This window comes from Nilaparvata lugens, chromosome 4 (genome assembly GCF_014356525.2).
Source record: "Nilaparvata lugens isolate BPH chromosome 4, ASM1435652v1, whole genome shotgun sequence".
Lineage (NCBI taxonomy): Eukaryota > Metazoa > Arthropoda > Insecta > Hemiptera > Delphacidae > Nilaparvata > Nilaparvata lugens.
The window spans coordinates 64,304,617-64,448,795 of NC_052507.1; the positions used below are offsets into that span (position 1 = coordinate 64,304,617).

General features: G+C 33.6%; 3 protein-coding genes across 4 annotated transcripts in view; 2 read left to right on the plus strand and 1 right to left on the minus strand.

The window, feature by feature from the left end:
• The first annotated feature begins 13,593 nt into the window (after positions 1-13,593).
• LOC111054960 (probable E3 ubiquitin-protein ligase HECTD2) lies at positions 13,594-91,061 on the plus strand. The gene is made up of 19 exons (XM_039427060.1): positions 13,594-13,685; positions 20,692-20,792; positions 31,432-31,710; positions 33,575-33,664; positions 35,268-35,380; positions 36,633-36,735; positions 38,652-38,741; positions 39,688-39,752; positions 41,759-41,914; positions 46,352-46,532; positions 51,185-51,417; positions 59,113-59,192; positions 68,428-68,615; positions 75,908-76,048; positions 81,374-81,559; positions 83,981-84,253; positions 85,700-85,894; positions 88,146-88,261; positions 90,537-91,061. Exons 2-19 carry the CDS (start codon positions 20,697-20,699, stop codon positions 90,799-90,801), a joined length of 2,850 nt encoding a protein of 949 aa, XP_039282994.1. The 5' UTR covers positions 13,594-13,685; positions 20,692-20,696; the 3' UTR covers positions 90,802-91,061.
• A 14,083-nt stretch (positions 91,062-105,144) lies between these two features.
• LOC111051668 (phenoloxidase-activating factor 2) lies at positions 105,145-122,860 on the plus strand. 2 transcript variants are annotated; one of them, XM_039426187.1, is made up of 6 exons: positions 105,145-105,223; positions 114,278-114,572; positions 116,824-117,237; positions 119,849-120,117; positions 120,983-121,146; positions 122,616-122,860. In XM_039426187.1, the coding sequence occupies exons 2-6, from the start codon at positions 114,283-114,285 to the stop codon at positions 122,811-122,813; spliced, it is 1,335 nt and encodes a 444-aa protein (XP_039282121.1). In that variant the 5' UTR covers positions 105,145-105,223; positions 114,278-114,282; the 3' UTR covers positions 122,814-122,860. The 2 variants fall into 2 exon arrangements, with proteins under 2 accessions (XP_039282121.1, XP_039282120.1); XM_039426186.1 differs by having other exon boundaries at positions 105,162-105,427.
• A 3,891-nt stretch (positions 122,861-126,751) lies between these two features.
• The window catches only part of LOC111051669 (calmodulin-like protein 4), a 20,289-nt gene continuing 2,861 nt past the window's right edge, over positions 126,752-144,179 (minus strand). Inside the window, exons 2-5 of the mRNA XM_022338215.2 lie at positions 143,182-143,212; positions 141,511-141,642; positions 137,136-137,318; positions 126,752-126,890 (exon numbers count right to left, since the gene is read on the minus strand). Of these exons, the coding sequence (XP_022193907.1) occupies positions 126,784-126,890; positions 137,136-137,318; positions 141,511-141,642; positions 143,182-143,212 (453 nt within the window). The 3' untranslated portion in view covers positions 126,752-126,783. The remainder of the gene's footprint in view (positions 126,891-137,135; positions 137,319-141,510; positions 141,643-143,181; positions 143,213-144,179) is intronic.

Genomic DNA, 144,179 nt, shown 5'->3' on the forward strand with positions numbered 1-144,179 from the left:
ACCTGAGAGGATGCACAGAGTTTAGGGTTCTTTCTTCCTCTTTTTAAAATTTTAAAACTATTAAGCCAAACCCTTTTTTAATGTGAAGTATTTGTATTAAATGTCAAATTATCTGTGAACTCAGTGCTGTCAAAGAGTTCGTAATTTGTAACTATTCCCATAAATATATCTTAATTTGGAAAGAAACTTATAAGAATCTGGATCACGCGCTAGCCCAGCAGAGACGAAAAGGAGCCTACCTAATTAATTATTGGAAATAATTAATTCAATCCACGAGACCGTCAAGAACTTCAGTTCAGTGAGTGATAAGTCAAACGAGCTCGTTTAGTTTTCTACGTACAGTGGGGGATTAATAAAAAAGCGCTATTCAAAATAACTTGAATTAAATAAAAAGTCACCACGTGTTGAAAATATCACATAGTTCATAAGAACATTTTATAAATTTATTTAATATATGTAGGAAGCTTACTTCCATGCACAGCCCGAATTCATATAAATCCCTGAGATCTCATGTTTGAATATTAATTTATTAATTATAATTTTGTTAATTGAACAAAGTATATCATATCAAACTTATAGACCGAACAGGTTTTTGTTTGCAGAATTTTGTATTGATTGGAAGTCTAAGTATCAGTATTAAATATAATATATTTATGAATTTGAAACTCACTATTGTGAATATTAGCAAAGCCTGTGATAATTATTCAGATTTTAGAAAACATTATTAAGTAAATTATAGATATATCGAATATTTTATGCACAATTTTTTATGGGAATATATTTGTGTTTTGTCAGCATACAAACTCATAGAATTTTTATTATATCCTAACTCATCTCGTGATATACAGTTTGAGCTGTTTTAATACCAACAAATATTTAGCAGCACTTAAAATTTTGAATCAAGTAATATTAATCTTATTCAGAGCACTCAATATTTATCATCCTTTGATGATATTCATTTATCTGCCAGAACAAGTATAAAAAATTATATTAATAAGGTTCCAGTTATCATATAAGGATCCAGAGAGCTTCAAGAACTGGCGTTGTAAGTTCTAAGGAATTTTGGAAGGGTATATTGGTGAATACTGTATTCACGACGAGCGTTTTAAGAATCAACTAGAAACAACTATAGTTGGTCCTTATCATTCTCTAGTGGTACATGGTTACTGATAATCAGTCATCAAATATTCTTTTAATTTTCTCACTGGTATTCTCAAGAACTTCATAGAAGCAGCGGTAAGAATTATCAATCACGGTCATTGAACCTTATGGTGATTATTTGTATTTGTAAAATTCATGTATCTACCACTGAGCTAGAGCTGAGGTTTGAACCCAGTAATTTTGCGAGCCGGACGGCCTTAATTTTTTGTGAATTTATTCGCAAAAGAGGGAATTTAGAGACTGCTCTTATAAATATCAGAAAAACATCGTATCATCTGTGAAGGAATTACAATTCACAACTTCACAGTGTGTGTGTGTGTGTGTGTGGTGTGTGGTGTGTGGTGTGTGTGTGTGTACACGATATCTCATCTAACAATTAACTGAATGATTTGAAATTTGGGACTTGAAGTCCTTACAATATAAGGATCCGACACGAACGATTTCGATCATATGCAATTCAATATGGCGGCTAAAATAGCGAAAATGTTGTCAAGAACAGGGTTTTTTGCGATTTTCTTGGAAACGGCTCCAATGATTTTGACCAAATTCATACCTAAAATAGTCATTGTTGAGCTTTATCAACTGCCATGAGTCCCATATCTGTAAAAGTTTCAGGAGCTCCGCCCCATCTATGCAAAGTTTGATTTTGGATTCTCAATTATCAGGCTTCAGATACAATTTGAACAAAGAATTTCAAGTGAGAAAGATTGAGCATGAAAGTCTCTACAATTAATGTCCAGTTACATTTTCACCCAAAATTATTGAAATAAGTTGAAATTTGTGAAAATGTGATTATTCAATTGCAAACTGTTGGCAACTGTTGATTCTATTAAATCATTCACTATGAAGAGATAGCAGATCTCGTGTGTATCCAGCGTTATTGTCCTGTCACCAGCTGGTTCAGATCTTGAATAGTAGACTTGAGATGCGCGTGTACACTAGCGTCAGTGATCAATTTTCATAACGGCAAGGAAAGTTGTGTGAGTGCGCCACACCAGATTTTTTTATAAACGCCATTTAATGGGTAACATTACATTACTAACTTCTATCGAAAATGATAATTGGATCGAATAATGAATTATAATTGTTAAGAGAGGTGTTAGGACCTAAGATCCTCTATTCCACACAACCATAGAGAGTGAGAGTGTGTGTGTCAAGTGTCAATGCATCAGTATTTGCTATGGTAGGCTCAACATACCGTATTGTATTAACTCTGATAGCTCAGTGAGGACTGAGCAGGTTTCTCATTTTTTGTAGTCCATTCATTGGGTCGAAACATTGTTGATATGATGTCACACATTTCATTTTATCATACACTAGCTTACCCGGCGAACTTCGTACCGACAAATAGTTGGTACATGCATCTCATGACAAACTTTTGCACACCTCAGGAGGCGCGATGCGGCATTTTGCATCCAGGTGCTTCTTGCTTATTGGTTTGAATGGAAGAACTCACACACACTGAATCGGGCATGGCGTGGAACGGTGTGATAAGGCAATCTCCGTAAGATCAACATTTTGTATCACCAAGCCGCGCCTCCTCAGGTGTGCTTAGCCTTAGCTTAATATGATGCACTATATTTTTATGAAAATTATCCAACAATCAATATTTACATATATATCTCAATATGGACTTCCTGTGTGCAGCAGTTTGTATTTTTAGATATAGTTGAATGCAACGGCTTGCAGGGAAATTGAATGGTATATCTCCTTGTATTTTCCCGTGCATATTCTAAATTTACAGCATTTCGAGTTCTATGAACCAAGTTTGGACGTCGTTCGTACCGCGACATTATTATTAGAATTAAAATTTTGTGAATTGAAAGAAAATAAAAATTTAAATCAGTAGAAAGAAAAAAAACAGATCTACCGACGGCTGTTGGATGACGCAATGATTATAACAGCTGATTTTTATTTCTGTGTACGGTCAGCTCACAAAACTTCTCCCATAAGGATTACATGTAAACTTTGGAGGACCGTAGGAAAGAGTCCTGAAGTCGGATCATAAATTTGATAGGCCATAAACCTGGTACTGAACATAACAAACACAACTGAAAAAATAATCAAATTCGGTGCACACATAAAAAAGTTATTGAAGGTCAAATTTTGAGGCTCGATTTTTATTTATATAGAAGACTAGCCGTCAGGCTCGCTTCGCTCGCCATATCCGTCTAGCTAGGGGGCTTCTGGACCCCCGACTGGATCGTCCAAAAATGAGATCAGCGGGCTCGCTTCGCTCGCCTGCATGTAGACCTCAGCGGAACCTCTGCACCGAATTTGAACGTATTATGTCAATTTGATCTCGAAAAAAACCTGTTACTATATCGGCGTATCTTTGGCGAACAATATTCTTCCACCTCAGCTAAACCTGTGTACTGAATTTTTTTTAAATATATTTCCATCAATTATTGAAAAAGGTGAGGAAACGCTGAAAAGCTGAGAAGACGCTAATTTTGGACGTATCTTTGGCGTTATTTCAAATTCCTTCTAACACAACATTATTGCACCCCAGCTGAGCTCCTCTAGTGAATTTGAACATTTTCTGTTTATTTGTTCTTGATAAAGCTGAGAAAACGCTAAAAAACGCAGATTTTGGGCATATTTTTGGAAATTTTTCTAATTCCGTTATTATTGCGCCTCTAAAGGGCCAACTGAACACACCTACCAAATTTCAAATGTTATGTAATATTTTTATCATATGTTAGGACGATCCAGTCGGGGGTCCAGACTAAACGTTCTGGCTAAAGGATATGGCGATCGAAGCGAGCCTGACGGCTAGTAATATAATATTCCCAGGAATAGCTCTGATTGAAGTAGCAGTACCCAATCAATTTTCCGCGATAAATCAAGACCTCCTAAATAGGTATTTAGGAGGTACTGGATAAATTGGTATTTAGGAGGTCCTGGATAAATGCATTTCAATCTTCAACTTGGTGCCAACCTACCAAGTCAACTCAACTTAATGCCAACCTGAACAAAATTTTTTATTTCTTACCAGAACAACTGTTTCGAAGAGGTACTCTCTCTAGATTATAGTTCTATATTAACATATGGTATGGACATTTCAATTATAATTTAAGATATTGGAATAAGAAGAATATACATGCTAAAAGACGAACTTCAAACCCTTAAAAACCACCCTTAGAGTTAAAATATCGCCAAAAGATTTCTTAGTGCGCCTCCAAAGTGCCAACTAAACATACCTACCAAATTTGAACGTTTTGGTCCGGTAGATTTTTAGTTCTGCGAGTGAGTGAGTCAGTCAGTCAGTCAGTGAGTGAGTGCCATTTCGCTTTTATATAATATAGATTACAACATAAACATGTACTGCTTATTATATTAATAAAATTTTTTTCTCCATCCACTCCCATGTTTCTCACCGTTCTTCATTCAACACTCATTCACTTCTTTCTCATTCACTCTCTCTCTCTCTCTCTCTCTCTCTCTTACACACACACTCTCCCTCTCTCTCCAAATTTATTAATACCCTCATTCGATGCACTCACGATCATTCTTGGTCATTGGGTAATCACCACGCTAACAATTTTATAGCTGAATACTGCAATAATTGCGTTTTCATCGTCAAATTAAAAGTAGCTGACCTACTCCGCTGCAAAACGTTTACAGAAATCTATAAAGAATTACAATAATTCAGGTGGAATACGGCGTGGCATGAGTAACCTTTGATCCATTGAATAAATGTACCGGTTTGTATTTTGTAAAGCTTCCACAGTAATTTGGTTTGAGAAGTTGATGAGCGAGCGGACATCTGCTGCTGCTGATATGCCACCCTATTCAGGTCTCTTCAGCTTCAACCTCGGAATAATAACGAGCAAATCCATTGAGGCTAGATGGATAGGAGAGTCGTTATGAAATAATGCCTTCTGGGATATTTTTGATGATATACCGTTTCTGAAATAATCTGAACAAATCCTCCTGGATAGCCTTGGAAGTTGATTGGAGCAATCAAAGCTTCATAGGATAATCAGTTTTATCATAGAAAACAATCGGCCTTCTATGGTAATGATCCTTTTACTTAATTAACCACTGCAATATCGGGGCACCGAGTTTCGCTCGTTATTTATTTATTGACTTTTGATAAACCGAACACAATTCTTTAAAATGATTGGGGAAGTACTAACAGGCACAGCCTGAAACTGTTTTTTCCCGAATTTTTATTTATACACTATAAATAGTCCAGAAAGTAGGTTATGTTCCATACACTTGAATTCAGGTTCAATTTTCTGTTCAAACATTTGAAAACAAAAAAATTATGATTTAGATTATATACAAACAAAATTGAATAACAAAATAACACTCACTAATCACTTGAAATTGTCAAATAATGATCAACTTTGAAAATAAATTATGATATACTCTAGTTTAGGAGGATTATCATGTCATGTCAACAAATCAGATTATGTTGATCAAATCGATTGAATTGTCTAGCTAGATAAAATTTCTCGCTGATTGATTATGATTACACAGCTGGAAATAATTCTGTCTTTCTCCCACACAGGCACACGCATCTTCTGTTATCGAAAGACGACTAAATTATCATCTGTTTTCCAAGGATGAATTATCCTTTTAATGTCGTTCAGCAAGTTTTCCAAAGAATGAGACCTAAAACAATCGAAACTTCATATCATAAACCTACTATGTTCCAAATTTCGTGAAAATCGTTAGAGCCGTTTTCTAGATCCGTAAACCAGATATAAAAATAGCCAGATATAAAAATAACCAGATAAAATAAATACAGAAATTGCTCGCTTAATATAATAGGATTTATTCGTTGATCATATGTTTGTTTTATTCAAGTATAATGATTTAGAATGGAAAAATTATATATTATCTTCTCATACAATTTGTTCTCTATGATCCCATATAGAGGAAAACACACTGAAATTATTAGAAAAAAGATACCAAGTCATCTTAGAAAGAAGACAGGCATGACACAGGAAAATAAGCTTAGTAGGTTGAATAGTTGTATTTAGAGCTGTGTATAAAAAGCGAAATGCATTTCCTGTTCCAGTAGTGCCTTACTGACTGGTGTGGGACATTTAAAGTGCGAACTCATTCGTAAGCTATTAAGGTTATTCGGACTTGGATTTGAAGACGGTTTGGGCGGGAGTAGAGCAGGATAGAAATACAATTAGACCGTGACAGTGACCGTGGGCTGACCACATGACAAAGAGTTACATGCGTGAGAATGTGTTGCTTCGTATGCTTCTGGAATCCATTAAAAATCTCGACCATGCTATTCAGGCCCGGTTGCACAAAAGCTGGATGAATTTTAATCGTAATTAATTCAACGAGTACTAATCAGAGAAGGAATTTTGAAAAGACGGCTTCTCTGGTTCTCGTGGAATCAATCACGATTAAAATTTAACCGGCTTTTGTGCAACCGGCACTTAGTATTCTTATTCTTCTCTATTCTTTATTATTTATTCATACACGTACATCATCACAAATGATAGGGAGAAAAAAATAAGGTAACCTTTTGCTATTCCTCTGCCAAATTTAGATAAGGTTACACTTATTCTGAAAAAGGTCATCTTGTAGTTGCTGTTCACTTCACACAATTTTCAATTCTTAATTATTTCACAAAGTAGATTTTTCAATATTTAGATGCATCAAAAACTAACATAAAAGAAAAATTTCACATTATGACCACTAAAATAGGAAATATTCACTTATTAAAGAAATAATTTTGAAGGACCAAAAAACAACTTAATTCTAAAAGCACAGCCGACAAACTGTGTATATTATTGTAGGTAGTATATTATTCATTGTATTCTCATTTATTGTAGTAAGTTACTATTCATTCTATTGTATTTTCTGTAATGTCGATGTTGAGTGGCAGAGAGGACTAGTAAAGTCCTAACTCTAATAATTATTATTTTATCACTTCTCTATCTTTGGTTAACATTTGTTGGGCTGGTTGGCAGCCACTCTCCATGCCTCTCTGTCATCCGCCATCCTTTCGAGGACCCTCAGCAGGAGAGCGAGGGAAGAACCACTCATGACGTTGTACAGAGTGATGGCTGCCCCTGTTCTTCTATACGGAAGTGAATCGTGGGTCACAAAAAAACGTCTAGCGAGCAGAGTGCAGGCAGCAGTTTCCTTCGCAGGACAAAGGGCTGTGACCGGTGGGACCACATAAGAAACGACGATATAACACAAGAGCTGGGTACCTTCAACATGAATTCAAATTCAAATTTATTGATTCTCAAAAAAATATACAACACTTTCAAGAGGGTCATCTCTTGTGGTCATCATATGTGGTAAAAAAATATATATATAAGAATCTACACCTACAAAGAAACCGTGCGCAGGTGTGAGTTGAATATAAATGTTTTTCAAAAATATTTAACAAAAATGATCCAAAACAAATTTTTTGAAAAAAATACAGAATAAAAACTAGTACTTAATAATAAAGAGGATACTAAAAATAAAGGAGCGGAAAGAGAAAAGACGGAAAAGGCCAAGAAGATAGAAGAAGAAGAAGAAGAAGAAGAAGAAGAAGAAGAAGAAGAAGAAGAAGGAGAATGAAGAAGAAGAGAAAGGTAAGAGGTAGGTTAAAAGGTTATATCATATAGTAACCAGTGGAACCACAAGTTTGTGAACCGAATGCCAATAGAGAGGATTCCCTTGAAAATTCTAAACTACCACCCCATAGGAAAAACAGATATAGGTAGACCTCGGTAAATATGGCAATAATATATAAAATATGGGAAAGCCAGACTTTTTTACTTTTCTCTCCCTATTAGGCTACCATAGGTAAGGAAAGTATTGCTTTCCAAAAAAAATCAAGGTACCCCAATTTCAAGTTTTCTATACGTTTCAAGGTCCCCTGAGTCCTAAAACATGATTTCTGTGTGTGTGTGTGTGTGTGTTGTGTGTGTGTGTGTGTGGTGTGTGTGTGTGGTGTGTGTGTGTGTGTGTGTGGTGTGTGTGTGTGGTGTGTGTGTGTGTGTTGTGTGTGTGTGTGTGTGTGGTGTGTGTGTGTGTGTGTGTGTTGTGTGTGTATGTGTATGTGTGTATGTCTGTGACCACGATAACTCCATTCCTAATCAACCGATTGACTTGAAATTTTAAACTTAAGGTACTTTTACCATGAGGATCCGACAATAATAAATTCAATAAAATTGAATTAAAAATGGCGTATAATTACTAAAAAGCCATGTTTTTCACGGTTTTCTCGAAAACGATTTTCTTCAAATTTATACCATGAATAGCTATTTATAAGCCCTATCAACTGACATGAGTCTCATTTCTGGGAAAGCTGCAGGACTCCGTAATATTCTTTAGAAAAATGGCGGATAATTACTAGAAAAACCATGTTTTTCACAATTTTATCAAAAATGACTTGACCGATTTTTTTCAAATTCATACCCTGTTATTTATCAGCTCTATCAACTGGCATGAGTCTCCTTTCTGGGAAACTAATGGGGAGTCCACCCCATCCTTGAGAAATGGACTTGGTAAAAACTTTGGTAAAAAAATGGACTTTGGTCCTCCTTCTCGTGCATGTGGTAGGTAGGTAGGTCAGTTCATAAAAAGAACACATAGTCGAGATATTTCATCTGTAGAACAGCTGTTTTGACGACTTTCAAAAAAAAAACATCGAATTTCACAATTTACACAAAGGAAAAAGTACTCTGAAAACAATTATATATACACATATTATACAGAAGTCTGATCGTAGTTTCAAATATGTTGCCGCCAATCGTCATTATGTTATTCCCCTAAATTATTCTTGTTTAAGAACAGGGCTTACAGTTCAATGAGCAAGGAAAGTTGTGTGAGTGTACACCACACCAGATTTTTTCATTTGAATTCCAGAAAATAATACCATAGAGAAACAATATCGTAAGTAGATATCCCATGGTATAGGGAATTTATGTCGCAACTTTTACTGTTATCACAAGCCGATTACTGTCGATTATTGTCAATTTTTACAGTTTTGTTGGGGTGACAGTGTATGAACAGCACAATTTGAGAGACTACCAGCGTCACACAGCTGCATAGGAAAGAACTACGTGAAATATCGGCTTGGGATAACAGTAAAAGTTGCGACATAAACGCCCTATACCATGGGATATCTATGCTATCGTTTCTCTATGATAATACTGCATTGTGATAGATTAGATATAATATACTGTTGTGAGTCGGAACAGGCAAGAGCCTAAACCTTGAATGAAATAAGAAGAAGAAGATGTAGAACACCTCAAATGAAATGAGAGAGTGAGAGGAAGTAACAATATAGTATTTATTTCTGAAAAAGAATAATAAATCTGATGTAAAAGTGTAGTATGAATAAGGAAGACCAGTGACCTAAAAGGATACTAGAAGAGAGACAGAAATATAGCTTACATAGATTAATTTTTTGTCTTTGCATTCTAAATAACAAATTCACGAGCTATACACGTAACACTGAATTACTCTGTAGCTTTATAGTAGCTTCGCAGGTTTAGAAATAAAATGAGCATGACATAACAGTAGTGAAAGGTCAAAATGTTTGCGCTCTTTGTACTCAGAACCAAGTGGTAGGTGGGACCAAATTATGGATGATAAAACCTGCAAGATAATTTGGCCTACACGCTCATGAATAAAAATAATTATTATCGGTCTTGATTAATACTGGAGCTATTATCAAATCAGATTCATATCTATAGTGAGGTCCACGTTATAATGGCAGTGTTCGACTAGCAATTGTATTGCTATATCCTTGTCTAACATTCAACAAAGCTGATAGCGCCTTCTCTTTCTGGCTTTTCTCTATTGCCAGATCATCTTCTAACAATGTAGAATCAACTAACAAAATACTATGAAAATTCATCATTAAATTATGAAAATTTAAATAATATTATATTAATTATATACGGGAGTGGTCGTAGTCTAGTGCAGTGGTTCCCAAAGTGTGGGGCGCGACCCCCAAGGGGGGAGCGATGAATGCTCAGGGAGGGGGCGCAAAGCTTGGTTGGAAAATGTTTTCAATTTACTTCTAAAATAATTACGATAAGTAATCTTTCTATTTTTAAAATTACATGTGAGTAATTTTTACTCATGAAATATTTATATCAACCGTATTGTCAAATTCAAATTCTCAATCAATGAGTGCTCCCTCAACATGATAGAAAAAGAAAACCTCATTGATCACCAAGGTGACTTAATGTGAAGCTGCGCTTAAAATGAAGGTTGAAGAATATTCTCTTACATCCTTCTGGATTGGTGTACAAAAAGAACATCCAATTTTGAGTAAAAAGGTATTGAAGATATGGACTCAATTTGCTACAATTTATCCATGGGTTTTGTGCTCTAGCTGCCATGAAAAGTGAATATAGACCAAGACTGGATGTGACCCAGGAACTTAGAGTAACGTTATCGGAACTGACACCTCGTTTCAACAAACTCTGTGTGAAAAAACAAACTCATCCTTCACACTGATGCTCTTTGTATTGTTAATTTCTATAGCTGCGTACAGATATACTCGCCTCCAACCCGCTCCGCGCACGCTCCGCCCTCGTTCCGCCATCGCACCGCAATCGCTCCGCCCCCGCACTCAACTCGCACCGATCATGAACGTTACGGGAGATGTTAGCTCTTCTCGCGTTCCACTCTTGCTCCCCGGTCGATCATCAATCGATCTGCTCGAGTGACGTTCGGTTGCGGAGCAGAGCGAAAGTCTGTACGCACCTTATAGTGAGGTCCACGTTATAATGGCAGTGTTTAATTAGCAGTTGTATTGCTATCCTTATCTAACATTCAACAAAGCTGATAGCGCCATCTCTTCCTCGCTTTGCTCTGTCGTCTTCTAACAATGTAGAATCAATAATCAATTAACAAAATATTTCATCTTAATTGAAAATACATTATTAGGTAAATTATTGAAAAATATAATTTCTTGCTTGATAAAATATAATTATTTTAAACGAGAACGAACAGTTAATATTACATTAATAAACCTGTATCAGCTACCGTCTATAGAAGGCATTGACAAGATAGAGGATAGGCAACGCAGTTCTTCTATCTTTCTCCACTGCTATTATAACGTGGACATCACTGTAGGCCCTCTATTCTTTTTTAAGAATAATGAGAAAATCATTATTGTTGACTAGTAGGTAACCTGTGCTCCGCAAGGGTCTCATTGACCGAGCGAAGTGAGGTCTAAAGGTGCGTACAAATCTACGCGCCGCGAACATGAGCAATTCACTTTTAATCAGCTGATTATATCTGTATTTTTACAGAAACGGTAAGATACAGATATAAAAAGCTTGGCATCAGCTTATTAAAAGTGAGTTGCTCATGTTCGCGGCGCGTAGATCTGTACGCACCTTGAGATTCAAGTCGACGGTTTTGCATTTATATTTATGTCTATATCTATGTTTTTATGTTCCACATTTACAGCGAAAAGCAGCAACAGTTTTTTATTAAATTTGACAGATATGTTCCTTTTTGAATTTCGCGACGACGTATACATAAGGTTTTTTGAAACTTTGCATTTTAAGGATAATACTAAAGGAAAAGGAGCCTCCTTCGAACGCCAATTTCACCGTGAAAATCAGACTTTAGAATTATTCATCATAAATCAGCTTTCGAATGGATTGTAAATAGCATGCAATGCAATATCTCAATGTAACTTGGTGAAAAAACAGCTGTTGTGTAGAATATTAATTGCATGCAGTGAGGCATGCAATTGATAACTTGGAGTAGCTTAGTATTTTCTCCCGACTTTTCTCTGCTTTCAACTCGGTAAGCTTTTGATGATAGTAGCATAGCTGTTCACATTAAATTATTAGCATTGTCGAAACAACAACTCAAACAGCCATTAGTCGTTTATACACCGATATCTCGCCGACAAGACAGAGTTTACTCTGATGGACAGTATTAGAGGAGACTGTGTTTTATAACTGCGCGAGGTCCACTGTTCACAGAACTACTAGTTAAAAATTTTACAAAAAAATCTATATTATAGATAATATCGGAGCACCGAGCTTCGCTCGTTATTTATTCATTGACTTTTGATAAACCGAACACAATTCTTTAAAATGATTGGGGAAGTACTAACAGGCACAGCCCAAAACTGTTTTTTCCCGAATTTTGATTTATACACTATAAATAGTCCAGAAAGTAGGTTATGTTCTATACACTTGAATTCAGGTTCAATTTTCTGTTCAAATCAAAAAAAATATGATTTAGATTATATACAAACAAAATTATTGAATAACAAAATAACACTCACTAATCACTTGAAATTGTCAAATAATGATCAACTTTGAAAATTATGATATACTCTACTTTAGGAGGATTATCATGTCATGTCAACAAATCAGATTATGTTGATAAAGTCGATTAAATTGTCTAGCTCGATAACATTTCTCGCTGATTGATTATGATTACACAGCTGGAAATAATTCTGTCTCTCTCCCACACAGGCACACGCATCTTCTGTTATCGAGAGACGACGAAATTATCATCTGTTTTCCAAGGATGAATTATCCTTTTAATTACTATTAAATGTTATAAAACTTTAAAGTGAAAAAGCACTCACATTATTTGATGTGGCGATGTCCGTTTCGTGCTGGTATCGCACATTTTCAAGCCAAACAGGAACTGAAGTGTTTAAGGTTATGAGGGTGAAATTTGGTGGGGGTGGAGGGGGGTTTTGGTGGTTAATGGAGGAGTATTTGAATGAGTTTGTCTTTAAATGAGTATTTAAATAAATGTTTTTCCCCTCCACCCCCACCAAATTTCACCCTCATAACCTTAAACACTTCAGTTCCTGTTTGGCTTGAAAATGTGCGATACCAGCACGAAACGGACGTCGCCACATCAAAAAATGTGAGTGCTTTTTCACTTGAAAGTTTTATAAAATTTAATAGTAATAATAATAGTGGAAACAAGATGGATAACCAACAACAAATATCCTTTTAATGTCGTTCAGCGAGTTTTCCAAAGAATGAGACCTAGTGCAATCGAATCTTTATATCATAAACCCACTATGTTCCAAATTACGTGAAAATCGTAAGAGCAGTTTTCGAGATCCGTAAAACATAAATAACCAGATATAAAAATAACCAGATATATACAGAAATTGCTCGCTTAATATAATAGGATATGTTATCAGCTGTCCTGCCATATATAGAATGCAGTGGCAAGGCTGCATTCGTCAACGCAGCGAATTCGTCAGGTGCATTCGTCAGCTGCATTCGTCAATCGTCAACGCTGTTCTTCTATCTTTCTGGCATTATAACGTGGACCTCACTATGGGCCCATTTGGGGGAAACTGGGGGAAACTTGGAAATAGAAGGGGTTTGTGTACGTTTCCCGGCCAGGGGGCATTTATCGACTGCCACAGGGGGCGGAGACGCTGGTACCAAGCTACTGTGGTAGGTATTGCTTTCCGTGGCAACTTATTCTTTCAGTATGCCACGATTCAGGCCTGATAAATTACACGCCAGACGACAATGAGCCTAAACGTGTGTGAAATTCCTTTATTTGTTCACAGCTTGAGACCTGTGGTGAGTGTGTGCATCAATATAGGCTTTCTTCCACTTTTCATTCATGAAAATCAAGAATAGGCCTACTGAATTTTTAATCAAGAGTTCAATAGGCTTTGTTTGTTCTAATGTCTAATCTAGGTATTAATCTATTACTGTACTTGTATTCACAATTTGTTATGTATTTCAAAATAAGTCTATTACATGGGAAACCATAGTTGGCAAGAGATCCCGGGTTCAAACCCACTAACATTTTCTAACATGCGGTCACTCTCGTGTTATCGAATGGGCATGTAAAACTGTTGGTACTGGCTGAAGTATGACATTCGTGAGGCCCATTGACGGCTTCAATTATACAGAGTGACACAGAATAACGGGAACTTTTAAAACGCCATAAAAAATTAGTGGAAAGATCAAAAATGATTTTATTCAAACTAATATGTAAAGTTCAAGACTTGCCATTTGCGAATTATTAATAACATCTCTCTTTCCTCCAGCACACCACATCTTTTTAGCAATATTCATTTTCATGTGCTATTTGCATTGTTACTGTAATTGTAATTGTTTTATTGCTCATTGCTTTTTCTGATTGTATTTTTGTGTGAAGTGAATAGATAGAAATTGAAGTAGGGTACTTGGAGAAAGTAAAGAGCCTGTATTACAGTGACTATAGAAATAATCTTTTATTTTCATAAGGGCAACTGAAATACTGTAATTGAAACACAAAATACAAGTTTTATGAAGCACCCTTCTATTTTATCACAACAGTAGTTTGTTAGATGAAATAAGTAAAGAGGAGAAAGTATCACAGTGACTACTGTATAAAAATCTTTTATTTTCATAAGGGCAACTGAAATACTGTAATTGAAACACAAAATACAAGTTTTATGAAGCACCCTTCTATTTTATCACAACAGTAGTTTGTTAGATGAAATAAAAGATTTGAATGATTTATTATTTTAGGACTTCAAATAACTATGCATTCTTTATTCATTTATACAATAAGTATACATTATCAAAATGATAGGGAGAGGAAAATAAGGAAACCTTGTGCTATTCCTCTCCCAAATTTAGATGAGGTTACACATAGTACGAAACAGGAAGTCTTGTAGTTCTTCAATTCATAAACTTTTCAGTCCTCAAGTATTTTCACAAAGTAGATTCAAGTAGTGCTTCAAAACTAAACATAGAAGAAATATTTCACATTATTATAACTAAAATAGGGAATATTCACATATTAAAAATATAATTTTGAAGAGTTACCGAAAAACAAACATTATTCAAATTGATATAAGTGCTAGTTTGCTCTGTTGAAAAACTCTGAGACTTGGATGAAATGTTGAAGCGCAAATCTGATGTCTGATAGAGAGCGAGGCAGTGATTAAAGCTATCGAGTTCTCGATAATAATACATCTATTATGAATAATTCAGACCACTGACGTCAATCTAGATTAAAAATTCAGATTACAAAGCTGAGAGTAGCAGAATATTTCTAAACTGTAACGAATCCTGGCGATTCCGTTGCCAGACCTAATTGTTTCCAAGTTACATAATATCCTAATTGAATCAACTCATTTGATTGATTGAATTAATGGAACTTCTGATCATTTGAAATAGTGTGTCAATCTTACTAAACTCGGGTTGCCTAGTTTTTGCCTAGGCCTACTTGCAGTTTGTTGCAACAATATCAATTTACGGAGCATCCGGCTTTGTAGTAAAGGCTACTCGAAATGATGAATTTAGGCATTCCATTGATCATGTCCACGGTTCTGTTTAGCGGATCAAACGAGGGTATTTACTATTCAGCACAATCAACCCACACATTGATTCATACAATAAGTAGATCATCAAAGTGATAGGGAGAGAAAAAATAAGGTGACCTTGTGCTACTCCTAACCCAAATTTAGATAAGGTTACACATAACACCCGAAACAGGTCAAGTCTTGTAGTTGTTCACTTCACAAAACTTTCAGTCCTTAATTATTTTTACAAAGTAGATTTTAAAATTCAGATATTGTGCTATTCCTCTCCCAAATTTAGATAAGCTTACACTTGGCACCTGAAATAGGTTAAGTCTTGTAGTTATTCATTCCACAAAATTTCCAGTCCTTAATTATTTACACAAAGTAGATTTTAAAATTTATATAGCCTACTTCAAAACCAAACATAGAAGAAATATTTCATATTATTGTCACTAAAATAGGAGATATTCACATATTGAAGAAATAATTTCGCAGGACCAAAAAAGAAACTTAATATTCTGAAACTTGGAAATTTATTAATTTATACATTGCATGATAGATTCAATATCGTTCTCAACTATGAATGATTGGGAAAGGAACAACAGGCTTGAAGCTCAAAACTTTTCTTTTCCCAAATTTTGATAGAAATTTAAATAAATGAATAAATAAATAAATAATAAATAATTTTATTTGTACACGGTATAACCATACAAATGAGTTGAGTATAACAAATTCTAACAATGACTAAATTAAACCAGATGAACAAAATGTTTGGTAATAGATCAAACTAATAACAAGATCCAATTATAAATATTTGCATTCAACCGCGAACAATGAAAGTACCCACGTTACAATCAATAAACATTATTACTATGAATCTCTAACATTCAACAAGCTCACATTAGAAGGTACAAGGTAATTCCTAACCAATAAATTAAATAGATTCCACACATTCAAATAACTGAGTAACTTAAATACATTCAACAAGTTCAGCAAATCCGATAAGTTTTATACATTCAACAAATCCACTAAACTCAAAAAGCTTAACAATTTCAGTTAACTTAACTAATTCAATTAGTTTAAACTGTAAAAACATAATGACAAGAAGCAATAAATTTACATGAAAAAGGTAAGAAGTTCAAATCTATATAAACAAGTTTTCAAGCACCATTGAAAGCTCGTTTGTTCCAGAAACAGTGAATATTGACTAGAATTGGATAGAAATTTAGAAATTCACTTTCCATATTTAGCCTATTCTGTATCTGATTATTTATAGAATCACTTTATACTCTTTGATTTGCAGTTTAGGCCTATTATGCACTTGCATTTGGATCAATTGATTCTGCAGTTTAATTGATAAGTAAACTTAAATCACTAATAATAAAATTATTGTCAATAAATGTTTGGGAATATTCTCATGATTCTCAATCATATTACAAACTCATGACTGTAAAACTGGAGGATATGATTGATATAAAGCTTTTACCTTTCATCATTTCCAATTTTAGTTATCGTTTGCATATTTTATTTTATTCTATATACAGTATAATATTGTTTCTATTATAATTATCTCCTCTCTTCGATGAGCAACATACTAGTAGGTACAAGACAATCCAGGTGACTTATCTCTTTTTTAGAGAAAAGATAATAAATTAATGGCAGTGCATGAGATGATTGACTGGATTCACCTGCAAATTATTCATATTTGTAAGTTTCTCTTCTATGAAATAACGTATTGTGATTTATGTAATGGATATTCTTATTTCTGACGATATTCATCTGTAAAGTTCACTGTATAGTGTTGAATAAATAAATTTATTATTATTATCAGTTTGATTTGATTTTGTGCTTGTGTGAATAAATTGAATGCTCTCCTCCAATAGCAATCAGTCACACATCCTTATAAAAGCGATTTATGGATTGTTTTTTTTTTGTATCGCTTTCATCTCTTTCCAGTATACAAGAGTAATAGTACTTTACGTCACAAGTCCGGTAACAAACGTTTACCGCATAAGTATGATTGTTTCTGCCCGAAACGTAGTTGAGGGCAGAATTATCATAGGAATGCATAATATACGTTACCGTACAAGTTACGTACAATATTTTTTGTCATACTTTTCTCAGAAAGAATAATATTGCTGAGAAACAGTAACCATTACCTTACCTTCTGCTGTTCGAGTTACTGCATTCTATAAACATGACCTAGCCCATAGCTCCTAGGTCATAACAGACCCATCTAGCTCAAATAGAATAATAAAGGCCAATGTTAAAAAATGTCAGATGATTTCTTATAACTTGAAACTTATTAGATGAGTTCTAATAATATCTTAGTTATTCTATTAATTACTTATATATTATTAACTTACTCTCTTCTTCTCACTAAAGTTCTCAAATATAAGAAGTTTAAATTATTGTTACAAATATAACAACTGAAGACAATAACGCTAAGACTATATAGCTATTCGAATCATTTGAATGTTCCAATTTCGGAACTGAGAAACATACTCGACTGTAAAGAAATTCATATGATCTCTTTACAGTATAGTATGCTGTAATGAAAATCACATGTTTTCTTGTACTGCAAACAGCTGTTTACCGGCTTGATTTGATGCATGGGAAACAGCTGCAATTGAGTAAGTATGACAAAAATACTTTTAAATAAGGAGAGATCTTGATCCCTATAAATGTGATTCATGAATAATATTCTATCTTGAAGTAAATGTATTTCTTTCCAATAATTAAAATCCCAATTAAAATGCTGTAAATCACCCTCAAGATGAGGGCGATATCTGCTACTGCAGATATTGACATCAGGGTAAACAGCTAGATGGAAATTTACAGCATTCGATTGAAAACACAAATTGAAATTGTCAATCAATTTTATTATTATATATAAAAGTGGTTGACAATTTCAATTATTGTTTTCATTATGGAAAAGTACCACATCACACACAACACAGCACTTAATTGGGATTTTTGTTTAATAATAGTAAATTATTCATTAATTAGCATTTGGACAAATGTAGCTTCAAATTTATTCCAATCTATTTCTTTCCAGTTTACAATAGTAAATACTCAATAATATTATAGTTAGTTATCAGTTTGATAAAATGATATCTGATCCAATTTTATAGGACTGATGTAGAAGAAAATCTTTGAATAGACTCGTAATAATTGTGGTTTTCTATTGTAGGCCATTTCAGATCTCTTGAGAGATATTAGGCCACAATGGAAACCTATTTGTGGTAATAAATAATGTTAAAGTAGCTGGGATGGCTTACTTCCTTGACGCCACTTCTTGTAATGCGGTCGTTGGTTTTACTTCGGCTCATCTCATTCAATTACAAATCATTCATTCCTTTTTTGGTCTACGATTTGTTTCAGCTATGCGCTTTTGGAAGAAGTTCTAATCATATTGATATATTAATCAATGAGAAAATTTGAAGAGGAGTTGATCAATTGTGTTGATGTTGTAATAATTGTAATTTATGAATTGTTCGTGTGCAACTCTTTGTATGGGGCATGACCCTTATGCCAAATGAAGCTAATTTATTTATATTAATCAATGAGGTCAAAAGCATCACATTTACTCATATATAAATTTGTTTTTGAACTATTTTTAACGACACTACAGTCTAATATCTTTGAATATGAGTTATTAAAACTAGTATTCACTGTGTACTAGCATAGAGAAACAATAGCGTAAGTACTATTGTATAGCTTATGCTATTGTTTCTCTATGGTACTAGTGAGTACTAATTTTAATAACTAATATTCAAAGATATTAGACTGTTAGTGTCGTTAAAAATAGTTCAAAAACGGATTATTATTTTTGTAATAATCACATATTACAGTATATTACAGTAATATTACAGTTTGTCATGGATAATGAAATAGATGAATATATAAATTATGTATTAAGTCAGAAGCATCACAAATGGAGAAAATTTTTTTCAATATTTGATTGAAATTTTATCAAAGTATGTACGGTAAATATAGAAAAGATTTCAGTTCTTAGGCCAATACTTATTATTTAAAAATTTGGGATTATTCTTCAGTGGTTCCTCCACAACTAAAATTGATAGCTCCTAACAATGAACCTGAATAGAAATAGAGATAATGAGCTATTCTAACAATAAACCTTTTTAGAAATTTTTCGTTGTCCCTACCTTTTTGTACTTCAAATGTAGGCTATGGAGAGATAAATTCTACCTGCAATAATTTTTGGTTGGTTTTCTTAGTTATCCATAACATGCATTATCAATTAAGAATTCTATAGAATAAAAACGTAAATCAATTAAAAATTAAACTTAGGTACTCATTCCTAATAGCCTTTTTGTAATTCATTGCTCTTAATCTATGGTGAGCAGTGCTTCATATAGAAGTCTCCAATCATAAAATATTCATTTCTGTTTGCGCTTACATTATAGAGTAGAAAATTGTGTTTTATTCATGATGGATGAGTATCTGAGCTGTTCAATAATTCTCATAATATCACCTTAGAAGTCAGTGAACTCTATAAATTAGTAATAGAATCGCCGTATGCTGTAGATATAACAAGACTAAAATTTCCGTTGTACTATCTATTTATTCAGATATTTTCGTAGGTTTACCTATTTATTTTATTTCCAACGGTTACACAGTTTGCAACTAAACTACAATAATGTGGCAGAATGATTTTTGTGTTCTTCTCTTTTTCTCATTCTGATTATCTTCTAAATCTCTTGGAGCTCCCATAACCCACTTTCCTGCTTAATGATATATTATATAAATTATGACAAAAAATAATATAAAAGAACACAGTTTCATTTTTGTCAAATCCACTGCAGTTTATTAGAAACTGCAGTCTAATAAATGTGGATGTGACAAAATAAAACTGTGTTCTTTCAGCAACCACAGAGAAATTCCACAAAATTAATTCCCATTCAACAAATTTTATCAAAAAGTATAGAATTATTATTATTTGAATTCTATTTTATTTTATTCACTTCTTGTGTTCCAATGTTCTGTTTGGAAACTATTTGTACGGTACTTGAGTTTGGATATTTTGCAAATTTATTATATGTATCTGCATGGTCTAAAAGCAATCTGGCAACGTTGTGGAGATATATGAGGATGGAGCTATAATGTACCTGGAATACATGTACCTAGAAATGTATTCTAGGTTCATTGAATAGAGTTATCTGCTTTGTCTAATGACAGACAAGGATAGCAACACCAAAGTTAATCAGGTGCTGACTTTATAACGAGAATCTTACTATGAATTTTCTGATTTTCATTTACAGTCAAAATGAAAACAGCATCTGGAGAAGGAGAAGGGGCGGTTGAGTTTTACACATGGCAATGGCAGTCTTATCGATGTACCCGGCCTCGATTTCTCGTCTTGGTAAGTGACTGTTTGTCTAAGTGTCCGAAATTTAAAAAATAACTACTATATTCCATGGATTTAACTCTCCTTTCGATTAGAAGAGGATTCAAATCAGTTGGAAGATCTCTTTGTTCTCTTTGGACTTGAAGTGAGGTCCACGTTATAATGGCAGTTGACAAAGATAGGCGAACAGCCGTCGCCGATTCTCTGCCTTGCCACTGACTTCTGTAGAAGATAGCTGATACCGGTATAATAATAACCGTTCATTCTTGTTTAGAATAATCATTCATTTTTCATTCTTCAAAATATTATATTCTGCAATGATTAAAAATAGATTTTCATAATTGAGGATGAATATTCTATTGATTGATGATATTTCCACATGGTTAAAAACGATCTGGCAACGTTGTAGAGGTTGAAAGGGATAGCGCTATAGTGAGGTCCACTTTATAATGGCAATGGATGAATATAGTAGAATAGCGATGCCGATTCTCTGCATTAATTAATTATATTTCTACACTGTCAAAAACAAAATTGACATCGTTGTGGACCTAGAAAAGGATAGTACCACCGGCTTTGTCAAATGATAGACAAGGATAGCAAAACCAGAGTTGAACAAATACTGTCATTATAACGTGGACCTCACTATATTTGCTCTGTCGAATGATAAACAAGGACGGCAACACCAATCTTAATCAAATACTGCTATCTCTGAATTGCTCCAACATTACTTTTCTATTCCATGGATTAAACTCTTGACTTGAATAGAAGAGGATTTAACTAGTAGTTCTGTGAACAGTAAACCTCACGCAGTTCTCTCATCCACAAGTATCTGGTCTCACCTGTTTACCGGCCTTCCAGACATCTGTGTAATGCATGCAATGAATAATCCACTTGTCACCTGATTGATTATGAATGGTTCTATATCTGATTAATCCTATCTTCAGTGTAGACGATATACTCGTATATATAGTAATATCAGAGTATGGAGGTAATTCCTTTTCCTTTCATATCATCCTTGAAATGCAAAATTTCAAAAAAACCTTGTGTATAGGCCTACATCGACGCGCAGTTAAAAAACGAATATTCTTTCCAAATCTCATACAATTCTATCAACGCGTTTGCCCGTAAATGCGTTACATACATACAGACAAAAAAATCCGAGTTAAAACATAGACCTCACTTCGTTCGGTCAAATAAATTTGAAAAAGCATGGAAGATCTCTCTCTGTAGCCCTAGGGTTACACCTTAATTTGATGATGTATCTGAGTGGGTACAGAGTTTTTTCTGGCTCTCTCCCACAAATGACAAAAAGCAAATGAAATAAAACAGAGCCGATTTCCTATTTGTCTTTGTTGCATTTCAAATGGCCGCAGAAACAAACTAAACGTTCCAGTCATGCGATCTGCTCTTCTTCCCTTTTTAGTGTTCCACTTCACGCTATGCTGAAATCGGACTGAATTTTGTTATTATTTCTTCAATCAAGGTCATCACTTTGTGATGAGATCGACGTATTTTGAATAATATCTTATTCATATTGAATCCATTGAAGATTAGAGAGAATAATGAGGAATGAAAAATTAGTGGAAAATAGGCCTATATATATGGTCAGATTAAATAGATTCCAGTATATTCTTTATTGATTCGTACAAGGATATTAATTAATTCATAATAGGAATTTGAATGAAATTGCAAGTATATTCATTTATTCAATTAGCACAATAAGTAGCCTACATCATCAAAATGATAGGGAGAGAAAAAATAAGGTAACCTTGTGATATTCCTCTCATAAATATAGATAAGGTTACACATAGTCCGAATTAAGTCTTGTAGTTGTTCACTTGATCTATGTTATACAACTAATCCATTGAAGATTAGAGAGAATAATGAGTAATGAAAAATTAGTAGAAGATAATATTTATATGGTCAGATTGAATAGACATCATAGATTTAAAATTGAGTAGATTATTATAATAATACGGTCAGATTGAGAAGTACACATTATTATAGATTTTCATTGTTCATGGAAGTCTGCATTGATATAGACGGTGATATTTTATTTATTTATAGATGGAAATTACTGAGATATTGCAATTATACAAATGCTAATGAATTAATTATTATTATTAAACGAAAATCCAAATCGAATGTTTTAATTCACCCCGAAGTCTTATGCTACTGCAAATATTGACAACAGGGTAAACAGCTACTGTAGATAGAAATTCGATGAGCGCTACTATTCAAAAATTATTAGTTAGCCCGGGAAACGAACCCAGTAATTCCTAAATTTTCGGGCTGACAAATAATTTTTGATAGCGCTCATCGAATCTCCTTCTAGCTGTTTACCCTGTTGTCAATATTTGCAGTAGCAGAGGTCTTCGGGGTGAATTACAGCATTTAATTTGGATTTTCGTTTGATAATAATAAAAATCTTATTTATTCATTTATTTATTGGATAGAGAAAACAATACAATAGTCGGAGAAAAAATAGGCTATCGCCAAAAACTTCTTCAATTTCCTCATTTTGTCTCAAATTGTCCAAATATTATGGGGGCTTGTCCATTTCAATTTTTGCAAATAAAATACTCTACAGATCTATCGACAAATTCTGTCATTTTTGTGGGGGACACATTTTTTGTAAATTTTTCCACCAATACTGATGATATATTTTGAAAAAGTTCTCCCAATTTTGACAAGCTTATACTACAGACAAAGTTTATTTTCTGTGCTTTTATGTTGTGTGGATACCGTATCTTATCAGATAAGATATCAACCCATAAAAGCACAGAGAATTCTGTACTTATGCTATTAAAAAGTCTACTCTTATTATAATAATAAGGGTATAATTATTTAATTCTATTTCCACACAGAAAATACTAAACATGTGGAAGACGCATATTATTAAAAAATTCTGAAACTATCTACAGTATTGTATGTAATTATGAATTGTAAACTATATATCTAATATTTTCTGTAAATGATGTACAGTAGTAGTTTTAGTTTTTTTGGAAACTAAAGATTTATTTATCATTTATTTCATATATTATAAAAACATTGATGATCCTTGGATTTGTGGTAGCTCATGATAAAAAATGGTTAATTTCTATGAGTTTCTAAAATATATATTTCATGTATATAGAAATGAGTAGATGAGTACCGTAGCCTAACTATTTTCTATTTTAATTATTCTAACTAGCTTATTGCAAATCAGTTTTTAATGAATGATAATTCGTATTCCATCTCTGTTCCTAATTCACTTTCCTAAAGTGATGTTTTATTATTGAAGAAATATAATTATTATTAAAATTTAGTGATTTGGGAAGACCTCAAAATGGAGTGAATCAATGATATTAACTCCAATCTTATTTTCATAGCCAATGGATTTTCAAAATTTGGCGTCAATAAAAACAGGATAATGCGTTTCAGATAGGCCTACATGTGAGGTCTACGCTATAATGTCAGTGTTTGATTGGCAATGGTATTGCTATCCTTGTTATCATTCAATAAAGCGGTTAGCACTATCTCTTTCTCGCTTTGCTCTGTTGCCTGATCGTCTTCTTATAGAATTAATAATCAATTAACAAAATATTTCATTTCAATTATGAAAATTTACTATTAAATCATTGAGAATATAATTATTATTTGATGAAATATAATTGTTTATTTAAAATGAGAATGAACAGCTAATATTACATCAATAAACCTGTATCAGCTACCGTCTATAGAAGGCATTGACAAGACAGAGGTTCGGCAACTTTGTTCTCCTATTCTTCTCCACTGCCATTATAACTTGGTCCTCACTGTAGTGTAAACCTCACACCCAGTCAGTAATTTTCAATCAATTGAGTCGATTGACATTCCCTGACACACCCGCTACTGACCAACAAACAATAATGAAAAGGATTGACCTTGTCAGGGTTGTCAAACAAAGAGAATAAATAGGAGAGCACCGCCCATATGACATACACCTGTACTGTGTATAGCTGTACTGTACTTTGTATAGCTGAAGGCCTACTGTGTGACGTCACCAGTCCAATATCTCCATGGAGTAGAGCTCCACAACAGTTCAGACATTCACTGCACTTTTCCTTCTATAAATAGGAATCACGCCAGATATTTGAAACGGAACTCATTTTTAGAACTGTTCGGTGTCTATTTTTGAAACCCACTATATTGACATCTGTCTTGGTTAAAATGAATATAAAGTTAGAGAGACATAGAAATTTTGAGATTATGAGCTTTACTTGATATTCCCCCACAGAATAAAATGAACATGGAAATAACATTTGGTTGATGAATGAAATATCACTAAGTATTTGGTGGAATGTAGTGATATTTATTTATAATGAAAACACAAAGATTCAGTCAAATATCACGGATTAATTTGGAGAAAAACTCAAAACTTTTCCAACACGATGACATCTTCAAAAATCATTTTGTATAGCCAACTAATGATTCATAATTAAATTTATTGAGCAATATTATTTTTGATGCTTTGAACTGTCAAACTTTAGAGGAAAAACAAGAGCAGCATATTCATAATGATAATAAAATCAATGACTGATGAAAGGTAGATTATATAGGGAAGACACTTGAGTATTTCCAGAAAAAATTTCCTACAATAATAATGAACTACATATTTGGAAATAGTCTTGACTCTCTAAAATATTATTTTTATGACCTTAGATTTATTAGTATTTAGATGGAAATAACCGAATATTGCAATTATTCAAATGCTAATGAATAATTATTATTATTATCAAACGAAAATCCAAATAAATTATGTAAATCACTCAAAAGACTTCTGCTTCTCTCTAGCTGATCACCCTCTTGTCAATATTTGCAGTAGCAGAAGTCTTCGGGGTGATTTACATACTTTAATTTTGATTTTCGTTTAATAATCGTTATTTGTATTTTTTTAATATGATATGAATCCTCGAGGATTTGAATAATTTTCTATACTTAATGACAATCATCCTTCTAAAGGATTTCATACAATCATTATGAACAGGATGTTTGCAAAGTTTTTATCAAGTAGTAGCATGCAGCCAAAAATGATTTTTCATTCTTGATATAAATTTGATCAGTGAAATTCAATCTAAATTAATAAAATTGTGTCTTCCTCACTTATTGATAGGTGTTTTAAATTTTATACTGGTGAATAGTCTCAAACATGTTAAAGTATTTCATTGTCATCAATCATAATGCAGTTGTAGCCTTCTAAACAATCATCTTATCAATAATAACATCCTATTGGGAAAATATTATTCAGGAATAATTTTACAATATTTTTATTGAGGAGTATAAAAGATAGAACAGTGAAGCTCGAGTTTTCAATGTTAAGATCGAATTGTATATTTATTTGATAATAGAACTTCCTGTGAAGAAGAATTTCAGAGGATGTTAATCACTTAAAGGTTTGAGGGGAAAGTATAAGCTTCGGGAAATATTCAGCATCCAAAAACCTGTTGATTGAATTGTTTATTCCGATTTTCTGTTATTGATAGAGAATGATAAAGCTGGGTTTACACCAAAATGTTAATAACTTGATCCTTATAGATTCTATTAGATTGAACGGAACTTGACAAACACATATGTTCATCATGTGTATGATAAGTTATATTAAACCTAATAGAATCTATAAGGATTAAGTTATTCACATTTTGTTAATAACTTTGGTGTAAACCCAGCTTTATCATTCTCTATCAATAATAGAAAATCGGAATTAACAATTCAATCAACAGGTTTTTCAATCAACAGCTTAACAAATGTTTAACATGGTAAACAAGTCCCAACAACTATTACAATAGAAAAGTCAGTTATTTGCACCATTTTTATTCTACCATCGGCTTTGTTTTTTTTTTTTCAATTTTCTCCAACCTCACGTTGAAAATTTTGCATATCATTCGCAGTTGTTGAGTGAGATACGGTAGACAAGATATGGAAAGATAGATATAGATGGTTAGTTAGATAGTTAAGATTTATTATAATTTTCATTAGTATTATTTATCTTGTATTTTGGCGAAATAAATATTCTATTCTATTATATTCTTAGTGGCGACAAGAGTATAGTATTTTGTTTTGTATCAGATAAGCTTTTCTGTATCAAACAAGTTTTTCTGTATCAAGTGCTGCCTTCACGCAAGCAAAGTAATTGAAAGCGCGAAGTCTAGACCGTCAACAGTGGACGCTTCCTATAGATTGACTTTGATCGATAGAGCCTATTATTCCTCATTATTTTCTCTCCTAGAGTAGACAGTAGGGCTATGCTTTAAGGGTAGCTCACTCAGTAAAGCATCGGACTTCATACGGGTAGAAGGTGACAGTTTTCACACCTTGTTTCACACTGTAATCTGAACGATAAAGTGATGGTGTAGATGATATACTCCTTCCTCTCTTCAATACTTTTACTCCCAACAAGTTAGATACAAGTAATGATTGCAGTTACTGGGTGAAACATATTTCTTTTTCAAAATTCAACTTCAAATTGATTTTCTTTTTCAAGATAATAACACTGTATACAACCAGCCCAAAAATCAATAGGTTCTGAAATTAATAATCTATCTTTTCTTCAATCAATTGAAGAAAACTGTTACTGCATGGTAAATGTTATCAAAAAATGATTAAATGTTAACAGATAATCAAGCAATTTCAAATTGAGTAGTATATTCTGTAATTCAGCTAAAAACTGAATTGAATTGGTTTTAAATTTCAGTATAATTTATAGATTGGATACTGGGTTTTATTTTTGAAATTCAGCTTTTCGCACCTATGATACATAATTAGGTAATGGATTAGGAATAAAGTATTGCAAATGTTCAATTGGGCAGAAAAGTGGTGAAGTAAATAGTGATAAACATAAATAGAAAAAAAGAAACGTTTTTACAGATAATCAATGAAGAACAGAAATTCATACACTTTTAAATTTATTTATTTCCGAGAAAAATCATCAGACGTTTTTACACATTTATGTTGAGAAGAAATTCATATTATTTGAATATAATTAATTAAACTATTCCCCTTCTCATTAAATACATAGTACTCCGGATAAGAAAGAAATGAATTCAAAGATTTCTTCCATTTAGAATTGATAATATTAGGTATTGTAAGTCTTATTATAAAGTTCATTAGGATAAATTATTACTCTTATGATAACACTGTCATCACACTATTATTCTGAAGCGTTAACATTATCCGATATATGAGAACTATTATAAAAATCCAGTCTTATCTAAGAGGAGAATGATTTAATTCAACCATAGAGCTTCAACAATAGAGTTCTACAGCAGAGAACGAATTTTAATGTTATCCAAACGAATTTTTAATTCATATGATTTTTCTGATAGGCAGAACTGTTAGTAATCCAGTCTTACATAAAAGGAGAATATTCTGTTTCAAATATAGAGTTTACAATAAAGTTCTCATACAATTTTTTTCTTTACAAAGACATATTGAGAGAATTAAACAGATTTAAGTTTATTTTCGGTAATTCTTCAAAATTATATTTTTAATATGTGAGTATTTCATATTTTAGTTATAATAATGTGAAATATTTCCTCTATGTTTAGTTTTGAAGCATGTAAATTTGAAAATCTACTTTGTGAGAATACTTGAGGACTGAACATTTTGTTAATTGAAGATCTACAAGATTTCCTATTTCGGACTATGTGTTATCTAAATTTGAGAGGAAAAATGAGGTAATCTTGTGCTATTCCTCTCCCTATCATTTTGATAATGTACTTATTGTATGAATGAATATACTTCCAATTTTATTCAAATTCCTAATGATTCCATTCTATTCTGATATCCATAGTTCATTTCATACTGACTTTCATTTTCCAATTAGAAAGAGTTTGATGTGATAATAATAGAGTGTTCCCATATCATATTTCACTTTGAATGTTGATTCAATCAGGAAAACACGATCTTATTTTTGTTTTGTGTAGTTGAGAAGTTGATATTGTGGTAATTATTCATATTGAATGAAAAAGACTGATAAATTGTCAAAAAACCACAGATTTACTAACGATCTAATATTTTCAAAAGTGTTCTATTCTACTGAATTGTTCAAGAGGTGATGGAGATTGTTGGCCCCTTTTACAGTAGGACTCGTATCAGTAATTGAATTTGTGCAACCCACCAAGAATGTGTTTTGTTAGCAAATAAGTGTAATGGCAACACCAATGACATGGGTCTGGCAAAGATTCCGCAACTCTTTCAGAGGTCTACGAATTCCAGAGGATGAATTGGTGAGCAATAAAATGAATAATTATTCGATTTCCAGATAAAAATGACAAACAGCAAAATTCATAGAAATACACTCTGCTAACTTGTAACTTGATTTTCTTTCATTTTTACTATTATAGCAGCTAGTGAGTGACTAAAGCTATTTATTTTTAACTCTTATAGAACCACTTGCACAATATCCTGTTAGATTTTAATAATAGAGAACCAGCAATCAGAAAGAGGCCTTCTTTCTAAAAATATCTTTTCTGATATCGTGGTCTTCAATTATGATTCAATCTAACAAGCTTTTGAGTCTCATTGATAAGAATATTGTTGATGAAGGTATGACCCATTGGCTCAGACTTTATACTAGTATTTCTGTGAACAGTAGACCTCGCGCAGTTATAACGACGTCCCAAACCATAAGCACATCCACACTGATACACTAACTATTTATTTGATCAGATCATGCTTACACAAGATTTAATTATCATATAACGCTTTCCGGAATTTAGCGCGAGAAAACCAGAAGACATCTAGGCGCCCAGACGAGCTGTTATAAGTTCTTTGCATCCTATTTAATAGTTCATAAAAATTGCATTCAATGAGGCATGCAATTTATAGTCATCTCGACAGCTGATTTATGATGAATAACTCTATAGTCTGATTTTCACTCTAATATTGACGTATGAAGGAGACTCTTTTTTCCTTTTATATTATCCTTGAAATGCAAAATTTCCAAAAACCTTGTATATACGTCGACGCGCAATTTAAAAAGGAACATACCTGTCAAATTTCATGAAAATCTATTACCGCGATTCGCCGTAAATGCGCAACATGTAAACATTTAAACATTAAGAGAAATGCCAAATCGTCGACTTGAATCTTAGACCTCACTTCGCTCGGTCGATGACTGAGCTATGAATGAAGGTTATTTCCCACACATTATCATGTTGGAAAACTGTGGTATTGATATTCTTTCATGAAAGAATAATATATCTTCATAATTGATGGTGGTTTCATTTCCATCTCTAGCGCCTTAGTTGTTGTTATATTTGTCACCTCAGTGTTATAATATATTTTTATAGGAGTCATTAGCCTATACTCTTATTGCAAACCTCGTAATTGTTCAATTTCGTGAGGAAAAAATTTGAAATGAATAATTTGAACAATTCTTGATCTTGCATTGATTATTTTGAATGCTCAGTTAGTTTATTACCAAAAATACCATATGCTATAAGAGTTATTATAATTTGTATTCACCTTTACTATATAGTGAGGTCCACGTTATAATGGCAGTAAAAATAGGAGAACAACGTTGCCGATCCTCTGTCTTGTCAATGCCTTCTATAAACGGTACTGTAGCTGATACCGGTTTATTGATGTAATATTAACTGTTAATTCTTGTTGGAATAATCAATTATATTTTATAAACAACAAATTATATTTTTCAATGATTTCACAAAGAGTTTTCATGGTTAAGATGAATTATATATTGTTAATCAATTCTACATTGTTAAAAGATGATCTGACAACAGAGCAAAGAGAGAAAGAGATAGCGCTATTTGCTTTGTTGAATGATGGACAAGGATAGCAATACCATTGCTAATCAAACACTGTTATTATAACGTGGACCTATTAATAGTAGTAGACCTGGATTATAGTATCAATAATTTTAAGATAATTTATAAATATTACTTGATTTTGTTCTTAATACATTATAACATCATTATATTATTATAATAAACAAAAAAAGCTCATCTTCTTCTCACTGATAGCTTACTATATTATTATTGAATGTAAAACTTCTCAAGTTGAAAATAGCAGATATTGTGGAGTGGCGAAGGTATAGCTTCAAGCTTGATAGTGCTTTAATATTTTAAAGTGTTCTATGAAATATGGCGTGACGTATGAATAAAAACATGGCACATCAAGGTAGATAGATAGTGCTCCTCTATTCGCCACCAGAGTTCGCCACTATCGAATTACATGCAGCACTCTTTGTTGCACAAACCCCGGTTAAATTTTAACCGTGTTCAATTTCACGAGAGCCAATCAGAGTAGGCCTTTTTGATAAGACGGCTTCTCTGATTGGTTCTAGTGGAACTAACCACGGTTAAAATTTAACTGGATTTTGTGCAAACGGCACTAAAGCTTGAAGCTTCATTCACCACTGCACTCCACTATGTTTGCACCCTTAGCACATTAAGCTCATCACCCTTAGTACATCAGGAGTGAATTGCTCTCAATTGAAAAAGTCAATGAAAAATTTGTCAAAGCGATTAATTTGAATGCAACAAAAAATCTTGGTACTGTAGCAGAAATAAATATTGAAATTGAAATCTCATATTAAAAATTGATTGGGCTCATAAAATTATTTTTAACCCTATTTCTCACCTTGCAAAAATAACTGTTTTTTTTCAAAATGGAGGCGCGTGTACGCACCGAAGAGGCAGCCACCTGCAGTGCGTGCAAAGTGACCATCGAAAGCCAGCCGGGGGCGGGGCCAATGGGAGGGCTGGCCCTTGCATCGTCCTGCCCCTTCTGCGGCCAACCGTATGCGCCCCTTCGAGCCACGCCTCCCTATGCTGCCACGACGCCAACACTGATGCATGACGCTGTCCAGGCGTCGGTTGGCGGCGCCGGTCGCGTCAGAAGTCATCGCTCCTCCAGCGAGCCACTGGTGCCTGGATTTCGTCTTCCACCCATTGTAAGACCACTCTAATCAGAATTTACAAAATATAATTTATTATACAAAGGCCCGGTTCCACAAAAGCGGTTGAATTTTAACCGAGATTAATTTCACGAGAACCATCAGAAAAGGCTTATTTTTGAAAAGACGGCTCCTCTGATTGGTTCTCGTGGAATTAATCATGGTTAAAATTTAACCCACTTTTGTGCATCAGCACAAAGTGTCTAATGGAAGGTGTGCCAAAGACCAAAGAATCCACATGAAATTTGCAACAAAAAATGTCTATCAAAATTTTCTTTCATTGACCTTTGTTTTTAAGAAATAATACAGATTTTTTATATTTTTGAAAAACATCAATAACTGGAAAACTATTAGTCAAAATCTAATTCTAAAGATATAATTGGGAAAATTTTGCAAGACATTTTTTGTTACGAATTGCTAAATTGGCTAAAATTTACGTCTGTTACATTCTGTAACACTCTATATATAGCAATGTGATGCCTGCACCATACTCTCGCCGAGTGACAACAAACACAATATGAGTGTGGATCTTCGACCATTAATATACTAGACACGGCTTGAGCGTAGTCGCTGAAGCAAACATGAATTGGGTGTGTGACGTCACATGAGAGAGCCTTCGAACTACACGCCATTATCACCCTATGCTAAATGAGCACTTTCATAGCTTCTGAATCAGAATTTGAACTGATTTATTATTCTATTTGAAAAATTAATTATGGAAGTTGATTTATCCATTATTTATTCATAAAGTGGGAAGCCGTGTCTAGTATATTAATGGTCAAAGGTGTGGATGGCTACATGCCACCGCTTGCCTTCACTCGGCTCAGCTCGCCTTTGCTCGGATAGACATTTGAATATTTTCAGGCGAGAGTGTGGAGCCACTCGGCAAGAGTGTGGCGGAGGCATCACAACTGACAACATGTGCGTTTGTCACTGTTTAAGAATGAGGTTATGTTTAAAATTATGTCTTCTTTTATTACTGCAATCATCAATCTATAAATTATCCTTGGATGTAGGTAGGATATCTTGATAGATTGATACGGTGGTATTGTATTTCACATTCTTGATAATTCATAATTTTAGTTTCTTTATAGAAAGAAAAAATGTAAGTTAATATTATTAAAACACTACAGTACTCAGCAGAAGGATAAAAGAATGTAGAGCTTTTTATAAAAAATGTGTGCTTATTATTTTATTAACTATTTATTATTGTTTTAATTATAATTATTTTAGCAGCATGACAACATTGGAGTATAGAAAATAGTTTTTGTAAAACTCATGTAGGTAGCCTATCTATTGAGGGCGACCATCCCTCCCCTCACCACCACAGAGACCAGCAATAAAAAAATGATTTATATATGGCTATAGAAACATTGGCGTATTTGAATGTACAAACATTATGTTACTGCCATATAGCCTAAGTATATATTTTTGAATAATTTTTTAACAGACCTATTATTTCACATTGACACAATTAATTGTTCTCATAGGTGTGAGGTTCCCTGGCATTCTTTCCCTCCCATGAGAGTCAATGGGTACAATATTTATAAAATTTGTAAATTTCAATATTATAACTAAAAATTTGTAAACCTACTGTAAGGGCTAAGCCAACGTCTTTAGACAAGTCGACAGGGCAGGAAACTCTCCGATTGGTTGATTATCAGCTGATTGGGTTGGCATTCAAGAGCTTCTTGCCCTGCCGACTCGTCTGCAAAAAAACACCTCATGTGTCTTAGCCCTCTAGTCTTTCATTAGGCCTAAACGATTGGTTGAACTATAACTTAGTCTAATATATTGGAACTGTTGTTCATTTAATAATAAGGTATTAAATTCTACAGTGTATTTTTTCTCCAATTTCTAGGAATCAGAACAAGAAGATGCAAGACTAGGAGCTAGACTGAATCTACTTTTACGACCGGCGTCGCATCATTCTCTCGCCCAGGTTTCAAAGGTACTTAACCATAATTATTAACTTTAAAACCCAAACATGAGTTATTGTAAAGGCAACAATGCTATGATCATCTTCCAATGAACTCTGGTTATCTCAATATTAAGAAGTCTTCAAACGACTCTTAAGGGCATGGCCACCAGAGGCCTGGTTGCATTAAGGCCGGTTAAAATTTAATGATGATTAAATTCCACGAGAACCAACCAGAGAAGGTTTTTTGGAAAGAAGGTTTCTCTGATTGGTTCTCGTGATATCTAATCGGGATTAAAATGCAGACTTTTGTGCAACCGGGTAAGAGTGATTTGTAATCCTGTAGGTGTTTATATGTTACTCTGGTGAAGTTTAAACACTGTGTATCTTTGTAAATATTAAAAAAAACTTTTTGAGATGAGGTATGCATTTTACTCCTGAGGAGGAGCTTAGGAGGATCAGACTGATGATCAGAGAGTGATGAAGCTATAATCCTTAGGAGTGAAATGCATAACTCTTCTCATCGCAAAAAGTAAGTGTTTTTTTTTTTAAATATTTCCAAAGATACACAATGTCCAAACTACAACATAGTTATTATAAATAGTCTTAAAAATGTATTAATTCAGGGCTACTTATTTTCATTATCAAATAGAATTAAATCGGCCTGAGGAGAAAGGGAACATGTCAAAATTTTTATTTTTTTTATGGTTGAAATGAGTTGTTTATTGTGGGATACATCGATTGGAGTTGAAAGGGAACATTTCAGCACTCTCTTTATTTGAGAAACAGATATCGTATTTTTGCTGTACTGGAGTGAAAGGGAAATAGTCATGAAACACATGTTTCCTTTCAACGCCGAACATTCGGTGAACATTCATCATGAGTAAAAGGAATTTAACAAAAAACTCAAAGGGGTGAATCTTATGTAGGTAAGTGCTTATACTGGATTAAAATTGTTGTCTTGAAAGAGTTTGCACCCTAATGACAAAAACAATCTTGAAATTATCAATACTTTTATCTGTATTCAGTTTTTTCTCTCCCCTGAAAAATTCTGATTTTTGACATGTTCCCTTTCTCTTCAGACCGATTCAATTACAGTGGCTTACACTTTTTTGAAATAAATAAAATAATAGATTAAAAATACAAATTATAACAACTAGTTTCAGTGTTCCACACTATCTTCAAAGAAATATAGTTTGAAATAACAAAACTATTGATAAAACGTTTATTTGAAATTTATTTTTTGAGACCGGAAGATGATGTAGAACACTGAAACTAGTTATAATTTGTATTTTTAATCGATTATTTTATTCATTTCAAAAAAAGGGTAGGCCTACTATAATTCTTTTTTATGAATACATTACTTTATAGTGTTTCTTCATGGAAAACAACATCGATTATTTATAGGACTATACGTATATATTACTGGTATCTTGGAGAGCGATGTAAACTATAAAAATAGGATCTATTGGATCGTTCTCTGTGGGCCCTCAACAATAAAAAATTGAGGACAAAATATAGCAATAATTTGGATTTTTATACTGGAGTATTTGAAGATTCTGAAGTATCATCAGAATTGCCAAATTGGTGGTCTTTCGGCTTATTTGATTACCGGTAGCGTTTTTCTGGTTTCTAGGAAGAAGATTGTCCTGAGGCATTCCTTAGTGTTGAAAATCTGTTAACGGATTTGGAAGGGCGACTCGTCCAACCTCATTATCCTACCCGGCACAAAACTAGGGAAGAGTTTCTGTGAGTAGACATTTTGGTTAAAGCAACATTGCTTTTAGCAGCATTCAGCCACATTTTAATAATCGCTGTTTTAGAATTCTATTGTAAGAAATTGATAGAAATAAAAAAATATTGTAAGAACCGCGCCTCACAATTATTATGTTTATCCATAGAATTGTGATTTATTTTCGAACGATTGTTCTACTTTCAATTATTTAGTACCTACTATAGTGAAGTCCACGTTATAATGGCAGTGTTTGTTTTACAATGGTATTGCTATCCTTGTCTATCATTCAAAAAAGCTGATAGCGCTACCTCTTTCTCGCTTTCCTCTGTTGCCAGATCGTCTTTCAACAATGTAGAATTGATAATTAACAAAATATTTAATCTTAATCATCATAACTCATTATGAGATTATTGAAAAATATAATTTCCTGCTTAATAAAATATAATTGATTATTTCAAGCTAGAATGAACAGTTAATATTACATCAATAAACGTGTATCAGCTACCGTCTATAGAATGCATTGACAAGACAGAGGATCGGCAACGTTGTTCTGCTATCTTTATCCACTGCCATTATAACGTGGACCTCACTATATAGATAAGATGACTGTAGTCACCAAAGAGAAGGATACAAGTATTTGAGAGATTGATTGATTGAGTACTTTATTTATGTAGATTACAATATATACTGAAAATTCTTTTTGAAATTGTTGAAAAATATAATTTCTTGCTTAATAAAATATAATTGATTATTTTAAATGAGAATTAACAGTTAATATTACAACAATAAACCTGTATCAGCTACCGTCTATAGAAGGCATTGACAAGACAGAGAATCTGCAACGTTGATCTCCTATTTTTCTTGGTATTCTACAATATTCTCTTTTCAGGAAGTAAGTGATCTATTCATGAAATATAATACATTATTAATTGTTCATTTATGCAATATAATTATTATTCATGTGTGGACTTGAACTGAATAATAATGGAATAAGATATAAGCTAATAATTAGATTGAATAGAAGAATGAAGCTTCAACATTGATCAAATTGAATCCTCTGCAGCATGGATTTCAAATACAAGTTTTTTTCAAAAACGTGTCAGTTACAACCATTATTGCTAATTATTGAAATTTACTTCTGTTTAATATATTTCAATTTGAATATTTCAGTAGGAACATGAGCATTGTTGAGAACTTAACTTGTGTTTGAATTTGAGTATTTTAGTAGAAACATGGATAGTAGGTCATGATGTTTTTGTTTTGAAGGCAAGATGTGCGCCGTGCCCATCAAACAGAGAACTACACCACGATTCAGAGGTTCTACATGCGCTGTTTTGATACATTTGCCGAGATTTGTGCTCTATTCAAGGTATTGAATTAGTAATAATAAGGCACCGTCATTGTATCAATTAATCAATAAAGAATAATAATAATCAGCGTCAATTACAGTGCACGTAATAAGCTGTCAATGGAAGATCCAAATACGATTAAAAATAGAACATATAAATGATGGAAGGAATTAATTTTAATCGACTTTCAAAGTTTTATGAGTCTGCAGGTTTATTCTGGAATATGTAATCAGGCAATAAAAGATATAATTTCACACCAATAAGCTATAGTGAGGTCCACGTTATAATAGCAGTGTTTAATTGACAATGGTATTGCTATCCTTGTCTATCATTCAACAAAGCGGATAGCGATATCTTTCTCGCTTCGCTCTGTTGCCAGATCGTCTTTTAACAATGTAGAATTAAAAATAATTAACAGAATGCTTCATATTAATTATGAAAATTCATTATAGAATTATTGAAAAATATAATTTCTTGCTTAATAAAATATAATTTGTTGTTGGTTATCCATCTTGTTTCCACTATAATTATCACAATTAAATTTTATAAAACTTTTAAGTGAAAAAACCACTCACATTGTGCGATACCAGCACGAAACGGACGTCGCCACATCAAATAATGTGAGTGCTTTTTCACTTAAAAGTTTTATAAAATTTATTTGTGATAAAAATATAATTGATTATTTTAAACGAGAACGAACGTAGTTAATATTACATCAATAAACCTATATCAGCTACCGTCTATAGAAGGCATTGACAAGACAGAGGATCGGCAACGTTGATCTCCTATCTTTCTCCACTTCCATTATAACGTGGACCTCACTTTTGCTCTCAATAAATTAATATTTTTATATGTTAATATTTTATATTCAATTTAGAGCTTGAAATATTATATTGAGAGCTTAGTTTAAGCTTGTTATAATATTGAAGCTTGTTTGTTATCTAATGATCTGTTTAAGATCAATAAATATTAGAAGTGAGTAATATCACATTGTACAAGCTTCTTGATTGACTTACAATGAGAAGGAATTTCAACGAATATCCATAATCCGCTTATTTACAAAAATTATTATTATTAAACGAAAATCCAAATTAAATGCTGTAAATTTGGATTTTTGTTTAATAATTATTATTAAACGAAAATCCAAATTAAATGCTGTAAATTTGGATTTTTGTTTAATAATTATTATTAATTCATTAGCATTTGAATAAATGCTATCTCAGTCATTTCCAAATATGAAATAATACCTTTTAATCAAAGAATGTAAGAATAAGTCCATAAGGAATACAAGAGGTATGGTTCATGCCTGAGGCACAAATTTTCAGATTGATTTCTGATTTTGGGTTTGAATTCTCAACAAACAAGGTTGAATAAGGTACTGAAGTCTCTTAAGGTCATTGGGATTTCAAATGAGTAATTATTGAAATCAAATCGTTTATTGCACAAAAAAATACATGGTACAAGTAATATTTTTAAATAACATGTTTAATAAGTTGTCAGAGTGGAAAAGTCTCTCCTTTACTTTGTTCAAAAAGTCTGTTTTTGAAGGTCTGTCTGCCAATACTGTCTACTCATATTAGGAGAGTTTTCTACTCACAACTTTTGAATAAATTTTTCTAGATATAAATATAAAGAAAATAAAAATCTCAGTACCCTTTTTTTAAAATATTTTATCACAACATGTTTCGGTCATTTATGCCATTTTCAAGTGATATGAATTAAATAAATAAATACTACTGATAGATTTTCTAGATATGTTTATGTTGTCGATGATTGTAGAGTCTGTTAGCAAAAAATTATATCCAACACAATATTTTATCCAATTCCAAAGTAGGCTGTACTGTAATCCTATCTGTTTCATTTCACTTCTAGAAACGTTTTATTTACAATTCAAACTTCATATTTCATATTTCAAGTTGAATTTTCGTTTGTACAGATTGACAAAGATGAAGATGGAGCCAAATTAGAAGACCCCGGGCTGAAAATGGAATTTATTTATTCTGTACATGACGCTCTCAGAGGTCTGGTAAGTGATAAGTCTAAGTCCATTTTCAAATGATAAATATTTTTATAAAAATAATTATTTCTACTTTCAAAAATAATTTAAATATGACATGATTTGGCTAAATTATCGACATATCCAAATACCCCTTCCGAGGGTGGTAAATTGGACGAATAATAATAATAATTATTATTATTATGGTAACTCATAAATTGACGTTAGTCATATTTTACAACATAAATTCACACAATTCATGACTATCCAAAATTGGAAATGTATGGGTCATCTATATTGAAATTCTATGTTTCATAATATTTTGACATTCATTGACCAACAAATTGTATTGAATTGTTATAAATTTATTGAAAACATAAATTCGATATATAATTCCTGACAATTTGAATTCAGACAAAATAAACGTTGTTTATTATTGGGAAAGTTATTTATTTGCATTTAGGAATTTGCTAATACAGTTGCTGGTTGATTGAAACAAATGCATATTTTAGCTGACTAACAGTAATTGAACCGAAATTGTCTACTAAGCTTTTCTTATTCTATTTGTATGTAAAATGATTCATGAAAATGTAATGTAGATCCAATAAAGTAAAATATAATTTAGAAATATAAACATCCGAATTAAGAGCCGTTTTTCTCTGAAAGGAAATAGATTGAAGGTCAATCATTCTTGAACTTTGAAAGGAAAATATAAAATTGGATATTGGTATTATCATTGACAAGTAATCAGCTCTGCTGCTTCCTATTGAATTGAAATATATTAAATTCTTATTTAATTGTATTTATTAAATTGAGAATTCAATCAAAGACAATGTACTCCTCCAACCTCCATGCTTTCTCTATGATATATTATGTAGATATGTAATATGTAAATGGTATGTAACACCAATGTTAGCTGCATCTGAATTTCATTGTAAATCTCTCTGTTTCTAATTATGACTTTTTCTCATTTCAGCCTTCAATTGTACATAAAACAGTATTGAAATCGATAATTAATGCTCTATTAGAAGAAAACCGTATGTGAGTATATCATCACAAAGAAGTTATGAATTTTTGTAGATAGGCTGATACTTGATTCTTAGTAGGACTTCTTTATAGTTTTTTCAATACTTGATTAATCAATTTTAAAAATAGAATATTGTGACTGCAAAATGGTTTCTTAATAAGAAATGGGGTTCTCACTTGATTAATTGATATGATTGATACAAGCTTATGAGAATATATGTTCATTATACACTTTCCAATTTTTTGTTCAATCAACTACTATGAGCCGTATGTAACTTATAGACGATTATTAAGAAGATTATAAGCTAAGCATGCCTTGGAAACAAATAAAAAATGTTAACTCAGCTGCCACAGTAGAATTAGTCTTATTGGTTCATGTTAATAATGATTGGCAGGCTAAAGCATTATTATAAAGTGCCCCATTCTAGGTTTGAACCAAGTGATCTATCTCCTTTAAAACCGAGTGGTCCATGCGAACTGAGAGCTCTATCTAAGTTTAAACCTCTATTTTTAGTTTGACCGCTATCTAAGTTTAGCTAATCCACGATTACATAAATGTCATATTATATGATGTATGTCACATGAATGAAGCTCTTTTTACTTTCCTTGCCCTACTACCATAGGAAAGGGAAGTATTGCTTTCCAAAAAAAATTAAGGTACCCTAATTTCAAGTTTTCTATACGTTTCAAGGTCCCCTGAGTCCAAAAACATGATTTTTGGGTGTTGGTCTGTGTGTGTGTATGTCTGTGAACACGATAACTCCATTCCTAATCAACCGATTGACTTTAAATTTTACCATAAGGACCTGACAATAAGAAATTCAATTCAAAATGGCGGATAATTACTAAAAAACCATGTTTTTCACGGTTTTCTCGAAAACGGCTCTAACGATTTTCTTCAAATTTATACCATGGATAGCTATTTATAAGCCCTATCAACTGACATGAGTCTCATTTCTGGGAAAATTGCAGGAGCTCCGTAATATTCTTGTGAAAAATGGTGGATAATCACTAAAAAACCATGTTATTCACGGTTTTCTCGAAAACGGCTCTAACGATTTTCTTTAAATTCATACCATGGATAGCTATTTAAGAGCCCCATCAACTGACATGAGTCTCATTTCTGAGAAAATTGCAGGAGCTTCGTAATATACTTGAGAAAAATGGCGGAAAATTACTGGAAAAACTATGTTTTTCACGATTTTCTCAAAATAACTTGACCGATTTTTTTCAAATTCATACTCTGTATAGTTATTTATCAGCTCTATTAACTGGCATGAGTCTCCTTTCTGGGAGACTAATGGGGGGTCCACCCCATCCTTGAGAAATGGACTTTGTAACCTCCTTCTCGTGCATGAGGTAGGTAGGTAGAGCAGTTCATAAAAAGAACACATAGTCGAGATATTTCACCTGTAGAACAGCTGTTTTGACGACTTTAAAAAAATGACGACTAAAAAAATCATCGAATTTTACAATTTACACAAAGGAGAAAGTACTCTGAAAACAATATTATATATACACATATACAAAAGTCTGATCGTAGTTTCAAATATGAGCAAGGAAAGTTGTGTGAGTGTACCACACCAGATTTTTTTGTAATGTGTTTAAACAAACAGCTGTGATTTATCTCTGTTTAAACGGCGAGATGGTGCACATGGGCCATAGAAAATTAAACTATGTGAGCAGCTCTTGTTAATTTTCATATGATCTTTTAACGAGCAGCTAATCTGTCTCCCTTAAAACCGAGATGGTGCATATGGGCATAGCCACATTTAATACAAGGCCCCAGCCTACGATATTGCAACGTCGCAGTGTCCTAGAATCTTATACATGATTGGTGAAAAAGAACAGCTGGTATTTTAAAAAATATTTTTCACCAATCATTTATTGGATTCTAGGCCTACACTGCGACGTTGCAATATCGTAGGCCGGGGCCTTGTATTAGAGATGGCTATGATATGGACCATAGAAAATTAAACTATGTGATCAGTTCTTGTTAAATTGTATATGTTATTTTTCAGATTGTATAAAAAGGATTGTGTTCGTGCCTTATTCATTCTAATACAGAATCCAGTGTTCGCTTCCCAATCGACGTACATGATATTCGCCCACCTTATGCGACAGATTGTCACTTTGCAAAGCTGTGATCACAAGTTACTAGTCAACTGGTTCAAAATGTGAGTTAATACCAAAGTTAGTAGACAGAAGGTTGGTCACTCATCTATAGTATTTTAGTTAAAATGCAATTGGAGTGGGGGAACTGCAGCCGTGACGTAGGCTGTAGTACAGAGTAGGCAGAATATCGCATTCTTGAAAATCATACGGTGACCTATAGTCAAATTATATAACACAAACATTTTCTGGCGTGCAAGCTTTCTGTTTCTGCTTTACATTAATCATCAAAACATTTGAATAATACAAGCATTTTGCAATATAAAAGCAAAAAACCCACCTACTAACCTTCCCTTTCAAACCCTTAAGGTTTCTTTATCTTCTAGGTCGTGTTTATATTTTGTAGTTTGGCTATACACCAGCTTGTGAATTTCGGGGATGAGATATTTTGATTCTTGTAGAACATGTGCTCGATACCAGCATGTGTTTAGTGCATTTATATGAATGAAATTCATTGGATTTATCGGGATCGGTTTATTGTTTTATTGCAATGCATTGGTTTATCAAGATTTGTTATGGGTTAATCTGAAATTATAATAGTATAACGTTGTCTACTAACGCTTTTCCAGCTTATTAACTTTTTCGTGTCACGTGTTTAGATTCTTGAAAAACTTTCAAATTCATTTTATTCATACAAGTTGAATGAACTTGAAATATTAAAAATCATCAGAATCGGTGATTAATTCGCTATAAGTATGGAGAATTTTTAAGTTCTAGGTCAATCTTGAGGGGATTAAACGACGATGTATTTGAAGATACAGTGAATAAAGTGTATGCTCAGTGTGGTTTACTCTATCACTTTTTTACTACACGTGACGTCACGCTGGCGTTCCCCCCACCACTTCGAATCTTACACCTGTGATTGATCAACCTTCTGTCTACTAACGTTGAGTTAATACAATATCTAAATTCTGCAGCACTGCTTACTTTGTTACTGTACTATTAAATGTAATTTATTGATTAATAGCATCTTGGCGTTTCAAAGGTGACTGTTATCGGATGGGCACGTTAAATTGTCGGTCCCGGCTGAAGTATGACAGTCGTAACGCCCATTGACGGCTCAAAATGATATAGCCTATTCAGGCGAGGTGGAACTTCCGTCAGGAACTCCTCACCAATAGAAGACATACGAATATTATTTTTATTTAAAGGTGGCTGTATCTTAATAATAAGAAAACAAAGATATTGTCAAATTTCACTAAAAATTTATTAAAAACTTTCCTCAGTACAGCTGATGATGCGTTGGTTAACTACGTGAAACCATGGTTCTATTTTAAAGTTTTTAATAAATTTTTAGTGAAATTTGACAATATCTTTGTTTTTTTATTATGGAGAGATTTCACAACATCACCATCAATTCTACTAATTTTATTATTGACTGTATCTGTTCTATACTCTGAATAAAACAGGTTGAGTCTTGAACAAAATATCCCTGTTGCCAAAATGTGTGAAATTTCAATCATTTCATGGAAGCTCATGTGACTGGATATGTTTAAATTGGCAACTCTGCATCGACTGCATTGTCAAATTTAATATATCGAGTCATGTGAGCTTGCATGAAAAGATCTTGGAGAATTTGACAACACTTTGTCCAATATTTTGTCTCAACTACGGTAGTCTCTTCAGGTCTCAATTTGATTTATTCAGAGATATAGTGAGGTCCACGTTTATAATGGCAGTGTTTAATTAGCAATTGTATTGCTATCCTTGTCTATCATTCAACAAAGCGGATAGCACCATCTCTTTCTCGCTTTGTTCTGTTGCCAGATTGTTTTTTAACAAAAATCAAAATCAATTTATTTGCCATAAAATACATTACAATTATATGAATTGTCCTCTAAATACAATTTGACTTTGAAAATAATATTTCTGTAATAAAACACAAATGTCAATCAAATTAGTAAATAGAGAAAGCAAAACATCAAGCTTTTTTATCAATTCGTGGCTCGACTAGCATAAGTTAGAAACTTGTGCGCTAGCCGAGAAATAAACAATGTAGAAATATAATTAATAAACAAAATATTCAATCGTGATTATGAAAATCAATTATGAAATCATTGAAAAATATAACTTCTTGCTTGATAAAATATAATTGATTATTTTAAACGGGAATGAACAGTTAATATTACATCAATAAACCGGTATCAGCTACCCTCCAGAAGGCATTGACAAGTCAGAGGATCTGGAACGTTTTTCCCCTATCTTCCTTCACTGCCTTTATAACGTGGACCTCACTATATGTAGATAGGTACCGGAGATAGGTAGTTCACCAGAATTCAAACCAATTTGGCACGTTTGTGAAAAGTTACCACTGATTTTGTAGGGTGAAAACATTTTGGAGCGGCGAAGGTAGCTTCAAGCTTGAGAGTGTTAAAGAAAATGCATGTATTTAAATGGTGGCGCACATATAGTGGTATGTTTTGTCCCATTCAGATGCAAGCATTATTTTCAACACTCTCAAGCTTGGAACCTTCTTCGTCCTTCAACTGTGTTTTCACCCTTTGTGGAGATTTTTTCTTGATTAATTATTATCAATGCTGAATGGAATTTTTAAATTTCAATGAGCTTCTTATTGGCAAATATGAAGAACTGTATGTTATTAAAATTCAAATAGAGATAATTATAACATTCAACAAAAACGACCAACTCAGCTGAGAATAAACTTGGAAGATTATACCAGAAATAATGTATTGGAAAACAAATTCTTCAACTCTATTCTAATGAGTCCAATGAGCAAGTAGATCACAAATTTGAAGATACAATTTTTAAGGTTAATAATTGAAAGAGTTGTCAGTTGCACATGATTTCAACAATTTTTGGAACTGACATATCTTTTATTTCACCTTAATATGGAGAAATGCCACATATCTGTTTCTAGTGTAAATACTATAATTAAATTAAAATACTAAGAAATTGTCAAAAACCACAGATTTATTGATACCGGTCTATCTATCAATAAATCTGTGGTTTTTGACAATTTCTTAGTATTTTTATTTAATATGAATAATTACCACAATATCAACTTCTCAACTACACAAAAAGTAAATTCTATAAACTTTTCCACTCTCAATATTGAATTACAGTTGTTTCACAATAGCTTGCAGCCTCATCAAACATTAGATAGATACATAGATTTTATTCTTTTGCTATCTCCGACATTCCAATAAACTGAAGAAGCAAAGTTGGAAATAACTCGATATTTCTTCTGATAACGTTCGCTCAATATACTCTCCACAGTATCCAATGAAGTCAAAACTTTGTCAAAACAACTTTAGTACCTAAAATAATAACTTCAAATTTGAAATTTATCTGAAAATAATGTAATTGAAAAATTGTAGGGATAGTGTTTGAATAAGCATGAAACATTCTCAAAATTTATCTATAATTTATTCACGTAAAAAATCTGTACACTAGAATATTGGTAGAAAATCACCTAATCTACAAATATAATGAGATCCTACACAGTACAAAGTTCACACTTGGCTTTACTGCAGAAATATTTTCGAAAGTATTTAAATGCTAATATTATGTGATGAAATTGGGTCAAAAATGTATCCTCAACATTTTATCTAAACTAATTTTTTTGTCTTTTTTCAAACACTATTCTACCTGTGAAGTTTCAACTATTGAAAATTCGACCACAAAATTTACTCTAATTTTAGCTCATTATTCTAATCACATCAGTCTCGAAATGAAATTAGAAATGAGAGTAAAATAATATGATGATTAAGTGGTGGAAGATTGGAGTTGATTTATAAATTTCTAAACTATTTCTCATGAATGAAAGACATATATTGCACGTTTATTGATTGAAGCCTCATTTGTAGGACACTCATGAAATCTAATGAACTATTAAACTATAGGTTTAATGGTTCATTAGATTTCATGAGTGTCTTATAAACAGGGCCTTAGTATAAAAATGTTATTTCACTTGTTGAGTGATGTTGAAAATTTAAAGTAAAGAAATAAATCCACTCACAAAGAATATTGATTCAGTCCTAAATAGAATGAATGAAAAATATTTCCTATTAATGTGAGTGAACTATTTGTCTAATTGAATGAATTCACTCACAATGATTGGGGGGAAATATTCATTCAGTCCTTACAAGAATGCTTGAAATGTCTTTCCAATATTAATGTGAGTGAATTGTTTGTATATAATTTTCAAAATTGTGTTAGAAACAGTAAGGACTATGCCTGTTTTTCTTTCACTATGTGTATCTTTGTCATCAAATGTAATGAATAATCTTTCAAAAATGATAGGCCTATGTATGATGATAGTTATCTTTCGAAAATGAAATTTGCTATCCTTCTCACTCAGTCAAAATCGGTTAGTTATCTTTCGAAAATGAAATCTGCTATCCTACACACAAAAAGTCCCTGAAACGCGGTCAAATCTCGTTACCTTGTCTTCTTCTCGTCGATCTTTTTCTTCTTGTCAGCGTCGGACTTGTGCAGCATTTCGACCTGCTTCTGGAGCAGCTCGACCTCCTTCTCCACAATGGCCGACAGCATCTCCAACTTCTGAGGCTCGTCGCTCTTGCTCTGGCAGTCCTTGATCTTCTGCACTCGCTGCTGTTCCATGTGCACCAGGTCCCTGAGGATGCTCTGCGGCAGCTGCAGGTTAGCCAGCTTGCTGACGTCGCAGTCGGGGTCCGCATCAGCTGATCGAATCCGATCAGCTGATCGCCCGTCCAACTTCTGCTTCTGCAGCTCCAACTGCAGCTGTTGCATCTGATCTACGGCCCTCTGTTGATCCATCTGTTGCTGGAGAAGTGCCACCTGTTGTTGCAGCTGTATCGTGTCGGTTGCACGCTGTTGTTGGGTCGTCGTGTCGGATGCTCTCAGCTGTTTCACCTGGTCTTCTATCTGTTGTGATGATCTGTGGCTTGGGTAGGGATTGACTGGCACCGTCACAAGTCCGATAGGTCTCGACACACACTGTGGACACTGACAGTGACACACGTGTGAGGAGTCATGATGATGTGGGTCCTCCACTACTGGTACATGTGTCACAACCGCTGGTACAGAGGTGCGATCCAAGAATGGGCTGACAACAGCTGGTTGAGATGAGAGGGGTTTGGTTGGCAACTGCTGAGCCTCTAGTGCTGAAGATCTGAACATCAGGTTTGGTGCGACACCCTCTATCGTCACAGGGCTGATGTAGAATGGTTGTTGCCTCCTTGATCGATCTGCATCGTCCTTGATGGTCTCCTCCCCTTGTTTCTCGCTCTCCAAGTCCTTCAGGGATGTTTTGACCTCCTCTTTCTTCTCGTTGAGACTGGTTTGAACCGGTTCCTTCTGGATGCCTTTCCCGATGAAGATCTCACCTGTGGGCGACTTCTTGCTGCGGACCAGTTCTTGTAGCGAGGAGTCGATCTCGTTCTCGCGGAACTTGGCGTCCGGATCGGCGATGCCTCGACGGAACCGTTCGGCGTCGAGCGGCTGAGCCAAGATGGCGGCCACACAGGCGGTAAACAGAGATAGGACCAGAGCTGTCTTCATGGTGCTCTCAGTGACTGGCAACTGAGCAACTGGTTGGCTGAGTTTTAAACTGTCCGACCCTGGCGAGACAATGCTCTAGGTCACACTCTGTTTGTGAATTCTTGTACGACGTTTTTGTAAACTGTTTGTAAACATCGTCGAATAGTATTCATAATATCGTTCAATGAAGAAATTCCAGAACTTTGTCTAGTATCGAAATTTCTTGAAAATTTTATAGGCCTATGGATTATTAGGAAAACTATATCTATGTCTGAATTTATTACTGTGTGTTAAATTAATAATTTGGAAAATTATATGGATATCTGAAATCTAGCCTATTATATTGGAAAAACATATTATTTTTATTCTAAACTAAAATATACAATGCTTGAGAACTTAAAGTGGGTAGCCTAGATATTGTTGCAGAGAATAATTATCTACTTAACACTACCTGATATTAATATGAATTAGGCGGCAGGCCCTAATAAGACTTTATATGAATATTGTATTGTGATTCAATTTTCACTTGATAAAAATTGTGGTAGAGAAAAATTTACATTATCATTTCCACATGATGATAATAATGTAAAATAATGAAAGTTGATGTATACTATTTTTATTTTTTATATAATGATGAGATCGATGAAAATTGTAGTAGAGGAAAATCTTTTACATTATTATTTCCATTTAAATTAGGTACTATTCATGTAGGAAGGATATTTCACCTGAATTAGAATATTATTATAATTAAATTTAACTCATACCATGGATCTAGAGAAAGATGGGTTTCACACCAATAAAAATTAAATAGTCGTTTAAGCTAATGGTTGATTCAATTGATATATTAAATACATAAATAAATGTTTATTTAAAAAAAACTACAACAAATATTTGGTACTTTTACATTTTTTTATAACATGAATCAAGAGCAAGAATATTTTCCCACCAATAAAAATTGAAAACTCTTTCAAGTAAACTAATGCATAATTATTCTTCAATTAATATATTATTTCATAATATTGATACTCTTGATCAGCCTGTTAATTTAGAATAGTTTCTGTCACCCTCACATTTTTTCATTTTATTATAATGTTAATAATATATTATTCCTGTTTAAATTATTTCCATTTGACATTGACTCATATAATTCCAGTAGTGAGATTCTTGGCCTTACGGCTGGCCACAAAATTATTTATTCCATCTCATGAATTCTTTGATTCTCTTAGTAATGAAAGACCATTATTTTCTATAAATATGAAGTCTATAAAATCTCAAGTGATTAAGCACTATTGGTGGAATATAATCACATATAGAGAAAAGAATTCTTTATTCTTACCTTATTGAAGCGAAAATCATAATTTATAATCAAAAGAACACATCAATTTTTCATTATGTCAATAAATTAATAAATTTGCGTCTAGAAAAATAGAGAGATATTTTCTAGTTACTGATTTCTTCCCAGAAATACTTACTTTTTCTAATGTTTTTTTGATATAAATTACTTACCTTTTCATAAAAAATTCAGATTTATCGGTGTCGTGAAGCTCTGTATACTATAATGTTTCAATTTGAAAAATATTGAAAAATCTGTTGAATGATATTACCGTATAGCGTATTAAACCAGTCTTGTATTTCTATATATTTTTTCTTTTAACATTATTGCAATTGTAAGTTACATTGCTCATTGTTAATCTTGTATTTTTGTATTTGTGAAGGAGACACATTAGGGGTAACCTGTTGTCTCCATAAATAAATAAATAAATTATTTCTTATACTGTTGTTGGTGAGATGTTGTGATATGTATCCATAATGAAAACACTGGGATTTTGTCAAAAATATCACTTATTTATTTACTTATATCACTTTATTCAATTATCGTTTATTTACTTATTTATTTATCTCTTATAAATATTTAACTCCCAAGTGGGTTTTTACTAAATCCCAGTGTTTTTATTACCTTTCATTTCATTGTTGAGATTGCTATAAATATTTATTTCTGATTTAGCGAATGGAACCAGTCGATTCAGTTGAAATACAATGCAAGTTTGAAATGCAAAAAATGTATTCAAGTTTTGAGTTAATTGTGGAATCCCACTCATGGACTTGATGTATTACAGAAAAAGAATTTCATTGAAATAAAATGTAAATCATCCAGTATTCTTTTATATTTTATTAATGCATAACATGAGTCGAAACATGCATTGATGGATGGAATATAATAGAAATTTCTAGTAGGTAACTATCCCTTAGTAACTTTTACAACTAGTAGCTTAGTAACTTTATAACTTTCCCTTTTGAAAGTTATAATTTATTCACCACAACAATTTTCGAGTATTTCATTTTATCTATTTATTTATTTTTTATCAATAATTGTAGTAGCCCTATAGAGAAAGTGAATAAATTTAAAATGAATAATTTACTGGATGATTTTCATTTTATTTAGATATGTATTATTGTAGAAGCACTATAAACAAGAAATGAATAGCATACTTTCATTAATTTAACTTAATTTAATACAAGTAAAATGTGAAGATGTGTATGAGTTTCTCTGTTTTAACACTTTAAAGTGTGAAAACTCCGTTTCTGAAATTCATAAATCTTTACATTTGGAATTTGGCAATATTCCTCCCAAATTCCCAACATATTATCAAACTAGCAATCTCCAAAGTAATTCACAGCTTTACTTAACAATTCAAAGTAAAATTTTATTTTCTTATCGATTAAAATGGTTGTAATGATAAGAATAAAAACTTAATCTTTATAAAAAACATAAATTTATTCTACAAAAGTACAAAAAATATAAGGTACATACAATATATAAATGCAATGTCTTTAATGAATATAATCATTTTAGAATACCTTGATTCCTTTGCAAAATCTATGAATGATTCGCTGCATAAAACGTTGAAAGATATTATTCAAAACACTCTGGCTAAGGAATTACCACTCTAAACTATACATGTAATAAGTCTCAATTTAAACGAGAATTGACACACTTTTAAAGCATGTAACCGTCACTTATTCATGTTTGAAATAATCCCTCGGTGTACTTTGTTCGAAATCACTTCAGAAAGAGCACTCTTTATAGACACACTTCAACGCACATATTTTAGTCAGCACACGTTGGATTATAACACAATTCTGTGAGTCATCAAACAGTTCTCACTGCTGTATTCACCAAGGTAGATAGATAAATTTTGGATATAGTGGGGTCCTCGTTATAATGGCTGTATTTGATTACAACACATTGGTGTTGCTATCCTTGTCTATCATTCAACAAAGCGTATCGCGCTATCCTCTCCTACCTCCGCAACGTTGGCAGAAAGATTTTCAACAATGTAAAAATATAATTAATTAACCTCAATTATGAAAATTTATTGTTGAATCATTAACAAATATTTTTTCTTGACTGATAAAATATTATTGATTATATTTAGCAAGAATTAACAGTTAATATTACATCAGATATGCATGTATCAGCTATCCTCTATAGAAGGCAGTGGCTAGGCAGAGTATCGGCTACGCTGTTCCCCTATATTTTTCCACTGCCATTATAACGTGGACCCCACTACAGATCTATCTATCTTGGGTAGGTACTCACCGTTTTGTACATATTCACAAATTCAGTCCAGATTTCTTTCAAGCACTAAATTGTAGGTCGGTGATTGAATAAACTCGTCATTTCTCTGATAATCCTCCGTCGAGTCTTCAGATGATGTACGGGCTGAAATCTGAGCCATCCTGGGAGGCATCCCTGTACAGTGCGATGTGCTGGAGTCCTGGGTCCTGAGTCCTGGACAGGAGTTGCTGCTGGTATTGGGCTCGATCCTGGCTGGGGCTGGCACTTTCGGCTGACCGCGACGCTTGCAGGAAATGCGGTGGGCATGGACAGAGAGGTGTATGCTCAGGGATCAATGGATGCTGAGGGATTAATTGATGATGAGGGATCAATGGATGCTGAGGGATCAATGGATGCTGCTGGTGAACTGGTAGAGATTGGTGGATGGCTGGAAGATGGACTGGTGTATGATAGACTGGCTGGTACACTGGAGGCTTCACGATTGGCTCAATCTGCTGGTAAACTGGTTGGATCACTTGTTGGACTGGATGCACAACTGGTTGGATGACAGGCTGGATCGGTTGGATGACTTTTTGTACGACTTGTTGGACGGGTTTGAATATCGGGAGAGCTTCGTCGATTCCGTGCGTAATGGGTTGATGTACCATGGGTAGAATCGACTGATGATGTAAGGAGAATGTTTTTGCTGAAAATTTAGAATCACCCAGGGTGTTCTCTGTCTCGCTCTCGCTACCCGCGGATCTCATAGACGAATCACTGCTGTAGGTCTCAGTTTCAGTGGGTACAAAACTCATGATGGCTCCTTCGATTGGATACGTCCCGAAGTTGCAGTCCTGTCGTCTTTTCCGTTCCGCTTCGTCGCTTTCCTCCTGTTTTTGTCGTCGGTCCATTTCGACATCGTTGAGCGTCGTTTGAGCCCACAACGCTGACGTGCCTTGCGAGCTTCTCTTGTCTATCTCGTTGTTGATCTTTTTCTCGGCTGCGTCTTCGATCTCCTCACCGCTGTCCACCGACTTTTTGGTGCGAATCAGCTGTTCCGAAAACGAGTCCTTTTCAATTTCTTCGTCCAGAATTGACGCTGCTTCTCCTGTACGTTGATATGGTACGGCGGAAACTAATGTACACGAAAGAAGAATCGCGAAAACAAACACCTTCAAACCTTCCATTGTATTTGACACTATCACTCCAATTATTGAAATTGAATTAAATTATATTATTCTTCGTTCACAATAGTCCACAACAAAAATAACTTACAACCGCCAGTATGGAGAATTATTCCTCAATGTCTGTGCGTTGAGGAACTAAAATTTTATCAACCAACTATAGATCACAATACAATCACTATAGAGAAAGGTCCCACATAGACTAATGCCTGTGGTTGGGGAAATAAAAGAGAATAAACTAATTTATCACCTCAACAAGTTTCTATCAAATAAAACCTTCTCTTGAAAAATAATTAAACACAGCTGCACTTGATGAATTCGACTAGATCCAGTTTCTAGGTCACTAGTCTACTTCCGAATAGAGAAATGATGTTATTGTTTTGAACTGTGACTCAATCTGAGTGTATAATGTAAACGTATCAAGGCAAGGTGTCAATTAACTGCAGGATAATTGTTATTTGTTGGAGAATCGGTTAATTAGTACCTGATTGAAGTACTGTTTCAATAGATCAACAATTCTACAGCATTGGAGAAGGTTTTAAATTTGGTTGCATCATAATTGAACTGTTGTGATAAACAGTAAAATATTGATAGATTCTGAGATTGTAGATGTAGGCAGTCACGTAGGCAATAATACGGTAATGACCAATTTAAAAAATAAACCATTGCTCAAAAACATCAGAAGACATGCTTCAAAATGTGTTTTCCACTATTCTGTTTTGTGAGAAAATAAATTTGGGATGAGTTATGATAATAAGAATTATGAATATGATATGATAAATGAAATTAGATTGTCAAAATATACTTGCTTATGAACATCTTTATGCAATGTAGGCTGCATAGAAAATTTCAGAATCAATTAATCTGAGAAAATGCTATTTTATTTTTAGATAAAAATAGGCTATAATATCACCAAATTATCATTCTATCATTTAAGAGTGTATACAATATAATTCGACTGAGTCGATATTGTAGAACTGTTCCATAGTTGAATAAAAACACAAATATGTTGTCAAATTCTACACAGTTTTATTCGGTACACGACCATGGTTTCGTTGACCTGTCAACTTGAAAATGTAACCGGTGTGGTCACGAAACCATGGTCGTGTACCGAATAAAACTGTGTAGAATTTGACAATATATGTGTGTGTTTTTATTCAATTATACAATATAAATTAAATAAATGTTTCTTAAGGGAAGAAAAATTAACACTAATTCATCAGTACTGTAATTGTAAATTGTTCATTCAAAAATTATTTGAATGACTGAAAAATGACATTTAACAGATAAAAAAACATTAAAATTATAATTGTGAGAATTCGATTAGCCCTACTCAAGTTCCAAGCTGAATATTCAATATTTACTTCTACCTCCATGATGAAATATATAGTAACAAAATTCAATTAAACCAGTGTAAACAAGTTTTAAACTACAGTGGCTACCGTAATGATGTATTTGTCAATATTATACAGAGTGCGTCAAATGTATGGGAACCCTTCAATAAGTTGGAGACTTGTAGAATAATACTGTAACTTTCAGGAAACGTTACTGGTCAAATACTGCACCTTTTGACGTACAATTGAACTTCAACCCCTCATCAGGAGGTGACTTAGGGGTAGTAACTCGAATAAAAATGTAAACACCCATTAAATGTAAACACCCATTATGTGGTTCATCATTTTAAAGGCCTTTTTTTAAAAAAGAAAGATGCATCGATAAAAATGTTCTATGATACTTGTATCCAAAATGGCGGCTGATTGAAGTTTTAGTTTTTGAAGAAATAATTGATAAAGTTCAATCAGCCGCCATTTTGGATAAAAGTATCATAGAATAATTTTATTGATGTCATCTTTCTCGTTTTGAAAAAAAACCCTTTAAAATGATGTATCACACAATTGGTGTTTACATTCAAAATATTTGAGTTACAACCCCTCATTTCTTTAAAAACAAAAACTTCAATCAGCCGCCATTTTGGATACAAGTATCATAGAACATTTTTATTGATGTCATCTTTCTCATTTTGAAAAAGCCTCAATAATGATGTACCACACAATTGGTGTTTACATTGAAAATATTCTAGTTACAACCCCTAAGTCTTCTCCTGATGAGGGGTTGAAATTCAGAGTTGTACGTCAAAAGGTGCAGTCAGGCCCGGCCCCAGGGATGGGCGGACCGGGCGGCCGCCCAGGGCGGCAGCTTTTGGGGCGGCAAATTTTAAGGAACGGAAAATTTGAAAATACGAATAAATAATGGATTCATAATATCAAATGTGAATAGTAAAATTATATAAGAAGCTTTTCCAACCTCGAGCTAATAAACAAATGAGTGGTCAACAATGATCAACAATGATCAACAATGTCCCAGGAACGTATGAGTGGTCTAGCAAATATCAAATAGTTCAGTCCGCAAATCTTGAAGAATTGGTGAAGGAATTACCCCATGCAAAGGTCAGACGAGTTCTACTTAATTAAACAGGTGTGTTAAACAAATTATAGAAATTGTAGTTTTAATTACTTAGCAAGTTAAGTAGGCCTAATGCTCTGATGCAGTCTACATCTTAATGCTGTGCAAAGGCTAAAAATAAACTTTCTACTGGTGCTATTTTTCAAAGTTTTCCGATTTGTATGTTATCACAGTATCAAAATGAAAAAGTCTTCTTAGAAAAACATTTCTTTCCGATCATTACTTTTTGAGATATGAGCGCCTAAAGTTTAAATTTAAAAGCGCAGAACATTTTAAATTCGGTAAGAGATAAATTCATGAGATTTGAAGGATAAATTCTTCATGGTATCGTTGATTGAATAAAACAAGAAAATTTTCTGAAAATATCAATTTTTGAGAAAGTTATTCAATTTACAAAAAAAAAAAACTCAACTAAACGTTATTTTTGATCATTTTTTTTTTTAAATTGAATATCTTTCTCAAAAATCAATATTTTCAGAGAATGTTTGTTTTATTCAATCAACAATACCATGAAGAATTAATTTATCCTTTGAATTTCACGGATTTATCTCGAATTCAAAATATTCTGTCCCAAAAATTTAAACTTAAGGTGCTCATGTCTCGAAAAGTATTGATTAGGAAAATAATGTTTTCCTAAGAAAACTTTTTCATTTTGATAGCTTGATAATTTATACAAATCTAAAAACTTTGAAAAAAATATCACCAGAAGAAAGTTTAATTTTAGCCTTTGCACAGCCTGTTTTCTTATTGTGTACCTATTTCGAACATAAAAATAGTTCGATCAGATATTAATTTTGTGTTACTAGTCCAGTCACTATATACATTGGTGCTTACAATTTACATTGTAGTTCTGATTTTTCAATATATTATTTGGATACATGAGATAAGTCCAGAACCAAATTCTTCACGAAAAATTCCCTTGTGCTACATACAGAATGGCCAAAAAATCTCGTATTTTCGGTTCATTTTTCAGTTTTCAGCTATTTCCGCCAAAATCAGTGATCGGACAGAAAAATTTGCTTTCGCCTTATCTCAAGATTATAAAATTCTGAATGAAATGAGATCATTCGGAACTCTTTATTTCCAATGAGTACTGAGTTATGATTTTTTAAAAATTAGGTAAATTTCAAGAAAAAAATAAATTTTGATCATATTTAGTTTGATCAACAATATATCCCGATTGTTACAATCTAGATGTAAAATTCAAAATCCCTCTGGGCGTAATTTTGTGCTCTACAATCTGAGTCTAGGTAGAGCGCTCTATCTCATATAGAATTCCAGGTACACCTGACAACAATGCCACTTGTATTGTGAAAAACACCTAATTTTTAGCTTCAACCATCATCACAATCCATATTGTCCTCACAGTTTGGCGCAATGATATAAGTTCTTGAAATTATGTTCTATGAGAATCACCCGTTAGATGCATTCCATTTCAGTATTTCCTAGTGGAGAGGCGCGCTTAAGGACACCTCAAGGCCATTTTTTGAATCTTCTACAATTTTTGAATCGCATTGGAATTGGAAGTATTCAATTGCAGTAGAAAGACGGGGAACACTCTCACATCCTCACTAGATTTGAAAATTTTATCTGAAGCATTTCACAAGATATGCAGCTTTGAATATAGAAATTGGTCATTTTTTGTGTATGGGGATATGGGCTTAAGTACACTCAACAACAATTTTCCATTTCTTGACCGAAATTGACTTGTGATGCATGATTTTGAACCGCCTTGACGTGTCGAGAAGAATGAAGTGTAGTACGATGAGATCCGATCTTTTTACAAGAGTTATAAGTGTTTGAAATTTTGAACCTTGAGGTGTTATTGAGCGTGCCTCTCCACAAGGAAATACTTAAATGAAGTACATCCAACAGGTCATTCTCAAAGAACATAATCTCATGAACTTATATCATCGTGTAAAATATCACTGTGAGGACATTATAGATGGTGATGATGGTTGGAGCTAGAAATAAATTTGGTGTTTTTCACAATACAAGGAGCAATGTTGTCAGGTGTACCTGAAAATCTATATGAGATAGATCGCTCTACTAAGTCTTAGATTGTAGAGCACAATTTCACGCTCAGAGGGATTTTGAATTTTACACCTAGATTGTAACAATCGGGATATATTTTTGATCAAATATGTACTAAATATGATCAAAATTGATTTTTTTCTTCAAATTTACCTCATTTTTGAAAAATTATAGCTCAGTACTCATTGGAGATAGCGAGTTCCGAATGATCTCATTTCATTCAGAGTTTTATAATCTTGAAAAAAGACAGGAGCAAATTTTTCTGTCCGATCACTGATTTTGGCGGAAATAGTTGAAAACTGGAAAATGAACCGAAAATACGAGGTTTTTGGGCCACTCTGTATACAGCACAAGGGAATTTTTCGTGAAGAATTTGGTTCTGGACTTCTCTCATGTATCCAAATAATATATTGAAAAATCAGAACTACAATATAAATTGCAAGCACACCCCCTTTTTATGTCTACATTGACTGGACTATACTGTTCCCCAATATTTATATTTGTCAAATATTTGTTTAAATATCAATAATTATTGTAACTTAAATAGCTGATAACCTTCGGGTAAATTTTTAAGTCGGCTTATGAAAAATATATTTGTAACCGGAAACATAAAACAGTTTATGAAACAAAAATAATTTTAAAATGTGGAATATTTACAATTGGGACTCCTAGTACATAATTAATTAGAGTTTACTGAGACTGTGTGGTGAGAATGGCGCGATCGCATCACAGCGGAGACACAATAGTTAGGCGATCGCTCTAGGAAGGGGTGGAACCTGGGATTAACAATTGGATGGGATACTTGTGAGAGGGGGGCGGCGGTTGCTGATCTCGCCCAGGGCGGCAAAGTCCCTAGGGCCGTGCCTGGGTGCAGTATTTGACCAGTAACTTTTCCTGAAAGGTTACAGTATTATATCTACAACAGTACAATTCATTGAAGGGTTCCCATACATATGACTCACTCTGTATATGAATATATGCTGAAATGAGTTTTCTTTTTTTAAGAGGATTAATTTGATCTCCCTAGGGGATTTATCTGATTCGTGAACTGGTATTTTTCATTGATGAAACTTGATAGAGAATTATTACATTCAAATTATTCAAGTCCTTGATTATAAATGTATTAATCAACATTGGTTTGTTTGTCTATTAGATAAAGCAGATAAGCTGTATTCTTTTCCAACTCCGCACAACCAAATTGTTTGTATGCTAGAAACTATTTGAACAAAGAACAGTTTTCAAGTGAAAGGATGAAGTTGTGTGTTGCACTTCACCCATCCTTTCCCTAGTTATTTACTACCATTATAATCCTGAATCAATTACTGAACTATCACTTCTCTACAATCAATTTGAATTGAGTTATAAATACTTAGTTCCAAATCTTGGAAATTTGGGTTGAACTGTAGGCCTGCTCTGAGGAATGTACTCTTTAACTTGAGGAATCTGACTTTCAATTTACAAAAGAGAAAACTGATTTTTTTATGGCAGCTTCTTTTATTTTTTGGCAAGATATAGATCAGGTTTCTAAGGTTTAGGAATTTGAAGTTTTTTTGTTCACTATTTATTACAATAGATCCTAAATAAATTCGTTGTTGGTTATCCATCTTGTTTTCACTATTATATTATTACTGCCGTATTTCATAAAACTTATAAGGGTCCCTCATAACTTTAAATACTTCAGTCTCTGTTAGGCTTGATGTGCAATACCAGCACGAAACGGACGTCACCACATCAAAGAATGTGAGTGTTTTTTCACTTTAAAGTTTTATGAAATTCAATAGTAACCTAAATAAATGTACTTTGATCATGATTCTATGTTAAACTCTATAATTTAACTATTGGTATTTATTTTTCTGTCTAATGATCATGATAATCATGTTCTACTAATTAAAAAAAACTGTTCTATTCTTTTCAATTTCACTCTAACTTATTTGATAACAGGACTTAAATTTCGTGTGTAGAAGCCAACACAATGCTCACCAGTACAGTTGAAGATGTTTTAGTTTCAACACACAAAACTGTAGTCCTGTTATTAATAAATGAAAGTGAAATTGACAAAAATAAAATAGTGTTTTTCTAATCAATAATTATGGTGAGGTTCCACAATATCAACTCATATTCAACAAATGTTTGTTCATTTACACAAAAGCCTGTTAATTTTAAACCGTGATCAAGTGCCATGAGAACCAATCAGAGAAGTCTTCTTTGTAAAACAGCTGTCTCTGATTTGTTCTCGTGATATTTTATCATGATCAAGGACCAAGCCACATGAGGCGCTTCTTCAGACGAGTCGGCAGGGCAGGAAGCTTTCCGATTGGCTGATTATCAGCTGATTCCCGAACGCCAATTTAATCAGCTAATCGGACTGCCGAATCGTTTGAAAAAACTCCTCATGTGACTTGATCCTTGAATTGAACAGGATTTTTGTATAAAGTTTTATCATTATCTTATTGGTGATGGTTTCTTGATGCATTCCGAGCTGCGATGTATTAACACAACCTCCTCTTAGCAAAAGCAGATGGTGGATTCCCACTGCAACTAAGACGCTCGCTTTGATCAGTGAGTATAGTCTATAGTGAGGTCCACGTTATAATGGCAGTATTTGATACATCATAGATGTTACTATCCTTGTCTATCATTCGACAAAACAGATAGCACTATCCTTTTCTAACCCCGCAACGTTGCCAGCTCGTTTTTAACTATGTAGAAATATAATAAAATATTCAGCCACAATTGATAAAAATGTATTATTAATTCGATGATAAATATATTTTCTTGACGAATAAAATATAGCTGATTATTTTAAACAAGAATGAACAGTTCATATTAAATCAGATATACCAGTATCGGCTATCTTCTATAGAAGGCAGTTGAAAGGCAGAGAATTGGCACTGTTGTTCTCCTATCTTCCTCCACTGCTATTATAACGTGGACCTGTAATTAACGAACAATCTTCAGAACAAAAATAAATTTAAAAAAATATCCATAATAAGTAAAATTTCAAGGATAAGTAGTCATTTAAATCCTTTCCTTCTTGATTATTTGATAGAGCTTGTAAAATGATCATCATCCTAGCTAGCATAATAGGCTTTATTATATTACATATTAGCAAATAACCCGTGCACCGCAAGGGCTATTTTAAAACTTGACAAACTGAAAACTTGACCGAGTGGAATCTTGAAGAGTTTGAAATAGGCCTAGAACCATCCTCGGTTAATTAAGAATCTATATGCACAATTTCATGTTAATCATGTTTTATATATTACATCCCTGATTGAGCTGATTTGCGACTCACACTGGCGCACAAGGAATCTTCCTTTTGCCGGTGTTTTTGCCTCACCTACTGTACTTATGCATGTAATCATAAATTGAATCTTCATTTTAAAACTATTGTTTGTAATGTAAAGGATATCATTTCGTTATTATATCTAATTAAATAAATGTATGTATCTTGGTTTTTAAAATAAACCAGTCCAGTAATTCAGACGTGATGATGCGTCAAACATAATTTTCCTATTCCTTACGTGTATAAGCCAGTTCTTTCCTTTATTACAGTATAGATTATTTCCAGTCTAATTGGAGGAAGAATTAAATGAAACTGAAAATGTACAGTCGAAAAAAGTAATTACTCTATAGTCCTTGCATGCTATTTGGATGTTCCAAGAATTTCCCTTGATACATTGTCAATACATTTAATTTTTCGTGGAATTACTCAAAATTAGTTGAATTTCAAAACAATCAGATGAACGATCATGTTCAAAGGATCATAATTCAATTTCAACCCAAACAAATATTACCTCTTGTGTAGTTGAGAAGTTGATATTGTGGTAATCTTTTTTGGTATTGTGTTAGTCTTTTTCATTCAAAATATTATCTCTGAATATACGGAAAATTCATGTCCCAATTTAAATAAAAATATAATTGGCCTGTAGATTTTCACATGATCGTTTCAGGTATCAGACAATGTGATATTCTAGTCAAGGTCGAGCAAAGTCATTTCTGTTGAAAAAGTATCACATTCTTCGACTAAAATGCAAACGCATTAAATTTAAAATGGAAGTGTTTATTCATATAGTAGAGTTTGATTATTTTTTGTTTGAGATTCAATCAGTTTCACCTTCAATATCGAAATATTGTTTACTGTCAATAAGATTGATGTACCATAACAATATAGTTCCAATTCTCTCATCGAATTTCCATAATAAATTATTATTCATAGATTGCATCACTCTATTTTTATATACTAATTGCAAAACATGCATTTTTCAATAGAGGGTCAGAAAAATTCATTTCAATTCTGAACTTTGTTTACGGTTCAAATTTGTCTTGTGGAGTTCATAGCATGTTCTGTTCAAGGAAAATAAAACTAGAATTTCAATAAAGAAAACATTTTACTACTACTTTGTAAAACACTTTACATTTTCCGTTGTCTTCTGAATGGAGACTTTCATTCATTGTAAATTTTAAAAATAATCCCATACATTATATTATTGATGACTAGCAGGTAACCCGTGCTTCGCAAGGATCTATTTTAAAACTTGGCGTAATGAAGTTTTGGAGAATTAAAAATAGGTCTAATCATCCTCGGTTAATTAAGAATCTATATGCAAAATTTCAAGTTAATCAGTTCAGTAGTTGAGACGTGATGATGCGTCAAACATAAATTCCCTATCCCGAACGTGTAGGCTTATAAGCCAGTTCTTTACTTTATTATAGTATAGATGATCTATTGATGTATCATATCCTGTTATGTAAATGATATTATTTTACGAGATTTTAAATTAGAAACATTGTTAATTTCTTTTCAAAAGATTAAAAATGATATTTTTATAATAATTTAAATGATATTTATACTGTCTTCCAAAAACCTCTTCACTGAAGGAACGTTGAAGATCAGAAAAAGATGAACAATATAATTTTATTATAGTGAGGTCCACATTATAATGGGAGTATTTGCATAACATTGATGTTGATATCATTGTTAAATATTTATTATTTATTCCACTTTATTTCTGCGTTAAAACATACAAAACAAGTGAAAATGAAGAGTTACAGCAATAATAAGCAGACATGGTACACTATAAAAAATACAGTGAGAAAAATATAGCTAATGTGTTACTTTACTAGAGCTACTTTATTAAACACTAGCAGATAACCCGTGCTCTGCAATGGTCCAATTAAAAACTTTACAAACCGAAAACTTGAGCTACTAAAATCTTGAAGAATTGGAAATAGGTCTAATAATCATCCTCGGTGAATTAAGAATCTATATGCAAAATTTCAGGTTCATCAGTCCAGTAGTTCAGACGTCATTATGAGTCAATCATAAATTTCCCATCCCGTACGTGTATAAGACAGGTCTTTCCTTTATTACAGTATAGATTATTTATAATTAATAGCAAGCAGATTAGCAATAACAACTCCAAAATAACATACAGTAGACGACAAGCAAAAAAATACATCTTATATTTTATATCATTTGCAGATACAGCAAACAATTATATCTATAATTGATATAATAATAGATATAATAATAGATATATGATAATAGATATATCTATTGCTCATCGGGTTCCTACTCCGAAGGTAAGATCCAACCAATTATTTGTAAATTCACGACAAGGAGAACCAAATTAAATTGGTTGCTGGCAGCTAAAGTAAAAGAAATTTAGTAACCACGGACTTGAACGCTGGCCTACCTCGTGGAAACATTTATATAAATGAACACCTAACAACCGCAAATAAGCTCTTGCTAGGAAAGGCAAAATTTCTGAAGAGGGGGGGCAAATTAAAGTTTGTATGGGTCAAGGATGGGAAAATTCTCGTGCGTCAAACACAAGATTCGCCAGCTAAGAGAATAGTCAAGGATAAAGATCTCGAACCTTTTGAGTAATGCAAAAATCAAAATATCACGGACTTTACGATGGAAATCTAAATATTTTGTCTCTGTCTTTTCTATTTTCTTTTATACCTATACTTAGATTTTTTGTATTCCAAGAGTGCGTACTGTCACATTATATAATCTGTAATACTTTTCTTTTTATATTACACTATTATTCTGAAACTAAGTTTTATTTATTTTTTTATTATTATTTTTTTTTAATAGTCAATTGAAGATTATTGATTCAGGGTGTAGTGGTTCTCATACGGTGGTATTATTTTTCTTTGTTTATGTTTCTTTTTTCATTCGGAATATGTTTGTTTAATTTAGACTTGGAATAATTTAGAATTGTTTGAATTGAGGTTTTGGACATCATTTTATACTTATTGAGAAGTGAACTTATTTAGTTGTTTTCTGGGGTTTGCAGGCTCAAACTCGACTTTTTCAGCTAGTTTTTTTTCTTTATTTATCTTCCGTTTTTCTTAATTTTTATTCATAAAAAAATGCCATTTAACTTTGAAGATACAATCGATTTTGGCATCTATGATACATTTGAAGTACACGATATTGCTACTTTCAAACCTAATTATTATTTAAACAATAGTTCAGAGAATCTAGTCAACTTATTACATATGAATATAAGAAGCATTAATAAAAACTTTGATCAATTTTTATGTTATTTGAATCAATGTGAAACAAGATTTAATGTAATAGTTTTATCCGAAACATGGATAACTGAAGACTGTCAGTGTCATTTTCTGATAGAGGGATACCGAACTATTTATAAAAAGAATAAGTATACTAAGAGTGATGGTATATGTATATTCATCCACAATGACATAGATTTCGATAGAATAGAACTGGAAATAGATAATGCCAACTCTCTCTCAATCGCATTCACAATTGAAGATAAGAAATATACTCTGATATCTGTTTACCGCTCACCTTCTCTGAACATTACTCAATTCATTAACAGTTTTGACTTGCTTCTGCAAAATACCAATAATGGAAGTACATTTTTGATTGTAGGCGATATGAACTTGAATCTATTAGAAAACAGTCATCTCACTAACGAATACTTAAGCGCTGTTCATCTGAATGGATTCAAATCTTATATTAATAAACCAACAAGAGATCAATATAATACAAAAACATGTATAGACCATATTTTTCTCAAAAATAATAATATAAATCCTGATAATATATTAGCAACTATAATCGAATCAAATATTACAGACCACTTTATCACAACCATGCATAATAGCAGAATAAAACCTGAAAGTAATGAATTGACTAATACTAGAATGAAAATCGACTATGAGAATCTTTATCGATGCTTAGAGAATGAAAGATGGGATAATAATTCAGAGAACATTGATAATTTGGTTAATAATTTTGTAAATACTCTGACGGACCACATAAGAAAAAATTCAAAAACTTTTAAAATACCACATAAAAGGAGACCCTTAAAACAATGGATTAGTCAAGGCATTATTAATTCTATTAGAAAAAGGGACAAGATGCATAGAGAGTTGAATAAGCAACCATTCAATAATGGATTAAAGGAGGAATATAAACGGTACAGAAACACTCTGAACAACGTGATAAAAAATGCAAAAATAGAATACTACAACGAAAAATTTCAATTTTATAAGGGTAATATGAAGAAGACATGGGAATGCATAAAGGAGATTACAAACAACAAAAATAGGGATTTTCAACCCAAAATTGAAGCTAATGTATTAAATAAGCACTTTGCAACAGTTGGCCAGTCTTATGCTAATAATTTGATACAGAATAATCGAATTGAAATCCCAGAGTCTACCTCCTGGAGACCTTTGAATAGCTTCTTCCTAAAACCAACCGATACTGCGGAAATAAATAAATTTATACATGAGCTGAAACCAACTCGTCTCCGGGTGTGGATAACATTAGTGGAATATGTTTAAAAAAAATCTCAAAATTCATTGTTTCCCCTCTGGAAATCATTTTTAATAGGTGTTTTTTATTAGGATATTTGCAAAGAAATTCAAGATAGCTTTAATAAAACCAATACCTAAATCCAAGGACCTTGCAAATCCTCAAAACTATAGACCTATTAGCTTATTAACCAATTTATCAAAAATTATGGAAAAAATTATAAAAGTTAGATTGATGGACTTTCTTAGAAAAAACAATTTCATTTCGAGTAACCAGTATGGTTTTCAAGAAGGTAAATCCACCAAAGATGCTGTCTTACACTTGACAAATTTAATAAATAAAAGTTTTGATAGTAATAGAAAAACATTTGTTATATTTTTGGACTTGGCAAATGCCTTTGATTCTATACCACATTCTATCCTTTTTCATAAGCTAGAGTGTTGTGGAATAAGAGAACTAACAAAAGAATTATTTGCGAGCTATTTGACAGATCGAATCCAAATTTTAACAATAAATGATAAAACTGACATTCAAAATATAAAAGAGTTTGGACTTCCACAAGGAACTGTTCTATCACCGCTACTTTTTTTGATTTATGTCAATGACTTATTGAAAATTGATATTCCTAATGGTGTCACACTATCATTTGCCGATGACACTGCTCTAATCTTCTCAGGCTTAACATGGAATGAAACATTTAACTCTGCTAATCGTGGTCTTGGAATAGTTAAATCGTGGTTGAACAGCCATATTTTAACTCTAAATGCGAGTAAAACTAAATACATATCTTTTTCCCCTAACATAAGTGGTCAGCCTCCTGATGAGCTTGAGCTGATAATACACTGTCATAACAACATCACTGTTAACTGCACTTGTCCAACAATAGAAAGAGTTAAATCAATCAAATATTTAGGTGTTTCTGTGGATCAGCATATTAAATGGGACGTTCACATTCAGAATCTATGCTTCAAACTGAAATATTTAATAACAATTTTTTACAGAATTAAGCAATTAAAAGACTTGAATATTTTGAGAACGATTTACTACGCTTATGCTCATTCACTTTTCCATTATAATATAGAAGTATGGGGAGCAGCGTATGACACTCATTTTAAAAAACTTTTTATAATACAAAAGCATATTATCAGAGCTGCGCTTGGAAGACCCAGACTCTATCCCAGCAGATTAATATTTGAAGAGATAGATCTACCAACGTTACGTCAAACTTATGTGACAAATTTAATTATTTTTATTAATTAAAATACACATCAATTTACCCGTCGCACAATCCCTTATAATATACGGCCAACTGTAGTAAATGCTTTCAATATTAACTTTACTTCATTAACATCTAGTAAACACCAATTTGAATATCAGAGTAATAAACTAATAAATAAAATTCCGGAAGACTTTATTAAGGATAAAATATCAAAAACCAAATTGAGATTAATAAGATCTTGGGTAAAACAGAACTATTATTTTAAAATTGAGAATTGAGTTGGCTAAATCAACAATTTTTGGCAATATCAATTGTGTAAAAATTATTAGAACTTGACAATTTTTATACTATTTTTCTGTGTATCTATATTTTGTTTATCAAGTACTTGACTATTGATAAAATTCAACATCCATAGATTATTTACCATATATCAACAGAATTGTATCATTTGTACTGCTGTTATTAGTTAAAAAATGTATTTCTCATTTTTAGAACTCGTGGCTGGAGCTCAAGACTTCTTCTTCCAGTCACGCCAAAAACTATTGTAATTTAATGAATATTATGTTTGTAAAAATATTTTTTGTATTTGGTAATAAATTCATTTATATATTTATATAATAATTCTACTAAGGCTAGGCCTACTGCATCATACATTTTTTGCAATAGCAATAGTCAACTCCACTAGAGCATACTGTAAAAATCAAACAAAAATACATCTAATATTTTCAGAATTCACTCTTCTTCTTAGGGCTACTAATTATTCAACCACAATTTAAATTATAAAAATCACCATGATAATATATTTTATTGCAACACTACTATAGTGAGGTCCACGTTATAATGGCAGTAAAGAAAAATAGGAGAACAACGTTGCCGATGCTCTGTCTTGTCAATGCCTTCTATAGACGGTAGCTGATACAGGTTTACTGATGTAATATTAAAAGTTCATTCTCGTTTAAAATAATAAATTATATTTTACTAAGCAAGAAATTATATTTTTCAATAATTTGTAGCAAGATGTCTGTCTTCTCGGACTGTAGCCATTGCATCAGTTACCCCGGTTCTTAGCTCCTCAATATCAAGTGCTAAGGGAGTAACAACGTTAAAGGTCGTGTTTATTTTTCTCCCTTAGCACTTGACATTGAGGAGCTGAAAACCAGGATAACTGATGCAGTAGCTACAGTCCGAGAAGACATCTTGCGAACAGTCTGGTGTGAATTTGGCTAGCGTCTAGATGTTGTCCAAGCCTCAATAGGAGGGAACATAGAACACTTATAATACATCATCATAAACTTGATACTTCTGTGAGTAATTTGATTTAATAGTTATTTGTATATCTTGAGTGAGAAGTACTGTTTTTTTCTCCCTGAGTGAGAAGTTTGAAGCCCTTGGTGAAGCCGAGGGCAACAATTTTCCTGAGGAAGACAAAGCATTTTTCACTCGTGATATACACAACATTTTCCCTACACCTACATTTTTATAAAAAAACTACAAATAAAATAATTGTTTAAAAGGTACTTGACCAAACAATGTATTACAACATAATCTAATCTAAAAAGTAAACAGAAACAGCTGGCTTGTAATCACAGCTCTCCGCCGACAGTGCTATCTGTCGGCAAAATTTGTAACAACAATGGCCGCCACAACTACAGCTATGATGAAGTTCCCGTTTAAAATTTGATTAGTTAGTAAGGAATATTCGTTGGCAGGTATTTTGAATAGCATGGAATAAAAAAAATATTTATACATTTTCTTAGTATAGTGATATGAAGTTTGTAATAATTTTAGCATACAAACATATATTTCATATGTTGATCAAATATGGTTGAGGTATTGAATTCAGTTGGCTCAATGACAGACTCTATATGCTTCCTCATCTGAGCTTAGACCTTCTAACCTATTACAATGTAAGTTTTTAAAATAGAGATGCTTCCCATGTTATTTAAATGGAGTCACTTTTCCTTCCTAGGGAGTTTTTCTGTTTTTTACTACCAAGAGCGAAAAAGTGACACTTTAGTATTATGTTTCAGGGAGTAAAGTAAGTACTTTAGACAGTGGGTAGATGAAATAGTTATTTGTGCAACTAGTGCGCAAAGTGACAGTTTGCTGCACCGAAAGAAACGTTTATGCACGATCCATAGGTGAGTGTGGAATAATGGTTTCTTGAGTGCAGCAAACTGTCACTTTGCGCACGTATTTCACATTGAATTTTTCCTACAGTTACCATTGAATATGAAAGGTGGGTAACTATGGGTAAAATTCCCTGAAATCCATCAAATGTTTTTCCGTGTCATTTTATTATTAATAAAAACCTCAATTTATTTAAAATTGGATAATAATAGTTAAATTATAATGATTAGTAATTCAATTGAAAATTTATCTGCTTGAAGGGGGTTTATCTTATGTAAGCATTGAAATGACTATAATCAAGGCACATAATAAATAGGCAACGCTGTTCTCCACTGCCATTATAACGTGGACCTCACTATACCACAGTCAGTGTTACCAACATAATTTTGATTTTCCTGCACTGGTGTTCCATATAACCTATTAACTATTTTGCGTTGTCATGCTGCAAATGACAAAGTAATACTTTGCGCACTAGAGCGGAAAAGTGATTCTTTGCGGCCTGCAATCAGTGCAGAAATGGTCACTTTTCAAGGTATCTGTAGGAAAAATTGGTTTGCATACACCATTTTTTTAAAATAAATATAACTGTTTAAAATAGGGTCATTTTTTTTTAAACACCCTGGTATATTTGATATAATTTGCAGATGCCGCAAACAACACAAGTTGGCCGCCACTGTTGGACTACACAGAGTTCTACAACTCGGCACTGGATCACATGGATCTGATGCAGGATTACTTCAACTGGCAGAACCCTCAGAGACCAGGGCAGTTCGCCTACTGTCAATACCCCTTCATCCTCAGCATAGTCGCCAAGCGAATTATACTCACCAAAGTTTGTATCAAATCCTCTCACAGTACTGTAGTATCTGAGTTTGAAATACTGTACTGAAAATACATATTTGATGAAATGAATTCGTTGTGTATGATCACATTGGATGCGTGTATTTTCAAGTGCAGGCGTGTTCATGCATGAGTCTAAGCGCGTAGATAATAATAATAATAATAATAATAATAATAATAATAATAATAATAATAATAATAAGTCCAGACTCCTGTTGCAGCAACATAAGGACAAGTCCTTGCATGGTGTTTTCTACAGGCATGTTGAGGAGCAAGGCTTGTCCAAGCCACTGACTTTTGCTTTTCTGAAGTCAGCAGCCCTGAAATCTGAGACTGAGGGTTTCATACTGGCATGTCAAGATGGTGTCATCAACACATTGTCATACCGCAGCAGAGTAATGCACATGGATGTTCCTGATATCAGTTGCAGGGTGTGTCATAGAGCACCAGAGACGATCATGCACATCCTGTCTTCTTGTTCTGTGCATGCAACTGCAGGCTACATCCATCGACATAATGCTGCTCTGCGCGTTCTCTATTACCATCTTAGACACTCATATGGTATCGACAAAACACCAGTGCTGCCTTATGCCCCAGGGGAGATTGAATCTGTTGTGGGGAATGAGAGGTGCCGAATTTATTGGAATTACTCATTCTCTACCACCAGGCTTTTAAGAGCCACAAAGCCTGATGTTGTCCTCCTTGACATCACTTCGAAGACAATGTATGTCATTGAGTTTTCAGCACCAGCTGAGGGTAACATTGTCACCAAAGAGGAGGAAAAACAGACGAAATATCATGACCTACTAATGGAGCTGCGCAGGCTAAACCCAAGCTACTCTGTGAGAATGGTGGTGTTGATTGTAGGTGTACTGGGAGGCATGAGACCTTCATTTTTGGCCAACCTTAGAACGATTCCAGCCTGTGAGAGACCTGCTGCTGTGCTTGCAGGTCAGATGCAGAAGGCTGTCATTCTTGGTTCATTACGTCTACTCAGAGCAAACGATTTAATGGTAACGGACCCAGTATGATTGTTTACCACATGGACATGTGGAGCTCTCACTCTGGAAAAATCGCTTGTCACTCTTCCTTGGGGGTCGGAGCCCAGGGAAAGGGTGGTCAAGCAAAACCTCAAACATAATAATAATAATAATAATAATAAATTTATTGATTCTTTTTCACTTTGACAACAATTGAAAAAACACAAAATAATTCGTATACATCATAAAAATATAAAAAGAATCAAATGACCCACAAGACTTTCGTCTGATCGTGAGCCTAGGGAAAATACAAACAAGAAATTACAAAAAAAGGTGAAAAACAACAACTACGCTAAGCAAGAGAAGAAGAACAAAGGTTTGAAAAACTAAAGAAACTATAGTAAGATTAAATATGTTAACAAAAGAGAGGAAAGAAACCACTAGAGTGTCGACAGATCAAAGAAACTACTGTAATACTAATTGGGAGAAAAATATCTGAATATTTTGCCCTGCAGCATTTACCGTTCTTAAAGGATTAAGAACGGAACTTGCCTACGGTACATGCTCTCAAATTAATACCCCAAAACATGAACCATACTGCTAAACAACTTATATTACGTAAATTACTGTACTAATGCCTTAAGTTATGTCTCCATATAAATCTGTAGACGTTTTAATCCATCTGAAGATTCCTTTTTTTAATATATTCATTGAACAGTATGAGAGAAAGTCCTGCGGAACGGTATTCACCAGTTTGTCACACATATAGATGAGAAACAAAATCTGAAAAGAGCAATAGGAGGAACACTCATACTGAAGGCGTGCACTCGCTGGTTGCGTTCAGTGTGAGCAGCTACATGCAAGTCACAACGTGTTTCAATGCCACTTTCCAGATTTTGTATCTCGGTTCATGCATGATCTGACGTGCTCTTGCACATTCATGCACCTAACCTGATCATATACGTGATGCACCTAACGTGACCCTTGAATAAATTAGCATTAAAAGAAACATACATCATGCCTACTCTCACACAATGTTTCAAAATTGAATATAATATGGGGGGTACCTTTGACACTTCATTTGAATATAGGCTTTGAATGTAGCCTATGAATGGATTGACAACGGTGCGAAGGTTGAAAAAGATGGGGATATCTGCTTTGTCTAATTATTATGAGGTTTTTCCACAGTTAATGTAAGATAAGGATAGTTGGATAGCAATCTAATGTTAATCAGGTGCTTTGTGTTGTAATCTATATAAATACTAGTAGCTCTGTGAACAGTAGACCTCACGCAGTATTCTCATCCACAAGTACCTGATTGAAACTATAGACCTTATGGAAATACAGCAATAGACTGGCTTCTCCACACATGTGTGTAATCACTTGTCAGCTGATTTATTATGAATAATTCTATAGTCTGATTTTTACTCCAATATTGGCTTACGAAGGAGGCTCCTTTTTCCTTTTATATTATCCTTGAAATGCAAAAAAGTACAAGATGTCAACTGTTTTTAATGTTAACAAACTCAGTTCACGTTTGAATTTGTATTTCATATGATATAATTCATCCAGTTCCGTGATGATCTTTCTATCTGATGAAAATTCATTTTTTAGAATCAAAAATATTATAATTTCTCCAGCATTATTTAGTTCATTTGTTTATTTTTATTCACCTATTAAATTCGTTTTTTCGAATGTGAGAATATTGATACTGATGGGCACGCATAATATAATACTATGACTGCAAAACAAAATATTGAAATCAAAGACCTTAAAGCTGCGATTAGACCAAAATTTATTCAAAAAATGTTAATAACTCAATCCTTTTAGATAATATTAGATTGAAAATAACTTATCATACACATGATAAACATATGTGTTTGTCAACTTCCGTTCAATCTAATAGAATCTATAAGGATTAAGTTATAACCATTTTGTTAATAACTTTGGTGTAAACCCAGCTTAAAAGATGCATACCTCTTTAATGTCTTTGATTGAAACTATAGACCTTATACAAATACAGAAATAGACTGGCTTCTCCACACATTTGTGTAATCACTTGTCAGCTGATTTATGATAAATAATTCTATTGTCTGATTTTTACTATAATATTGGCGTATGAAGGAGCACCTTTTTCCTTTTATATTATCCTTGAAATGCGAAATTTCCAAAAACCTTGTATATACGTCGACGTGCAATTTAAAAAGGAACATACCTGTCAAATTTCATGAAAATCTATTACCGCGTTTCGCCGTAAATGCGCAACATATAAATATATAAACATATAAACATTTAAACATTAAAGCTGGCCACTGACGAGCGTTCCAACAAGCCAAATGGCACGGTAGCGTGCCATTGGAACGACGTGAATGGTGAATCGCGCTCGTATTTTGGTGGAGCGACGAGGCTCGATGGAATTCCAACCGGTTGAAAATCCATCGCGCCACGCCAAACCTACGTCACTCCAACTCCTCGTGAATGGGGAATCTCGATGGCATGCTGGAACGACGGAACGACCGTGAATGTGGAAACCTGTGGGTTGTCCCGTCTCAGTGCGTGTCAGACCGTTGACTTGGAAGGATAGATTGCTGTTTTGCTCTTGTTTTGTTCTTGTGTTGTTGTGTTGTCATGAGTTCGAACCGGGATTTTGTAATCTCTGTGATCGAGATGTACAGGGATCATACCTGTTTGTGGAAAATAACAGACCCTGGTTACCATGACAAGGTAAAGAGCAACGCTGCTCTGGAGATGATCCTTGAATTTTTTAAAACTGTTGATCCCACAGCTACAAAAGATGTAGTTACTAAGAAGCTCAACTCGATGAGAGGCTCATTTCGGAAGGAAATGAATAAGGTTAGTTGTTATTATCAGGTTTCAGGAATAATTACTCCCAATCTCTGCGGTGATATCACTGTGATGAACTTCAGCTCTTCATAGTTCATCCCGGTGGCCAAGAAACGAAGAGTTGCAGCCAACCTCTCATGGGGAGTAATGCACTGTCTCATGACTGTATTCTTCTTTATAATCATCGGTGTTACCAAACGAAGTAAATGGTTGTAGATATCTTCATCCATACGCAAATAATTCTTCCAGTCCGAAGGTTCGACACTAAGATATTGAAATAAATTCAGATGCGTGTGATTCCGCCTATTCGAAAATAAACGTTTCACCCATTTCCGTTTGGGTTTTTTTCTTTTTACGTACAAACACACAGCTGTTGAAATCAGGAGAAGTTCCTCGTCCATACTTGATCACAAACCATCAACTACTGGAGTGATGGAATGGAGTGCTCGTGAATTGACCCACAAAATATTTACGGATTTGGATCGTTCCAGCTGGAGTGACATCACGCCGCGCCACGCCGTTTGGAACGCTCGTCAGTGGCCAGCTTAAGAGGAATGCCAAACCGTCGACTTGAATCTTAGACCTCACTTCGTTCGGTCAAAAAATCGAGCCTCAAATTTTGACGTTCAATAACTTTTTTATGTGTGCACCGAATTTGAGGATTTTTTTTTTAGTTGTGTTCGTTATGTTCAGGAGCAGGTTTATGGCCTATCAAATATATGATCCGACTTCCTACGGTCCTTCAAAGTTTACATGTAATCCTTATGGCAGAAGATTTGTGAGCTGGCCACACACAGAAATAAAAATCAGCTGTTATAATCATTGCGTCATCCAACAGCCGTCGGTAGATAGTAGAAAAGAGTGTGTGTTGCTCTATAACCGCCCATGTATTTTATTCCAAACGCCTCGATTAAAAACAAAATGACTGTTCTGTGTGTAATCATCCAGCAGTGCGGCCTCAGGTTAAAGACTTACATGCGCTAAAGACATTGCTTTGTTTCGAATATATTGTGATGTCATCGGTGTTTAAAATTGATTGATTTCTAGTAAATAATTTTTATTCTGCAGTTGGAATCTTTATCTTTATCATTTTATCTTTATAAATAAAATCCATTAAAATTGATAATTGGAATAATATGAATAATAGCATCTGCTATTCAAAACCAATAAGCAAGAAGATTGCAATAAGCACCTGGATGCAAAATGCCGCATCGCGCCTCCTCAGGTGTGCACCCAGCTAAAGTTTGTCATGAGATGCATTAACTATTTGGCGGTACGAAGTCCGTCGGGCCAGCTAGTCTTATCTAAATTTGGGAGAGGAATAGCACAATGTTACTTTATTTTTCCTCTCCCTATCATTTCGATGATGTACTTATTCTATGAATGAATGAAGAATACATATGATGACTTTATAACGTGAATCACATTATACTCTTGAGTATAACATGTCAATAAATATTCCTATATGAAACTGAAAATTTCTTTTAAACCAAAATATTTTATTTAAAATCATGTCACAAATTGGAATAAATCACTGTAGAACTGGAATATCAATTGAGAAATACAGTTGAATTAAATTTCAATTTTAATAATGTCATGCATTGTACAATAATACAATATTGACACAAGTCAAATTGGTGAATTACATTGTAAAAAATATTTAGATATTAAAATGACAAAAAATCACGACAAAAACAAGAATCACATCATTTTAAAAATGTCTCAATTCAAAAAGTTCTATCACACTGTAAAAGGATTTTTTGATCAGCCAGTCCTTTAACTTAATCTTCAACAAAACTTCAGAGTCAATCTCAGATATGACAGGTGGGAGAGAGTTCAATATTTTTCTGCTCATGTGATCAGGACTACCCTGGAAAAAAGAGGTTCTATGAGCATCTAGTCTTAGAGCATTCCTAGACCTCGTGTTGTACCCGTGTATATCCGATCCTCTAGCCCAGGAAGCTCTATGTTTGAGTCAATGTAGTGCAGCCTCAAGTATGTATAGACAGGGAAGCGTCAGAATTGTAGCACTTTGAAATAGTCGCCTGCAAGGGGTGATGGGAGGTTTCCCCAGCCACTCGCTTCTGTGCCTTGAATACTCTGACCATTACAGTTGATGAGCCCCACAACTTCAAGCCGTATGTCAGTAGCGGTTGAAAGTATCCATAATAAGCCGAGAATACTATTACTGTTTATTTCTCAAATATTTATTCTTCCACCTAATGAGTTAATATGTTTCAAATCTGATGTATTTCAGACACTGTCACCGTGTTTCTCAGTGAATATTAGAAAACATTTACTAAGGAGTAAAATACACTCCTCATTTCTCATCAAAAAGTAAAGCTGCGTTTACACCAAAGTTGTCAACAAAATGTTTTCCGTCCTTATAGATTCTATTAGATTGAACATAACTTAGCATACACATGATGTGCATATATGTTTCTTAAGTTCCGTTCAATCTAATAGAATCTATAAGGACGGAAAAATAAACATTTTGTTAATAAATTTGTTTTCGCCCCACTTGGATGTAATGAGCTGGTTCTCGTGCATCATATGGAAGCCGAAAGTGATTGTTTTCCGACCAGGCCGGTAAAATTTTTACGGCCCTAGGGCTGTAAAATAACCTTGAAGTCAGCTGATTCTCATTTGATGTGAACGTGTTTACAAAATAGTTTATGAAACGGAATCAGTTTTTGCTTCTAGAATTGAATAAAGTATTCTGCAATAATATACTATCATTTTATTTGGATGAATGAAATACAGATAAGATAATATATATTTTAAACTATTCAACTTCTAACCTAAACTTCCGCAGTCGACGACAACAAGCATTGTTGATGTTGACATTAATTCAGATTGACCAAATTTCAAGTGTGCTAAAACAGCTGATCAAAAAACTTTTCATTTTTTTGTTTTTATTATTCAAGAATCAAAACATTCATAATAATATCATCTTATTGTCATTTGAAAGAATAAAAAAGTATAAACTCAACCTCAAACATAATTGAACATAATCTTTTAGGTTATTTAGACAAATCAGAATAAAAAAATAAAAATTCTTGGACAATTTCCTGATATTCAGATTACCTCAGATTTGCTAGAGCTATGACTGTGCTATGACCTTCCAGTTTTTGCTTTCGGAAGTGCCTAATAAACAATTATTCTCATATATATGTATATTGTTTATTTTTCTGTGTGGCGAAAAATAGCGTTCACACCACGGGCAAAAATGTTTTTTCAACACTCAATCTTTCTAGTCCTCGGCCTACGGCCTCGGACTTGAAAACCGATTTCGAGTCGGAAAAAGTCTCATTTTCGGCCCTAGGTGCGAAATATACTATTTTTTTCATATTCACTGTGAGACACAGTGTCTAAGCTACATCAGTGTTATTATAAAGTTTCTTGCCATGGAAAACAACTCTGATTTTTTTATCTCATCATATTTTTCAAATGTTTTCAGGACTCAGAGCAACAAATGATTTTGACTGCGAGGAGATCGCTTGTGGCGAAAGTGGCCCAACACCAGGCTCCCCAAATCGACATATTCTTTCTCAACATACATGTCAGGAGGTCGCATCTAGTATGTGACTCATTAAACGAGGTATGTTCACATTGGATGACTCGCCTATATAGTCAAGTCTATAATGAGGTCCACGTTATAATGGCAGTGGTATGGAGAAAGATAGGAGAACAATGTTGCCAAAGGTTGAATCAAACGTTTGATTCACATTATCCCAGGAAGCACAAGATCGTCTTTTCAACTTTGAAAAGTGTTTTTTTTTTTTGGTTGAATAACCGTAAGAGGTTGAATTTTTCAACGTCATAATTTCAACGGTTTTTACAATGTGTTTCAAACGTGGAAAATCAAAAATATTCAACGTTCTAATTTTAACGTATTTTCACCGGTTGTTTCAACATGTTTTCAACGTGTAAAACTTTCAAATTTTCAACTTTCTTTAACTGTTTTTTCAATGTGTTTTCAACGTGCGAGATTTCACTGCATTTTCCTCAGTATTCCAAAAAGTCTCAATTTAGGCTTTCTGATCAGTAATTCGGGTGTAGAATTGAATTTCAAACACTTTCTGCCCTATGCAAAAATCGTCTACAGCACACCGTTAACGAAGTTATGGAGCTTTTGCGCTATAGGCTTAAATCCTATGGGACTTTGAATAATTTTTGCCATATTTTCAAGTTTCCCAAAAATTGTATTTTTGATGACTGATCCAAGTGTAGAAATAAATTTCCAGCACATTTTGTCTTATGCAAAAATCGTCTACAACGCACCGTTAACGATATTATGGAACTTTGCGCTAAAAATAAATCCAGATTTGAGATTGAAATAATTTTTCCATATTTAAAATTTAAAAAAAAAAATTGTATTTTTGTACTGATTTTAGTGAAGAAGTAAATTTCCATCACATTCTGTCCTATGCAAAAATCCCGTCAGACGGCCCGTTAACAAGCTACTGACGTTTAAAATTTTAATAAATCAGTAAGGAATGTTAAAACACTTTTTGTGTAGTTGAGAAGCTGATATTGTGGTAATTATTCATATTGTAAGCATACATTAGTCAATAGTTTTTCCATTTACATATTTGTTTTATTATCTTTCACACTTGTTTTCTTGGTTCTTATTTTGTACTGAAAGTAAATTTTGTTATCATGGCGATTCTGTTGTTTAAGCCGCCATTTTGTCACATCGTTGAGTGGGAGGAGAATGTCTAGCTGGGCCAATGGCAGGTGTTCATGCCCTTGACCAATAGCAGTACTCGCCTACTAATCAAATCAAATCAAATCAAATCAAATAGTATTTTATTTTGACAAAAAAAAAACACAACTCAGTGAAATAAAGATATAAACTTCTATACAGTTAGTTCCTGTCAAAATAAAAATACTACTTGCTAAATTATTTACAATTTGTATGCAAGTAGGTCAGTGAAACAAGTTTTTAATGCTACATTCACACACACACTCACACATCTTTCTCTTTCAAGTTGGTATGTGCATAAAAGGTAAAAAAGTATTATAATAGAATGGGAATCAGATAATTACAGAAAAATAACTCTCAATAGTTTCAGGCAGACATCCAGTAAGCCATTTTAATATTTGTTTTTTTCAAAAGTATTTTGTACTCAATATTTCTTTTATAATCAGGTAGATAGTTGGAAAATTTTGGCCCCAAAAAGACAAGGATTTCTGAAAAAAAGTGTTATACACTCTGGGGTGTCTAGCTAAATTTTCAACTACTCTTCTAGTTCTGTATACATTATCATTCTCGAACATTTGCCGACTTCGATTGCCTGATAACATGTAAAAGGATGATAAGACTTTGAAAACATATTCATAGCGCAATGGCAAACAATCGAAAAATTGAAAGATAGGAAAAGAGTGTTCGATCCTGCTCACACCCTTCATACACCGTACTATGGCTTTTTGAAGCACAATTAGAGGTGCTAGATGGGTTTTGTAGGTGGATCCCCAGCAACTAATGCCATAACTTAATTTGGAATCCACCAGAGCAAAATAGAGTTGCCTGAGCACAGCTGAAGGAATGAATTTTCTAAGGTGGTAGATTTTTTTTAGAATATGGCGGAGATAATTTTTTAATTTAAAAATGTGATGAGACCAAGAGAGTTTCTCATCCACTACCAGACCTAGATACCTGATGGAATCAGTTTGTGCCACAGTACCACAATCACAATTGATTTGACTAAAAGAAATTGTATGAAATTAAGCTTTTACTAGTATAAATTCTGCTGCTCTTGTATTTAGTTTTAGTTTATCCGAGATTGACAATGGTGTAATAACCGAAACCGGTCTTTCTAAGTATCAATAAATCTGTGGTTTTTTGACAATTTCTTAATGTTGAAAAAAATTGAAAAAAAAATCATGGACGTTTCTGTATGAATTATCAACCTTGTCCTAGAATTTCAAATGATTCTATCCAAAATTAAGAAAGCTATATCATTTTTTCAAATTGGATTCCAGTTTAATTGAATAACACACCAAGACTCTGAAATTATTTTCAAGTTTCCAATTCGAAATATGATCCACTTTTATTATATTGATTCCAACAATTCCAAGTGTCAATATGTGTTGATGTTGAATTAATTGTACAGTATATTGTTACATTCTTCATCCCGTTTCTCAATTATATTATGTCAGAGATTTATTTGAAAGTGATGATAAACTTTACTATAGTCATCATTAAAAAGGATAAGCAGAGATTAAATTGTTGCATATCCATACTTTTTCACTATTAAAATTAAAGTTGAATTTTAAAAACACTCATGGAGTGAGTGCACTCTATTGCACTTTCATTTGCCATTGCAATGCACCCTCCAATTCCACTTATTTTTACGAACTGCTTTATCGTTAATCATCAATACTTTGAAACGACATAGCTGTCTAAATTTTTGTCAATAATAGCTATACAGTAATAGTTATTACTCACCATGCGGAGCGCTTTCCATTTTCAACAAATTGCTGAATTTATTGTCTAGAAATCTTCAGGAGTGAAAAGCAATTAGCTCGGTTGCATTCCATAGGGTTGGGTTCCAAAACGATCCTCAGCTATTAATACTACTTGAATACAATTCAGCGTGAATTATATTTTTGATTCATCATTTCTTATTTTTTCATATTTTTCATAGTTACGATCGTTTCGACCTGTTGTTGGTCATCATCAGACTGTGGGAGTTTACTCCAATGACATTTTAAATTCAAGTTTAGAGATTAAATTTCTATAGAGGCTTCTTATTAATTGTTACATAAATGCGAGTAGCCCTCACTAAGATAGTGCATACTCTAATTATTATCAAAATAAAATCCAAATTATTTATAATATTTTTGTAATCATTATTATAATATATAAAATTATTGATCATACATTAGCATTAATATTGCAATATCTCAGTAATTTTCATCTGTAGTGAATACGCTACTAACTTGATATTATTTATAGTATCAGTACATGAGAAAATAAACTAGTAGTTCTGTGAACAGTAGACCTCGCGAAATTATAAACCACGGTCTCCTCTAATACTGATCATCAGAGTAAATTCTGTCCTGTCCTGTCGTGTCGGCCAGATATCGGTGTATTCAAATTCAAATTTATTTCCACAAAGTAGGTACATAACTATAAAACACAAATGCAAATCACCACAATCAATTCAAATAAATAACATTCCTTACTAAAAAATAATAAATTGAACAATAATAGCATTATTACTTTTATAAACGACTAATGGCTGTTTGGTTTGTTGTATCGACAATGCTAATAATTTGATGTGAACAGTTATGCTACTATCATCAAAAGCTTACCGAGTTGAAAGCAGAGAAAAGTCGGGAGAAAATACTAAGCTACTTCAAGTTATCAATTGCATGCCTCACTGTATGCAATTAATAGTCCACACGATAGCTGATTTTTTACTAAGTTACATTGAGATATTAAATTGCATGCAATTAATAATCCACTCGACAGCTGATTTATGATGAATAATTCTATAGTCTGATTTTTACTCCAATATTGGCATATGAAGGAGGCTCCTTTTCCTTTTATATTATCCTTAAAATGCAAAATTTCAAAATCCTTCTATATACGTCGACGCGCAATTTAAAAAGGAACATACCTGTCAAATTTCATGAAAATATATTACCGCGTTTCGCTGTAAATGCGGAACATACAGGGTGGGTGAAAAGTCCGAGAACGGCTTAGTATCTCATACACGAAGGTAATTTGATGGTGGGTGTCATTGAGGATCCTGATCAAATTGAAAATTCTACTTTACTATGAGTTTAAAAATCTGGTCCGCAAAATTGAATGCAACTTTATTTTTTTAAATGGGAAGGTGGTCATGCGATACATGATTTCGATACAAAATTTCAAGAAAAAATGAATGGTGGAAACCGCACATCGATATCTCAAACCGTTCAGAAGATATTCACATCATTAATCAATACTATTCAAAGCAGAAAGGAGAGAGAAAAGTATGAGAACGGCTTAGTATCTCATGAAATATTGTGATTATACGGTGGGTATGATTGGGGATCCCTCTCAAATTGAAAATACTACTTTACTATGACTTCAAAAATCTAGTCCGCCATCTTGAATGCAACTTTATTTTTTAAATGGGAAGGTGGTCATGCGATGCATGATTTCGATACGAAAGTTCAAGAAAAAATGAATGGTGGAAACCGCACATCGATATCTCAAACCGTTCAGAAGATATTCACATTATTAATCAATACCACTTATGTATCTCATTTCTGATATGCATGATATTGATTAATAATGTGAATATCTTCTAAATTGTGATATCGATATGCGGTTTTCGACATTCTTTTTCTCATGAAATTTCGTATCGAAATCATGTATCGCATGACCACCTTCCTATTTAAAAAAATAAAGTTGTATTCAATATGGCGGATCCAAGATGGCGGACCAGATTTTTGAGTCATAGTAAAGTAGTATTTTCAATTTGAGTAGGATCCCCAATCACACCCACCGTCAAATAACCTTTGTGTATGAGATATTAAGCCGTTCTCGGACTTTTCACCCACTCTGTATGAAAATAAATAAAGAGAAATGCAAAACCGTCGACTTGAATCTTAAGGTGCGTACAGACTTTCGCTCTGCTCCGCAACCGAACGTCACTCCAGCAGAGCGATTGATGATCGACCGGCGAGCAAGAGTGGTTCGACCGGGGAACGCGAGAAGATCTAACATCTTCCGTAACGTTCATGATGGGTGCGAATGCAGAGCGGAGGCGGAGCGACTGTGGTTCGATGGTGGTACGAGGGCGGTACGAGGGAGGAACGTGCTCGGTGCGGGTTGGAAGCGCGAATATGTGTACGCAGCTTAAGACCTCACTTCGCTCGGTCAATTATTGGAATGATCTTCAATAATTTTATCTTTTGATTGCAGATAGCAAGCAAGCAAAAAGACCTGAAGAAGAAGCTGAAGGTGTCTTTTGTGGGTGAACCGGGCCTCGATATGGGCGGACTGACCAAGGAGTGGTTTCTGCTGCTGATCCGGCAGATCTTTCGTCCGGACTACGGCATGTTCGTCTATCATCCCAACTCACGCAGCTATTGGCTCAGCACCGATCAGGTAACGACACGACAATCACTCACCACATCTAGGCGAGCTAGAGTGAGGTCCATGTTATAATGGCAGTGTTTGATTAGCAATGGTATTGCTATCCTTGTCTATCATTCAACAAAGCGGATAGCGCTATCTTTTTCTCGCTGTGCTCTGTTGCCAGATTGTCTTTTAACAATGTAGAATTGATAATTAATTAACAAGATATTTCATCTTAATTATGAAAAAATTGAAGAATATAATTTCTTGCTTGATTAAATATATTGATTATTTTAAACGAGAATGAACAGTTAGGACCGTTTTCCGAGCTCGGGATTAAGCTAAGTCCTAGACTTTAAACAGCTGGAGTTAGAAAATTGGTTTCCCAAAACGGGGCGTAGTCGCAGTCATTGTCATAGTCACGTTTGAATTAAATTTCAAAAAACTAGAAAATTAAACACAAAATAAAATAAAGAGAAAATTGTTGGAAATAGAAGTAAACACTATTTAACTTTTCATCACTATTTATTTGGAAAATCATTTAGAAAAAGCAAAAACTTTAGGAGCATTACAACATAAGAATTTCTTGGTCGCCATCTTGCTTGGAACACCGACAATCGATAGTACACATTCGATATAAATGTATGATACGACTTATCGATATTACAACGTTCGGTATCGATACTCGATATACAAATCTAATAAAAATAGTGTAAAGTTTCAGCTATTTTGAATTATTCAGGAATGTCTAATTTCGTCAAGGAAGAACGTTTCCAATTATAGAAATGAGAAAATAAAAACTACGACTACTGTTATAAAAGCTGCGACTACGAGAAAGTTTTACGTTTTGAAACGTAAGAATACGAAAGAATACGTTTTGGAAAGCCAATTTTCTGACTCCAGCTGTTTAAAGTCTAGGACTGCTTAGCTAAAGCCGGCCCTTAATATTACATCAATAAACATGTATCAGCTACCGTCTATGGAAGGCATTGACAAGACAAAGGATCGGCAATTTTTTTCTCCTATCTTTCTTCACTGTCATTATAATGTGGACCTCACTATAGTAGCCTAGTTGTTTTTGGTGAAGCTATGTGACGCTGGTAGTCTCTCATACTGTGCCGTTCTTACACTCTTACACTCCCAACAATACAGTAATGATAGACAGTAGTCGACAGAAATCGGCTCGATATTTGGCACAGAAACTTATTATACCTTGGGATATCTTGTTATGCTATCTTTTCTCTATTGTACTGTAAGGTATATGACAAGCTTAAACATTTTGTAAAATATCTGGCAAATAATTAATTGTGAATGTACTATTGCAATAAAGATCAGTCAGAATGCTATGAAATAAAAATTGTAAATATATATTTTAGGTGGTACCCCAAACAGGACTTTTCGTCCTCGGGATACTTGGAATTATTTATTCTTCTATTGATGTAGATGAGTTGTTGTGATTTCTTTGTACAACGTGTGATTGTATTATTTTATATTTTTATAAATTTAAATATTGTTGTGATATACTCTTCTATTCATAATTTCTTATTATGTGATGTATCAATTGGAGGAATAAATTAATTTATTATTATTATTATTTTAAAATAGCTAGCCCGGCGAACTTCGTACCGCCAAATAGTTAATGCATCTCATGACAAACTTTAGCTGGATGCACACCTTAGGAGGCGCGATGCGGCATTTTCATCCAGGTGCTTCTTGCTTATATTGGTTTGAATGGAAGAACTCACACACACTGAATCGGACATGGCGTGGAACGGTATGATAAGGCAATCTTCATAAGATCAATACTTTGTATCACCAAGCCGCGCCTCCTCAGGTGTGCTTAGTCTTAGCTTAATCTGATGCACTATATTTTTATGAAAATTATCCAACAATCAGTATTTCATATCTCAATATGGACTTCCTATGTGCTTAGTTAGTTGTACAGCAGTTTGTATTTTTAGATATAGTTGAATGCAGCTTACTGGGAAATTGAATGGCATATCTCCTTGCTGCTGATTTTCCCGTGCATATTCCAAATTTACAGCATTTCGAGTTCTACGACCCAAGTTTGGACATCGTTCGCACCGCGGCATTATTATTAGAATAAAAATTTTGTGAATCAATAGAAAGAAAAAAAATAGAAAAACAGATCTACCGACGACTGTTGGATGACGCAGTGATTATAACAGCTGATTTTTATTTCTTTTTGTGGCCAGCTCACAAACATTCTTCCATAAGGATTACATGTAAACTTTGAAGGACCGTAGGAAAGAGTCCTGAAGTCGGATCATAAATTTGATAGGCCATAAACCTGCTCCTGAACATAACGAACACAAACAAAAATCATCAAATTCGGTGCACATATAAAAAATTATTAAATGTCAAAATTTGAGGCTCGATTTTTATTTATATAGATTTAAAAAATTTAAATTATAAATTATTTGAATTTAGGCAGGCAACCTGCGCGAATACAACCTGATCGGGGTCCTGATGGGTTTGGCCGTATACAACTCGATAATCCTGGACCTGCGACTGCCGTCCATCTGCTACCGGAAGTTGCTCTCGCCGCCCGTAGTGCCGCCCGTCGACACTTCCGGTGTGGGAGTGATCGCCGGCCTCACGGTCACCCATCTGGCCGAGATCATGCCCGACGTCGCCAGGGGGTTGGCTGAACTGTTGGCCTATGAGGGCAACGTGGAGGAGGATATGTGTCTCACGTTTCAGGTCATTACAATTAATAATAATGTTTAGTTATAATCAAATTAACCGTTCAGGAGATATGACCCCTTAAATAATTATGTCGTAAAACGCAAATTGGTCAGTACATTATTTTTTTCGGGGTGAATAATATCATTATCAACTCCGCCTTCTTATGCTTCATGATCCGAGAAATCCGAATCTGCAGACGGATTAGCGAAAGTCTTCCCCCTTCAGGAGATATGATCCCTTAAATATAAATGGAAAACGCAAATTGGTCAGTACATTATTTTTTCATTTTTTCGGGGTGAATAATATCATTATCAACTCCGCCTTCTTATGCTTCATGATTCGAGAAATCCGAATCTGCAGACGGATTAGCGAAAGTCTTCCCCCTTCAGGAGATATGATCCCTTAAATATAAATGGAAAACGCAAATTGGTCAGAACATTATTTTTGTCATTTTTACGGGGAAAATAACATCATTATAAACTCTGCCTTATTATGCTCCTTAATACGAGTAATCGGAATCTGCAAACAGATTAGCGAAAGTCTTCCCCCTTCAGGAGATTTGATCCCTTAAATATAAATGGAAAACGCAAATTGGTCATTACATTATTTTTGTCATTTTTACGGGGAAAATAACATCATTATCAACTCTGCCTTCTTATGCTCCTTAATGCGAGGAATCGGAATCTGCAAACAGATTAGCGAAAGTCTTCCCCCTTCAGGAGATATGATCCCTTAAATATAAATGGAAAACGCAAATTGGTCAGTACATTATTTTTCTCTTTTTTGAAGGTGGGGGGAATAATGATCTTTCTCCACTGCCATTATAACGTGGACCTCACTATACGTATAAACTAGGACTTATAGTGTAGTCTTATAAATATGAACTAGGTATCAAAAATAAATCTAGTATACAGTGTGGTCCACGTTATGATGGCAGTGTAGAATATAGGAGAACAGCGTTGCCGATTCTCTGCCTTGCCACTGCCTTCTATAGAGGATAGCTGATACCATTATATCTGATGAAATATCAACTGTCCATTCTTGTTTAAATTAATAATCAATCATATTTAATATGTTAAGAAAATATAGTTTTCAATGATTCAATAATGAATTATCATAATTTAGATTGAATTTAATGTTAATTAATTATATTTCTTTGTTTAAAAAAGAGCTGGCAACGATAAAGGATAGCGATATCTGCTTTGACGAATGTTAGACTAGGATAGCATCACCAATGTTGATCAAATACTGCCATTATAACGTGGACCTCACTACATTGTTTGTAGGGTTTATTATATAATTTTGATCATTCCTATAAATTTGCGATGTGATACATCATTTTCAAAGTGAGATTTGATGAAATTACTGCTCTCCATGCAAAATATAAACTACCAATAAGAATTCCAGTGTAAGAAAATGGCCTAAGGCATACAAAAATTCAACTGGTTCTATATTTTTTAGGTGTCTCTAGAAGAATACGGCGATGTGAAAACGTTCAAACTGAAGCCTGAAGGAGAGAACATTACTGTGACGAACGAGAATAGAGACGAATATGTCCAACTGTATCTGGATTGGGTTTTGAACACAGCCATCTACGATCAATTTCGAGCATTCTATCTCGGATTTCACAGTGTCTGTGCTTCAAATGCTCTCATTGTAAGTTATCAAGTTTTTGTAAATCATATTGCAATTCAAACGTTAAATTAAAAACACTTTTGAAGTGTTTTTAATTCAAGTTTAAATTGCTGGGGAAAAGATTGGATTCACAACATAGTGGTATATTGTAGGCCCAAGTTTTCAAATTAATTAAAATGAATTATATTGTAAGTTGAAGTAGCCTAAATTATATTGTAAGTTATAAATTCAACTTCTCTTTGTTCAGTAAATACTTGGTTTACTCAAATCAAACTGACAAATGCCAGGACTTTGATAATACATTTTTAAGAAATTTTTGAAAAGGATCAGTCAGTTGAAAAGATTATTAAAAGCTAAATTCGCTTCCGTGTGGTCCATATTCCATATTCAAATCCTTGAAATATTGGATGTGTAAGGGTTTTCCTTCATCTATATTGCGCAAGCCTAGAGCTCATGTAGGCATCACACTCAGCAAAAAAAATCTAGTCAAAAATACTTATGAACTTTTATAGCTATGCGTTGTGTCATAGCCACCTTCAATACAAGGCCCCGGCCTACGATATTGCAACGTCGCAGCGTAGGCCTAGAATCTAATACATGATTGGTGAAAAAGATCAGCTGGTATTTTAAAAATATTTTTCACCAATCATGTATTAGATTCTAGGCCTACACTGCGACGTTGCAATATCGTAGGCCAGGGCCATGTATAGAGGTGGCTATGGTTGTGTCTGATATTGTGGTATTGAAAACACAAATAGACGTTGTCAACCACTTTTTATAAAATATGATAATTGTAAATTGAATCTATGACATGATAAAGGGGAAAATTGGCTGAGACACGTACGGGTTAGGAAATTTATGAATCACGTCTAAACTAGGTACCTACCGTAATGCACTGATTAACATGAAATTTTGCATATAGATTCTTAATTCACCGAGGATGGTTATAGGCCTATATTGAATTCTTCAAGATTTCAGTAGTCTCCAGTTTACAAAGACCCTTACCGGACATGAGTTCCCTGCTAGTACAGGGTGACACAGAATAACGGGAACTTTTAAAAACGCCATAAAACATTAGTGGGAAGGACAAAAATGATTTTATTCAAACTAATGTAAAGTTCAAGACTTGCCATTTGAGAATTATTAATAACATCTATCACTTTTTGACAATTACTTCTTTAAGATGGCTTCCTCCTGAACGAATACACTCTTGAAATTTGTGTTGACGATTCCTCATTGATCGCTGCAACATCTGCGTTTCCTGGTCCCATGATCTGTCCACCTGCGATTTCCAGTTTGTGGAGCTATCACAAATCAAACGTTTTCACAACTTGACCAAAAACTGTGGTTCAATCATAACAGAAAATCTCTATATATAAAAATGAATGTCTGTTTGTGTGTTAGTTTGTTTGTTTGTTAGTTTGTTTTTCCACCACTTGACAAAACGGCATGAAACTTTGGGAATATGTTGTGTGAATATTGGCGATGGTTTCTGACCAGAAATTTTAATAGGGGGGCTAATAATAATTATTTATTAATCCATTTTACAGACCTATGTTTTCGAAATTGTCGGCCGAGCGGCTAACTTAGAACGGGAAGATCATCATGATTCAAGATCATGTTGTGATAATATGATTTAGCATATGAACTTACCAGCTGTAATAAACACGTCACTCTGTGATATAATTGTTCACTGGTATTAAAACGGTAGTTTTAAGCACATAGGAAGTCCGTATTGAGATGTAAATAAAAATATTGATTGTCAGATAAATTTCATGATTCACCAAATGAAGTCAGGTGTGACATGAGATACATTGACTTTTTGGCGGTACGAAGTTCGCCGGGTAAGCTAGTTCAAAACTAAATTATCAATATCCCAGCTGACGTGTTACAGCAATCGTTCAGGAATCTCAACACAGATTTCAAGAGTGTATTAAAGAAGTCATCTTAAAGGAGTAATTATTGTCAAAAATTGATAGATGTTATTAATAATTCTCAAATGGCAAGTCTTGAACTTCACATTAGTTTAAATAAAATCATTTTTGCCCTTCCTACCGATATTTATGGAGTTTTTAAAAGTTCCCGTTATTCTGTGTCACTCTGTATATAATAAAAAGTGAATTCTAAAATATATAGTAAGAAGTGGTTGACAATTTCTATTTGTGTTTTCTCTACCGTACCGAATAAGCGATTTTTTCCCCAATAGTTGAGTGATCATTCGGTTGATTTTTCTTTTGTAAACCTGAGTGATTACGTTTGATTTTCTTCTCAGATGCTGAGGCCTGAGGAGGTGGAAATGCTTGTTTGCGGTTCGCCAACTATTGATCTCAACGAACTTAGAAAAGTCACAGAGTATGATGGATTCAAAGCGGACGATCCCTATATTCTGTGAGTAGAACTGCTCATTGATGCACACAATACACAAATTATTATTAAAATGATTGGGGGAGGACCAACAGGCACAGCCCAAGACAGCTCCTCCCCCGAAACACTCATAACTCACTGCACGACACAATTAAATTCATTCTTCATTCAAGATCTACATGCATGGTTGTTTGAATTTTTTTAAGAAATATGATTCATCTGCATCAGATTGTTAGAGGAGTATGCTGCGTTTTATTTGAAACTGAATAGTTATTTTTGCAACTAGTGCGCAAAGTGACAGTTTGCTGCACCGAAAGAAACGTTTACGCACGAGCCGTAGGCGAGGGCGGAATGGTTTCTTGAGTGCAGCAGAGGAACTTTGCGCATGTATTTCACATTAAATTTTTCCTAGTTACCATTGAATATGAGAAGTGGTTGATTATGGGTAAAATGATGGCTGAAATCCATCAAATGTTTGTCTGTATAATTTTGCTATTAATAACAACTATAATTTATTTTAAACTTGATAATCCAATTAAAAATTAATAATCGATAATTTATTCAAATTAAAAATTGAATTAATTTGAATAATTTTAAGTAAATCTTAATTTCTAAATAATTTTTCAACCAATCAATTTATGAATGAAAAAAAATATTATTTGAAATAATTAATATTCAAAATGTATAATTTAATGAGTTCTCATTTTTATTCATTTGAAAATCAGAAATTAACTTTTCCTACAGTTACCTTGAAAACTGAACATTCCTGCACTGATTACAGAACACAAAGAATCACTTTTCCGCTCTTGTGCGCAAAGTATTACTTTGCGTACTCTTAATACTTTGCGTATTATCTTGCAGCCATCCCAATCAGCTGTTGACATTGTTGGCGTGTATTTTGAATGCGAATTTGTTCTATCTATATTTTTTCCAACGTATGAAAATTTGAAAACTATCCAATATTCTTCATTCTTTATTGATTGATACAATAAGTACATCATCAAAATGATAGGGAGAGAAAAAATAAGATAACCTTGTGCTATTCCTCTCCCAAATTTAGATAACGTTACACACATAGTCCTGTAGTTGTTCACATCAAAAAATTTCCAGTCCTCAATTATTTTCACAACTTATATAAATGGATTAATTGATTTTTCATAAGATGAGTCAATTCCCAAACTCATGAAAAGTTTTAAACTATCCAAATGATGAAAGTGTTAGCCTCAGCTGCACAAAAGCCTGCTAAATTTTAACCGTGATTAAATATGCCACGAAAGCCAATCAGAGAAGTCTTCTTTGATTAGTTCTCCAGGCATTCAATCATGATTAAAATTTAACAAGCTTTTGTGCAACTAGGCCTAAAAATAGCAGAACAATTTTATGTTATTATTCTGTAGTGAGCCTATGGCTACTTGAAAACAGAAAATAATGCAACATCATCTTTTTTGTTAAAGTGTTTAAAAGTTTGTGTTTCTTCCATGGTTTTCAAATTTTCTTGAATAACTCAATATTATATAGTTTCAAGTGGTGATTGAATTGAATATTTCCGATTAATTTATTAATTCTAGCCATCTAAATGCAAAATTATAGTTTCCATATTTATTTTGAACTAAAATCGTACAGGAATTGTACGTGGAAGACTAACGTTGTTTTGGACTGTCATCACTCAAATTTGTAAGAAAATAGCACAAGGGTTGCCTTATTATTTTATCTACCAATGTTATTATATCATTGTCATTTTTGTCGTAAATAAATGAAAAATAAATATTCTATTATTATCCTGAAAGGAATGGGATTGAACGCGTGTACAAAGCCTGATTATTAAAGTTTTCATAAAATCTCTTATTTGCTTGCGTAAAGATTATCCAACAATCTGTCAGCAAGTAGTGTTCAATTTAATTAGAACCTGTCCAAAAACCAAACAAACAGACAGAAAAACTGTCTGAAAGACAAACTAGACAGAAATATTTTCTTAACATATAAAAAGAACTTCCATATTCACTTCTTCCTGAGGGAAATTCCCTATTTTCATGCTATTTATCCAGTCTTCTATAATATAATAAGAAAAGAATTGGCTTACACACGTACGGGATAAAAAATGTATGTTTGACGCATCATCACGTCTGAACTACTGGATTGACTAACTTGAAATTTTGCATATAGATTCTCAATTTACCAAGGATGGTTATATGCCTACTTTGAATTACTGTATTTGAGATTTCAGTGGGTCAAGTTTTCAATTAGACCCTTTTGTGGACCACGGGTTGCCTGCTAATTTTATAATACTTTTCTGTTGTAGTGACTTCTGGGAAGTACTGGAGTCATTGACAGAGGACCTACAGAAGAAGTTCCTGCTTTTCACGACCGGAAGTGATAGAGTGCCTGTGGGAGGCATGGGAGAAATGACATTCAAAATAACAAAACTCTCTAACAAACCAAATAATTTGCCAGAGGCACACACCTGTTTCAATCAACTGGTTCTACCACATTATGAATCACAGGATATATTGTGTGAAAAACTTATCATAGCTATATCGAATGCTGAGGGATTTGGGCTGGAATGAAAACAAATCAACCTGTTTTATAAAAAATGTTGGAGTTTCTATATTTTATTGAAAACCCCCTGTTTTTCTAATCTCATAATTTCAATTCATATGAAATATACAAAGTGTGTCATTTAGTGAGATTACAAAATAATTACCTTTAGTGAGGTCCACGTTATAATGGCAGTGGGGAAAGATAGGAGAACAACGTTGCCGATCCTGAATGTTTTGTCAATGCCTTCTTGACGGTAGCTGGTACAGGTTTATTAATGTAATATTGATTGTTCATTCTCGTTTAAAATAATCAATAATATTTTATTAAGCAAGGAATTATATTCTTCAATAATTTCATAATGAATTTTCATAATGAAGATTAAATATTTTGTTAATTAATTATTTATTCTACATTGTTAATGGCATCAGAGCAAAGCGAGAGAGATAGCGCTCTCCGCTTTGTTGAATGATAGACAGGGATAGCAATACCATTGCCATTATAACGTGTACCTCACTATAGGACTTATATTGCATAAGAGTCTAATATTTTGTCTGAGTACCTACATTTATCAGTTTATGACTATAGTGAGGTCCACGTTATAATGGCAGTATTTAATTAACTTTGGTGTTGCTATCCTTGTCTTTCATACGACAAAGCAGATTTTTAATTGAAATTTTGTACCGTAGTAAAGTAAGTTACATAATAAATAATAAATTATTTTCAAAGTGCATAAAAAATAAATTGTTGCAAAGTGTTATGATTCTCAAAAAATTGAAAAACTAAAGCAATTTCACTTTTCCATAATCTTGTTCAAATTATTGATTGTTTAGAATGATAAAATAGGCCCTCAAATTAATGTTCTCTTTGTCACAATTTAATTCTACACTCATACTTCGAATGAATTATATTTTCTCTTTTATATAATGCTAAGATGTAGAGAAGCATTGGTTAACAGTATTAAATGAGTATTATACAATAAATAAATGCCTACTAATTAGCCTACTAATATCAATTCCCAATTCTTGGAACCTGATAAATTTTATATTGTTTGAGTTTTTATAGATTAAATTTCTAGTTTTTGTGAATTATTGTAGGTCACTCGATGACTTCATGGAAAATTAGTTTGATGAGGAATGGTACCAAAAATGGATATTACCTAAAATGTTTCGGATGGACACGTTAAGCCGTCGGTCCCGGCTGCCTAAAAAGCAGTCGTTTGGTCATGTCAGAAGCCCTGAAATTGATCAGTTGCGACCTGAAAACTCTGACACCAGACCTGAGCCAGCCAGGTCACACGATATTATTACCTAAAATGTTGTATATTTTTTGAAAATCTGAGTCAACTTAGTGTTATTATTATCTTAAGAGGTTCGTGGCTTCTTCTGGTCATATTTTTTAGTATAACACAATATAGATGAGCTGTCTTTGTATTTAAATCGATGACATTGGTTAGAATAAGTTGTTCAATAGCATTTGTCGATTGAAAGCTAATTGTAACAGAGATAAAAAGCGTATCGACAGATTATTTTGCTGATGTTAACAATAACTTCCTGATCAAATATGAGCAATTGACCATCTGTTGTTACTTGACCCATTTAGTTGAAATTGAGAAAAATAGTCAACATTCAACACAATTTTTCCATGTAGCATGAATCTGAATATTGGTTGAAAATGGTTCTATTTGAATTAGAATGATATAATTATATTGGTTTGGTTCTCTCTTCCTTTGTTTCGTTGAATCTATCCTTTGAATGTTATAGCTATTCTATAGTAATGTCATAAATTGAAATAAAATATCTATCCATGAAACCGGAGGCAGGAATTGTTATATAATTGTCAAGAAATAAATAAGTTCTGTTCTTAATAGATCGATCATTGTATCATTTTTATTTGTGTCTAAGCCTTTATTTAATTACATTATGATAAATTGATTCATCCAACACGTTGTCTTTATTTTTTAAACTATTTTTGTTAGAGTTTTCATATGTTGGACGTTAGTGAAGGTACATTCTCAATGAATTTTTGTATAATGTTTTTTTCATTCTTAGATGAATGCCAATATCCTCAACAAACGAAATACCGTATTATATTTTATGACGTTATCATTTCGAGGAGAAGAAGAAGAAGAAGAAGAAGAAGAAGAAATTGCTAAAACTCTATTCACTCCAGTTTCTCTTTATCTATAATTGGATCTGTTCTATTAGTATTTTTATGTTAGAGGCTGTGAAAAGGAGGTTGTATACATAAAATATATTTAAAACATGAAATACCCTTTTATTTAAAAGATTCAACTTTAAAACATTGTTTAAATAAAAGGGTACTTCTTCATGTTTTTATATTGTTTTTAATAATTCTAATAAAGTAGGCCATACGAGTGAACTGGTTTATCAAAATATAATATGAATGTAAAAAAATCTGAATAAAACTCTATTGTACAGATGAATGATTCATTCGGATGTATTATCATTTTGTAATTAACTATATCGTAGTTATGTTTACACTTAAGCTGCGTTTACACCGGAGTTAATAACACAAGTTTTTAACTTTTTTGTTATCAACTGATGTTAATTACAAAAGTTAATAACATCGTGTTGAGTTGCGTTTACACCGGAGTTGATAACATGAGTTATTAATAAAAAGTTGTCAACTTGACTGAATCGACAAGAAATTCTCTTGAAAAAAGCTGATAACTCGTGTTTTCAACAGAAAATTCCTTGATATTAACAAGGTTTATGTTATCCATCGAGAGTCAGTAACTTCTGTTAATAACAGGTTACTATCTTCCCCGCAACCCCCTCGCACAGCATCCCTACCCTACAACTACAGCTGTTCGCTAATAACTACAGCTGCAGACAAAACACGTGACAAAGTTATTCACTTTTGTTAATAACAAAACTAGTAACCAAAAGAAAATTTTATTAACTTATGTTGAGAACTTTTGTTTTAAACTCTGGTGTAAACGCATTATAATTTATTTACATTAGATCAGATGAAGATCATTATTTTAATGATCACACACATGTTTCAATTCAAATTTGAAGACAATTTTTTGCGTTTTATTCCGGCTGTTATATCATATGAATTCTCTCGTTAAATGAAAGTATATGGAAGTCAATTATATTGATAACAAGATCTTGTTAATAACAAGGAATTTTCTGTTAGAAACATGAGTTATTAACTTTTGTCAAGAGAAATGTTTGACGATTCAGTCAAGTTAATAACTTTCTGTTAATAACTCGTGTTATTAACTCCGGTGTAAACGCAGCTTAAAGATTTGAATACAAGGAATAACAATAGCACCCTTGTAAAAGCCATGTAGGTAGCCTATCTACTGAGGGCTATCATCCCTCCCCTTACCACCACAGAGACCAGCAATAAAAAACTGGATTTATCTATGGCTATAGATACATTACAGTAATTGAATGTACAACCATTACTGCCATATGAATATATTTTTTATAATTTTATAACAGTTCTCATAATATAGGTGTGAGGCTCCCTGGCACTCTTTCCCTCCCATGAGAGTCAATGGGTACATATCTGTCAAATTTCATGAAAATCTATCACCGCGTTTCGCCGTAAATGCGCAACATATAAACATTTAGTTCAGTTCAGTTCAGTTCAGTTTCAGTTCTTCGCCACAGTCAATTGACCGGGGAATTGTCAAGTTTTATTATTAATCTCAATATCAGAATTTGATATAAATAAAAAAAATATATATTTATTTATTTTTAATATAAATAATCTTAATAGTTTATTTTCGCAAGTGCTGGAAAGTATGTTCCTCTGTGTATTCAGAAACTGCATAATATGGCCTTACAATCAAGTATTTTTTTAATTCTGAGACAAATAATTTTTTGCTCTCAATAGTTTTGAGATGTAGCGGGAGAAGGTTGAAGAATCGTGATCCTGTGCAAATTGGAGATCTTCGAAATTTATCTAGTCGGTGCCGAGTGATATTCATATTGGTCTTATTTCTTGTGTTGCAGCTATGTTGATTGCCTCTTAAAGGTGGATTTGAGTTTTTTGCTAGTATTATAGTTTCCAAGATGTATATAGATATTACTGTAAAAATTTTGTTTCCAGAAACAGAGGCCTGCAGTGCTCAATTACATTCGTTTGAAAAATTGTTCTTATTGCCTTTTTTTGTATTCTAAGTATTTGGTCATAATATTAAACATTAAGAGAAATGCCAAACCGTCGACTTGAATCTTAGACCTCACTTCGCTCGGTCAATTATTTTACTTCAGGCGCGAAATAGACACGACTAGTTTAGTGTATTCATCCCATTCTAAAATATCTCAATATGCAACAAAATAAAGTATTGTTTTACGCTTTAGAATGAGATAAAAATACCTGAAACTTGTCCTGTCTGGAACAAAATAATGGTATTCAAGGGTGCTAGTGATTAAATCTTTGTCTTCATAATTATACGTTACATTTGATTTATATTTTTTCTATATAGTTCATAGAAAATAATAATTTGAAATGTCAATACAGTTTAAAGTATCAATAAATGTCAGTACAGGAAATTCTTTGAATAATAATTTAAATAACCGCATAGCATTTGTGCCGCTCAACAATATAATAATAGTGTCCCCACTACTGAAAACATTCACATGCAAAATGAACCTCTAAAATTATTAAGCTGGAGGACTTTCATATTAAGCAGGCCTACTCATAATATTATGGATAAGCAGAAAATCAAACAAAGTTGTAATTCGTGTTTCAGTTGTCAAGGCTGTTCAAATAAATAAATTACGCCTTGAATTATGATTTAATCTGTCAGCCCTTGAGTGTTACGGTCTGATAAATGTTTCATTCAATTTTCATGAATGAATGTGTAGACCTTCTTATTTGAACTGAAATTTATTTGGTTTTTCTGACTGCTATTGCTATTTATTCATTTTATTTTATTTATTTACAATGCAAATAACACTTATGTAATAACATTGAAAGATAAAAAATAAGGTAGTCCTTGTGCTATTTTTCTTCCAAATTTATAGATAACAAAGTCCAAGATAAGGTTAGAATTTCACGTGTACAATTTTTATAAAATGTTGGTCCAAAATAAACATTAAAACTATAAATTTCAAATTTAGATGGCTTGAATTAATAAATTAATTAGAAATATTCCACTCTATTACCACTTATATCGAATAATATTAAGTTACTTGAGAAATTTGGAACTATTCAAAAAACACAAACTCGTAAACATCATTGCTTGGGGTGAAGATTTTTCAACTTTAACTTTAATATTGTGAATTAATTCATTTTTCTAAACAGTCAGCAATATTCATGTTATGAATAAGTAATGCAGTGACAGTTTTGAGTAAATTTCACTAGAGAAAATTAAATATTTATTTATTTATTCATTCATGAAAACATAGAAGCAATGTAGGACTGTAGAAATATAGAACATAGCATTTCTTAGGACTACAAAAATGCCTTCAATGAGAAAATAATGCAGATTTGGCCCAATTTTCATTATTGAATTTGAATTTCATTTTAGGTCCAATAAGGTCGTGATGGTCTGGTTGCACTGAAGCCTGTTAAATTTTAATCAAGATTAAATACCACGAGAACCAATCAGAGAAGCCGTCTTTTCAGAAAAGCTTCCTCTGATTGGTTCTCATATAAATGGCTGAAAAGAAGTCTTCTCATATTGGAATTCACGGTTAAAATTTAACAGGTTTTTGTGCAACCGGGCCTCCTGATATATAAATAATATGATAATGTAAAATCAATCAATTGCGCGTACAAACTGTTCGGTCAGCTAGCGCACCACCTGGTTCGTGGGTTCGAGTCCCGCTGATGGCATGGACGTTTGATCATCTCATGAATATGGAGTGGCCGTAGTCGAGTGGATCAGATGCTGGGTCTATAGTTCGGAGGCCCGGGTTCAAATCCTAGCCCGGGCAAAATATTTATCTCGGGCCACTCCCGTGTTTCGGATGGACACGTTAAACCGTCGGTCCCGGCTGCCTAAAAAGCAGTTATTTATTTATTTATTAGATAGAGCGAACAATACAATAGTCGGAAAAGAAAAAACAGGCTATTGCCCAAAACTTCTTCAATTTCCTGATTTTGTCACAAATCGTCCAAATATTATGTAGGTTATGTTCACTTCAATTTCAACACCAAATCTTCAATCTGAAACTATGAATCAGAATAAAACAAAGAATTTCAAATTTAGATAAATTGATAATAAAACTTCTGTTAAAACAAAAACCAAACTTCAAATATTCACAAAATATAGAATAGAATCACTTAAATTTTGAGCTCGAAAATATCACTTTCACCATAGCTACAACAGCTGATTAAATATTCACATAATTGTTAAGTCATGTCAGAGGCCCTGAAATTGATCAGTTGCGACCTGAAAACTCTGACACCAGATCTGAGCCAGCCAGGTCACACGATATTATTATTATTAGGTATTATTATTATTATTATTATTATTATTATTATTATTATTATTATTATTATTATTATTATATTATTATTATTATTATTATTATTACCGTATCTCATGAATTCACTAACTCACTTTCCATTGCCCACGCACAAGAATAAAGTTCATATGGGCATCATCTTCAATATAATAAAGGAGAGAATTGGCTTATACATGTAGGATTCACGAATGACGCATCATCACGTTTGAATTACTGGACTGATTAACTTGACATTTTACATATAGATTCTTAATTCACCGCGGATGGTTATAGACCTATTTTATATTCTTCAAGATTTAAGTCGGTGATGTTTTCAATTTGTCAAGTTTTTAATAAGAACTTTGCGGAGCACATGCTATACCTGCACTGGTCCACAATACAAAATAGTTATTTGTGCAACTAGTGCGCAAAGTGTCAGTTTGCTGCACCGAAAGAAACGTTTACGCCCGAGCCGTAGGCGAGGGCGGAATGGTTTCTTGAGTGCAGCAGAGGAACTTTGCGCACGTATTTCACATTAAGTTTTTCCTACAGTTACCATTGAATATGAAAAGTGGGTAATTATGGGTAAAATTGCCTGAATAATGTAATAGTGTTTGAATGGCGGGGGGCAGCTGTGTGTTGTGTGCTGTGGTGGCACTGTGCTGTCGTTGTCCTTGGTTATAATATAAACTTAATAATTAGCGCGTTGTGCTTGGTTGCACCTCTGCTCACTATAGCAGCCCAGTCACTGTTACCAACTTCATTTTGATTTTGCTGCACTGTTGCTCCATATAACCTACTAAGTATTTTGCGTTGCCATGTTGCAAATCTGGAGTGCAGAAAAATTTTTCCCGCACTAGAGCGGAAAAGTGATTCTTTGCGTTCTGTAATCAGTGCAGCAATGGCAACTTTTCAACGTAACTGTAGGAAAAAAATGATTTAATGATTCTAACCATTACAATAACACTGACGTCACTATATCTATCGTCCAGATCTTCCATCAGCTATAGAGTGAGGTCCACACGTTATAATGACAGTGGAGAAAGATAAGAGAACAACGTTTCCGATCCTCTGTCTTGTCAATGCCTTTCATAGACGGTAGCTGAGACAGGTTTATTATCATATCAACTGTTCATTCTCGTTTAAAATAATCAATATTATTATTCTATCAAGCAAGAATTTATATTTTTCAACTATTTCATAATGAATTTTCATGATTAAGATGGAATATTTTGTCAATTAATTATCAATTCCACATTGATAAATACGATCTAGCAACAGAGGAAGGCGAGAAAGAGATAGCGCTTTCCGCTTTGTTGATTGATAGACAAGGATAGCAATACCATTGCTAATTAAATACTGCCATTATAACGTGGACCTCACTATTATAGTTAGCGATGTTTAATTCTTCCTTTTTATCGAAAAAAGCAAAAATCATCCAACAGAATGGAAGCTGGAAGCGTGTTAATGTGGATCACGTATTGCCGCCACAGCCGTGTCGAATAGCTCATTCCTTTTTTGAGCTAGAAATTTTATTGAAAATCTATAGCTAGGTACCTGTAATACGGTACGGTGGCGTTCTGTGTCATTTTATAAGACTCAGGAACGTGATTCAATTGAATGACACCTATTTGAATTGGCATTCTTTATTGATTGATACAATAAGTACATCATCAAAATGATAGGGAGAGAAAAAAATCTGGTGTGGTACACTCACACTACTTTCCTTGCTCATTGATCTATAAGCCTCATTCTTAAACGAGGATAATCTAGGGGAATAACATTATGCAGATTGGCGGCATAATAATTTTATTAAAACTACGATTATACTATTGTTATTGTTTTCAGAGTACATTTTCCTTTGTTTGAATTATGAAATTTAAGGATTTTTTAAAAGTTGTCAAAACAGCTGTTCTACAAATAAAATATCGACGTGTGTTCTTTTGAATAAACTGCTCTACCCACCTACTACCTCAAGCACGAGAAGGAGGTTACAAAGTAAATTTCTCAAGAATGGGGTGGACCCCCTGTTAGTTTCTCAGGAAGGAAACTCATGCTAGTTTATAGAGCTGATATATAACTATACAGGATATGAATTTGAAAAAAATCGGTCAAGTCATTTTTGAGAAAATCGTGAAAAACATGTTTTTATTTTGCGATTATCCGCCATTTTTCTCAAGAATATTACGGAGCTCCTGCAATTTTCCAAGAAATGAGACTCATGTCAGTTGATAGGGCTTATAAATAGCTATCTAGGGTATAAATTTGAAGAAAATCGTTAGAGCCGTTTTCGAGAAAACCGTGAATAACTTGGTTTTTTAGTGATTATCCGCCATTTTTCACAAAAATATTACGGAGCTCCTGCAATTTTCCCAGAAATGAGACTCATGTCAGTTGATAGGGCTTATAAATAGCTATCCATGGTATAAATTTGAAGAAAATCGTTAGAGCCGTTTTCGAGAAAACCGTGAAAAACATGGTTATTTAGTAATTATCCGCCATTTTTTCCGCCATCTTGAATTGAATTTTATTGAATTTCTTATTGTCGGGTCCTCATGGTATAAGGACGTTAAGTTTAAAATTTCAAGTCAATCGGTTGATTAGGAATGGAGTTATCGTGTTCACAGACATACACACATACACACATACACACACACACACACACACACACACATACACACATACACACACACACACACAGACCAACACTCAAAAATCATGTTTTTGGACTCAGGGGACCTTGAAACGTATAGAAAACTTGAAATTTGGGTACCTACCTTAATTTTTTTTGGAAAGCAATACTTTCCTTACCTATGGTAGTAAGGCAAGGAAAGTAAAAATAAGGTAACCTTGTGCTATTCCTCTCCCAAATTTAGATAAGTATACACATGATCTAAAATAGGTCAAGTCTTGTAGTTGTTTACTTCACAAAATTTTCAGTCCTTAATTATTTTGACAAAGTAGATTTTTAAATATGGATGATTCAAAACCAAACATAGAAGAAATATCCCACATTATCACTAAAATAGGAAATATAAAAGAAATAATATATTAAATAAATAATATTGCAGGACCAAATAACAAACTTAATAATAAATAACATGATAGATAACATTATAAAGTCTATTATAAGCCTTCATTACTTCTTTCAAAGGAGTGAATTTATTATTTTTATGTTCATCTATCAGTCTTTAATGAAACAAATCAATCAAGTTGATAGTTTTTATTGGAAAATATAAAATTAATTTAAATTAAAGTTATTAGTTTGGAGAAAATAATCATTGAATTGGTGAAAATAAATTGGAAGTTGCATTTGTTCGAATGCTAGTTAATGAATGATTATTATTTAACGAAACCCCTAATTAAATGCAGTGAATCACCCCGAAGACTTCTGCTACTGCAAATATTGACAACAGGGTAAAAAGCTAGATGGAAATTCGATTACAAATAATTTTTGAATAGTAGCGCTCATCGAAATTTCATCTAGCTGTTTACACTGTTGTCAATATTTGCAGTAGCAGAAGTCTTCGGGTGATTTACGGCTTTTATTAATTGGGGTTTTCGTTTAATAATAGTTATTCATTGAATAAAACTAAATTTAGTTTCGTTGTATTTTTTTAGGGAATAAATTTGATTTGATTTAGTTAATTCTAAAATTAGAATTCAAATAGTTCATTATGAACTAAACATTTTATTTCTCCCCTCGCCGTTATGAGTAATGTGCACAAGGCATTGAAAAGGAAAAATGCAGAGAACTTGGTAATTTGAACTGTTGAATACAAGAACACAGATTTATCATATTTTTGAAATTATTGAGGAACAATTTTTCTATGGTAACGACTTTTATCATGAAGCATTGCTCGGAGAACAATGGAACAATTTCAATTAGATTCCACACTTTATTCCTCATTTCTATTATGTAACCAACAAGTTCAAGGTTACCTACTTTAATATCTAGGCTATTTTGTACCTGTTTTTATACCAACCGCCTTCTTTTTACGACTTCAATTACGGCTGCATATTATTTGATTAATTATACCAATCTTTTAATAGATAACTAGGTACTGATTTGGTGTATTCATTGAGAAAAAAATTAATTAATACTATTTAGAAATAAAAAAATACAGTCAAGGTCACATTTCCAGTGCTGCATTTCTATGAGGAAAAGTCTAGGAACTGATAGGCTTATGATATCAATAAATTATTTATTTTATTCTTTATTGATACATACAGTAAGTACATCCAAATGATAGGGAGAGAAAAAAAAAGTTAGGTAACCTTGTGCTATTCCTCTCCCAAATTTAGATAAGGTTACACATAGTCCGAAATAGGACTATGTCTTGTAGTTGTTCACTTCACAAAATTTTCAGTCCTTAATTATTATTTTCACAAATATTGTGAAAAATGATATTTTATATTTGCTATACACTAACACATAAATTATTAATGTTTTAGAGGATAACGATTTTGAAATTTTGAACAAGTTGGTGTGTATTTTTGAAAGAGAAGTTGGGAAGCAAAAACTCAACGAGTAGGAAGGTTTCATAAGTTAATGGCAAGACTCATGGAGGTCTCAATGCTGTTCTCCTATCTTTCTCCACAGCCATTATAACGTGAACCTTACTATAAATGGCGGAATGCAATATACACCTGAGAAGAATACTTCCTTTTAAAGGTACAGTACTTTGACAAATCATTTTTCAAGAGTGAGATATCATTAATTCGTCACTGTCTCGCCCAATTCCTATTCTATTGATACTTTAATTGATAACGTAGGCCTATAAGGCTGAATGCCACGGCTGCAAAAGGCAACTGCTGTATTGTATGTCTTGTGTATTATGAGATGGCCGCATAAAAACCGTGCAAAATGAGTGAGACTAGGTACTATCTTACTTTGGTCGCATGGTTTTTTCACCAAAGCTGTTAAATTATATTCGAATTTTACACAAATTCTATTTTGTATTTTGAACAGAGAAGTAGAATTTCACATGCATATAATACTAGATCAGGAAGAATCGTACAGAGACATAATTTAGAATTTTTCAAAATGAAGACAACTTTCATGGGAGATAAATATTTTACCCCGAAATTTAAATTCCATAGAGGAGTTGACGATTTTTAGAGCTAAGCTGAAGAAATATCTGATAATATTATCCTCATATTCATTTCCAGAATTTTTTCAGATTTGATTGTGTTGGATTCTTATTGACTGTTTTTGTGTGTTTTGTTATTTTATCATATAGTATATGACGTTATTCAATGTAGGTGGGTGATTCTCATGGCCTCAGCTACAAACAAACATTTTTTAGAAAAGTATAAAAAACATTTTTTTTCTATAATACTAAGGTTGGTGTTTACAACGAACCTTTTGTTAGCTAAATTCATAAGTGGGGCCAAATTTTCTCTGTATTTACAACTTAAAAAACAATATTTTGGTGTGCTGGTCATAAATAAACTCACAACCGTCACACTTTCTTGAAACAATTTTTTCTTCATTTGAAGTATTATTATTGGTCTATCTGTACGGTACATTTGTTGAATAAAAATATTTGAATTTATGAAATTAGGGGCAACATATAAAAAATAGAATACAATTTCCAATGAAGGTGTTCTGTAAATAAAATATAGTTCTTGAATAATGTCTTAAACTAAGCGAATGAGCAGCTGTATTTGTTAAAAAGTCCTAACGTTAACGCTTTACCATCAATAAAACCGGAAAATCTCTGTACTTATCTGTGAGGAAAAACTGAATCAAAGTGTTTATCTTCTTCAACTCTCCTCTTTTTTGGAAATTCGATTTGACCTCAACTACTTCCTGCATCCAATGTACGGAAGGAACCAGGCTATATATTATGTTGAAAAACCCTGCTTTTTTCTTATAAAAGCCTACCTGTCTTTTGCTTCTTCGAAAACACTTTTGAAGTTTTGGTGAATTAGGAAAAAATGGAAGTAACAGGAAATTTGTGAGAAGAAAAATCGCCAACAGTAAAACTTGTTAATTCATTATTTTTAGCACTCTGCAATTTTCTCTCATCAACTTTAAATTTCCTACATTTTAAAATGGTTTAAATATAAGGGTACCTAAGTACTTCATGTTTTTATATTGTGTTTATTAATTACATCAAGTGCTTTCAGTTTTTCATACCCGTGAGACTTTTCCTCCACTTTCCTTTTGCAAAATAATATAATATCATACAATTTTCCTTTCAGATATCAACTAGAAATACATTGAAGATCTGTCTCTTGATCAGTGATCAGTGAAAGGTAGCCTATTTTTGATTTCACACATGTACGGTATCTGAAAATTCAGAAAAACATAATAGTATCAACTTGTTTATTTATTTTCTACATTTCAACTTGAAAATAACCCAAGTTAGGGTCGAAACTAGTCGTTGAACTATTTTAAAGTTTTTAAAAAATAAAGGGTACTTCAAGATTTTTATATTCCCTAGTGGAAGAGATCCATAGAAATCGATAGAAAAACTCTATTGATATCAATATATGCTCATGGATATCAATACGTGCTCATGGATATCAATAGAAATACATTGAAGATCTGTCTCTTGATCAGTGATCAGTGAAAGGTAGCCTATTTTTGATTTTACATGTACGGTATCTGAAAATTCAGAAAAACATAATAGTATCAACTTGTTTATTTATTTTCTACATTTTAACTTGAAAATAACCCAAGTTAGGGTCGAAACTAGTTGTTGAACTATTTTAAAGTTTTTAAAAAGTAAAGGGTACTTCAAGATTTTTATATTGTTTTTATTAATTTCTAAAAATTCAGGTACGTTAGTTTAAAATAACTCATGATTTTATAAAAATGACAGTATGAAAGACAGTATTTGATTGTGTTGCCATTCTTGTCTATCATTCCACAAAGCAGATAGCGCTATCCTTTTCTACCTCCGCAACGTGGCCAAAAGTCTCCTTTATCATATTATAACGTGGACATCATTAGGTCTAGAACATTTATTTCCTCCAAGACTTCACCGGGTACGGTTGGAATCAATGAAACGTATAATCTCACAAAAAATATGAAATAACTATAACGAATAACAGTTTCCCATTCAAAACTACAGACTCACACCGCCGAATAAAAACTTGTTGGTTGATCTTGTCGTGAGAACTTGGACACGAGAGTCACGGCTCTGAAATAGATCGTCCGAATCAATTAAAGAAAAAAACCAGTAAGCTGAGGACAATGAAGAAGCCAATCACTGCGACGAGATTTACTTTAAATCGAGCCACTTGATTAACCGTCAAACGGTACCGTGCTGTTAAATACCAACACACCAGGAGCACAACAGAGAAAGAACAGCCACCTCTATTGTGAGATCCACGTTATTATGGCAGTAGAGGAAGATAGGAGAACAACGATGCCGATCCTCTGTCTTGTCAATGCCTTCTATAGAGGGTAACTGATACCGGTTTATTGATGTAATATATTATCTGTTTATTCTCGTTTAAAATAATCAATCATATTTTCCAATAATTTTATAATGAATTTTCATAATTATGACAAAATATTTTGTTTATTAATTATCAATTCTACATTGTTAAAAGACGAATTGGCAACAGGGCAAAGCGAGAAAGAGATAGCGCTATCCGCATAGACAAGGATAGCAATACAATTGCTAATCAAGCACTGCCATTATAACGTGGACCTCACTATAGAAGAAAATCTCGACTTTTCTTTCCACTCGGCTGCCGGTTTCAAGCAGCCGGCATTTTTTTCATTCCTCCTCCATCTTCCATCTCAGTTGCACACCACCTGTGATCAGTGTCACGCTCTCTCTCTCTCGCTCACTTTGAGGTTATCTCAGAATGTTGATGACGTCATGCTGGCGTATCATTATCTACAATTGCGCCGGCCGGTGCGGGGAAACTCTCATCCCCTTCCCACCCCCCTATCATTTGTCCCCTGTCCCCGAGTCCCCGCCGCATCAAAATCAAGTCAGTGTTTGGTGGAGATTGTCGACAGTATCATCTCTCTGCTGCCATTGTGCGGGTAATTCACTCAAATAAGTGGCATCGCTTCTCGAAACGACGGCTTGTTCTTGTAAAATAAAAGTCTTGTTCTTGCGTAGGTTATTCTTGTAAAAGAACAGGTCCTCCGCAGAATAGATTTTAGCAACATTGTGTTTTTGGATGACAGTAGGTGTTGTTACCTCCCAGAAGACTGGACTTCCTTGTGTGCCCAATCTGAGTTCAGGTTTGCTCAGTGATAAATATTTTTATATTCAAATTGTTCCAATCATTATCCTAATATTCTGAGTTCAATTCCAATAGTAATGAAATTATAATTATATATTACAATTATATATAGGTATTATTTTTCTGCGCAATTTATATTTTGTTTATCAAGTACTTGGATAATTGATAAAATTCAACATCCATAGATTATCATCCATCAACAGAATTGTTTCATTTGTACTGCTGTTATTAGATTGAAAAAAATGTAGGCTATTTCTTATTTTTAGAACTCGTGGCTGGAGCTCAAGGCTTCTTTTTCCAGTTACGCCAAAAACTATTGTATTTTAATGATTAATATATTAGTTTATTATTTAATTCTATTAAATAGAGATAGAAATTTCTTTATTGATATAAGACACTTCTATGGTCAAAGTCATACATATATACAAAATTTCAACCAAAAAAAGCACAATTCTACAATATAGTCATTTACAAAACCATTATCACAATTCATACATACAAAAATCAATTTCATAAAAATCAGTCACTTGATGAATTCATAATTCTTGCTGCAGCATAAATTTAACAGTTTTTTTTTAAATCATACAATAGATAGAAAAGCGTCTAATAGATAGTGGCAAGAAATTGTACAATTTTACTCCTGTAAACATCCAGCTTCTTTGAGGTCGTGAATACTTTGAGGTATCTATTTAGTTCTTATGTCATTTCTGTGCCTCGTGTTATGATTATTGGAACTTATGTTATATTACTGATAGGAATAATGGAATGTACTCAGTTTTTTTGGTTTTTTTTTCTACTTTTAATATAAATAAAAATATAAATCTCAGTACGGTACCTTTTAAACTAAGTAAAAAAGGAAATTCGTATGGCTTTTGTTGGTGGGGAGTCCCTTTCGGGAAGGTCCCACCGCCTGAATATATAATTTAAGCCGTCAATGGGCCTCACGACTGTCATACTTCAGCCGGGACCGACAATTTAACGTGCCCATCCGATAACCTTTTAAACTATTTAGTCACAACATGTTTCGGACACTTATGCCATTTTCCGTTTTTTTTTTTTTTAATTGAAAAATTAATTTCATTTATTGATGTATTACATCAATGTATTGGTACAGGTTTTTATTGAAATTCAAATAAAATAAAAATCATCCAGTGCCCTTCTATATTTTGTTATGCCTAATGCATAATATAAGAAGATGATTTTTCATTGTATTCCAAGTAGAGTAGTATTTCTTCACTCATGTGAAGAAAACGTGAAAACCTTACTGTACGGAAATGCTGAGATCGATTTAACAGTATGGTACCTTACAGGAAAAACCGCATCAGGTTTCTAAGAGATGAGAAAAGTTTGTTTTTCCTGAATGATTTTTTCTGACAACTTTTCAACGTATGTTTGATTCTTCCCTAAAAGATGAGGACGATTGTATTCTCCTTATACGGATAGGGAAGCGGAGATTCATGAAAATTTAACTTTTCATATCAATCATCACTTAAAATTAAGATGGAAGTCTGATTGCTTTATAAGTTAGCGAGTATCATAAATTGAACCCTCTATCATAAAAACTTATAATTTTATTAATATCTATAGTTACCTTCTTAAAATTTATGAATTCAGGGCTACTTATTTTTAATTATAAAATACTAGCCGTCAGGCTCGCTTCGCTCGCCATATCCGTCTAGCCAGGGGGCTCCGCCCCCTGGACCCCCGACTGGATCGTCCAAGAATGAGATCAGCAGGCTCGCTTCGCTCGCCTACATTTTTCATTTGAGCATTTTTATCATATGTTAGGACAATCCAGTCGGGGGTCCAGACTAAACGTCTGGCTAAACGGATATGGCGAGCTAAGCGAGCCTGACGGCTAGTAATATAATATTCCCAGGATTGAAGTAGCAGTGCCCAATCAATTTTTCCGCGATAAATGCATTTAAATCTTCAACTTGGTGCCAACCTAATAAAGTCAACTCAACTTAATGCCAACCTGACAAAATTATTAATTTAGTTGCCAGTTAACAACTGTTTCGAAGAGGTACTCTATCTAGATTATAGTTCTATATAGTAACATATGATATGGAAATTTCAATTATAATAGATTGGGAGAAGAAGAATATATATGCTAAAAGACGAACTTCAAACCCTTAAAAAAACCCTTAGAGTTAAAATATTGTCAAAAGATTTCTTAGTGCGCCTCTAAAGGGCCAACTGAACATACCTACCAAATTTGAACCTTTTTGGTTCGGTAGATTTTTAGTTATGCGAGTGAGTGAGTGAGTGAGTCAGTCAGTCAGTCAGTCAGTCAGTCAGTCAGTGAGTGAGTGCCATTTCGCTTTTATATATATAGATAATTATAGTACCTTTTTTGAAATTAATAAAATAGGCCTAATAGATTAAAAATACAAATTGTAACTTATAACTATAATTTGTATTACAATATAGTTATCTGTATTTTTCATCTATTATTTCATTTATTTAAAAAAAGGGTAGACTACTATAATTCTATTTTATAAACTATAGTTACTTATATACCAAATTAATTTAGCCCAATCAGGCTTCAGCTCATCTGAGTTCCTGACAGAATAGATCTAAACTCAGTTTATTATGATCGCAAGTAGCCTAATGTGTTTAATACTCTTGATAGCCTTTCTTGGTATTGAAGTTTAGTAACATCATTATTTTCAATTATTGATAACTTGCAATTAGGATTATGCCCAATCAATATAACAATGATATAAATATTGGATCCCACAGTAATATCTAGCCAAACGTCTAATCATTTCATTCCTAGTAAAAAATAATGGGCTTTATTTCCTTTTTTATGTGACTCTTCTAATTCACCTGATTTCCTAATCATATTCTAGCCACTGATAGCCTTCAACTTGATGATAATTTTATTTTTCTATTCTCTAATGAAAATTTCAACTTTGGAGGACTATATTCTCCAATTTACAGAATAAGGTTTCCGCAGGCATTGATATAAGATATCAACTGTCTATAAACAATCATAATCCAATAATGAATGTTTAGGTATAATTTATTGATATGAAATATTCTGATGGATCATTATCTTCTATATATATAAAAGCGAAATGGCACTCACTCACTGACTGACTGACTCACTCACTCACTCACTCACTCACTCACTCACTCACTCACTCACTCGCATAACTAAAAATCTACCGGACCAAAAACGTTCAAATTTGGTAGGTATGTTCAGTTGGCCCTTTAGAGGCGCACTAAGAAATCTTTTGGCAATATTTTAACTCTAAGGGTAGTTTTTAAGGGTTTAAAGTTCGTCTTTTAGCATGTATATTCTTCTTCTCCCAATCTCTTAATTATAATTGAAATTTCCATATCATATGTTATTATAGAACTATAATCTAGATAGAGTACCTCTTCGAAACAGTTGTTATTAACTGGCAACTAAATTAATAATTTTGTCAGGTTGGCATTAAGTTGAGTTGACTTTGTTAGGTTGGCACCAAGTTGAAGATTTAAATGCATTCATCGCGGAAAAATTGATTGGGCACTGCTACTTCAATCCTGGGAATATTATATTACTAGCAGTCAGGCTCGCTTTGCTCGCCAAATCCGTTTAGCCAGCCGTTTAATCTGGACCCCCGACTGGATTGTCCTAATATATGATAAAAATGCAGGCGAGCGGAGCGAGCCTGCTGTTCTCATTCTTGGACGATCCAGTCGGGGGTCCAGGGGGCGGAGCCCCCTGTCTAGACGGATATGGCGAGCGAAGCGAGCCTGATGGCTAGTATTTCTATATAGTTAACAGACATTGATTTAATTCTTACAAAAGGTGCAAAGGACAGAAAATATTCTGTCTCTACTCTCAAAATGTATTGTCGTTCCACAATGCTAAACATGAAATCGACTTTATCCTACAAAATGCGATCGATAATCGCATGATGACAATGTGAAATACGATCTGAGCTACCGTGCCTATTTCTCAATAGACCTAAATAAACAGTTTTCCGAATGAAAACAATAAGCAGACGTTCCAGTGATATTACTGTTACAACAGCTACCGTAATTCAATGTAGCTTGAAAAATTCGGTCAGTTTTATTAGATGAAAGAGTGGAGCATGAAAAAAGTCTAGTATAGTGGAACACCTTGGTTGACTGCACATTTATTCAGTTTTTCCCCTTTGAAACTGTTTCTATAATCGAACAATTTTAAAGCAAGATCACATCCCATAGAATGATATTTTTTTGATGAGATGAGACCATATTAAGGTCCACGTTATAATGACAGTATTTGATTGACATTGATGCTGCTATCCTTGTCTATCATTCGACAAATCAGAAAGCACTACCCTTTTCTAACTCCGCAACGTTGCCAGATTGTTTCTGGACCATGTATAAATAATATGATTAATTAACAGAACATTTTATTATTTTCATTCATTCATTATACAAAACACTACAACCATAATATAGTTATGACATTGGAGGAAAAACTAGGCTGAACCTGTACTATTTATACATTAAATCCCAATAATTATGAATAATTATTATCTTATAATTGAAAAATATATTTTATTGACGAATAAAATATAATTTATTATTTCAAGCTAGAACTAACAGTTGATACTACATCAGATATACTGGTATCAGCTATCCTCTATATAGAGAACACTGGTAAGGGAGAGAATCAGCAACACTGTTCTCCTAACTCCCTCCACTGCCATTAAAAAGAGGACCTCACTATAGAATAATATTCTATAGGTTTGAATATAGGAATTTCAATAAATCTCAACAAATGTATTATTAGATTTTTCCTTTTTGTGTAGTTGAGAATTTGATATTGTGGTAATTATTCATAAATAGACTAAGAAATTGTCAAAAACCACAGATTTTGTTGATAGTTAGAAAGACCGGTTTCGGTTGTTACAGAAATTATGTCAATCTCTCATAAACTGCTTATTAGATTACCTACTTATTATGGACCTTGTAAATTTATTTTCAATTTGAAAAATATGTGTAGATAGTCTCTCGTTCTTTTTAGTCCAAGTTCTAAATAATTAAACATGTTTAGAATAATAAAGAGCTGAACTCCTTGTTAACGCATTGACTTCTAAACACAGGCAACATTATACACAGGAAAAGCTGGTTCACTTTTCTGAGTTTTTAGCCTTGAAGTTTTTCGCTTGGATTAAAAAAAATAATAATAACAGTCCTCTACAAATTATTTACGTCTCGGAGATCAAGTTGAAGGGCTTCTCAAAATAAAAAAGATGAACCACGATAGAATATCATATTTATTATAATGATTCAATGATTTTATTACAGCGAGAAAATACATACAGTAGGTAGGTACACTAGGCCATGTCATTAGAATAAAATTACAAATATATCTATATAATAAGAGAGAGTAGGGTTGTGTTTGTTCGTTTGTTCGCATCAAAGCATGTCAACTTGTGGATTGCATACCGGAAAAACGGGAATGATTTAGATCTCCAAATTTTGAACATAGATTCTAAAAATATCAATCTCGTGCACCTGGAAGCCCAAATTTCAATTTTCCTTCTAGATTTTTCAGAATTAATGTTCAAATTCATCTATGCTACCCTACATGAAGTTCCATATAAGTTCCAAGCCCAAAGTGTGTTTCTTATGAGAAGGTTATAATGCTGTTACAAGACTCTCACTTTCGAACAGATGTATAGCGCAACGGTAAAAACGCTAGCTTACGAAGCGATGGTTCCTCGGTTCATATCCCGATGCTTCCCAATTTTTTTGTTCTTAATTTTTTCCCTCAAAACGTATTATTATCAATTATTTTTTGAAGGAATTTGTTTTTATTACAATTGAACTTGGATTTTATCAAATAATTATTTTTAATGTAAAATTTTACCACCAGTACAAATGAATTGGACACAGTCTTCATGCTGTGTAGGCCTATCATTGAATTTCATAAGAAAAACATGAATAGATCACAATAAAATAAGTAATAATTTATATTCTTCAGTTATAATTTACTATACTCAGTTTTCTATACTATAATAAATGAAAGAACTGGCTTATACATGTAAGGAATAGGGAATTATGTTTGACGCATCATCACGTCTGAAATATACTCAACTGATTAATTTGAAATTTTGCTTATAGATTCTTAATTAACCGAGGATGGTTATTTATGCCTATTTTCAGTTCTTCAAAATTTCATTACGACAAGTTTTCAATTTGTCATGCTTCCAGTTGTTGTATAAATGCAGCTGAACTTTTCTTTTAAAAGGGACTCTAGATGATAGGTATGATTGGGGATCCTATTCGAAAATATAACTGATTTTCTGTCGCATCAAAACCGCACCGATTTCTCAACCGTTCAAAAGTTATTCTCATTCAAAGATACTGATAAATCATCCATCTATCAATCATCTTTTACTATAATAATGGAAAGAGCTGGCTCATAAATGCACGTGATGTAGGAAAATTATGTTTGACACATCATCACGTCTGAACTACTGGACTGATTGATTTGAAATTTTGCATAAAGATTCTTAATTAACCAAGGATGGTTATAGGCCTATTTTCAAATTTCGAATTTTTTATTACGTCAAGTTTTCATTTTGTAATTTTAAAATAGACCCTTGCGAAGCACGGATCACCTACTAGTAATATCATAAATTATATCAAATATTCGCCAGTATCATAAATTATATCAAATATTCGCCAGTATTATCGTTTTTTCATCTTTTATTTGTTGTGGTTGTTATTTGTTTCAGATAATTCATTCTAGATATTTAGTTTTTAGATAATTTATGTTAATTTAGGCCTATTTATTTTGTTGAAACCATTCAATTAAAAAAAAAAACTTTTCAGGTTTATGCAATGACTTGATTTGTGAGTTTGTAATGCTAACACAAAGATATATATATATAATATATATATATATATATATAGTAAAATATATCACTGAACATTATGTCAGTGTAAATTTCTATTTCAAGTGAATTTTAGTTTCATAATATTATGTGATTATGAAAATTTCAAAGTATATCACTCTTTTCTCTGAAAGCCAGTCATGCATTTTTCAGACTATGGATTATACATACCTATTTAAAGTGTCATATCTAATATTTTAAATATTTATGCCTACATTAAATTATAGTGGGTAACGTTTTTGAGCCTGCACCAAAAATATAGATGAACAATATTATTTTTGTTGGAGAATGTGATAGGCTCAATGCATAATATGAGTGACATGTTTATATGATTGTTACAAGGAAATCCAAATCAATTACTCATTCAAGAAAGGTCACTCACTACATTATTATCAGAATCATGTCAGAAGGGTTATCAATTGTTCATCTGAACTCTTCTTACAATAAAAATCAGCAATAATTATTTTTTTATAACCAACTTCTATGCAGCAAATAACATTGATAGTTGATCATTTCATTGAAAATTTATAAACATATCACATATTGAAGATTCCAATTTGAAAAATTCAAGCAGCCTTGGTCAAGCTCTAAATTATCGATACTGCAAAAAAAAACAACATCAAAACAAGTGTTAAAACATCCGTCTTCATCCCATTTTTTTCCTAAATCTATCCATTCAGACAAACGTTTACAAAATAAAATATCATAAACAAATTCATATAGTTAAAAGTCGACCTACGAGCAGGAATTACTTTCATTATTTTACTCATATTTAATTGACTTTGATAAAAATTAAAGAATGATGAATATCTACCTTATAAGCCTATAGTGAGGTATATTGTCTTTAATTTCAATATCCATTACATCTGATATATTTCATAAAGTTTTGGCACTGAAATGACGATTTGCAGACTATATAATTATATTTTATTGTGAAAAATATAAAATATTCACTCCCAGCATATTTTCGAATCCGATGATCCAGTCAGTGAGTAAATATTTTATATTTTTCACAATTAATATAATCTGCAAGTTGTCATACTAGTGTTAAAAGCTTTAGAAAATGCCTCTACTAGTACTATATACCTACGGTACTATATAATCGAGCATTATTTTAATTTTACATTTCAATGTAAGAATTTGAAGTGCCTAATCTACCTAGGCTATTTTAATTCAATAAATTTTATTATGATGGCGATACTTTCGAAGCCATTCAATCCTATTCGCATTTGTACTATTGGTACAAATAATTTTTTGTGAAACTGTTCTCAAGTTCCCTGCTGTATAATTGAACATTACCTATAAATTCATATTCGTATAGCCTATTGAAACATTTGAAACAACTCACTCTATTCCAATAAAAAATTGTTAGGATTATGACAATTGATTGACTCTTTATTGATTAATACAATAAGTAAATTGATGGGGAGAGAAAAAAATAAGGTAACCTTGTGCTATTTCTCTCCCAAATTTGGATAAGGTTGGACATAGTCCGAAATAGGTCAAGTCTTATAGTTGTTCACTTCACAAAATTTTCAGGTCTCAATTATTTTTACAAAGTAGATTTTTGAATTTAGATGATACAAAACCAAACGTAGAAGAAATATTTCACATTATTGTCACTAAAATAGGAATATTCACATATTATTGAAATAATTTGAGAATAATAATTACAAGTCATTTAATCCAATGTACAATATTCTTTACATATTCTGAATTTGTGGAAAATAATTCTTATCTAATATAGTCTCCAACAAATATAGAAGAGTTTGAACCAAAGGGTCATACCTTCACGAACAATATTCTTATCAATTTAAGCCAAAATATGATCTTATTAAGCTGGATTCGCATACAACATAGTGGATAGTGAATAGTGAAAATATAGTTTCTACTCTAGCTCAATAGATCTTCTAATAGTGCTGTGTAGCTGTCATGAATTTTATAATTTTTTTCAGATAGCATGACGTTGTCTCGATCATTGATGATTCTAGTCATTGTGGGGATGATGTCATCATTCTGCCACATGGAGACAATTGATGACGACACAGTGGTTGTCAATGCCATTGATAATAATGATCTGCCAGAGAATGACAATGCTGGTGCTGGAATCGAACCGGTGACAGCAAATAATCCTCGGATCACCGATGTGCTGACCAACAGTCAAGGTCATTCGTGCGTGTGTGTGCCTTTCTATCGGTGCAGTGTCAACAATACCCTAATCACTGACGGTGCCGGCATCATCGATATAAGGTCAGTGGTTGCGTTCACCAATTCATTAAATCAAATTTACACTATGAACAGAGATGTTGTGCAATTTCTCCATTTCAAGGTGAAATAAGAACGATATTGTCAGTTGCACATAGCCTAATTTATTTGAGCCAAACTTTGGTTTCAATGCATCATCTTCAGTGGTCTTTTTTTGTTAGACTCGAAGAGTTTTGGTTAGTGACCAAAAAGACCAGAAGATGAAGCCTTTTAGTGCATTGAAACACAAGTTTCGCAAAAATAAATTATGTGCAACTGACAATATCGTACTTATTTCACCTTAATTTATAAAATCTATGATAACACCTGGACCCAGCCCTGTTGCATGAGAAAATACAGCTAATAGTTTAATACTTCCCTATTCTGATAGCCAGTCGACTAAAGTGAGGTTCACGTTTTAATGGATAGGAAAACAGCGTTTCCGATTGTCTGCCTTGCTACTGCCTTCTTGTATAGAAGTACTGCCTTCAGAGGATAGCTGATACCAGTATTTCATTTAATTTATTTACAATGCAAATGACACACTAATGTAACAACATTGGCAGATAAAATAATAAGGTAGTCATTATTATCCGATAATGATATATATAATATATAGTATATCCGATATAATATTAACTGTTCATTAATAATTATTATTAAACGAAAATCCAAATTAAATGCTGTTTATCAGCATTTGAATAATCGCAATATCTCAGTACAGTAATTCTATCTGTAACTGTTCATTGTTGTTTAAAATGATAGATTATATTTTTCGTCTAGAAAATGAATATTATTCTATTATTAAATAATAAATTATCTTGATTGAGATGGAATATTTTGTTAATTAATTTGCCTTCTATATAGGATAGCTGATACCAATATAATCGGATGTAATATTTGTGCTGACCTAATAATTTAACTGTTCATTCTTGTTTCAAATAATCATTTTAATATTTTATTTGTGAAGAAAATATATTTTCCTACAGTTACGTTGAAAAGTGGCCATTGCTGCACTGATTACAGAACGCAAAGAATCACTTTTCCGCTCTAGTGCGGGAAAAATTTTTCTGCACTCCAGATTTGCAACATGGCAACGCAAAATACTTAGTAAGTTATATGGAGCAACAGTGCAGCAAAATCAAAATGAAGTTGGTAACAGTGACTGGGCTGCTATAGTGAGCAGAGGTGCAACGAAGCACAACGCGCTAATTATTATTCATTATAATTATATTATAACCAAGGACAACGACAAGGATTTTAGGATTAAGGTTTTTATCAATAATAAAATTACACAGAAAAACATTTGATGGATTTCAGGCAATTTTACCCATAATTACCCACTTTTCATATTCAATGGTAACTGTAGGAAAAACTTAATGTGAAATACGTGCGCAAAGTTCCTCTGCTGCACTCAAGAAGCCATTCCGCCCTCGCCTACGGCTCGGGCGTTATCGTTTCTTTCGGTGCAGCAAACTGTCACTTTGCGCACTAGTTGCACAAATAACTATTTCAAATTAGCTTATAATATGATACATTTTCTCAACTGATATTAAATATTTAATTTATTGCAAGTATACATTGTTAAAAAACGATCTGACAACGTTGCGGTGCTATAAAAACGGTTAGCGCTATCTGCTTTGCCGAAGATATAGACAAGGATAGCAACACCAATGTTAATAAAATATAGGCCATTATAACGTGGCACTCACTAAAGATAAATTATACTTAAAATACTGGATAACTTCTCATGTATCATTTCACTCTTATCTATTTAACCATAATATATTGATTCATAACTTAAGGATAGCAACACCAATATTAATCAAATAGGTACTGCCATTATAACGTGGATCACACACTATAATAAGTGCTGTCTTTATAACCTGAATCTGATTGTAGATGAAGAACACTTTTTAGAAATCCAGTTTTCTAATAACGTATTTAATTAGGGCTACTAACCGAATAGTTCATTTTGAGAAAATTTTAAAATGGATTGAACATCTGAAACTACCTTACCGTGTATAGTAGTTGTTTTTGTAATTTATAAAAAAATGTTTTTGAAAAAAATGGTACTATGGGATTATTTTTTCACAGAAATTGTTGTTTCCAGATCGAAACCTGAAAGCCTGTGCCCACACTACATGGATGTCCCTTTCAGGATGGATGTTAGTTGTTTTTGTAATTAATAAAAAAATGTTTTTGAAAAAAATTGTATACTATGGGATTATTTTTTCACAGAAATAGTTGTTTGCAGATCGAAACCTGAAAGCCTGTGCCCACACTACATGGATGTCTGCTGTGAGAATAATCCAACAGACGGCCGGAATCCTGCGGAGGATAGAGTCGAACCAGTTTCTACAACTGATCCGCCGTTAGTGAATGAACACTCTACAACCAATCCGCCTTTAGTGAATGAACATTCTACTACATCTAATCTGCCGTTTGTGAATGAACAGAAAGAGGGATGTGGCTGGAGACACACGGGTGGTGTCCGCTTCAGGATCACGGGAAACGTCAACAACGAAGCGCAATTTGGCGAGTTCCCCTGGATGCTCGCGCTGCTCGTCAACAATCGCATCGACGAGAATACCACACTCAAACTGTTCGCGTGCGGCGCGTCGCTCATACATCCGCAGGTCGTTCTGACTGCCGCGCATTGCATCAAGGGGTGAGCATCAGCAGGGTCACACATAAATCACTACACTACCAGCATACGAAGATATCCCATTGTATAGATCGTTTATGCTCCAGATTTCCAGCCGAATTTTTGTCAACTCAATCCGATTACTGTCGACTTATTACTGTTTTGGCTGGGTGAAAGTGTGAGAACGGCACAGTATGAGAGACTACCAGCTTCACAAAAAGAACTACAAGGACTATCGGCTTGAGTTAACGTTGAAATTTGCAACATTAACGCCCTATGATACCATGGGATAAATCTTCATATGCTACCCTTTTTCTATGGTATCAGTGAGAACTGAGAATAGAGTTATAGCTGAGTTTATTCTTCACAGCAGTCTATTGACTGGGGAGTTGTGAATAGTGCTTCACCCATAATGTGTCGTGAGGTGGCCAAAGTATGATCAACTGATCATAGCGCTCAAACCTCAAAGGACTACCGTATCTTAAATGCTGAAAAGTATGTTCTTGAACATATTACGAAATTGTGTAGTAAAGTTTTTGTAATAGTTACTTTATTTTTAAAATAAAAAGACGTTTACTTTCTATGGAATTAAGACAAGGTAGGCGGTAAGGGCTGTTTTTTCTTCTGTATTTTTTATTGATAGTATCATTGTTCCCATGAGTTCTTGTGTGACTATTAAAAATCGTTCAGCTCATACTCAATATTATACAACAGCTGGACAGGTTGAAAAATTCACTGCCAACTTAGTGAATTTTGCGGATTGAATGTCTATATTCTAGCTGACGTTTCAACTGAAGTATGGCAGTCCTAACGGCTTAAATTATGTTTCTATAAACTATATAAATATTATTAAGTATTTTTACTTATTTAAATTTATGGTTAACAGAGTCACATGCCATAACATTGTACAATAATAAACATGTTCAGGAGAAGACATGAACAGGCTGAATCCAAAACTGGCTCACCCAAATGGATAGATAAAAAGTTTCCAAACCATTTTACTTTTCTAAATATTTGTTGTGGTCAAGAGTCACAGCTCATGCTGTAAGCAGTGATATCTCACTTTTATTAGTATGTTATACCATAGAGAAATGATAGCTCAAGTAGATATCCCATGGTATAGGACGTTTATGTCGCAACTTTTACTATCATCCCAAGCCGATAGTTCATGTATTTCTTTCCTATGCAGCTGTGTGACGCTGGTAGTCTCTCAAATTGTGCCGTTCATACACTATCGCCCCAACAAAACAGTGAAAATTGACAATAGTCGACAGTAATCGGCTTGAGATAACAGTAAAAGTTGCGACATAAATTCCCTATACCATGGGATATCTACTTACGCTATTGTTTCTCTATGGTTATACTTTGTGTACTGACGTTGTCTTTTATTCTATGAACTTCATGGCAATAAAATTATATTTATTTAGTCCATTTTCTCTCAAAAATAACATAAACATATAGACGGTTGACAAACTAAATGAACTGTAGGCCTACCTCTTTTATTGAAGTTTTCGAGATTTAATCTTTTTTTTTATAAAATATAATTACAGTAGGTAGTACCCTTTGAAATTATTAATAAAATAATAGAATGAGAATAGGTGCAAATTAAAACTACTAGTTTCGGCGATCACACCATCGTCAGATTTTTCAAATATAATAGCATTTTTCAAAAAATCCTGACGATGATGTGATCACCGAATGTTTATGTTTATGTTTTGAAGAGACGGATTCAAAGATCCAAAGGTTCAAAGAACCTCACACGTCAACCGAAGCTTATTGTGTGTCTCAAAGTATGTTAGTAAGGCAAACCAACTCCCGTGTGCTTTACAAGGTCCAGGAGTTTCTTCCCTATACCAACATCCCATTCCTCACCTGGTTGCTTACAGACAAACAGAGCCCCCCTTCTTCTAGCTCCAAGACTTTCGCAATCCAGTATGATATGCTTGGCAGTCTCTTCACACTGATTACAAAGCCTACACATCTGGCTTTCAGTTCTGAGTCCAATTGTGTGGAGATGTTTCCTGAAGTGGCCATGTCCAGTTATCAGGGCAATCTCCTGCTTGACCTGACCTCTACCCAGACTCACGAGCCAGCTGGTGAAGCGAGGGCTTGCGTCTGCCAGCAGCCTTTTGCCAAGTGCTTGACCAGGGTGACGTAAGTCCCTGGACCATTTACTTATTGTGTGGAAGGCAGTTGTTTTACTTATGCCACAGCCCGGCTCTGGGCCAAGGAATGGCATACTAGAACCCCGCTTAGCAAGCTCATCTGCACGCTCGTTACCTCCCATGCCTACATGGCCAGGTACCCAACCAAGGTGCACAGAGTTGAGCGTTGCAAGCCTGCTGAGCGTTTTGTGGCACTCCCACACCAATTTGGACTTGATTTCATTGGAGTCAAGAGCCTTGAGGGCTGCCTGACAGGATTACTATATGCTTGTCGCAATAGCGCCTGGCAATGCCTATGTTGGCACAAGCCATGATACCCCAAGTGATCACCGAAACTAGTACCGTAGTTATAATTTGTACTTTTATTCTATGATTTTATTAATTTCAAAGGCTACTATAATTCTATTTTATAAATACAATAAATTAGCCCTGAATTCATACATTATAATAGTTTTGTTTGTTGTCTGTAGTCGCAACACCAACGATCTGATGATAAGAGCTGGAGAGTGGGACACTCAAACGAAGAACGAAATTCTGCCCCATGTCGACGTGAATGTGGGTGAAAGCATAGTGCACGAGAACTACTATGCCGGAGGTCTGCACAACGATATAGCACTGCTCGTCCTTCAACGGCCTCTCCAGTTGTCCGAATACATAAATACAGTTTGCCTTCCACCCCGCAACACAGTGCCCAACATTGCTACATGCACTGCTACAGGCTGGGGCAAGGATGAGTATGGTAAGATAATTGTACAAAAAAACATAGAAGCAAATCAAATCCTTATTTGTCCCAAAAACATAATTACATCAATGACAATGGTTATAAAAGAAAAAGCTACAATATAAAATGGAAAACGAAATACCATCAAATAGGATAAAATAAATACGGGAAGTCCCTGCAGGGTTCAAAAAAACCTGAGCGCAGAGGCTGAGTGTTCAATAATTAAAAATAATGCAAGAGAATTAAAATGGGATAACATGTAACTGAGTTCTGCTATTTAACTTAAAATCGGGAAGAAAAATAGGAAGTGAGGAAGGAAAGAGAAAGTAGCAAAGTAGAGGCATAAGAGAAAGAAAAGAATAGTTGAAAATTACATGAAAAACAAGAGAAATCTTTTTCATTTTTCCACATTTTATTAATTACTGTTTGATTTATAGGATTAAGCTGTAACTGGCATATAATTATCTATTAGTTTTCAAGTCAGAGTAATTTTGTTATTAATTTGGATCTCAATCTTTTTAAATTAAAAATTTCTTGTTTTGATTGTTTGGTGAGAAAATTAGACAACATTTTATAAAATGGAGAAAGCATAACCTATTTTCTGGACTATTTGAATGGATCAAAATTCGGGGGAGGAACAGTTTTGGGCTGTGCCTGTTGATCCTCCACCAAATTATATTGAATAATAATTTTGTATCATTAAATCAATAAAAAAATAAATTTTATTTCCACTTGTTAAAAAGTTATAAAATCCAAGTTTGTATATGAATGTTATAAGTTTTATGTTTTCAATCTGCATGACTGTTTATCATTGCTTAATGTTGTATAGCCTGTGATTAATAATAAAATGAATTGAATATGCTTTCCCTTGTTGAACTTACAGGCAAAGAGGGGAAGTACCAAGTAATAATGAAGAAAATAGACCTTCCGATTGTTCCAAGACATGTATGCGAGACAAAATTGAGGCAGACAAGGCTGGGACAATTTTTCAGACTGCATGATAGTTTTGTTTGTGCCGGCGGAGAGCTGGGACGTGATACTTGTAAGGTAAGTCGTCGTCAACAGACATTTTTCAAATAGAAATTGCTTTATCGACATAGGTCACTTTCTAAAAAAGCATGGCAAACGTCATACAAATAATTTCAAGCATGCAGAATACAGTTCTGGAGAAAACAAAATATAGAGAATAGGATAGAATCTTATTGGTCATTCAATATTTCCAAAAAATACATCGAATTGGTCAAATTACATCCTTTTTAAATCACTATGATTCATGAGTCAGTTTTAAAGACCATGCAGCCGAGACAGGTACACTTGATATTATCAGATATCCTCTATAGAAGGCAGTGGCAAGACACAGAATCGACAACGCTGTTCCCCTATCTTTCTCCACTGCCTTTATAACGTGGACCTCACTATAGAACTGTGTTCTAATTCAGAGACTGTATTTAACTGTAACTAAATAGTAGTTCTGTGAACAGTAGACCTCACGCAGTTTTCTCATCCACAAGTATCTGATGTCACCTGTTCTAGTTGATTACAAAGACCTTAAATAGATAGGTAGGGTAGATCTTTGAGGTCTTTGGTTGATTCGGCTGAATCATAATTTACTCTTAAAAACTGTTATATGTTTTCTCCAAGATCGAAAACTCACTTACGTTAATAAGCTCAGTCCACGTTTGAATTTGTATCCCATATGATAATTTATCAAGTTCAGTGATAATATTTCCATCTGATAAAAATATTCTTCAACTATTTCAAAATCATTTTTTTCAATCAAGAATATTAAAATTTCTTCAGCAGTTCATTAAATCATTTTTTATTTTATTTTCAATCACCTATTAAATTTGTTCTTCAAATGTGAGAATATTGATACTGATGGGCACGCACCATTAAAAATATTGAAAACCTACCTTATAGAAATAGAAACGGCCAGACATGTGTGTAATGCATGCAATGAATAATCCACTTATCAGCTGATTGATTATGAATAATTCTATGGTCTGATTAATCCTATCTTCAAAGTAGATGATATATGAATATAGTGATATCAGAGTATGGAGGAATTCCTTTTCTTTTCATATTATCCTTAGAATGCAAAATTTCAAAAAAACCTTGTGTATACATCGACGTGCAGTTGAAAAAGGAATATTCCTGCCATATCTCATCGAATTCTATCAACGCGTTTGGCCGTAAACGCGTTACATACAGACAGACAAAAGAAAATCCGAGTTAAAACATAGACCTCACTACGTTCGGTCAAATATAAAAAAAAACACTCTGATGAAGGCTTATGAATCTCCTCATTTGGAGTGGAATGTACTCCTCAATTATTCTTAACAAAAAGTGTTTTTTTTTCAAATATTTACTTAGAAATGCATGGTAACGAACATTTTCAAAGACAATGGAATAGAATAGAAAAAGCGTTTATTGAATAAATAAGCTGCTAGCGAATACAAAAATAGAGGCCTGTAATTGGTGTACTTGGGACTAACCTAACTGTGATTGGTTGACAGGGCGACGGAGGAGGTCCATTGGTTTGTCCAATAGCAGGCACTCAGGAGCGTTACTACCAGACCGGAATCATAGCCTGGGGCATAGAATGTGGAACCGCCACACCTGGCGTTTATGTCAACACCGCCCTATTCAGAAACTGGATAGACCAGAAGATGCGACTCTTCAACTTTGACACATCTTACTACAATTATCAGTGAATGCTTTCAACCAATGATTTGAATTATTTAATAGTTGATGGCATGGAGAAAAGATAGCATAATTAGATATTCCATGGTGTAGGTCGTTTACGGTCCAAATTTCAAGCCGTTTTTTGTCAACTGAAGACGATTACTGTCGACTATTAGTCCGATCTCAGTAGGCGTCAAATCTGCAAAACCGTAGAAACCAGTCCGAAAAAACAAAACAATTATTACTTTTTTGTTGGGAGTGTAAGGCTCAACTCACACTTACGCGACTCAGGTCGAGAAGAGACTCGACTCTAATCGAGAGCATGTGTTTCCAAATGGTGACACTCAGACCTGTCGACTCTAGTCTCCGCGACTGTCACCATTTGAAAACACATGCTCTCGACTAGAGTCGAGTCTCTTCTAGACCTGAGTCGCATAAGTGTGAGTTGAGCCTAAGAGTGTAAGAACGGCACAGTATGAGCGTCTATAGTGAGGTCCACGTTATAATGGCAGTGAAGAAAGATTGGAGAGCAACGTTGCCGATCCTTTGTCTTGTCAATGCCTTCTAAAGACGGTAGCTAATACAGGTTTATTGATGTAATAATTAAGTTCATTCTCGTTCAAGATAATCAATTTATTTTTTATGAAACAAGAAATTATATTTTACAATAACTTGAAAATGAATCTTCATAATTAAGATAAAATATTTTGTTAATTAATTATTAATTCTACATTGTAAAAGACGATCTGGCAACAGAGCAAAGCGAGAAAGAGATAGCGCTTTGTTTAATGATAGACAAGGATAGCAATACCATTGCTAATCAAACACTGCCATTATAACGTGGACCTCACTATACCAGCATCACAAGAAAAAGAACTACTACGACGTAAACATTGAACATAAACGCCCTATACCATGAGATATCTTCTTATGCTATCTTCTCTCTATGCTAATGGTCTGAGAATAATTAATTGTATTTTGAGAGTAGTGGAGCAAAACGGGGCATGACTGGGAGCAGGGGAATAGCTTTGTTAAAAGTCTAAAGCATCTAGATTTAAAAATTTACTTTTCCTAGTTACCTTGAAAAGTGACCATTCCTGCACTGATTACAGAACGCAAAGAATCACTTTTCCGCTCTAGTGCGCAAAGTATTACTTTGCGTACTCCAGATTTGCAACATGGCAACACAAAATAGTTGGTGGGTTACATGGAGGATTAGTGCAAAACAAAAATTAAGTTGGTAATAATGACTGTGGTTAGATTTAGATAAGAATCATTTCAATGGATACCCTACATTTATGATAAAATCCCAATCTAGAAATCCAAAACAAGAATAATGTTCATCTAAATCATAATTAAATAATCATCATTTACGAATTCTCATCATCTAATAATAAATAATAGTTATTTTCTATTGATTATTATTTCAACTGCAAGCAATGAGAAAAGTAGCAAATATAAATTATAAAATTCGAATTTTGAGGTTAAATGATTACCGTTCGATATCCATAGTTTATAGATAAAAATAATAAAAAACATAAGAATACTACAATAAAAATATTCTCTGATGTATATGTTATTTTTATAAATATTTTTCAGTTTACTTTGAGCATTTTTCTCGGTAATTTGAGCAAAAGTCTAAATTTCTGAATCCTGTTTCAGTACTTTTTAGCTGGATGAAACAAACTTAGGTACGATTCTTCCCTCTAGGTCGCGCGCTTGTCGGTTCAGCCATCCCAATCAGCTGTTGGCGTGTATTTTGAATGCGAATTTTTTGTTCTATCTGTATTTTTTCTGATTCTTGAATGAATAAAAATGAGAACTTTGGCTGAGAATATTCAACTTCAATGGGATTATTAATTTTTGAATGAATTAAGGTTGTCATTAATAACAGCATCACACACATGAACATATTTGATGGATTTCAGCCATCATTTTACCCATAATCAACCACTTCTCATATTCAATAGTAACTGTAGGAAAAGTTTAATGTGAAATACGTGAGCAAAGTTTCTCTGCTGTACTCAAGAAGCCATTCCGCCCTCGCCTACGGCTCGGGCGTAAACGTTTCTTTTGGTGCAGCAAACTGTCACTTTGCGCATTAGTTGCACAAATAACTATTGTGAAAATAATCAAGGACTGAAAATTTTGTGAAGTGAACAACGACAAGACTCAACCTATTTCGGACTATGTGTAAACTTATCTAAATTTGGGAGAGGAATAGCAAAAGGTTACCTTATTTTTTCTCTCCCTATCATTGATGTAATTATTGAATCAATAAAGAATAAAATAAAATTATTAGTTTTTTTCTGGTGGTTGGTTAGATTTTACTTGTGTGTGCTCCATGAGACAAGAATGTGATCAACTGTTTTATTATAGTCGAATTACAAGAACTTCCGACTTGGAGGGATATGCTGAGCAGAGAAAAGTAGGTATACACTAGATCGGACAGCGTTCTGTAGTCTGGAATGAGTGTTCAACACCTCATGATGCGCATACCTGATTGAAAGTAATGATCTCTGAAAGCAATGCATCAACTGAGTATGATTGTCAACTTGGCAAACGCGCCTGCTTCTATTACTCTGGCTGAACTGGTTCTACATCCCTCCAAGTCGGATGTTGTTGTAATTCTATTATAGTTTTTAACTGTTGTTACTTTCTTTTATTCACCTTTGTGCCTAGTTTTGCAGGAAATAATGTACTGTGATTTGTGAGCGAAAAGTGTTAGTTTTAATAAATTATTTATAATGGAATAGTGGAATCTTAGTTTTCACCCTAAAAAAGTTAACTAATTGAAATTTGTGATAGCAAAAATGTATTTATTGAATAAATATTTTGATAATAATATTATGCCCAGTTCAATCCTTCACAAACCTTCCTTCAAAATAAATTGATCAGACCAAATTGATTCATGATAATTTTCCAGTTACTTACTAAATCATTAGAACAAGACAAATTAAACTACTCAATAACGTGTGAGTTGTTTTTATATATATTGTTCAAATTGAATTAACTCTGTAACATCTTTAATCTAAACCAATTTTCAACTTTTAGAAGAATTAACGTTGTAATTTTAAGAAATAATTCAAGGGCGAGACAACATTCGGCGTTTTCAGGAGAGTCTACAAGGCAGGAAGCTGATTGGGTTGGCGTTCGGGAATCAGCTGATTGGGTTGGCGTTCGGGAATCAGCTGATTGGGTTGGCGTTCGGGAATCAGCTGATTGGAGAGCTTCCTGCCCTGTCGACTCTTCTGAAAACGTATAATATGGTCTCGCCATAATATTCCTATAAGCTACTAGAAGACAAATGTAATTCACCAATGAAAGACTAGATAAGGAATGTAAATTTAAATTTATTGACAGTTTATAATAATATATTTATAAAATAGAATTGTAACATTTAATAACAATTAAGTACATTATAGTATAAAGGGAATACTGTTTTGGATGGAATTGATAAATGTAAATACCTATCAATATTGATCACAGATGTCTGATGGAATCCAAGTTCATTTCGATGCAAAACATCAATTATACTTCAAATCTATTTAAACTATAATAAGAACTCCAAGAAAAGTTTGAAAACAATTAATACTGAATATCGAGGGTTGAGTTACATCGAGGAATTTATAAAAATCTATGAAAGCGGATCTTACATCAAATTTCAATCCCCGATTGGTGCCACAATAAAGTGCAAGTGAATAAAATATAATAATAGGTTAAGTTTCAAACTTGTGGAGGTTGAATCCATTCCTCAAAGGAATTAACATTATACTAATATACGTTTGATAATGAATAATATGATAAAATTCTGAAAAAACCTTGCGGTTAACAATAGCAAACATTGTGATGAAATCAGTGTGTCACTAAAACAAATTATGATAAATTAAAAAAAATTGGATGATGATAAATATTGTGATGTATATAGCCAAATGCCATGTGATTGATGACTGTGATTGATGACTGTTTCCATTATACTTGCCTTATATTTTAGGCATTTCAGTAATAGTCAGGTACCGGGGCACAAGCGATTTTAACAAAGTCTTCATATTTGACCATTCCATTGGGGGCGGGGGATACGTTCGCCTCACGGAAGATTTGATCAACTGAAAAAGAACAAAATGAGCTTTATTCACTGTTATCAATAATATAATAGAGGAAAGAACTAACTTATACATGTACGGGATAGGAAATACACGAATGATTACGCGTCTGAACTACTGGCCTGATTAACTTGAAATTATGCATATTTATAGATTCCTAATTTACCAATGATGGTTACAGGCCTATTTCGAATAGTCCAAGATTTCAGTTGGTCAAGTTTTTTATTAGACCCTTGCAAAGAACGCGTTACCTGCTAGTAAAAAATAAAAGTAAACAATATCAACCGTACTTTAGAATTCAGCCAACCATCCTTAGTTCAGCAGTCGTAGAGTGAACATCGTTTTCATTGTTAGTCGTAGTCTTTAGTTCAGTTAGCAAAATTTTGCGTGAGTGAAATAGTATTCGTTAGTGATTCGTGAAACTGGGTCAACGCTCGGAACGGTGATTTCGATATGAAATGGGATCACCAGAAAAACTATCACAATTTTTAGCATCGGAGTTTGAAGAAAGTAAAAATATAAATAACTCAGGACAAATTGAGTCTAGTGAAGAAAGTGAAAATATAAATAATTCAGGACAAATGGAGTCAAGTGATAAATATAATGAACTTGAGAAATTACAATTATCTTTCAAGGTGTGCGGCTCAAAACTATTTGAGAAGAGAAAAATATCTAAGGCCGACTACGAGTATTTTCTGGAGCTGTGTTTTGAATTGAAAATCATGGCACGAAAAACCAGTGAGAGCAGTGAAGTGGCAGCTGACAAAACGAGGATAGATGTGAGACTCAGCAAGATTGAGGAAAAAATTGAGAAGCTAACATCAAACTTCTCAATTCCAACACCAATCCAAACGGTTCAACTACCCAAGAAGAAGGAAGAAAAGAAACCAGGAGTAACTGCCAAGAAGATGAGTGAACAGAGGAGCAGACCAATACCCAAGGAAAAAACTGTTTTGATTAAACCGAAGAACATCCAGGGCACAGAGACAGAAATAAGTGACAACCTGAAAAAATTGTGAAAAAAACTGTTTCCAATGAGAACTTATTGAAAATAAAAAAGCGATCAATGTGCGGGGTGAGGGAGTGCTTCTAGTGATGGACTCTAGTATGGACAAAAATAAAATTTTTCGTGTGTCTACACTAAGAAATGCTGAATTTGAGGTAAGTGAGCCACATAAAATACGACCTAAATTAGTAATTTATAATGTTCCTGCCGAGCTGAGTCAACGAAGTTTATAATAGGAATCTGCAAGATTCAATGCAGATCGAGCAATTCAAAAATTCATTCAAGCCAATTTTCAAGATTGGTCCAAAAGACAAAAATCAGGTTAATTGGGTGGTGGAATGTGTTGCAGATATAAGGAACAGACTCAAAAATATGAGGAAAGTATATATAGATTGGTCTTCGATCAAGGACTAGTTAAGGACTACGTTTCTGTTAGTAGATGCTTCCGCTGCCAAGGATTAAATCATATTGGCCGTCACTGTAATCAGCAACAAAACACATGCAGCCACTGTGCAACAACTGGTCATCAAATCAAGGCATGTCCAAATAAAAACAAGAAAGAAGTATGTGCTAATTGCAAAAAAAAAAAAAAAAATCCAGCAAACCACAAAGTTAGTGACAAAAGCTGTCCAGAATATGAAAAAGCATTGAGGAAATTAGTTGAAAAGACCGACTATGGGTACTAAAAACTTTTTTCATAATACCGTGCAACGCTTCAGTAAACAAAAAGTTTTTATTGAAATAATGTGAATAATACCTCTAGTAGAAATATATGTGAGATGCTTAACAAATTGAAAAATTTCAATATGACTGTAAAAATTCCAAAAAGTAGAACTAATCTTGTTTATAATTATGGAGAATACGTAGATTTAGTTATTTCTTTTGCATGCAAGGAAGGCAACAGCATGCTGTTATCTAAGGGGCTCTCAAAAGTTTTAAAATGCTCGAAAATTGATCTGAATGAATGGCAACAACTTACTAACACTGAAGCAGAGTATATGAAAGTTTTCTCTGGAAAATCTAATTGTCAAGTATTCATTATAGAAACATCAGAGATTCTTTAATACACTTGCTCTTCTGAACAGTTGGAGTTTTGTTAATTACCCCTTAATAGTAGGAATTGATATTTTCAACAATGCAATCCAAGATATACCGGCAATAAGTATGTTGAGTTCTGTATTGGAGAATGAAGCCCTACGTTTTGTATTTTACAATCAAGGAATTAGAAATATCAATTTCTTAGAAATACCAAGTCAATATAATGCTAATGCTACAGAGTATCCTGCTGGATTTTTCGAGGGTGTGTCAAAGTACGAAAGATATGTTAATACAATGATAGATCTTCGTAACCTCCTTGAAAAGGCTAATGCTGAAAATGCTAAAATCTACAAGCAGATTCTCAATGGTATATATTATGACGTGACAAGTAGAGCAATTGATGGAGTAAAAAGAAAAGATATGAACATATTTGATAATGAAATGAAAAAATTTCTATTAAAAACAAACACTCTATACCGAATGGGATACATTCTAGAAGAAGGAGGCAAATATGTTGAATTCTTAGAAGAGGAGAATAAGTTCAAAACAACTGAAAAATACATATTAGTCACTAGAGATACAGAGCTTATGCTAGATGGCGAGCTAATAGGTAGAATTAATAAAATTCACATCAACAAGTCCAGATTCCCACAAATCAGTTGGATAGAAGGAGTGCCTGGTTGTGGAAAATCTACGTATATAATACGAAAGCACTCTCCAGGAAAAGATTTAGTTTTAACTCAAACTAGAGCAAGCATAAAGGATATAAGAGATTCAGTCTCAGCACAATACGCCAGTCATAACACATCTATCCAGCTTAGAACAGACTACAGGACAGTAGCATCATAATATATTATACTAGCCGTCAGGCTCGCTTCGCTCGCCATATCCGTCTAGCCAGGGGGCTCCGCCCCCTGGACCCCCGACTGTATCGTCCGAAAATGCTCGCTTCGCTCGCCTGCATTTTTCATTTGAGCATTTTTATCATATGTTAGGACAATCCAGTCGGGGGTCCAGACTAAACGTCTGGCTAAACGGATATGGCGAGCGAAGCGAGCCTGACGGCTAGTAATATAATATTCCCAGGATTGAAGTAGCAGTGCCCAATAAATTTTTCTGCGATAAATGCATTTGAATCTTCAACTTGGTGCCAACCTAACAAAGTCAACTCAACTCAATGCCAACCTGACAAAATTATTAATTTAGTTGCCATTCAACAACTGTTTCGAAGAGGTACTCTATCTAGATTATAGTTCTATAGTAACATATAATATGGAAATTTCAATTATAATTAAGAGATTGGGAGAAGAAGAATATACATGCTAAAAGACGAACTTTAAACCCTTGAAAACAACCCTTAGAGTTAAAATATTGCCAAAAGATTTCTTAGTGCGCCTCTAAAGGGCCAACTGAACATACCTACCAAATTTGAACGTTTTTGGTCCGGTAGATTTTTAGTACTGCGAGTGAGTGAGTGAGTGAGTGAGTGAGTCAGTCAGTGAGTGAGTGCCATTTCGCTTTTATATATATAGATTATCAATAATACAGGCAAGAAATATGAAAAAGTATACATTGATGAGGGGCTAATGATGCATGCGGGTTACATTGGCTTCATTGCAGAATTAAGTGGAGCAGTGGAAATAATAGTTGTGGGTGACTCTAACCAGATTCCATATATAGAGAGATCACAAGTAGTTATCAAGTGGAACAAAATTTCAGATTTCTGTGAGCCGGAAGAATATATAACTGTAACTAAGCGGTGTCCAGTGGATGTCTGTTTTGCACTTAAATCATTCTACCCAGGAATCAGCACAAAGAACGCCCAAGTGAGATCAATACTTCCAACTTTCAAAAACGGCGAAACTCATCAGCTGAAGGAAGATACTCTAATCCTTACATTTACACAAAAGAAGAAAATTCTCACTAATCGCAATATAAGTCCCAAAGAATTAACACAATTCACGAAGCGTAGGGGCTCACATCAAAGGATGTAGTGTTAGTGAGGATTGACACAAGAGACAGTAAAATTTATAACAGTGTATCACACGCTATTGTCGCAATATCCAGACATACAGAAAGCTTCAGATATCTTACAACAGGCTACAATGATACAGTACAGGATATTATTGATAGAGTGAAGGACAGGACAGAAAAATCTGGTGTGGCACACTCACATAACTTTCCTTGCCGTTAAGAAAATTGATCACCTGACGCTAGTGTACTCGCGCATCTCAAGTCTACTATTCAAAGATATGAGACAGCTGGTGATAGGTCAAAAACGCTGGAAACACACTATATCTGCTATCTCTTCGTAGTGAATGATTTAATAGAACCAACAGTTTGCAATTTAATAATCACATTTTCACGGATTTCAAGCTTATTTTCAATTCTAGGTGGAAATGTTACTAGACATTAATTGCAGAGATTTTCATGCTCAATCTTTTCCACTTGACATTTTTTGTTTAAATTGTATATGAAGGCTGATAATTGAGAATCTAAAATTAAACTTTGCATAGATTGGGCAAAGCTCCTGAAATTTTTACATATATATTACTTGTTGCAGTTGATAGAGCTTATCAATTACTATTCCAGGTTTAAATTTGATCAAAATCGTTGGAGCCGTTTTCGAGAAAATCACGAAAACCCTGTTTTTGACAACATTTTCGCCATTTTAGCAACCATCTTGGATTGCATTTGATCGAAATTGTTCGTGTCGGATCCTTATAGTGTAAGGACCTTACATTCCAAATTTCAAGTCATTCCGTTAACTGGGAGATGAGATATCGTGTACACAGACGCACATACACTCATACACACACACATACAGACCAATACCCAAAAACACTTTTTCGGACTCAGGGGACCTTGAAACGTATAGAAATTTAGAAATTGGGGTACCTTAATTTTTTTCGGAAAGCAATACTTTCCTTACCTATGGTAATAGGGCAAGGAAAGTAAAAAGAGCTTTTGGTATGGAACAGAAAAAACTTAGAAAGAGAAGCCAATACTAAGCATTGTAAAATTGATGAATAATCTGGTAGAAGAGCTTGACTCAGAAGATATAAATGATATTGCAACTCTGGATCCTAAATATGTGTTTGATTGCTTGAAACAGTTCAACCTGAGAATAATTAGTCTCAATATCAGAAGTTACAACAAGAATGTTGACGAGTTCCTGATCCAATTAGATGACTTACAGTGTGACTTTGATGTAATTGTATTAACAGAATGCTGGATTTCTTGCAATACAACTCCACGCATAATAAGTAACTACAATCTATATGCAACAGAGAAGAATCATCTACAGAATGATGGAGTTATTGTATACATTGAAACTGATATTAACGTTGAAGTTGAGGAGCCAGAAATTCGACACGCCAACTGTTTAAATCTCCGCCTCGAAACTCAAGGAAGTATATTTGTCATTACTGCAATATATAGGTCACCTTCCAACCCAGATTTGACAGAATTCATCAACGGTATGAGACATCTGTTCGAGGGATCAAGTCAACATTCCCATGTAGTTGTAGGAGACTTCAATATAATTAACACCATGGAACCAAACAAACATCGTCAACTGCATGATTATGAGAACTTACTCAGTGAATTTGGTTTTGCCCACTGTATTAAACAGCCTACTCGCGTCCAAGTCAACACCGCTACATGCTTGGATCACATTTTAGTGAATTTCAAAAAAGACCTGATGCCAATAGTTTTTCAAAACTCAATAACAGACCACTACATCACTATTCTAGGAATAAGAAGCAACAAAGATATTGATAATGCAGAGAAGAAGCAAAACAGAGAAGTCTTCAACAAAGTCAAGTTTTCATCACTGCTTGTGGAAGAAACATGGGACTCCATTCACATTACTGAAGGCGCATTGAAAGAGTTTGTCACTATAATGAATAAGCACGTGCAAGAATGTAAGAAAGCTTACTTCGTTCCACATAGAAAGAAGAAAATCAAGCCATGGATATCAGTGGGAATAATAACATCAATAAGGAGAAGAGATAAACTTCACAAACAATGTAGAAATAATACATCAAACTTGCAACTACACCAATATTACAGGAAATTCAGAAACCTATTAACTAGAGTTATAGAAGAAGCAAAAAAACAATATTTTTCCCACATGTTTGGAAACTTAAGAGATGCAAAGCAGACATGGAAGGTGATAGGTGAAATAACTGAAGTTCAGAGACCAAGAACACAAATCAAAAAACTGGATGAACAAGGAAGAGAATTGAAACTGGGAGAGAATGATGAAGACATTGCAAAAGTTTTCAACGAATTCTTCAAAAATATTGGATTTGAACTGGCACAAAATATATTAATCAATCAACAACCTGCAGACGAACCCACAGTTACAAACACTAGAGTATGTGAGACAATATTTTTTTACACCCGTAGATGAAGAAGAAATGATAAAAATAATCAGCAGTCTCAAATCAGACAGCGCACCAGGCCCAGATAACTTCAGGCCAGAGCTCTTCAAACAGAACAGTATAGCTCTTGCTAGACCATTAACACTAATTGCCAATAAAATCCTAGGAGAAGGTACCTTCCCTCAGTGTTTGAAGGAAGCTATTATATGCCCAATTTTTAAAGCAGGGGACAAGAAAGATTTGAACTGTTATAGACCAATATCACTTATAAATATATTAGCAGAAATTTTTGAGAAATGTATAAAATCAAGACTTATTAACTTCCTTGAAAAGAAACATATTTTATCACCAAATTATGGCTTCAATACAAACTGTAGTACCAATGATGCAATCCACAATGTCATTTCACAAATAACAGAAAAAATCAACTGTGAGGAGAAACCACTGGCCATTTTCCTGGACCTGAAAAAAGCATTTGATACTGTGTCACATGATATTCTGCTGGAGAGACTCTACAACTATGGAATCAGAGGAGTGGCATGAGATCTATTCAAAAGCTACTTGTCAAACCGGACCCAGAGTGTCAGAGTCAATGGACAAAGAAGCAGCAAGCTCAAAGTTGAATATGGAGTACAGCAAGGTACAGTCCTTGGTCCAATACTCTTCTTGATTTATATAAATCCTCTGTGCAGTATGGAAATTGAAGGCAATATCACCACCTTTGCAGATGACACAGTTCTTTTGTTTTCAGGACCAACGTGGCCAATAGAATGGAGTAAAGCTGAAACTGGATTACAGAAAATCTCACATTGGCTAAATCAGAATCTGCTCACTCTTAACTATGACAAGACCCACTTTCTAATTTTCTCAGCTACACAACATGGACAGCCCAAAGAAAACCTTCTAACAGTCAACTTTTCCAACACCACGGCATTCACTATCCACAGAAAACGTACAATAAAATACCTCGGCATTATACTGGATTCTTTTCTACGCTGGGATCGTCATATAGATTGCCTCTGCAAGAAGTTAAGAAAAATAATATTCAAGTTCAAAATGCTGAGAACAATTATAGACGAGAAGTGCATGAAGATGGTCTACTATTCCTTAGTTCAGTCTTTGCTTACCTATGGAATTGTAGGATGGGGAGGAACACGTTCACCTCGACCCCCTTATAAAAATGCAAAAACTAATAATTAAAATAATTAAGCAGAAGCCACCTCGTTATCCATCAGACCAGCTCTACAATGCGTTTGGTGTGATGGACGCAAGACAACTCTACTCCCTAGAAATTATTTGCAGACTGCACAAGAACACAGAAAGCTTTCAAAATAGAAAACACTGTCATAACACTAGAAATAGAAGCCTACTTATCACGAACGTGGCTAGGAAGGCAAGATACCAACGTCACTTCAACCACCTAGCACAAAAACTCCACAATTTACTTCCTGTACACATCAAGATAATAGAAAACTCACGAAAATTTAAATGCGCCGTTAAAAACTGGATCACAACAACTGGAAGACATAATTTCGAACAATATGTGAGCTCACTTACCCAATGTATTTGCACCCCCACTCTATATTTTAATTGTATTACTACTACACCTGCTCTAGAACATGGGTTTCCCATAGTTGAGTAGGTTAATTTCCAAAAAAATACAATTTATTTATATTTGTAGTAAATTTCATATTTTGTATTTTGAATATGATGTACATTTTATTGATTAGATTGTTTATTTGTATATTAATGGAAATAAAATTTATTTGTATTGTATTGTATCCAATCGCTCTCCCTAGAGACCACTAGCCTACCATGGACAAAAGATAGCATAAGAAGATATCCCATGGAATTGTGCGGTCATGTTCCAAATTTCAAGCTGATTTTAACTCAACCCAATCATTGTAGACTACTGTCTATTATTAGTGTGTTGTTGAGAGTGTAAGAGCGGCACAGTGTGAGATACTACCAGCGTCACATAGCTTCACTAAAAAGGACTATCGGCTTAAGTTAGCAATGAAAATTGGCATATAAACGCCCCACATGGGATATCTTCTTATGCTATCTTTTCTCTATGCCACTACACACCGCCATAGCATAGCTTGAAATACGTCTCTTAAGAGACATAGCCAACGTAAAACCAAAACTTAATAAATCTGTCCATTCCAAACCGGCGTAGCGTAGTTTGAACATTAGGAGATACGTCGGCTACGTCTTTCAAAATACATATTTCAAGCTACGCTACGGCGGCGTGTACAGCCTTCAGCATTGAAACTCCAGAGAGGCCAAACTGCGTTCTTCCAAGTGCAAATCACACTTGAAAAATGAATTCAAAAATGAATTCTAAGCGACTTTCTCTCGTTCACCACGGATTCATCTATTGAAACAAACACGTTTCTTGATGTCAAGAATTTCATGTTTTCTGGACATGACTCAACATTAACACACATTATTTATTGAAAAGAATAAAAACTATAGAAAGGATGAAGAATATCTATAGTCTGCTAATAGAAAGGAGAGACAAAACATAGAGTGTTCCAAGTTGGAGTTGGAGAGAAAAGATTTTTTGGCCTACTGAAAGAAATAAAAAGGAGAAGAGCACAACTATAGTGAGGTCCACGTTATAATGGCAGTGGAGGAAGATAGGAGACAACGTGGATGATCTTCTGTCTTGTCAATGCCTTCTATAGATGGTAGCTGATACAGGTAATATTAACTGTTCATTCTAGTTTAAAATAATCAATTATATTTTATTAAGCAATAATTTCATAATGAATTTTCATAATTGAGTTGAAATATTTTGTTAACTGATTATTAATTCTACATTGTTAAAAGACGATCTGGCAACACAGCAAAGCGATAAAGAGATAGCGCTATCCGCTTTGTTGAATGATAGACAAGGATAGCAAAACCATTGCTAATCAAACACTGCCATTGTAACGTGGACCTCACTATAGTTGGTAATTTTCTTCGACATGAGGGACTAACAAAAATATTAATGGAGGGAAGGAGGAATGCGCAAGGAAGGCCATGACTGGAGTGCATGGAACAGCTGAAGAAGGATGTGAGATGTGCCAACTACAGAGACCTCAAAAGGATGGCGGATGACAGAGAGGCATGGACAGTTGCTGCCAACCAGCCCAACAAATACTAACCAAAGAAAAAGAGATAGCTGATAGCTTAGTCTGGTCCACGTTATAGTGGCAGTGTTTGTTTAGCAATGGTATTGTTACCCTTGTCTGTCATCCAACAAAGCAGATAGCATTATCTCTTCCTCGCTTTGCTCTGTTGACAGATTGTTTTTTAACAATGTAGAATTAATAATTAATTAACAAAATATTTCATCTTAATCATTATGAAATTATTGAAAAATATAGTTAGTTTCTTGCTTAACAAAATATAATTGATTATTTTAAACAAGAATGAATAAACATCAATAAACCTTATCAGTTACCGTCTATAGAAGGCATTGACAAGACAGAGGTTCGGCAACGTAGTTCTGATATCTTTCTCCACTGTCATTATAACGTGGACCTCACTATAGAGGGATGTCAAAATATATTTATACTGTTTTTATTGAAATTGTATTTAGAGAAAATTTGAGTCTTGAGGGTGGTTGGGTAGTTGTTACCAACTGACTTTGGCCCGGTTGCACAACAGCCGGTTAAATTTTAACCGTGATTAATTTCACGAGAACCAATCAGAGAAGGCGTTTTTGAAAAGACGGCTTCTCTGATTGGTTCTCGTGAAATTAATCACGGTTAAAATTTAACCGACTGTTGTGCAAGCGGCTGAATGACCGGTTGTTCGACTGACCTTCTTTCAAGCTGAGCTGTTCACCCCAATGCAGGAGCAGGTGGCGCAAGTGAGAGGCTGCTATCACTCCTCTCTTCTCTCTGTCGGCGGCTCTGAACGCCTCCACCACCTCTTTGGGAATCTCTTCGGCCCTACTATGCGTGTGCATCACCTTCAGAAAGTCGGGGAACGACATTTTGCCACCTAACAATTCAAATCAATTTTATTGTTGCAACATTACAAAAAATGCATAGCAAAGTCAAATACAAACAACCAAAGTGGATAAAAGCATTGGCTAAACAAATAATACCATTCATTCATTAACAATTTAAAAAAACTTGTATAGAGAGATCCACGTTATAATGGCAGTGTTATAATTAGCAATGGTATTGCTATCCTTGTCTATCATTCAACAAAGCGATAGCGCTATCTCTTTCTCGCTTTGCCCTGATGCCAATTCGTCTTTTAACAATGTGGAATTGATAGTTAATTAACAAAATATTTTGTCATAATTATGAAAATTCATTATAAAATTATTGGAAAATATGATTGATTATTTTAAACGAGAATGGACAGATAATATTACATCAATAAACTGGTATCAGTTACCCTCCATAGAAGGCATTGACAAGACATAGGATCGGCAACGTTGATCTCCTATCTTTCTCCACTGCCATTATAACGTGGACCTCACTATAGGCTCCTTCATACGCCAACCTTCCAAGGCTGGTCCTCTGCTCTCATTTATATAAATCCATCATTAAATGATATTTATCACTCCGTATTCATGTAGTCTTTAGCGTAGTGTCAATATTGAATTACTTTACTCAGTTTGAATTTTATTATTTTCAAATAAGGTATGTTTTAGTTATTAATTTGCTTTATTCTATTTCTTTTTTACATTTATTGTTTTAAAAATTATCATCAATTATTGTAAATTTTGTAATTGTTTGATTGGGGAGCAATTTGGGGGGGGGGGGCGTTCCCTGTATGCTTTCGCATGGAAATGTTTAAATAAATGAACAAATTATTCTTATTGACCGAGAGAAGTGAGGTCTAAGATTCAAGACGACGGTTTGGCATTTCTCTTAATGTTTAAATGTTTATATGTTTAGATGTTGCGCATTTACGGCGAAACGCGGTAATAGATTTTCATGAAATTTGACAGGTATGTTCCTTTTTTAATTGCGCGTCGACGTATATACAAGGTTTTTGGAAATTTTGCATTTCAAGGATAATATAAAAGGAAAAAGAAGCCTCCTTCATACGCCAATATTAGAGTAAAAATCTGGTGTGGTGCACTCACACAACTTTCCTTGCCGTTATGAAAATTGATCAACTGACGCTAGTGTTCCCGTGCATCTCAAGTCTACTATTCTAAGATCTGAGCCAGCTGGTGACAGGACAATAGCGCTGCAGACACGCGAAGTCTGCTATCTCTTCATAGTGAATGATTTAATAGAATCAACAGTGGTTGCCAACATTTTGCAATTGAATAATCTTATTTTCTCGAATTTCGAGCTAATTTCAATTTTAGGTGAAAATGTTACTAAACATTAATTGTAGAGATTTCTATGCTCAATTCTTTCCACTTGAAATTTTTTGTTCAAATTGTATCTGAGGCCTGATAATTGGGAATCTAAAATCAAACTTTGCATAGATGGGGCGGTGCTCCTGAAATTTTTACAGGTATGGGACTTGTGGCAAAAAATCGTTGGAGCCGTTTTCGAGAAAATCGCGAAAAACCCTAATTTTGACAACATTTTCGCCATTTTAGCCACCATCTTGAATTGCATTTGATCGAAATTGTTCGTGTCGGATCCTTATAGTGTAAGGACCTGATGTTCCAAATTTCAAGTAATTCCGTTAATTGGGATATGAGATATCGTGTACACAGACGCACATACACTCATACACATACACATACAGACCAATACCCAAAAACCACTTTTTTGGAGTCAGGGGACTTTGAAACGTATAGAAATTTAGAAATTGGGGTACCTTAATTTTTTTTCGGAAAGCAATACTTTCCTTACCTATGGTAATAGGGCAAGGAAAGTAAAAATCAGACTATAGAATTATTCATCATAAATCAGCTGACAAGTTATTACACAGATGTGTGGAGAAGCCAGTCTATTGCTGTATTTCCATAAGGTCTATAGTTTCAATCAGGTACTTGTGGATGAGAATACTGCGTGAGGTCTACTGTTCACAGAACTACCAGTTATATGAATATGTCAACAAGTAAAGCTATCAGATTTTTCTTAAAACAGACAATATCACAATTTCTTGAAACATTTGGTCACTTATTGAAGAGCTTTATGCCATATTCTATTAACCCATTTAAAGTTAAAAAATAATTACTCTTAGTACCGGAGCATGTCTAGTATAATGAGTATGAACAGAACTATTAACTGGAAAAGAAGACATTCGAACGCATAAAAAGCAGAAATTTCAATATTTCCAAGTGCTTGAAAAGTAGTTTACAATGTGCCTGGCTATGATCATGAAGAATTATCCTTACAGCTGTATTCTGTAAAATGAAACATTGCCATAAGACAGTTGACTATGTATATAAGAATGGTACATTGTAAGCAAAACATCAGAGTTAACAATGAACTTCAATCAGCGTTGAACACCATCAACCAAAGCGTGAGTGAATGATTACAGTGAGGTCCACGTTGTAATGGTAGTATTTGACTGACAGTGGTGTTGCTTTCCTTGTCTATCATTCGACAAAGCGGATCAAGGTATCCTTTTCTAGCTCCGCAAAGTTATCGGATCGTTTTCTAACAATGTAGAATAATATAATTGATCACGAAAATATTTGATTTCAATCACAAAAATTCATTATTAAATCATTAAAAATATATTTTCTTAACGGATAAAATATAATTGATTATTTTAAACAAGAATGAGCTGTTAATATTACATCAGATATACCGGTATCAGTTATCCTCTAAAGAAGGCAGTGGTAAGGCAAAGAATCGGCACCGCTGTTCCCCAATCTTTTTCCACTACCATTGTAACGTGGACCTCACTAGATGTACTTGAGATTCATTGAATTATGTATACATTCAATGTATCAAAAGTGATTGCATGGATAGATTTCAACTTATAATCTAGAACTGTAGTAATAATAGAATAATAATTTATTTATGTAGCCTAAATGATACTTAATTGGTATTAGCATAGAGAAACGATAGCGTAAGTAGATATCCCATGGTATAGGGAATTTATGTCGCAACTTTTACTGTTATCTCAAGCCGATTACTGTCGATTATTTTCAATTTTTAATGTTTTGTTGGGGTGAGAGTGTAGGAACGGCACAATTTGAGAGACTACTAGCGTCACACAGCTGCATAGGAAAGACCTACGTGAACTATCGGCTTGGGATAACAGTAAAAGTTGCGACATAAACGCCCTATACCATGGGATATCTACTTACGCTATTGTTTCTCTATGGTATTAGGTATACAACCACTTGTGCCACTTGTACAATAAACAATTGAATGGTCATTCGCCTACAATACATGATAATGAAGACTGCTGATATTACATAGACAAACATGTAGGAATGTGTATCAGAGTATCATGACAAGTTTCTTAATATTATTGACTAGCAGGTAACCCGTGCTCCGCAAGGGTCTATTTTGAAACTTGACAAACTGAAAACTTGACCGAGTGGAATCTTGAAGAGATTGAAATAGGCTTAGAACCATCCTCGGTTAATTAAGAATCTATATGCAAAATTTCAAGTTAATATTAGTCCAGTAGTTTAGACGTGATGATGCATCAAACATAATTTTCCTATCCCGCACATGTATGAGCCAGTTCTTTCCTTTATCGTAGTATAGATAAGTTCTTCAACTTGGTGCTAACCTAATAAAGTGACACAACTAATATCTTGTTTAGAAGCCTTCCTCAACTTAATGCCAACCTGACAAAATTGGACTGGTTATTAATTTAGTTGTCAGTTTTAACCATCCGTTTCGAAGAAGTTGTCTCTCTTGATTATAGTTCTATATTAATTAATAAAACAAAATAAAACTTGTAGCACCCTTTATTTATTAAAAAAACTTAAAATATATACTTAATATGTTTTGTTTTATTAATTTTAAAGCAGCCCATTTCAATAAGTGTTCTATATTAATATATGGTATATGTATTCATGTCCCATGAATGGAATTTGAACATTAATTCTGAAAAATCTAGAAGAAAAATTGAAATTTGGGCTTCGAGGTGCACGAGATTGATATTTCTAAATTCTATGTGCGAAATTTCGAGATTTAATTCATTCCCATTTTTCCGGTATGCAATCCACAAGTTGACATGTTTTGATGCGAACAAACACAACCCTACTCTCTCTTATTATATAGAAGATTATGTATCTCACCTTTTTCCTTCAAATAGGATTTCAATTCGGCAATAGTCGGACTCATACCAAGCGACCTCATAATGACAGTCAGCTCATCCAGGGTTCGAATCTGACCGTTCCTTGCAAACAGGAAAAAGCACTCTCTGAACTCTGAAAAACAATAGTCCAACTCATTAGTTGAAGCACTATAAGGGCCGGTTTCTGAGCTCGACATTTTGCCAAGTTCTAGACTTTAAACAGCTCGAGTCAGAAAATTGGCTTTCTGAAACGGGGCGTAGACGCAGTCCACATTTGAATTGAATTTCTAGAAAATTGAACACAAAATAAAATAGAGAGAAAATAAAATGAAGAGAAAATAGTGTTTCTCTATTTTAAAAAGTTTCAGCTATTTTAAATTATTAAGGCATGTTTCATTTCGTCAAGGAAAAACGTTTTCAATAATATAAATGAGAAAATAAAGATTATCATAAAAACTACGACTATGCCCCGTTTTGGAAAACCAATTTTCTGACTCCAACTGTTCAAAGCCTAGAACTTAGCTAAATCCCGAGCTTGGAAACCGGCCCTGGAAAGTCATTAATGTACAATGTACAACTACATAATAAATATTGTATTATAATTCTTTCAATCAACATCATTAGCCTATGTGGGGTACTCTTATAAGAAGAACAACAAATGAATCACATAATATTTCATTGATTTTATAGTTTGATCTTAATGGCTCTATATAGTGAGGTCTACAGTAGAGAACGAAAGGAGAACAGCGATGCCGATTCTCTGCCTTACCACTGCTTTCTATAAACGATAGCTGAAAACTGTTCATTCTTGTTCATTCGATAACTGTTCATTCTTGTTTAAAATAATAAATTATATTTCATTCGCCACGGAATTTTTTTTCAATGATTTAGTAATACATATCTATAGTGAGGTGCACGTTATAATGGCATTGTTTAATTAGCTATGGTATTGCTATCCTTGCCTATTATTCAACAAAGCGGATAGCGCTATCTCTTTCTCGCTTCGCTCTGTTGTCAGATTGATTTTTAACAATGTAGAATTAGGCCTAATAATATTAACAATATTAACATTTTGATTATAAATTTGTTGAAAAATATAATTTATTGCTTAATAAAATACAAATGATTATTTTAAACAACGAACTTTATTTATTAATAAACCTGTATCATCTACCGTCAAGAAGGAATTGACAAGAGAGTGAGTATCGGCAGCGTTGTTATCCTATCTTTCTCCACTGCCATTATAACGTGCACCTCACTGTAGCTATTAATAATTTTGTTTTATATCTAGACGTGTCCTTGTGGCTTCTATAATCACAGTATGGACTTGAGGTGCAACTGCCATTCCTTATCGAGAGTCGAGACGCGCGCAGCTATAGACAGGAAGCTCCAGATACGTTGTTACATCCGTCGCGGCTAAAGCACATAGCCAATAAATTCATTAAATTCAATGACTCATTGGATTTTCATATAGTATGTACGTTATGGCGACAGATTAAGTGTTGGCTACTATATTGCGTTTACAATTCATATCTAATGTGCCAACAAATTCAATGAATCTGAGTATAGGTTAGGCTATAGGCTCTAACCACTCGTCTCAAGACGCCTGACTACACGTTGGTATTAATTATTAATATTAGCCTATAGGTATATTGATGAAAAATACACGTACCATCAATATCCTGCTCCCTGAAGTGATGTGCCTGAAAAAATAATTCTGAATTGAAACATCTTATATTTTTTAATTTAGGTTAAAATAGTACCGTGAGGAATTTTCTATTTCAATTGATTAAATTAAATAAAACCTTACTTACTTGAACCCAGAAAGTTTACTTTGGAAGTTTTAGTTAGAGGCTAATGAATATGTTAAAAGGACAGAAAAATGTATTGAACAGTAAAGACGTCTATAAAGTTACTGTAAAGTTGAAAGCAAAATAATAATATACCCAATAAGATACTTAGGTTAGTTTATAACTCGGGGGGCACTTTAGTTTATGGGCCGCGGAATCTAGCATTGAGACCAACGTAGATCGATAGAGGAGATCAATACGAGATCAACCATGTATGACATTGTTGTCGATTTCCAAGGATTAGCTGAAAAAACATGGCGGAAAGTTCAAATTTTTTATATCAATTTTTATTTTTAATAATTTTTTTATGGCTAAAATATGTTTAAAACTAGTGCAATCTTATGTAAAATTTGACGAGGAATCCAATGAAACTAATTTCAGGTTCGTAACTTTAGTAGTTTTTGAGATATTGCAAAAAATGTGCAGAAAAATGCAAATTTTTTGCTTTAAAAAAGGTTAACTTGTTTTCATGATGCTTAATAGGTATTTTTAACTATTGGATTTAGTAGAATGATGAATTCTGAAGAAAAAATGTCCAGTCACTCGATAGCCTAAACTTAAAATTGTTGGAGATATTTGAGAAAAAACATGGCGGAAAGTTCAAAATTTTTATATAAATTTTTTTTTTTAACTTTCTATGGCTGAAATATGTTTAAAACTAGTGCAATCTTATGTAAAATTTGACGAGGAATCCAATGAAACTAATTTTAGGTTCGTAACTTCAGTAGTTTTTGAGATATTGCAAAAAATGTGCAGAAAAATGCAAATTTTTTGCTTTAAAAAAGGTTAACTTGTTTTCATGATGCTTAATAGGTATTTT

Bases quoted from the DNA above. Each gene is read 5' to 3' on its own strand.
- LOC111051668 (XM_039426186.1), top strand. From the start codon at position 105,364: ATGACAGTAGGTGTTGTTACCTCCCAGAAGACTGGACTTCCTTGTGTG. The intron at 117,238-119,848 runs GTGAGCATCAGC...TGTTGTCTGTAG, and splicing joins GCCGCGCATTGCATCAAGGG to TCGCAACACCAACGATCTGA. The intron at 120,118-120,982 runs GTAAGATAATTG...TTGAACTTACAG, and splicing joins CTGGGGCAAGGATGAGTATG to GCAAAGAGGGGAAGTACCAA.
- LOC111054960 (XM_039427060.1), top strand. From the start codon at position 20,697: ATGAAAACAGCATCTGGAGAAGGAGAAGGGGCGGTTGAGTTTTACACA. The intron at 85,895-88,145 runs GTAAGTTATCAA...TTTTCTTCTCAG, and splicing joins GTGCTTCAAATGCTCTCATT to ATGCTGAGGCCTGAGGAGGT. The intron at 88,262-90,536 runs GTGAGTAGAACT...TTTCTGTTGTAG, and splicing joins GCGGACGATCCCTATATTCT to TGACTTCTGGGAAGTACTGG.